At 35.9% G+C, this 144,179-nt stretch overlaps 5 protein-coding genes and 1 long non-coding RNA gene across 6 annotated transcripts; 3 read left to right on the top strand and 3 right to left on the bottom strand.

The window, feature by feature from the left end:
• Positions 1-8,427: 8,427 nt before the first annotated feature.
• Positions 8,428-10,211, top strand: LOC123681095. Its single transcript, XR_006747622.1, has 2 exons — positions 8,428-9,282; positions 9,545-10,211. It is a non-coding gene; the product is annotated as an uncharacterized LOC123681095 (long non-coding RNA).
• A 7,764-nt stretch (positions 10,212-17,975) lies between these two features.
• Positions 17,976-19,745, top strand: LOC123680879. The gene has a single exon (XM_045618996.1). It carries the CDS (start codon positions 17,976-17,978, stop codon positions 19,743-19,745), a length of 1,770 nt encoding a protein of 589 aa, XP_045474952.1.
• Positions 19,746-27,804: 8,059 nt separating this feature from the next.
• Positions 27,805-75,356, bottom strand: LOC123681081 (sugar transporter ERD6-like 7). Its single transcript, XM_045619292.1, has 2 exons — positions 75,137-75,356; positions 27,805-29,667 (listed from the first exon to the last, which is right to left on the bottom strand). The coding sequence occupies exons 1-2, from the start codon at positions 75,216-75,218 to the stop codon at positions 28,304-28,306; spliced, it is 1,446 nt and encodes a 481-aa protein (XP_045475248.1). The 5' UTR covers positions 75,219-75,356; the 3' UTR covers positions 27,805-28,303.
• Positions 70,375-73,142, top strand: LOC123680375 (tigger transposable element-derived protein 6-like). Its single transcript, XM_045618253.1, has one exon. It carries the CDS (start codon positions 70,804-70,806, stop codon positions 72,859-72,861), a length of 2,058 nt encoding a protein of 685 aa, XP_045474209.1. The 5' UTR covers positions 70,375-70,803; the 3' UTR covers positions 72,862-73,142.
• Positions 75,357-81,512: 6,156 nt separating the features above from the next.
• LOC123680878 lies at positions 81,513-84,899 on the bottom strand. The gene has a single exon (XM_045618994.1). It carries the CDS (start codon positions 84,897-84,899, stop codon positions 81,513-81,515), a length of 3,387 nt encoding a protein of 1,128 aa, XP_045474950.1.
• Positions 84,900-86,902: 2,003 nt separating this feature from the next.
• Positions 86,903-87,631, bottom strand: LOC123680877. The gene has a single exon (XM_045618993.1). The coding sequence runs from the start codon at positions 87,629-87,631 to the stop codon at positions 86,903-86,905; it is 729 nt and encodes a 242-aa protein (XP_045474949.1).
• Positions 87,632-144,179: the final 56,548 nt, after the last annotated feature.

Here is a 144,179-nt window from a genome sequence, read left to right as displayed (position 1 = left end):
ATGTTTCAATACAATTTGCTTTTCTGCAATAACTTGTCGAACAAAATGATGTCTGATGTCAATATGCTTTGACCTTTTATGATAGGTATCATTCGCAGATAATTTAATTGCACCTTGATTATCACTGAACAAATTCACACAAAGAGCTGTTCCCATTAGCTCGTACAATAAACCTTTTAAATAAATTGCCTCCTTTACCGCTTCAGAGATAGCCATGTACTCTGCCTCGGTACTAGAAAGCGCAACTGTTTTTTGTTTGCAACTTTGCCAGGAAACCACGGAACCACAAAATTTGAAAGCATACCCTGTGTATGATTTCCTATCAATAGAATTGTTGCCCCAATCGGCATCTACAAAGCCTACTAGTTCCATGTTTTCCTTTGAAAATCGCAAGCAATAGTGTTTAGTACCCTTTAAATATTTTAATATGCGTTTAGCATGCTTCCAATGTAGTTGACTATATGACCGATTGAATTGGCTCAAGTAGCTTACACTAAATGCAATGTCTGGCCTAGCTATAACTCCCAAATACATAAGACTCCCTATTAAATTCTGATAAGGGTACATGGAAAGTTGATCTTGATCACCATTTTCTAGACTAATATTGCATTCCATAGGTGTTTTTATAATATTACATTCTGACATATTAAATTCATTCAAAATTTGGTCAGTGTAAGATTCCTGATTCAATGTTAAAATACCCTGTTCCTTATCATAATTAACATTCATACCAAGACATTCTCTGACAACACCCAAATCTTTCACTCTGAATATTTTGCTTAATTCGTCTTTTAAATTATTAGTTTTCATTACATCATTGGAAAAAATGAAAAAATCATCCACATATAAAGTTATGACTATAAAGCTATTTTCAACCTTTTTGGAAAAAAGACAAGATTCATATTGAGATTTAGTATATCCCAATTCTAATAATACTGAATTAATTCTATCATTCCAACACTTAGCTGACTGCTTAAGACCATAAATTGCCTTATTAAGCTTCAAAACTTTACATTTATCAGATTCTGAGCATATAAAACCTTCAGGTATTTTCATAAAAACTTTTTCTGACAAATTTCCATTTAGAAAGGCTGTTTTTATGTCTAAATGCCTTATGTCTAAATTTAATTTGACTGTTAATGCAAATAAAATTCTAAGAGTGGAATATCTGACTACAGGAGAGAAAGTCTCATTGTAATCAATTCCATACTTTTGTGTAAATCCCTTTGCGACTAACCTTGCTCGATATTTCACTTCTCCATCAGCACTGGACTTCCTCTTGAAAACCCATCTTGAATCGACAACAGTGACATCTCTCTCCGTTTCAACTAATTCCCATACCTGATTCTCTTCAAAAGACTGTAGTTCCTCTTCGATGGCACTTTTCCAAAAAATACCATCAGGACTGGATAAAGCCTCTGAAACAGATTTCGGATTACCTATTGCACTGTTATGCCCACCACATGCATATGTTACGAAGTCTGGATCCACCTTCTTTTTTCTCTGTCTTTGAGATCTTCTAGGTTGATCGTTTGATATACCTGAAGTAGTTTCAGGTTCACTGTCGTCCAGTTCATCTGTTGGTTGACCATTTTCTTTGAAATCTTCCATTTTTGATGCGGAGACCCCCATTGAATCTGTCACCTCTTGAACTGGTTCTTCGATGTTTGGAGCAACACTCTTCTTTATGTTCTCCATTATTGTGACATCTCGACTGATGAAAACTTTTCGGCTGTTTGGGTTATAAAGTCGGTATCCTTTGGTGTGATCATCAAATCCTACAAGGATGCATTTGACGGCCTTTTTATCCCATTTCTGCCTATTCTCTTTTGGAACATGAGACATTGCGGTACTTCCAAATACTCGTATGCTACTAATGTCTGGCTTTTTGTTGTGCCACATTTCATATGGAGTTTTTGAAATACTAGAGGTAACTGAACGATTGATTAGGTGGCAAGCGGTTTTACTCGCTTCAGCCCAAAATTGCTTACCTAGGTTTTGGTCGAAGAGTAAACATCTTGCTCTTTCTACAATCGTCCTATTGAACCTCTCTGCCATACCATTCTGCTCTGGAGTATAACTGTTTGTCCTTTGATGAACAATACCATTGTTTTTGAGATAATTTTGGAAATCTCTACCAATGTACTCCCCTCCATTGTCTGTTCTCAGAATTTTTATTCGTTTATTCCTCTGTTTTTCTACTAGGCATCTGAACTGGTGGAACTTCTCTGAAACTTCATCCTTCGATTTTAAAAAATAGATGAAACACATTCTTGAGTAATCATCTATGAATGTGAGAAAATACCTTGAGCCTCCTATAGATAATTTTTCATGAGGTCCACAGACATCACTATGAATAATCTCCAATACGTCACTGGCTCTACTTCCTTTTGCTGGGAACGGTAATCTATTTTGTTTTGCCTCGCAACATACCTCACAATTAGATTTCTGTATTTTTTCTCCAAGTTTGAACGGTGGCATACCTTCAACTACTTCTGGCATTTTTATTAAGAAATCCGAGTTGATGTGCCCTAGTCTCCTGTGCCATAGATCTGGTGTAACCATTGGAGCGGCCAACAATGCTGTTGAATTCTTGTTATTCAATCTCAGCTTGTATACATTGTTCTTCAAATCAGCTACTCCAACAAGAACGTTATTTTTATTAAAAATTTCACATCCTGTGTCATGGAAATTTACTCTGGCTCCGTTTCTAATTAATTGGCTAACAGAGACCAGATTCGTGGTTAGTCCTGGAATGAAGTGTACGTTTTGTAAAAGTACATCAACACTTTTTCCTCTCACCATAGTTTCCATTCTGACATCACCTGCACTTTCGACTGCAAGTTTGGCCTCATTCGCACATAATATTTCTCTTAATTCTGGCTTCCGTTTGTCAATGAGATCGTTATCACTTGCTGTAAGGTGAAAACTGGCACCGCTATCAATATACCAGTCAGTGTTGCTAAAAAAACCATTAGCAAACATGGCACTCAAAGCGTAAGTTACCTTTTTGTTTAGACACTGCGACACATAATGTCCTTTTTCCTTACTGTTAAGTTTTGATCAAGGTTCGTAGAACTGAGCGCCGCCATTGTCCGAAGATTCACCCCTGAAGTTGGTTATAGATAATTCCGCGCACTTTATGAGTGCGCTGCGCGCAGTCGTCTTTATAATGACGGCTGGCTATAATGATAATTTAACTATGTCCGTTTTATCTGTAGAACTTCTATGTTCTTAACCCTTTTCGATGGTTCGACAAAAAGGTCGAGGTGGGGTAAGAGATCGAACCGTCACTTCAATTAATTCGAGTTCAAGTCAGTTCAGTAATATTCAACACACAGTCTAGTAAGTACAAGTCAAGTACAGTATAGTATAGTTCGTCGTTGCTCTCGCCCCTTGAGACACAGTGTTCAGCTTGCACATTTCAAGTTAGTTAAATATTGGCCTAGTCGCCACGTGGTTAGAAAAGATCCTACAGTCGGTCATCTTCTTTAGTACCCAAGTCGGTAAATTGTTATTGGATAAGTGCGTGGAACTGATTCATAGTTTTCGATAACTAGTTAGGCGAATCTTGTAAAGTGTACATTGTGTAATTGTATATATAAACCTACTTCAATAAATAGTGTGGAAAATTTCATGGTCCTTCGAACTTCACAACCCAGTACCCTACAGTCCAATTTATGTATGGATGTTCTCATCTAATACCTACACTTACATTTGAAGCACGTGATATTACTACGATCCTTTTTGTTTACGTTATTCTCAAATCTTTGGTTATTCTCATTGACGTACGACCTACTGTTCGAATCGCTGCTTCTTCCGCCATCTCTGGACCACCTCTCGAACTGTTTCCCTTTTCGTGCGTTACTTTTAGCAGAAAACGCTTCTCCATGCCCCTGGCTGGTGAATATTTCGGGGGTAAGCCTGCCAAGAGTAATGATCCGACCCATTCATCATCAATGTTGAAGCCCGTTCTTTTCAACTTTTGCGATGTTTCGACGACTTGAGTTATGTAACTCTCCATAGAATCATGGTTCTCCAATCTGGCTGATATTAAAGTTCTTAAAAGCCCGATCTTTCTGGTAAAACCGCTATCGTCGTACAGATTTTTAAGTTTCGTCCATACTTCTTTAGGAGTTTTTGCATCTCTCACGTGGGTGTAAAGCGATGGTTCCATTTTCAATATTAATTTTGCCTTTGCTTTGGCTAATAAAACGGAGTCCAATTCACTGCCATCAACGCACTTATCCAGCCCTTCGAGTACTAGCACGTTTTCAATGGCGAATACCCATTCCTGGTAATTTTCGCGTCCGTTTAGCTTTGGCACACTGGCGAAATAATCAACTGCTGCCATCTTGAATTATTGTTCGTCTGTTTCACAACACTATTTCACAATATATATTAATGTACTTACGTAGTGGAACGTTACCGACCGATAAACTATTATAAAAAGTCTAGATTGCACGCGATGAGAACGCACGTGGGCACATAACCTGTTATAAATTAAACGCACTGTTTAATAATTAAAAGTCTTTAATAAAATATAGGAAATAACTGTGTAGTAAACACACTGACAAATATACAATAATACTCTTCAACAACGGCCAACGAGAAAAGGGAGCGAGCATAGCTTGCACATGGCCTATCTTACAATTACACAGAATAAATATACGACTGCGCATGCCACGCATAGCAATACTACAAGACAACTTATAATACTTATGTACTGGGTAAATATTTCAACAGTAACTGGCGGCCATCTTACTTCTTTGTGAGAAAGCAAAATACACCACTATATCACAAACAACTGAGTCACTTTAATTTTATTGCGTTATATAGGAAATCTGGGTCCATAACCTGTTGAAGATTAATATTGTTGGCAGTTAACTTGCAATAATTAACACTCTGTTTGAAATAAATGTACACGTGGTGTAATACAGAACTGAATATATTGAGATACAACTACTGGTACAACTTACTCGTTACACTGACCGAACTAAAAGAGAGAGAGCAAGAGGTACATATCATAGACCTAAGCTTAGGATCATAGAATAACATGAGTGAGGTTTTCTTCAATGTTAAACTTTTGGTACATATTTACAATAACAACTGTCATTCAAGAACGTTACTTGAGAGTTTCTTCGTTGAGACAACGGTTTGCAACCGCTCGCCTCCTTCAAAATCAGCTTGAGCAAACTCATGGTGTGCAAATGAGCACTCAGACAATAAGAAATCGCCTCAGAGAATATGATTTAAGGCCTCGTGTCGCGGCAAGAGGCCCAGCTCTTACCCCAGCCCATCGAAGGGTGCGTTTGGATTTTGAGAGAGAGCATATCCATTGGGAAGAGGCTGATTGGGAAAGAGTTCTCTTCACAGATGAGTCTAGATTCTTCCTCTACCATTGTGATCGACGTTCCCTTGTATTCAGACGTCCACATGAAAGATATGCTCAGTGCACTCTTTCCCAATCAGCCTCTTCCCAATGGATATGCTCTCTCGCAAAATCCAAACGCGCCATTCGATGGGCTGGGGGTAAGAGCTGGGCCTCTTGCCACGACACGAGGCCTTAAATCATATTCTCTGAGGCGATTTCTTATTGTCTGAGTGCTAATTCGCACCCCATGAGTTTGCTCAAGCTGATTTTGAAGGAGGCGAGCGGTTGCAAACCTTTGTCTCAACGAAGAAACTCTCAAGTAACGTTCTTGAATGGCAGTTGTTACCCGTGGTCTACCCTGTCCTGGTCTTCGGACATTCATACCTGTCTCCCTAAATCGCTGCAACATTCTGGACACACTTGTATGGGAAACTCCAAACCTTTCTGCAATTCTTGTGTATGTCCACCCTCTCGCAAAACTACCGCTTGGGCACATTCCTCTTGGGTCAAATTGCGTGTTCCGCGTTGCATAGCGATCGAGTGTGGAAAATCAAACGAAAGAAAAAGTATTGATCACTAGAATTGATCGAGAACAACTGATTTCAGAATGGAGCCAATACATTCCATATCTGATAATTTCATCTTTTTTTATTCCTGCTGGGAAAAAACATCTATATTGAAGAAAAACGTTGAAAGTGGATAACATATGCATGCAAAATTCTGAGAAAAATAATTATCATTGAGAACACCTTCAGTAGTAGAATAAATTTGAGATTTCCATAATGTGCGTTAATTCCTTCGCGCAGTGTATTAGACAGCGCCCCCCCTCTTGGAAGATATTTTTCATCCATTATATCATATTATAATATTTTTTTGTTCATAATTTAAGTCATACATTTTCGTTAATGTTTTAAAATAATACACATTTTTATACAGGGGTACATGAATAGTTGCGAAAAAATCAGGGAGCGATTTCTCATCGAAAAGGAGGGTGGGTGTTTCATATGAATTTTTTTTGAGTACCCTCTGCTTAGTTAAAGCATCCTAAAGATGGCGTCCGAAAAATAGTTTTCAATCCGTGAAAAGTTTTTTTTTTTTGTTACATTCATTTCATATTTGTACCAGTTCTCAATAAAAACATCGTTTTGACATCCTCCCATTGGATAATTTTGAGGTCGAAAATAATTCCAACCTCCACAACTCAAGCGTACTGTCGTTTGATTTTTTTTTCTCGAAAACAGTGAATTTTTGCGGAAAATTACAAGAGACCTTATTCATTAAGAATGGATCAGTCTAGCAATTGATTTTCTAAGGGTAAAATATGAATAAGGAAAAAATTTTGTGCATTTTTTGTTTTTCAAGAAAAAACTTAAAAACTACTTTCCGGGCGCTATCTTTAGGGGGCTGTAACCAAGAAGGACAGGGGCTCAAAAAAATATTTTTTTCATATGAAACCCTATTTTTTGACAAAGAATCATCCTCTAATTTTTTCGCAACTATTCATAAATATCCTGTATATATTTACGTATTTTTATCGAAACCATTGAAATACACTTTTCATATACATATAAAGAGATAACTCCTGAAGATCTAAAAAACCGATCGTTTTAAAATTGAATCAAAGAAAAAAAAGCCGCAATTTACACAAAAATAGATGGTACCGTTTGTTGAAGAAATACCGACAAACTTGATGAAGCGAAGAAAACTCGTGAAAATAGGGGAAGCACACATTCCAATGCCCAACCGTAATATGATCCGAATGCGGCAACTTTGAACATGCCGACGCCAGACAGAAATATTTATGACTAGAATACGGCACTTTAGAACATAGCCATATTTATATTATTCTTCAACTCAAAGTTTTGTTGATCTTGCAATTATTTCAGGCTTAGTACACAAATTCTAGGAGAGGCTATATTTTGAATGTTTCCAGATTCCTCGTCAACGCTCGTTGCGAGGCGTATACATGAAAAACGGTTTGTGATCTTTCGAATTATTTCGCCTGGTTCTCCATCTCCAATATTTTTTTTTATTTTTGGGCGCCTCTGCGGACCTTGCGCCCGTGGCAAGTGCCACCTTTACCATGCCCTAGATACGGCTCTGAATTTGAAGATTGAATGGACTCTCAGTCCATATTTTTGAAAGTACAATTATTGAAAACTTTGATTGTTAAATTAGAATGCATAATGTATTACTGCATTGAATGATACTCCAGGTATGAAGTGGTTACGTTTGTAGTAGCTTTGCCAATTGTATTTAGGTATAATGGGAAAGTCCAAAATTTGACTACTTGATGCAGGAATATAGCTAGCCAAAATTTTAGCAATATCCAGTTTTTTCAGTGCTGAAGCTTCTACATAACTTTCAGCAACAGAAGAGCTCTTCCATCCTCCATGTCATTTCAAGGATATTATATCTTCTCCTTTATTTAGCAAGTGAGAGGCAGATAATTATTTATGGTTATGCTGCTCTACTAGATTTTTCTACATCCACCAGAATATCTAATAATTAATATTACCTGTAATTTTGTTCCAAAATTATGATCATGTCCTGCCAAAATTCACATAAGATAAAAAGATAAGATCTGATAATATCGAGGATGATATAGAAACGTTGACATCGAGGAATTCAAAAACTTTTCAATGTCTTCAAATTCTAAAATCTAAAACAATACATCGAATAGGTTTTAGGTTTTCTCTTCCACAAATTTGACCACATTGAGCCATCAACTTCTAACCGTCCATTACTACATGGTTTCAATTTCCATAATGCAACATTAATCAATTGTACATTTAATATAACTTTGGTCAATAAAAGTGACGTTTGAATTAGAATTATTCATTCTTGTCCATGGTAACTAATTAATCGTTTCCGTAGCAACCACTTTCCCCTCCACCGGAGAAAAAGTGGAACTTTTCGATGATCCTGTCAGTCGAGAAATGACGTTGTTATTGTACGTTTGAAAAAGAAATCTCTAAAGAAGGAAGAAAAATGTTTTTCTCTCGGCGGGGATAAAAGTACCATTTTCCCCCCGGTCTGATAAAAATGAAAATCTCAATCAAAAGTGGTAGAAAACACTATATACATACCTACGGAGAAAAATTCTTTTTCTTTCTTGTGATGAAAATAAATAATAATATTATTCAATATAGATATTTCCATAAATTCTCAAACAAAAATTAATCTTTCGATATATGAAAAGAGATTAATCCAAGAAAGATTTCAAGCAATTCTAACCCTCTTTTACATTGCTAGAATTCCAATAAATCAAAATAGCAATGAGTTTCATTCAGAATAAAAGAAAAATTAAGGTTTTTCAGGTTTTGATTATATGATTTTGACGTTGATCCAATTAGCTGCATTTCCCTCTTTCATATCCAGCCTGTCGCAAACTCTTCGTGAAAATCACGGCCACGGGAGGGCTTGTCCATTTGATATTAGGAGCTTTCCAGCCAACGTTAGGAGCTCCTCGGTACAGCTCCGAAGCGCACTTCATAGAGTAATTATATACAGAGGAGAAACTGAGAAACAGTAATTTAGTTCCCTCAACAACTTCTAGTGGTCGCTCACATCGCTGATTTTCTGTTTACCTCGAGAAATATTCACTTAACCTCAAAAATTTTTAGTTAATCCGTCGAACGTAGCGTACTTTATTTTTGGTAAGAGATTTATTATGTCGCAGTCAACTTTGAAATCCAACAAATATTGTGTTCCTAACTGTGGAGATATGTATAGTAAACGTCATCGTTTTCGAATGAAGAGAAGCAGCCAACAATTTTCAAACTTTGGCTCGAAAAAGTTAGTTATCCATTGCTCAACTCTAAAACTCCTCAACAAATTTGCAAGAATTGAAATAAGATAGCCTTCAAGGAATTTGGCAACTGCTATCCCTGAATTATTTCTTCCTGGTGAGTTAAATTTTGTTATATTTTCTTCAGTGTAAAAGTTTAACGATAAGCAATTAAGTATCAATTAAGTCCTCAAGGAGAAGTGCTTACCGTAGACAAGTGTTTCGGCTGTCCATAAATATTATCTTTTTTTAAAAACTTACCAATACAATACAATACAAAATAGTAATTTTGCATATGTATATATAGATATATATGATTGGCAAGAAAATTATTATTTACTCATCTGCTATTTATTTACTTCTTTATTTATATTTCACAGGATTTTCAAATCAAGGGGAAGACAGAGAAGTTCATGATACTGAAGGAATACATCTCCAAAATGATGTTGAGAGGGAGGTATCAACAGAGACTTTGAAGAATTTTAAGCAGCCTCAGAAAACTTCAATAATATATAGAATAACTGAAAATGAACGTTATCTATCAAAATGTCTGATTGATCAGAATAGAAATCTGAGAATAATCCAAAAAAAAGTTTCATCTTACAAAGAGCGGCTAAAAAATGTAGAGAAACTTAATTCATCAGCAAATTTCAGTAGACTGATGAATTATGTTTCTCCAACAGCTTTTAATCGGGCACACTTTTGTAAGTAGTTGTGAGTTCCAACATTTCAAACAAATGGTATAGTAGAGTTTTCAATTCTGATTGAGTCAATTTAGAACTATTTATTGCAATAAATTTGATGAAAATATAAGTACTTATGAATGTTTTGCTTCCTACAGATATCGAGGACAACAATTAATTGACACTAGAGGCTGTGGGCACTGCAGAGCTGATGGATAAGCTGTTTGATATCCTGAATATGCAATTGTGAAGGGCACTGATACAAAATTCAAATCTTCTGGAGTTACATGTGACCCAATTAAAAATTTGGCATACTAGAACTATTTAAAAAAATGTAAAACTTTAAATAGATGATTTTTTTATATGAATTTGTGTTTTCTCTGAACTTAAGCCTCTAATCTTGTCAAATATATTGGATGTGAAAGAACTCGTACAGGAATATAATGGTAATATAGGTCATTCAAAAAGAAATGCTCATTACCTTATTTTCGTACGTTGTTTATCTTCACATTCAAAATCTTGAATTGAATTAAAATATTTTCAATACGAAGCATTTCAAATTTTCGCGCGCTCATTTTATAATTTCACAAATAACCGCATGAGGTCGCTGAAAGCAGTGTTAATTTTATCATGAGAGTTTCCATTCTATACATACTTGTTCTATGGCGCACTTGTACTGTTCCAGTAAACAGGGCGTCGAGCCCTCGCCTTACCGTCCCTTTCCCCTGACGCACCTCCCGCATTTGCGGAGCTTCGAGCCCTGACAGGTGTGTGAGAGAGAAAGAAGACCGTTACTTCGCATAAAGTACGAGACAGCTAGTTTGTTTACGTTCAATGTTCAATTTGACAGTTTCGTTTTGGCGTGTTCCACTCGTAGCAAGGGTTTGAAGCTCTAGTGCGCCGAGTCCCGGGGTGACATGCACCTGACTGGAAAGCAGCTATGTCATGAACGGGTCGGTCAGAGAATGTTGACCAACGTTCACTTATCTCCGGTTGAGATGTTCTTTTAACCCCTGGACGAGCGGCTTTCCAGAGGTCTCGGGGAATTGATAATTATGTAAGTTTCATAAAGATGTTATGTGTGAGTCCGGCCCGTCGCTTCAATGGACAGGTCTTTTTAGTTGACTTTTTTTCTCTAGGGACAGGATTAGTTTTCTGGGTTAATAAAAGTCGATTAAAATTTTACACTTAAATATAATAAAGAAAAAAAATATATCCAAAATTACAGTATCCACGAAATTTATATATTTTTGACTCAACGGCCAAAACTTTATGATAAAAAAAAATGTCTCGTATAATCTATTATTCAAACAAAAGAAACGAAATAACCAACTTTGAACTTGGGAGAATCGGGACTACTCAAATAAACTTATTTTCTTCGAAAAAGTATTCAAAAATCAACAAATAAAAATAAAAATTAAATAGCCAAAAGATTGTTAACTTGCCCTTATCTCGCGGAGTTAGGTGAGTAATTAGGCCCTGCCTAAACCTAGTTTTGATTTCTGCAAACTTTTCACTCGAAACGTGTAATTCCTTTTTAATAACTCCACTCCCGATTCGCGCACTCCGAGCTAATCTAATTTATACCAAAACAAATTCTTAAACTTTATCCCAAAAAAAATTAATCCCTGTTTTTCTATTTCTGACCTAATTCTTCCTTTCCCAAAGCCAAAACAATCCCTTTTCTTGAATACTCAAAATCTCGAAAACTCACTCATATACCAATTTACCGTCTATTCAACTTATCCCCATCAAATATTACTCTGATCTTGAAAAGAAATTGTTTTGCTCTAAGTCCGGTTTCGCGACCGACGTTCGAATTCTCAACCCTTCTCAATAAGAGACCCTAAGCGATACTGACTTCTTCCTTCAACCTCAACAAAATCGTAACATCGTACGTATCTAAGACCGCCCCAACAATTGCCCAAGTTACCATGCCAATTAGATCATTGGTTAGAAAATTTTGTATCCTTCTTAAATTTTTCGTCAACAGACCCCACCTCGACTTCAAACCAGATTTTTCTGTCGTCTCGTCAAAAAAACATACTTCGACTTTGCCTAACGAACTTTTTGCTGTGTCATCTGAGAACGACCATGACGGTTTTTCGCATGTATCGAACTCAGATAATTCAAGATTTCCCCGCGTCTAAATTATTTTTCTTATCCGTGAAAAATATATCGATTTCACCAACGCAGTGAGACGATAACTAAGAAAAGCAATAATTGAAAAATAAAACATCCTGCTTCTAAGATATGATCGGTTTACACAAGTCGCGACCGCTCTTTTGAATTTAACGTATTTTCTTTCTGAATAATAATCCCAATAATTTCAATAGTTTCAATAATTTCCAAATCTCCGATTTACTACGATAATTTCAATAATTTCCAAATTTCCGATTTACTACAGCTATAGGGTCTATGATAAAGTACGAGACAGCTGTTGTTACTTTCAATTCGACGGTTTGGATTTGGCGCTTTCCAGTCCTAGCTTATTGACTTTTTCCTCTAGGTAGTTGAATTATAACACATTTTTATATCGAATATAAGAATCATTTATTCAGACATTTGCATTAAAAATAAGCTTTAAACAAAAGAAAAATAAGATAAACTCGAAACAAAAACAACATTAAGTCTCAACAATAAACAATATTTAATCGCAAGTAAAGACCTAAGACCTTTCAATTTCTCACCAAAATTTTTTTGGAACAGCCAACTGGAAAGAAGGCAACCATAAATGGAACAAATTTCTCCCTTTTATTGCAAAATGTACAGTCCTTGGGTAACGCCTTGAAATGATTACAGTTGATATCTGATGAGGAGGACGCTGATATCGTTGCAATAACGGAACATTGGAAGTGTGAAGAGGAACTCAATGCATATCATCTCAGTGGTTATAAATTAATATCGAGCTACTGCTGAGAAAAAGGCAAGCATGGTGGAGTATTGAGTTGCAATATATAGCAAGGAAAAGCACATTTGTACAAATAGGTCAGATTTCAAATCATTAAGTATATGTAATGTTATTGAATGTTCAGCTGCTCAGCTTACCCTTAACAATCGTAGGTTGTTGATTATTTATATTTACAGACCTAACACTCAACCCTTTGCAAATGTTGAATTGTTTCTTGAAATATTAAAAATAATTTTAGAATACTGCTCTGAGGAGAAAGCAATATATTTATTGGTTTGAGATTTCAACTTAGATATTTTGTTCATCTAACCTCGGATAAGGGATTTTAAATTATTGCTAGAGAGTTTTCAAATAGGGATAACTAACTTTAAACCGACACGTCCCTCCTCTGGTACATGTTCGGACAATGTATTCACATCCCTTGATGGATCAAAGGTAGTTCTTGATTACCACATCTCAGATCATTCTGCCCTGAAGTTTGTATCAAGATTGCAATTCGGGATGACACCAAATAAGATGATCAAAAAACGAATTATTGATGGTAATTCCATGGCTTTCTTCTTGAGTGAGGGTTGGTTGGGATGATCTCTGTAACTCCACTGTAAACTGCAATGATTTGTGGGATGAATTTCATGACCGTTTTTTCGAGGTTTTTGATCGATGCCTTTCATAAATAAGCATTAGACAGCGTACTACCAAAAGAAATTTCAAATCAACACCAAAACTGAAAGAGCTTAGGATTCTCTTTAGCAAACTCCTTGTTATTTCATCGGCCGACCAAAGTTATAAACGAACCTACACGGCGGTCAAGAAAAACTATGATTCGATCCTTTTCGATTGAAAGAGGAATTATTTCAATGATTTGTTACTCAATTCTAACAACAAGTCTAGGACTTCATGGCAGATCATAAAAAATCTTACTAAGAACAGAACTAACTCAGAAGTTTCTCTCAAACCTGCTGATCCAACAAAGCTGACAAATGAGTTCAATAACTGTTTTGCTGAGATTGCCACTTCCCTAACTCGGAATGTCTCCAAGTTCGCTGTGCCTCCCACTGTTCCTAGACTGGAGAACTCTTTCTATATGTTTGAGATCTCTCAGGAGGCGGTTATATCTGTTGTGTGTTCTTTCAAAAATAAAGATTCATACGGTTATGATGAGATTCCAATCAAGGTCATCAAGACATCCATTGGTCTGATAGTCGAACCTCTCACCCACATAATAAATCGCTCTCTCAAGGAGGGCATCTTCCCTGACAATAGCCACAATCAAACCCATTCATAAAAAAGGGAATGTAGAAGATCCTAATAATTACAGGCCCATAAGTATATTTTCATCATTCTCCAAAATTTTGGAAAGAATTCTTCACAAGTTCAATATCTGCCAGCACGGCTTTGTAAAAAATAGAAATATAAAAAAGGCTATTTTCGAACTTACTAATGAAGTTGTTGAAGCACTTGAACAAGGCGAGATACCAATTGGTCTCTTTTTAGATCTATCAAAGGCATTGTGGAATTAGGGATTATCAGTTGAAACTAATGCAGAGTTACTTAACGGACAGAAAGCAGAGGGTCATTATTGGACTTGGAAATGAAACCGTTACCTCTGATGACAGAGTTATCACAGTTGGTTTACCACAGGGTAGTATATTGGGCCCTTTGTTGTCTATCTCAGTTCATTGTATCTTATATATAGCAGAGTGAATTGTAAAGATGTGACGTTTGCAGATGATACAAACTTTGGATTGAAGAGTTTGTCAGCGCTTGAAGGCTATTTGAGTAATTTATTAAAGCTTGTGGAACATTGGTTCAGGGATCATAACTTAATTTTAAATGTCTAAAAGACAGATTGTGTAATTTTTCATAATGAACATTCTAGAATAAATTATCCTCAATGTGTACAAACTGATGATGACGACATTAAAGTTAGGGATCATATAAAATTCTTAGGTCTTGGACTTGATAAGCACTTGAAATGGAATGAACATATTGATCACTCAAAAAGTAAATTAAATTGTGCTTGTTATACTCTCTTCATGCTAAGAAATCAAGTTAGTCTAAATATTCTTAAGTTGGTTTATTTCTCGAATTTTCATTCAGTTTTACCTTTTGGTATTGTATTCTGGGGGAGTTCTTCATGTGTGGAATCTGTTTTTGTAATTCAGAAGAAAGCATTGAGAACTATGCTTAGAATGGAATACAGGGTTTTATGTAGAGGTGTTTTCCAAAAAAAAATATACTCACTGTTCATGGTTTATATATTCATAAAGTCTTGATATTTTTTGTTGAACATCACCACTATTTTGTATCATACAAAAATTTGAATAATACAAGGATAATTCCTTTTAATGTACCAGCGCAAACAACAACTTTGACAGAAAAAAGTGTTCAGTATATGACCATAAACTTGTTTAATGCATTACCACTTAAGTTGAGAGATTTTTCTAGCTTAAAGCAGTTTTAAGAAAAGTTGTATGATCTGATATTAAATTGTGAACCGTATTGTGTACAGGAATTCAAGAACTTTTGTGGAAACGATTCTACTCGTATATAAGTGAACATTTTTGACTTGTGACATATTTTATGCTTTGTGTAATTCTTTGGAATCAATAAATACTACATTACATTACATTAAACAACTTCCCTCTTTTAATTAGGCTTAATCCTAGGTGCCACTTTTCTTCGCCCATTCATATTTTTCGGAAGTTTTGGCCTTCTCAAGTAATTCTTTTTTTTTTCTCACATAATTATGAAATCCTATGCATGTCATTTCATAATTATAAACACATTGAATGATGCTTTCCACTGTGCTTACACTTAATGCATTTCTTTCTTTGGTCCACTGTGAAGATATCATCGAAACCACCCGTTCCACATGGGCATTGTGTCCCGGAAATGCAAAAATATATTGGCACATTTCGATGAGATTTGCCTTTCTTTCCTGCTCTCCTGTTTCATTGAAAACTGATATCCATTTATCATGCATGTTTTTCGCTTTCCACTCAACGGACATTTTTGCATCAATGAAAGATTTCAAATACAAAATTCTTCATAAATGGAATCTTCAAGGATAATAACCTTTTCTTTCAAATACTCAACAGTTTCTTCAACTAGATTCCATTGAGGAACATCATTCGATACCATCCATGCAAATAAATCGAATTTTGACATGGGCTGAGTCCACTGTTCAAGATATCGGGCATCACTGACTTCACTGTCAAATTGAGTGATTGCGTTGTATTAATCGTGCCATCATTCTTCAGTTGATTATAAACTCATCTTGTTTGTTTGTTTGTTTCCAAATCAATTCAATAATCTTTGATTTAACTCTTTCTTAGTATCTCCTAGAACAATTTTTGCTTCAATAACAGTAATCAATGATTTTTCAATCCCGTTAATTTACTTTTCGATCAGAAATGCTTGACTATGTACAAATGGAGGACCTATAAAGTTCTGATAAAGGATCATCAAAAAAGTCGGTTATAGCTTTTGGGGCCCTTTCTTCAGCTGCGAAAAATTCTTTCATGGCACCCAGAGCTTCAGCAAGCATTCGATAGCTGGAAGTAATGAAAGTCATCGACTTCTAGAATGAATAACTTATTTCTGCATACTCACAAAAACCCTTCAGTCGTTCGACCCTCACAGTTTATATCGAAAAATATTTGAAAATTTTAAGAACAATGCGTCGACGAAGGCCTATCACCTACTCTGTGTAAGGAAATATGAATTTCGATAACGACCAAATTACTGGGACCGGGACAATTGAATAACTGACCGGGACACGGGGACTCAATGCTTCAAACCGAGACATATGGCAGCCCTATATTAGGTCTATGGTGACGCTCTAGTGCGCCGAGCCTTGGGGTGACACGCACCTGACTGGAAAGCACTTATTTAGATTAGGTTGGGTAAGGATATTATGAACTGGGTGTAAGATGCATATATGCATTTTACGCTATTCATACAAATATTGATAATAAGCACAGCACAGAACCTAGCCGAATCCGATACCTAAGCAGCGATCACGTTACGCTTTCATTTCACCGATATCATAAATCGAATTTTTCGAACTTCAAATTTCAAAAACTGATAAAAAAAGAATGTGAGATGTGACAATTTTGATTGATACCGCTTATTAAAGCTGAATTTATGCCCTTTTCGGAAATCGTAACAATGATTTTAAATTCGTAATACAAAGTGATATTTTCAACCTGAAAACTTTGAATTAGGAATAATATGTCCAATCCTGGAATATGGAAATAATTAATATGTCTTTTACTCGACCGCATGTGTCGATAACATCCCGAGTTTCAATAGATTCCGCCCGTAAGTTTGGATTTGATGATGCTTTCATTCCATGAAAATGTAGCTTTCTGAGGAAGAGCTGAATTGACTTTTTCATAGTTTATCCGTACTCCCCTAGTCCTTATCTACTTCTGATAAGAGTATGTACAGTTACTCCCGACATATCCTGTATACCTATATCTTGAATGAAATACATCTATTATGTTGAAATTCAAATTATATTTTATGATAGAAATTTATATTTCCATTTCAAATCAAAATTATAATACATAAAATTTACAAATAATGAGTATTAAAAAATAAGGTAAGTAGTCCCTGAATCATTCAAAGTTTATAGAAGACCAACCTTTACCTCTGAATGTTTTACAGAAATTCTCTCCCCATATTTCCCATTTTGATTCAATTCATAGGTCAGTCCATTGAGGCGAACTATGCAGGAGCATGGTCAATAATTCAGGAGCGATATGAAAACGAAAGAATTCTATTTCGCAAATGCATGGATGCCATATTATCCCAGCCCATCCTCCAGCAAGAATCAGTACAAGGACTAAAGTTACTTCACGACTTGACAAAGGAAAATCTGAACGCAATCGAAAACATGGGAATCAACGTTCAAGAATGGGGTCCGATGATAAGGCATCTCCTAGAATCCAAAATGGACCCTGAATCCCGCCGTGTGTAAAGGAACCAAAGAAAACACAGAAGCTAGAAGATGTACTGTCTTTCATAGAACGACGATTCCAAGCGTTAGAAGGAGGCAAAACACCAGCTAAAAAATGGGAACCGATTAGAAAGCACCATCCTTTCGAATCAAGAAAGTCATGGTCAGCTAACACAGCTCACCTACAAACAACCAAATGCCCATTATGTCAAGCAGGTCATGCACTGCGAGCCTGCCAGAACTACTTAGCAATGACCGTGAAGGAAAGACTAGACTACATAATTCAAAGCAAAAGATGTCACAATTGTCTAGGACCACACCGAACAAGTTCTTGTTTAAGCAAAGTAACGTGTTTCAAATGCAGGAAGTATCATCATACAACACTTCACATATTTACTACTGGCAGCCAAAGTCGTGGAACAAACAACAAGGGTGATCAATCAAACTGGAGAACTACAGCAGCCACTTTTCGCCCACAACAGAGTACCCAATCCGAATCGACACAATTTACAACACAAAGGAACATCAGCAACAATGGACAAAATAGTTCCAATATGCAAATGGTACGAAACGAAACCATAGGGACGATCAACGGAAATAATGCCTATATCACTACAGGAAATAGAGAATCTCCGAAAAGGCAATTGCATTCGGTTGCACTGCTTGCTACAGCATACGTCAGAGTTAAATCAAGAAATGGGACACTACAAACAATACGATGTCTAATTGACCCAGGATCTGAAGCATCGTTCATATCAACGAACGCGGTGCAGATACTCAAGTTACAGAAACACAAGAACGAAGCACAAATCATTGGCATAGGTCAGTCTCAATCAGGGTCATCGCAACACATGGTATTCTGCGAGGTCAGACCAAGATTCCAGAGTTCATTTATGATAAACGCAGCGTTGCATGTACTTCCACGAATTTCCAACTCAATTCCGAAAGAAAAAATTCACAACAGTCTCATTACGGAATGGAATGATATACAATTCGCCGATCCACATTTCTCAAATCCTGGACCAATCGACATGCTTTTAGGAGTTGATATATACAAAGATATCATTTTGGATGGAGTAAGAAGATCAAACAATGGGATAACAGCGCAAAATAGCGAAATTGGATGGTTACTATACGGAAATGTGAAGAATATAAGTCCATCACTTAAGATAACTAGTTTAACTATCACTATCAATGATGAGCAGTCACTATCAAGATTTTGGGAATTGGAAGAAGCTGCAGACGAACGACGCTGTTCACCTGAGCATGAGCTTTGTGAGAGACATTACCAAAGCACTCATACACGAAATCGAGATGGATCATACACAGTCAGACTTCCCTTCAAAAGTGATGCTGAAAATTTGGGATTGTCCAAAAAACAAGCGGTAGCGCGCCTGCTGCAAATCGAGAGGAAATTCGAAACCAATCCAAGCATGGAACAGAACTACAAGGAATTCATACGCGAATACATAAAATTAGGTCACATGAAAACAGCAGAAGCTCAACCCCTCAATGGCATTCACGTTTTTCTACCACATCAGTGCGTCATAAAGGCAGACAGCACTACTACTTCCACAAGAGTTGTTTTCGATGGATCGGCAAAAACAAGCACAGGATATAGTCTAAACGATATTTTACACTCAGGTCCTAAGATACAACAGGATCTCACTGACATTCTCATCAGATGGAGAAAACATCGAGTCGCCCTCACTGCCGATATCGAAAAGATGTACAGGCAAATCAAAATAGCCGAGGAAGATCAACCATACCACAAAATAGTCTGGAGATTCTCAAAGGATGAACCAATGTTCGTCAATGATCTTCCTCTTCACGTCATGATGTATTCAGCAATGTTGGCCCATATCAAGATAGTTTTGTTTGCTGACGATACATCCTTTATAATTTCCGCATCAAGTCTGATTGAACTCACAGCCAGGTGTGAACTTTTGGTGCGGTGTTTCACTGATTGGTGTTTTCGTAACTCGATAATTCTGAATGTCAATAAAACCGATCTTTTGTAGTTTCAGTCGCGGGATATGGGTCGCCAGTTAATCTTGGAACTCCCGTCGGGTGAGTTGAAGTGTTCCGAATGTGTGAGGTTTCTTGGACTGCAGGTTGACGGTGTCCTGAGTTGGAGGAACCACGTTGACTCAGTATGTTCGAGATTGAGTAGTGCATTTTTCGCCATTAGACGTCTCAAGCAAGTCCTTTCGGAGGAATCTCTAATTTGCGTCTATTATTCTTTGGCCTACTCTCACCTTAACTACAACATCGTGTTATGGGGAGGATCCTCCTCGAGTCATCGTGCATTCATCGCACAGAAAAAAATCATGCGGCTCATTTTCGGCCTTTCACCAGTGGAGTCCTGTAGACCCTACTTCATTTCCAACAGATTGTTGAGTTTTCCCTGCGTTTTCATATTAAATTGTTTATTGCATATCAAAAAGAACTCAAGGTTGCTGAAAAAATGCTCTGATTACCATGATTACGATACAAGACATAAAGATATTCTCTGTATTCCAAAACATAGAACAACAAAATTTCAGCACTCGCCAACGTACTATGGTATCAGATTGTTCAATCATCTTCCGGAGAGACTGAAAGTTTTGGAGTACAGAAAATTTAAGAATGACATTAAGGAATTGTTGTTGATGAACTGTTTTTATAGTGTCAGCGAATACTTGGATTACTCTTTTGTTTAAGGAATTTGAATCTTTTGTGGATCAAATTTTCGGTTTCAGTTACTAATTTCTTTCTTGTTTCATATTATTATTATTATTGTATGCATATTCATTTTGACGTTTTCTATACAGTGTACTCTGTCTTAAGGAAATAAAGAAATATTATTATTATTATTAATGCAGGAATTTCAGTTAACCACTTTAACTTATGGCACGGCCCCAGCAGCATATCTGGCAATACGCACCCTACATCAATTAGCTGAAGACGAAGAGAAAAATTTTCCAAGAGTCGCTCAGATCGCTAAAAAGGATTTCTACGTAGACGATTTACTCACAGGGGCGGACAGCGTCGAGGTAGCTGAGCAATTGAAGAAAGAAATTACTGAACTAATGAAAAAGGGAAACTTCAATCTTCGAAAATGGAAAAGGAGCAAATACCCACAAAATGGGACGGATGAATTTATTCTAGGGGACAAATATGAACAAAATACCACCAAAATATGTAAATTACCCGTTCGACAGGAAGAAAATTGCCAAGGGTCATCAGATAAGAAGAAAGAAAACAGGAGCTCTCGCATAGGCACTTTTCTCACTACTCTGCTCATTTGTAGCAATATTGCGGTGACTCAAACAGACTACACCATACAGCAACTCAAACCTGGATTATATATCGAACACTTGGGGCATGGCTACACAAACGGAGGAAAATTCAGGCTCGAGCTGAAATTCCCATACTCTCAAATGGAAAAGGATCGACGGAACGTAAATCGTACCGTAGAAGAATTCAACAAATTGTGTGTTCTTACAAAGGGCATATCAGAAAGCGCACATTGTCCAGAATTCACTCACCATTTTCTAGAAATGAAAAGAGAAATCACAATGGCCATGGATAGCTTAGAAAACTCCCCCAGACTGAAACGAGGATTATTCGGTCAATTTATGACGTCAGTGTTCGGGGTGAACGATGAAGTCTACAGAGACATAAACTCCCTGGACGAAAATCAACACAGACTTATTCATACGGTAAATCAACAATCCAAGCTGATGATATCGAGTGTGGCCACTATTGAGGAAACAGAAAAAAGGATTAATCTGAAACTCGAAAGTTTTCGGAAGAAGTTCAACAAAGAGGTGCTCCCTAACATTCTTTCATTCAAAAATGAAAAGGACAACCCGGACATAGCACTCGAGCCTTCTTGGAAAGCCCCGGATATGCTGGATCAACTTCTCATTGACCGGAACGATTTAGATAGCCAATCCGAAACTCCCTGGAAGAGCATAACTCTTCATACGTCCATTACAAGCTTTGCAACTAAACAGTTTTCAATTACTTAAAAATATATTTATTCAGACCTCCAACAATGCTCCAACATAAAACGTGTTCTTCACCATTATATTCGACAACAACAACAACTACTCAAGTGACGCGGTTTTTTATACACTTTTATATTTCTAGAACATTCCATAATACAGTATTCTTTATAGTGTCTAGCGCCCTCTATGAGTGAGTGGAAAATTGTATCCTATTACAGATTACTTTAACAGCAACTACACTTGCTATCATACTTATAGCAATCACTATTTACGTAGGGCTGAAAAAATTCACAGCACGCTACGAAAAAACCAGCAAGGAGGAATCACCGACCAGGGAAATACCTCAACCAGCACCGAGAAGCCAAAGACCTGCCGAAAGTGCATCACGTTTTGAACTTGAACCTATTTATTCCCGAGTTCAAACTCAAAGCACAACATTTTATAGCGATAATTTTCAAATTTATCACGGCAAAGGGATTTTGTAAATGTATCTGCCAAATTTACATTTCCATCAATTTTAACAACATCAATTAGCTTATTATTAACAGTATCATGTACAAAATGTAAAGCTACATTTATATGTTTGGACCGTTTTGAAAAATTACCATTTTTGGCTAACATAATACAACTAATATTATCAACATGAATCTTAATTTCATTCAACAAATCCTTTGACAAATCAAGATCAACTAAAATATTTTTAATGAATAAAATTTCTTCTATTGTATAAGCTAAGGCAATATATTCTGCTTGGGTAGATGAACGTGAAACTGACTTTTGCTTTACAGTCTTCCAAAATATTGGATTTCCAAAAACTTTAATTATTGATCCAGTTGTTGACTTTGAATCAGTTGGATCACCTGCCCAGTCAGAATCTGAATAACCACAAATCATAATATCAGAATCACCAGTAAAGTGCAAACTCAAATGCTTGGAATGGTATAAGTATATTAGAATGCGTATAGCATGTTTGTAATAAGTATCACTACAACAATTTTGAAATCTACTTAGATAGTTTATTGCGTACATTATATCAGGTCTGGTTGCTTGAGCAATACAAGATAATGCGCCTATTAAATTTCTATAATTTAAACTTTCGTTAATTTTTCCTTCAAACAATTTTAATCCTGTTTCCATAGGTGTATGCTTAATTCTTGAGTGTACAATTCCGAATTTTTCAGCTAAAGTTTCAATGTATTCTTCTTGAGAAAGTTTCATTTCTCTTGTAGATTTATTAAAGTCAATTTCGATGCCTAAATACCTTTTAACATTTCCTAGATCTTTCATTTTAAATTGAATTTTGAATTCACTTTTAATGCTCTCAATGAGTTCTTTATCTGGACCACAGATAAGTAAATCGTCAACAAAAAGTATGCAATAGATTTCTGATTTCACATTACAGTACAAACATAAGTCATGATTACTTCTAGTAAATCCCAGTTTCGTAATAAAATTATTGAAATGGTCGTACCAGTTCCTTGGCGACTCACGTAGACCATATAAAGATTTTTTTAGATGATAGACCATATTTTCATTTTTAATAAAACCGTCGGGTTGACTAACATAAACTTCAGATTTTACATCACTGTTCAAAAATGCAGTTTCTACATCCATATGATGCACATTAAATCCTCTTTTAACAGACAAGCTCAAAAGTAACCGTAAGGTAGACATTTTTGCAACAGGGGCATAAATTTCATCAATTTGGTCTTTTTGTTCGTAGCCTCTAACTACAATCCGTGCTTTGAAATTGTCTTCAGATTTTTTTTATAAACCCATTTTACCGAAAGAATTTTCTTATCAACCGGCTTAGGTATTAATTCCCACGTTTTTGAATCATTTAATGCACTAAACTCTTTTATCATTGCATCCTTCCAATTTTGTGAATCTACAGAATTTATAGCCTCATCGAAAGATTTAGGAGCATCTAAATCTGCTAAATTTACAGAAATAATAAAATCATCATATTTATTCGGAAGTCTTCTTTTCCTGACAGGTCGATCAATTGTACTTCCTTCATTATTGTCTTTTTCGATTTCATTATCATCATTTTCCTCATCATCACTTATTTGAATAAAATCAGTACCGGGCTCTACAACTTGAACATTTCTAGCTAATTCAATTTTACCGTTAATTAAGACTCTGTAACCTAAATCAGTATACCCAATCAAAATTCCTTCAACTGCTTTGTCGTCAGATGTTTTTCTTTTTTCGTCAGGAATTCTCACATAGACACGACTACCATAAATTTTCAAATTTTTTGCACTTGGTTTTCTACCGAAAAAGATTTCAAAAGGGGTTTTCGATTCGAAAGTAGAACTATTTCTCAACCTATTACCTACAAAACATGCGGCCAAGACAAATTCTGGCCAATATTTGCGGTCTAATTTAGATTCTTTTCTGAGACATCTTACTCTGTCCATTATTGTCCTGTTATATCTCTCTGCAACTCCATTCAACTGATGGTTATATGCAATGCAAGGAAAAATTCGAAAACCTTCAATTTTAGCCAAATTATAAAACTCTTTATTCAAAAATTCTTTTCCGTTATCGCATCTAAATTCACATAAAGTACCTTCAGCATAGTTTTTAAGAATATTGAAATATTCAACAAATTTATCGTATACTTCAGACTTGTTCTTAATTGGATAGGCTCTTGCAATTCTCGAGTAATCTTCAATAAAAGTAACGAAATACTTTTCTCCATTAAACCCATCTACATCCAAATACTTCACATCAGAATGCACTATTTCACCGCAGTATCTAGCTCTTCTACGTTCAGAAGCATATTCCTTGTTTGACATCTTACTTTCTAGGCAAATTTTACAGCTTATAAAATTATTATCTAAATGGTCTGGCAAATCATCTAAATACTTATCACGACACATTATATTCAGATCTTTAAAGTTAACATGACCCAAGATACGATGGAATCTTTCCTTGGTTGACATATTCTTAGCAATATGATTTGCAGAAATAGCATCAGCACCTTTTAAAACTTCACACGTTATAGAGAATAATTTCTTATTTTGTTTCGAATGGAAAAGGAACTCATTTTTTTCATTATAAATCTCCGCATATTTACCGCTAAAGATTACTGTCTTGTTTGTCGACATAATGGAACTAACACTTAGTAAATTTCTTCCGATTTCAGGAACATAATAAACATTTTTTATATCAACAGTTATGTTTTTATCTCCAGATCTAAATCTACACATTATGTTCCCTATCTTTGTTGCTTTTATGACATCTGAATTTCCTAGCTTAACCTCAGTTTTTGTCTTAAGATCTACAGAACTATAAAAATATTCATCAGTTTTCGTAATATGATCAGTACATCCGCTATCAATTAACCATTCCATGACATTTGTGTTCTTACCTTGCTCCAAATCAAAAGAATTTACATCAACATGAAAAAGTTTCAAGTTTCCTTCGTCTTCCTGCATATTCTGAACCTCCGAATTGCCAGCAAATCTTCTACCATAATTACCACGACCTTTATTGTAGTTGTTTCTTCCCCCTGCTTGATAAAATCCTCGATATCCTTGACCATTGTAGCTTCCTCGACTATTCTGACCATGACCACGTCCATTTTGATAGCAATTTTGCTTCATGTGTCCAACCTTTCCACAGTTCCAGCAAGTTTTTGGATTTTCATTCGTCTTGTGCCAATTTCTTCCTTTTGTCAATTTCGTGTTGAAGGCTTGCGATTTCAATTCCTTATCTTCAGTAGTAGACTCAGTCTCTTGAATGCCAGATAATTCGTTCCAACTCATTAGTTTCTCTCTTATGTATTCAGTTGTACGATTTTGTTCAGCTAGAGAATCAAGGTCATCCACCAAGTGACGGCAGTCCTTTGGTAATGCCATTATAAGAAAGCTCAATTTTCTTTTTCTAGAAATATCACCACCAGCTAATCTTAGTTCATTGATTTTCTTATCGAAGTCTTCAAAGAATTTTTCTGTTTGTGATTTGGAGGCATTTTCATTCAATTTCATCAAGTTCAACTGACGTTCTATTAGTAATTGCTTTGATTCGCTTTTCTTTAGATAGATAGAGTCCAATTTATCCAAAATTTGTTTCGGTGTTTCTAAGTCAGCCATAGTGGCAGCATTTAATGCTAACGAAAGAAAGTACATCACCTTATTTTCTTGTTCCTCCCAATCTGCCTCTTTTATTACTTCTGGACGTATTTCATATTGGACAACAGGCAAGCACTTCTTGAAACGAAGCAGGAACATGAATTTGTTTCTCCAATCTTCATAAGTGATATTTTTGTCGAACGGTATAACTGTAGTATTTTCTCTGGCCATTTTACTTGCTTTACTTCCTTACTTACTGCGATACTTGATTAACCACGCTCTGCTACCATAAACAGTTTTCAATTACTTTAAAATATATTTATTCAGACCTCCAACAATGCTCCAACATAAAACGTGTTCTTCACCATTATATTCAACAACAACAACTACTCAAGTGACGCGGTTTTTTATACACTTTTATATTTCTAGAACATTCCATAATACAGTATTCTTTATAGTGTCTAGCGCCCTCTATGAGTGAGTGGAAAATTGTATCCTATTACAGATTACTTTAACAGCAACTACACTTGCTATCATACTTATAGCAATCACTATTTACGTAGGGCTGAAAAAATTCACAGCACGCTACGAAAAAACCAGCAAGGAGGAATCACCGACCAGGGAAATACCTCAACCAGCACCGAGAAGCCAAAGACCTGCCGAAAGTGCATCACGTTTTGAACTTGAACCTATTTATTCCCGAGTTCAAACTCAAAGCACAACATTAGTTTAGTATTACTTCAAGAAACCTGACACCTTACTATGCCCACATCAACTACCTGGAATCGGGTGTCATAGTAAACAGGACGACCACAATGCTGAAAGCTGCCTTCCTCACTTCAAGGGCCCCCCGGAGTATGTTTAATGTGAATTAAACATTGAGGAATGTTCAGAGGAAATCACATTTAAATTCAAATTCCATGGAAAATTATTAGGGAGCAGTTATCGACCTCATGCACTCAATACCATATCTAGGCCAAATAATGTGCGAAATTTGCAGATTCCAGCAACTCCGAAAGGCGGTCAATGACGAAAACTGTGTGTCGTCACAACTAATATAAAAGCCATACTCATTGTAATTCTCAACAACATTCTTTTGTTCAAAGTTTCGACGTTAATAAATCATTTTAACTCCACCGCGAGTTTTACTTGGTTTGTAGTGGATTTACAACCCTCTACTCACCACAACTTACTCACTGCGACTTCAACGGAGTTACGAACCGTTGAAGAAAGTAGAAACATATCTTCAGAGGATAACCTCCAAAGATACAGTTAGTTTCATTAGTGTACAACTATACCAATCCATAGCACCTTTATCCATAAATGATTTCAGGATCTCAATTTTGTTTTCATCCACAGATATGTGAAATCGCTCGCATTCTTTCTCGAATCCAGTAATCTATTGATCTGCGCTCGAAGTTCTCCCATCAAATTTTTCGATGGTGAATTTATCTGCTATTTCGCCTATGTTTCTGAGTGAAGTTTGACCTCCACTCTTTTCAAGTAATTTTTCCAACGCTTTAATCAGTGGCTGGTCAGAGGCATTCACAGAGACATTCAGTTGATCTTCAAGCTTTTCTTCTAAGAAGATATCCTCAAACTGAAGATTACCACCTTCATCCAAATAGGTAGCAGCCAAATCCTCGTTTAAATTAATCCATACCCTTCTAATTTGGTTTCTCTTGGAAATTGAATTTTTAACCTTATTATAAGCTGAAGTTTTTATTACTTGTGTATGTAAACTAGCTCTTTGATACATATCGGGTATTGCATAATTACGGCCATTAGTAGTTCCAATAGAAGTTATGCAAAGCACATTAGTTTTGGAATCTTCTACACATATCTTAAAATCAAACCGTAGCTTGTCCATGTTTGTGATATCAACAAGAATGTTATTTTATAATGTTATATCCCAAAAAAACAACTGTTTTTGAATAATCAATTGAAGTGTTTCTCTGAAATTAAAGAAACAACATTCTAAGTTAATTATTCAATCAATTCAATTCAACATTCAAATTCTCTTTAATTCAAAATTCAATTATTTCTATCACTTTGGCATACAATGTAACTTGATAACATACAAAAGTCTCCTTACATATTTATTAAAATATATTGAAAATCATGATGATTCATCTTCTTAACATATCTAATTACCTATTCGTTTGAAAACCAGTTGACATCAGTAAAAAAACATGGGCTGGCAGGTTTCTCAGGAAGTTTTTTTCTCGTGGTTAAATTAATTTGAGGTTAACATATTAAATGGAATCGTTTCTATGTGAAAAGGAAAAATTGTTCAACATCACATATGGCATATCGCTCGTTCACTAAAATTTGACCTTTTCATCAAGAGTTATACATAGAGATTCCTAATATACTAGGGAAAAAATCTTTTCAAAATTTTTCATCGAATACTTCTCACTTCCTGTTTATTGATAAATGAATGGAAATTAAGATAAGATATTTTCTAATCTTCAGAGCTAGTTATGATTCATCAAAAATATCTCATTGGTTTGCTAATACTTCTTGTATTTCAATTAATGTTCTTCCTCTTGTCTCTGGCACGAAAAATATTACAAAAATTATCGCCAATGCATTTACTGCAGTCAGTATATAAAATGTCATATAATTTCCAATTGATACTAAAGCCAAAGGAAAAGCATAAGTAATAAGAAAGGAAGTAACCCAACATGCAACAATAGCAATTCCACTTCCTATTGCCCTAATTTCCGGAGACAGCAATTCATGCATCATCATATACGGGATGGATCCGTAAGCCATTGTAAACGATAGTATGAACAATGCAGCACAAATTACCGGTATGAATTCAAAACTTGAAACATTGTATTTCAAGTGTTGAAAGTGAAAGAACACGGAAAGAACACAAAGGCCAAGCATCATGCCAATGGAAGATAGTATAAGGAAAAACTTTCTACCAGCTTTCTCTATAAGGACCATCCCTAAATAGCCTCCAACAAATTGGAGAGCACCCATTATGATAGCTCCAAGACTGGGATCGACACCAGCATCTGCTTCAGCAAAAATTTGTTCTGTATAAAAAGTGATAGCATTTATTCCACACATTTGCTGGAAAATCAACATTCCTAAAACAGCAACCATAGCGTTTCTGTTAGGTTTGTTAGAAACTATGTCTGTAATACTACCCGAATTGTTGGAACTCTTCTTCACTTCTTGTCTTATGATTTCCATCTCACCATTTATATCATAACCTCGCTTATTTCCTCTGAACCGAATGAGACTTTTTTCAGCTTCGTTAATTTTTCTAACTTTGACCAAATGAACGTGAGATTCTGGCATCAACGGAAAAGTTATAAGTAGAATTATTGGGAAAATGGCAAGGATAAGGGACATCGTCACATAATCCGTTATTGCACCTACAACAAAAGTTACGAAAATGCCAAGACTGAGAAATATTTGAAAATATGATGACAATGTAGCTCTTAGGGAGTTTTCAGCAATTTCCCCTACATACATGGGTGCCACAACGCATATTGCACCTAAACCCATGCCACTAAAAAATCTCGCTATCAAAAGTGTCGTAACATTTTTCGCAATAACAATGAGGAACCACCCTAAAAGAAAGGAGAAGGCTGACAGGTAAATAGCCATTTTTCTTCCCCATTTATCGGCGATGTAACCAGTAGGAATGGCGTAAATCAGTGCTCCTAAATTCAGAACAGAGCCAAGCAGAGCTTCTTCCTTTTTCGTCAATCGTATCCCATTCCTTGTGATGTTTTTCATGATATCGTCTTCTGTCGTTGAGTTGAGCGATTTTGGAATTCCCAATTCGCTAATGGCTGGAGATGACCATGCGAGCACCGTTCCAGCACTGAGTGCTGCGAAGCAAACTGAAAAAAATTGTATAAATTGAATTATTTTATCGAAAAACATGAAGTTACAATTTTTTATTCAATATTTTAATGAATGATAGCAATAATTTGAACCATAGAAACACTTGAATAATCAAGCAAGTACTTCAGATTTCCACCAATTGAATTTTTTTTCATACCGCTAAAACTAAAAAAAAAGTAAATTTCATGATATCGCTGAAAAAAATAAAAAAATTGTAAATATACAGGGCGATTCACCGCGATCGCTTATTAGACTTTTATGGAAAATTAGTCATAATTTTGTGCCGAAAATTTGCATATTCTGGTTTGAGACGATGATCTTTCTCCCTAAAATATGATCTGATCTCTATAACTTCCACTTTTGTTTAGGTTATAGCATAGTATAAAGAATGGATAGTAAGCCAACCTCCATTTGACTGCAAGGAACTTCTGAGCGGGGGTCGCTACTGTAGTCTGACAAGAAGATATTACAGGTTGCGATCACTATTGAATACCCAAAGTGGAGAAGTACCTCGATAGCAGATGGCGCTGAACCATAACCTATAGATGGCGCAGAAATAATACGATAATCATTCATTGGCGTGGTCGAAAAATGGTCGCATAAAGGTACCATTCCGATCTCGGCAGTCGCGACCCAGCAGTCGCTGCCCGGCAGCCGCAGCTGTGGTCGCGGCATACCGCTCGTAGGTATTTACATGCAACGCTTTCCGATACAAGCGACTCTGCAGCGCGGCTGGGGGGCGTGTCCTGCACGCGCCACGGCAGCGCCGCCGAGCCGCTTCGAAAGCAGTATAGCAGCGCTGCCCGCTCTTTACAATAGTAAACATGGCTTTGTTTACAGATGAAAATGAAGAGGTTTTAATCGAATTAATATCTAAAAATCCGCCGCTTTTCGATTCCAGACTCGCAGCCTATAAGGACAATATTGTTCGTGAGAATATATGGGAGCATATTGCTACTAAACTCAAAAAAAAAAGTAAGTACCTACTTATATATATTATTATTGAAAAATTGTTCATAAATAATATAAATACATATTAACCACAAATCAACCTTGCTGTGCATCGTAGTCCATAGCTACCTTTTTTCTTTGGTTGAATATCGTTTTCAATTAAACTAAGAACAAATTTAAATTGTCGTTTTATTAGGATGTTGTAGCTACCTTCATCAACTCTAGATGTATATAATGAATCGATTTTTTTCCTCTGCTCAGATGCAAGCAGGAGCAACATTATTTCATCATCCTCTTCTTCATCCTCCATCAATCGTTGCAGGAGTTCCCGTTTTCGTTTATTCAAGTTGTCAGACATAGTTCGGTTTGTAAACGCACAATTGTTCACAATGACTTCTGCTTCACTACTGCACTTGGCAGTCGGCCGCGGTCGCTGCTATCCGTAAGCTCGTGGCAGCGCTGCACAGCAGTGGCAATGGGCAGCGGCTGCCGGCCGCGACTGCCGGGTCGCGACTGCTGAGATCGGAATGCTACCTTAACATTGCCAACAATTTTTATGATTATTGAGTTAACGCTTGAGGAAATGGTTTGGGTATGAAACTATAATTGTTGAAAGTGTGATATACAAGATATTTGTTTTTATTGATCAAAATATGATTCAGGATTATCCTTGAAAAAATCTCATCTTTATATCATAATATTAATCTTCATATTACTATAGAGTATTAGCTATAGTTCTATATATAACAAGTTCAGTCAAAAATTTTTATGATAATCCCCAAACCATTAAACGTTCCGAAGAAATCGAAGCAATTGTAATTCTAGAATATTGAGCTATTTTTCAGATTAGTCTTCAATATTAGTTAATGATATGTATTTTTTGCTTTTTTCACTCACAGAAGGGTAATCCAATCTACCTTTTCTTGTTTCCGTACTGATAATTAACCCATTGTCAAATGCAATTTGTGTTATTGATTTATGGTCTTTGTGAAAATTCTGTTGATTCATAGGTACATTTAACAATATATACCTTTGTAGCATATGGATGTTCAGACGATTGTAATATCGGTATATGTAGAAATCCTGACTATCAGTAGGTACCTTCGAAGCAACAAATAATGTCATCCACATACCTGTACCAATAAATACAATTTTTACTTGAAGGGTGTTCTGAATAATCCATGAATATTTCAGCTAAAAGCTAACTGAAAATAATTCTGTTCTAGACAAACCTATTTCTAGTCGAACTGCCGCTCTAGGCACAAACCCAAGTAAGAATATGATAACACTCACTTTGCAAATACTATCTATCTAACTGGGAAATAAAAAGGTCTAAATTGTTCTTAAAGAAATTTACACTACCACTGTTCGCCACTACTGAGGAAAGCCGGTTCCTGGCATGAAAAACCCGAATTTTCTCGCTGCGAAATGCAAATTTTCGCGGTAGAGTTTGAACTGGAGACCTCGTAGACGCTGATCGGAATTGAGTTGATATAATCTTGACATATCAACACCAAACAGTCCCCTCAAGGCTCTTTATGTTGTTATTAGGTCACCACGCATGCGACGATCTTCAAAACGGGATAGATCCATCATTAGCAGCCGATCTTCGTAACTTGGACGATCGGCGGCAAACGCCATCCTTGTGACCCGCCTCTGGACCTTCTCCAAAGCAGTTCCATCACCTAACAGTCTCGCATCCCAGGCAGGTCCAGCATATTCTAATATAGGACAATGGCCATTTCACATCTGGGCAGTTAAAGTCCCTGACAATAAGCAAAGGAGCACTGGAATCCGATAAAGTTCTTATATAATAAAATACGCAGTTGTCGTATTGTGATGGACGGGGTCTGTAGATGCAGTCTTATTTCAGTGGAATAGTTGTACTACTAACAGAAAGAAAAACATTGTCAATTCCTGGTGTTGGTAAAGAATTTGTTGTGATAGCGAAATTGGAGCCTATGGAGGAATGAACGTAAATACAAACTCCACCATGACCCACTGCAGTGAAACTGTCACATCTGAAGATGGAATACTCGGGAATAGCATATAGGGCGTCAGGAATGGTAGGCCGGAGTCAAGTCTCCGTGATAAATATAAGATGGGGCCTATTAACATTCACAATCCTTGTAACAACCTGCGGGTTATGAAATCCTATCTTTCAAGAATCAGCACCAAGACTGACAGTGTTAACGATGAATTTCGAAGAGTTACACGCCACTCAATCGACACACAGACCGAGAAAAGCAGAAACCCCTTCTCCACTACCGGAAGAAACAATCCCACGCACGATAATATTATTCGAGCCTTTCATTCTCTTCAATATCTCGGATGTTGATGTACCGTTACTAAAGGTGGCACCGGGTGATTCCTCCAATTCATCCAAACCTTCAGACAAAACCACAATCCTGGAATTCTGAGTCACAAAAAGAAGTGAGGTTCTGAATTTTAGCCGTATTTTTCTCGATCGAATCTTTGTGTACCAAAAATGTATTCGAATGTAGCTCCAGCGCCTCCAGCGTTTCATTGATTGAGTCAAACTTAGTTTGAAGTACAGTCTGAGCTGTTTTGATTTCACCAATATCAGCGGTAATGTTAGACTGAAATTTTTTTAGCGCATTTAAATCGTGGAACGAAATAGTGGAGGAAAAACTACTCTTATCAATTAATCTTCGAATTATTTTGAATGAGATATGTCAAACTTAATACATCAGATGATATTGAAGCAATGGCCAGCATAAGATATTTTTATTGCAATCGGTTGATCCAGACTCTGAGCAGAGCCGGAAAGAATTCCAGCCAGAAGGCTGGAACAAGAATAGCTACGGAGTCTACTCTTCGCCACGTAGGACTGACATTTCCATTGATTTTGAGAGGTTTTCAAGTATTTCAGATCAATTACATTCAAACTACTGCATGTCACATGGAAAATTTTTTTGCAAGCACAGCATTTCAAAGAATCCGTGTCGGCAACAGAGCCGGAGCATGATGAGCAGACTGGCATTTCGAATGAATAAGCAAACAAAATGCACTTTAGGAAGTATTCAATCGAATTGGGAATAAAGACCGAAAACAGAAATAAGAACAAAGGTTACTCGCTTCACTCTCACAGGTCTATATGAGAGACTTTTAAAAAGACGAAGACAGGTAGGTCGCGGACTAGAAGGACAAAGGTGAATTTGGGAAAGAAACACAAGAAAATAACTTCTCTTTCGTTATGTATGTAGTACTTCGCAACTCAATTGAAAGATGAAAACCATCAAAACGTGCCCCTTTCAGGTTTATTCTATTACTGAACAAATAAGAACAGTGTTGATCTGAACGTCGCGAAAACTGGTTTCAAGTATGTTTGAAATGGTGGGGGACACGGAAATGCGCAACAAAACCAGATTAATAAGCATACAAGAGTGTCGCAAGTATCAAAATCTTGTATAGATCATATATTTTTGAAGTCTAAAATAAATAGAGAAAATTTTAATGCAGCAATAATCCAAACCACTGTAACTGATAACTATACTGTATTCGCACAATACTGTTCCGGTGGTAAATTGGTAGGAGAAGACAAAGGGCTGCAAAATGCAAGACGTTACATTGATTAGGTATGATAATTGGAGGAATAATCTACTTACACCAAATTGGGATAGCTTTTACAACACGCGTGAAGTTAATGAGGACTCTTTTGTCGAAATTTTGAAAGAAAAAATTTAAACAATACCAAGAAAGTTTATATTGAACACACACAAAAAAACTTACTCCTTGGATAATAGCTGGTTTAGTAAACTCTATAAATCACAAAAAAAGATTATACAAAGACATGATAAAAAATCCGCATAGTATTGAAAAATTAAAGTTGTTCAAAAAATTCAAAATTGAACTCAAAATTCTCATCACCGAAGCAAAAAGAAAATATTATCGAGCCCAAATAGACGGAAACAAAAATAGCTCACGAGGCCTGTGGAAAGTAATTAATGAAAACAACAAAAAAACGAAAAAAAGGATTGATAAAATTAAAATAAAAGTATAAAAAGAGATAAAATTATAAGTACTAAAGATGATATTGCAAATGAATTCAATAAATATTTCTCAGAAATAGGGGCTAAGTTGGGAAATGAAACTTCAAATAAAAATGTAGATTACCAACCAAAACATAAAAAGAGTAACATGAGTTCTATTGTCCTTTTAAGTATAGATGAGACCGAGGTATTAAATGTGATTGAAGATCTGAAGAAATCAGATTCAGGACATGACGGTATCGATGCTAAGACATTAAATGAAATAGAACATACCATAAAACATCAATTGGTTCATCTAATAAACAAAAGTATTGAAGAAGGCATTTTTCCGGATATTATGAAAGCCTCAATTGTGGTTCCCTTGTATAAATCTTCAAGTAGGACTGAACTAATAAACTACAGGCCCATATCCTTGACTACAGCATTATCAAAAATATTTGAGAAAATATTGAAGAAAAGATTATGTGACTTTTTGAATAAATATAAACTGCTTTCGAAAAACCAATTTGGCTTCCAAAAACGGAAATCTGCACAAGATGCTATAGCCCAGTTAGTTTCAAAAATTTCTGACGGAATTGATAATAACATTCCTAATATGTGTATTTTTGTGGATATAAAAAAGGCCTTCGATACAGTTATCACAAACTGCTATTAGTAAAATTGGAAGATGTGGGTTGCAGAGGGGTGGCTTACAATTTGCTAGAAAGTTATCTGTCAAATAGGAAACAAGTGGTCAGAATAGATAATGTAATTAGTGAAGAAAGAATAGTAACATGTGGGGTACCCCAAGGTACAGTACTGAGGCCTACTTGGGAAGCATTGAAATCCAAATCTCTTAGAAATTTTACCATCATTCTAGATTATTTTACAGTAAATGAGCTAACTTTAAATTATGACAAAACTAGATACATGCTATTCACAAGCAAGAAGAAGAAATTTCCAAATTTTGAAAGTCTGAAGGTGGGAAATACTGAAATATTCAAAACAGATGACATTGAATACTTGGGGGTTCACATTGATAATCACTTACGATGGGAAATACAATCAGATTATATGGTTAAAAAATTACGACAACTGCTACCTGTGTTCAGAATGTTGAGAGATATATGTGAAATGAAAGAGCTCAGGCGAGTATATTACGCGTTGGTAGAACCACATTTTAATTATGGCATTTTGAGTTGGGGCGGCCTGGCGGATTTTTATTGTAGACCCCTTGAAGTTATTACAAAAATTGATTTTGAAAGTAATATATAGAAAAAATATGACTTACCCTACTGATATTCTGTATGAACGACCACAGATAAAATCTAGACATGAGATCAGGGGAAATCCAGTACAGCGACCGCAAGTCGGAAAGACATTGAGATTGCGAACTTTTACCTACCTTGCACCGGTTTTATATAGCATCTTACTTTCAAACTTGTTACAAAAGTCCCTGGCGGACCCCACAACGATACCAGACTTCTTCACCCTTGGGATAACATACCTTATACCGAAAGATGGAGATCTTAAGGATCCGAAAAACTATCGCCCAATCACATGCTTATCTTCAGTCTATAAAATACTAACTGCAGTGCTCACCAAGAATAAAAGTAGACACCTTAGGATCAACAACCTTATGGCACATGAGCAGAATGGGTATCGAATAAAAACTAAAGGCTGCAAAGAACTGCTAGCCATCGATTCTATAGTGACTAGACAAGCACAAAGAAAACTCTGGAATATTTCGGTGGCATGGGTGGACTATCGTAAAGTCTTTGATTCGGTACCTCACTCCTGGCTTATCAAGATCTTGGAAATGCATGGAACCAACGAGCAAGTGATTGATCTCTTGGAATATCTCATGAAAATCTGGAGAACGTCTATTCAGGCACGCAATGATATACGACTGGTCGAACTGGAGGAAATTCACATCAACCGTGGGATATTTCAGAGAGATACACTGAGTACCATTTGATTCTGCCTTGCTCTGAACCCCCTCAGTTTGCTGCTGAACAACACCAAATAATCAATAAGTAGTAATTACACATCAGTAAGCAAAGGAATACGCGAATCACACATCAGTTGTAAAAAGAAGAACAATTCTACCGTGTAATGTCATATTTCTATGATCATATTTTTAACCTTTTTTGTGAGCTCGATGTAGAGCATTATTATTAAAAGCAGACCTCTTAGTGTAAGTACATATATTGTTATTCATTATCAGTTATACTTGTGTTCAATATTAGTTTCATTGATTATATTACATAGTTAAAACAGTTCCGCTGTGTTATTCTTAACCCATCGATTATAGGTTATGGGCCCAGAGTTGTGTAGTGTAGTCTGAATAGTGAAATTTTAATTGTCTTGAACGTGTGAAAGTAATCTGGTGTAAATTGAAGAATTGAAATGGCGTGTTCAACAATATCCAACATTCGTCCATTTGATGGTAGCAATTTCGAGAATTGGAGATACCGTGTAGAGAGAGTACTTGAGAGGAATGGAGTTTTAATAATGTTGAAGAAAGAACGTCCAATTGATGAAAGCAAAATTAATGCATTCGATAAGGATGATGCCAAGGCACGTGACATTATTGTACAGTGTATAGATGACTCTGTACTGGAATTAATCAAATGCAAAACAACAGCCAAGGATATGATGGAAACATTACAGGCCACCTATGTAAGGAAAAGTTTAACTTCACGAATAGTTTTACAGAAACGTTTGAGAAATATGACATTCGATGGAAACAGTTCTTTGAATAGTTATATTATCGAATTTGATAAAGTTGTTTCTGAACTGAGGAATATGGGAGGATCTGTCGACAATGAAGAGTATGTATCCCAACTCCTTGCCTCAATGCCAGATGAGTATCAGTCGGTGATTACATCCATTGATATCCTCTTAACATCAAATCCAGAAATTGTCTCTGAAGATTTTGTCAAAGGAAAGCTGCTTTCCGAAGAAGAAAGGATGATGAAATCAACTGTGAAAAGTGAAGTCAGTGGTAATGCATTTTACACGAACAGAAAGTTTCAGAACAGAAACAAGAATGCGTTCAATAACGGAGCCAAACCGAAGCAAAGGTATGAAAACAATAGGAATTCAAATAACCAACAGAGAGAGAATGCTGTTAAGTGTTGGTTATGCAAAGCTGTGGGACATAAACGTTCTGAGTGTCGTCAGCGTAATAATAATAGATCAAACGCATATATGGCCTCAAGTTCAAGTTCTGATTATAATCGGGACATAGCCTTTATGTCAGATAATAAGGCTGTTGAATGTCAACCAGATGTCACAGAACAAGGTTATGATTATGTTTTCGCTGGAAATGTAGAAACAGAAAACGAAATTATTATGGTAATAGATTCAGGTGCATCAAATCACTTAATAAAAGCTGATTTTGGAGACTTCTGCAAAAATGTAAAGAAGGTTTCTCATTCGATAAGCGTTGCAAAGGAAGGAGAAACTGTAAAGGCAACAACTGCAGGTGACTTGTCCCTTATTACCGAAAATAATGTGCCGATTACATTATGTGATGTATTGGTGTGTGACAAACTATTTTATAACCTACTTTCAGTTCGAAAAATGGTAGAGGCAGGAATGAAAGTTGAGTTCCAGGAGAAGGTAGTAAACGTGTGGAAAAATGGAGAGATAATTCTACAAGGTAAACGTGCTGGAAACCTATTCATTTTAAAACTACAAATTCGACAAACCTATGAAGCTAACTTAACAAAAAATTCAGATGACCTATGGCATAGAAGAATGGGACATTCATTCAAATTCCCCGTTAATAGTGTGTGCGAGGTATGCCTGAAGGGAAAGCAATCAAATAAAAAATCTATGAAATGTGTACCCGAGGAGAGAAAGCCAAAAAGATTATTGGAGTGTGTTTCGTCCGATGTCTGTGGAAAGATAAGTCCTCCGACACATGACGGATATGAATATTTTGTATCTTTTATAGACCATTTTAGTCATTTTTCTATTATATATTTGATGAAGAGGAAAAATGAGGTAGAGTCGTGTTTGAAGAAATATGTTGCTTTGACTGAGAGTATGTTCAACACAAGAATATCAAAACTTCGATGCGATAATGGTGGAGAATATGTTTCTGCTAGTATACGAAAGTTTTGCTCGGAGAAAGGTATTGAACTTGTGTATACAGTTCCCCGTAACCCTCACCAAAACGGGGTTGCCGAACGCTTCAATCGTACAGTGATGGATAAGGCAAGATGTATGATTTTCGATTCAAGTTTCCATAAGCAGATGTGGGGTGAAGCTGTTTTAACTGCTACGTACCTTATTAATCGAATACCAACTTCAGTACTCCCAGATAACATGACACCATCTGAACGATGGTATGGGTATAAAGACGATCTGAAGAAGATTCATATATTTGGATGTACCGCCCATGCCCTGATACCTCCTGAAGATAGAGAAGGAAAGCTGTCGCCACATTCGAAGAAGTTGAAATTAGTTGGTTATTGCAATAATGGATATAGACTATGGGACGAAGAAAAGTGCAAAGTTGTGATGTCTCGTTCAGTGACTTTTGATGAATCAGTGAATTTTGTTAAGTGTGTTACAGGTTCCAATCTGAGTAATGAAGTGGACGATGATGAAACAGAACAATTAAGTGAGGAAGAACTTGAGTCAACATTCGAAGCTACGAGGCCAAAGATCCAGCAATTATCCGAGGGTCAACAGAACTGTCAACCGGAAGTGAGAAGAAGCAGACGAAATCGGGAACTTCCTGCTCATTTCAATGACTTTGAGATGATGATGGCACTATCCGCAGGAAACATCCCATCTGAGGTACCCCAATCATATGAGGAAGCAATCGTAAGTGAAGAATGGAAATCTGCAATAGATGCCGAATTGAAATCAATGGTGGTTAACAAAACGTGGGAATTGGTGGAAAAACCACCCAACATAAAAGTAATTGATTCAAGGTGGGTATTCACTGTCAAAAATATCAATAACTGTGATGTTAAAAAGGCTCGTTTAGTGGCTAGAGGTTTCCAACAACCTGCATTAGGAGATGAGAATTTTTATTCACCAGTAGCTCGTATGTTTACTTTGAGAACAATTTTATCATTGGCAATTGAATACAATATGAAGTTTTTGCAACTTGATGTGAAATCAGCATTTTTATCTAGTCCTCTACATGATGCTGTATACATGAAACCTCCTTGTGGTTTGAAAGTGCCAGATAATAAAGTGTGTAAATTGATGAAGGCACTGTATGGATTGAAGCAAAGTCCAAAATGTTTTAATGAATTTTTAAATGAAAAATTATCTGACTTGAAATTCAAAAGATCAGAAACTGATCCATGTTTATATTTCAATGAATATTCATATATTTTAATTTGGGTTGATGACATGTTAGTTGTTTCTCGTAATGAAAGTGACTTGAATTATCTGAAGGAAAATCTGATGAAATGTTTTGATTTAAAGATTTCTGAGAATAATAATAAATTCGTTTTTCTCGGTATAGAAATAGAAACGGGAAGAAATAGAATTAAGCTAAGTCAAAAGACACTTCTTCAAAAGATATTAAAGAATTTTCAGATGGATAATTCAAAAAATTGCTCCGATACCAATCCAGCCGAATTTGTATTTAAAAAAGGAAAATAATGTCAGTGATTCGAGTATGGATATAAAATATAGAGAATTGGTAGGCAGTTTAATGTATCTGATGTTGGGTACAAGGCCGGATATTTGTTTTTCAGTGGCTTATTTTGGCCGATTTCAAAGTTGTTTTAATTCGATCCATTATAAATATTTGAAAAATGTACTACGGTATCTGAATGGTACTCAAGAGTTAGGTTTAGTATATAGGAAGAATGATGAGGCTGAAAGCAAAATTGTAGCTTATGCCGATTCAGATTTTGCTTCAGATATTAATGACAGGAAAAGTGTGTCAGGTTTTTTAATAAAAATGAACCAGAATATTTTGTATTGGTGTTCAAAGAAACAACCAATGGTGGCAATTTCCACCACCGAAGCCGAGTATATCGCACTTTCTATGTGTATGTGTGAGTGCTTATTTTTAGGACAGCTCTTAGAGGAAATTACGAACAAAATAATTTTTCCTATTACAATTATGGAGGATAATCAATCCTGTATACATATTAGTAATACTCTTGAAACTAAGAGAACAAAACACATAGATGTGAAGTTTCATTTTGTTAAAGATTTAGTGAGTAAAGGCAAGTTTTTATTGAAATATGTTCCAACGGAACATCAGACAGCCGATGTCCTAACAAAAGCCTTGAATGTTGTTAAATTCACCAAATTCAGAAAAGACATGTGTGTTGAATAATGTTTTGTAAATGTTTTTTGTATATTGTATTGTGAATGTATTCATATAATGATCGTGTTTCATGAATTGTAGAATTGAGGTAGGGTGTAAAAAGAAGAACAATTCTACCGTGTAATGTCATATTTCTATAATCATATTTTTAACCTTTTTTGTGAGCTCGATGTAGAGCATTATTATTAAAAGCAGACCTCTTGGTGTAAGTACATATATTGTTATTCATTATCAGTTATACTTGTGTTCAATATTAGCACAGATTACTACAGATGTTTCACTCTATGCATTTACGAAGGAAATCGTCACCGGCGTTTCGTTGACCTCGAATTCGCTCTACTCGTATTTATGAATGAGTTCGGGGTGATTCGGGGTGACCAATCAGAGAGCTAGATTGATTCTTTCGACTAATCGCTGGGATAGTTCAATTTGAATCGTGGATTTTGCGTTCGCTTAGGTTATGTTATTGAAAATGACAGTTCTAAGAAAATAAATTTTATTTTGTTCTTGCTTGATTTAAAATATTAGTCGCAAATATTTCTACATTCAAAAATTTCTCTCAATGTAGGATCGCTGCTTGAGCTCTCCTTTTTTTACCTTGACCGGCTTCCATATTTACTAATTCCAAATATATTATAAATAATAAAATATTTAGTTCCTTTGTTGTTTTAATTCAAAGAAATATATTTAATGTTTTTAAAAAAACAGGTATTTTGAATACTTTGATGAATTTTGCTTGGTATTCAATATTCAAAGAGAATAGGAGTTGAATATAAGCAGTCGGGTGAATTCAAAAATTTGAATGGGTTAATCTGACAAATCACATGCGTTTTGAACCTTTTAGAAAGAGTGGGAAGTTCGGTTATCTTTGTCATTTTTCACTACAGTAGTTCATAGTGAAACTCAAGGTCAACGAAACGCCGTGCCTAAAAACAGCAGAGTGAATTGTCTGGTTAGTCTGTGATATTAGTTTCATTGATTATATTACATAGTTAAAACAGTTCCGCTGTGTTATTCTTAACCCATCGATTATATCAGTTATATATGGATGATCTGAAACTCTACACTGCCAATCCAGATCAACTCAGAAGGCAGTTGACGATACCCACACTGAACATTCTTACAAATACCTAGGTATAATGCAAGCCCTTGATTTGAAGACCGCGGAGATGAAAGGGCAATTCAAGGAGAAACTTGTCAAGGGGGTCAGACTCCAACTCAAGGCCACATTAAACTCAAGGTCCCTCTTCACTGCCATTAACATCTGGGCAATGCCGAGCATGACCTACTCTTTTGGCATCTTAACATGCATCAGAGTTTATTGAATATATGTTCATGAATAAACTCTCTTATTATTAATATTATTATTATCTTGGACCTGCAAGCAATGGTTAAAGCTATTAGAATTTTTTCATCAAAATTACTGGGTTTACTCAATTAAAATGGACATTTTGTATTCCAATACAAAACTGAGATATCTTTATTATAATTTTAGTAGGTTATTACAAAAAATGACAACTTCAAATAAATTCAGTAGAATAATTCAGATTAGTTCTTCATGGGGTTCGTGCAGTATTACACAAAGTGTTCAACTGGCAAGATTTGTTATAGTAATCTTGGTAGAATGTGCGTGAGTGGCCGAAGTGTTAAACCACATAGTGAACCTTGTTTTCAGGCATTTAACAAATGTGATTTTACAATGTGATAAAAAAAGTAGGCAAATCTTGCCTTCTTTTTGAAAATTTTCTGTTCAAAATATCTTTGTAGCAAGATATGAGATTTGCTACCTTGAAATATGTTGATATATCTTCTTAGATATATACTACCCCGCACGTTTAGTATGGGAAATGGCTTTCCGTGAATTTGGCTGAATTTTTGATATGTTGTAGTTTTTGATGAACTGATCAGAAAAGTCCTTAGCCGCAAAGCTCAAAAATGGACATTTTTCGAAATATGGAGCTTTGAAAATGGATTTTTTGCAATTTTCGGGGTTTTTGCTCATCGATCGGGGAGCTCTCATTTCTGGTTTTGATGGAATTTGGATGTTCGGCGGCCAGAACCCGACTGAGAAATGATGTTCCTTGGTTATATTAGGCACCGCCATCGATAATTTTTTATACACTGCTCCACATTGGCTATGAAATGAGATACAAAATCCAAGATCTTCCATACATCTTTTCATGCCACAAGATGACGCCAGAATAATTCACATGACCGAGAAACGACATATTGTAAGATTTTTTTAAGAGTGACCATAATAACTGAATCCTCATATATCTGATGTCCAATAATATCAAATATGTTAGCCGAAATGTTCATAACCAGGCATCGCGAGCTGTAATGGGGGAAAATGGGAAAATCATAATCATATATCCTCAGGGATAACAATTGTTATCACTATTGATGTCATTTACATATGATATGTGATTTGTTTCTCACAAATCTCGATAATCTGACAATGGGGTGCCAAGACATTTTCCTCAAAATATCTCGAAATTGATGATAGCATCCCACAGACAAACGAACCCGTGAAAATGTCTGCAGTTTTGATGCAATATAGTACTATACGGGTAGAATATAGAAATCCAAGTGTTGGAAGCTAACTATGAACGGAACTTCCGATATAAACCCACGAATTCTTGAAAATAATTTTTTTTTCTATGAACTTTTTTTTGGTTATTATCATTATTGTTATTATTATTATGAATTTTACTCTCATTATTATATTGTTTTTGATTGATCTACTCATTCATTCTGCCAACGATCATATTATTAGATAGTATTCATTCGTATGTGTGAAGTTCAAAAAGTTCATAGAAAAAAAAATTATTTTCAAGAATTCGTGGGTTTATATCGGAAGTTCCGTTCATAGTTAGCTTCCAACACTTGGACTTCTATATTCTACCCGTATAGTACTATATTGCATCGGATTCCGGTCATCTACAATGGACTGGTCTGGCTGGAATTGGGTCCACTTACCTATCGATATTAAATGCTTTTATCCTAAGAAGCGGTGGGTCACCACGATGATATATTGAGATGAAAACATTGCCCTTAACTCGCGCCCTGAATTGCACTTCGCAGCGTTCGATGACAAATTTTTTCCGAGTGTACTCGAAGAGCATAGAGACGCAATCCGAAGTGATAAGGGTAGAGTCCAAGAGCGCGCGTGTGAATACGGTGTATGGGCGTTATCAAGCCGCATCCAATCAGTAGGCATTAGATAACCGGTTTCGATATTTCAATAGATTGTGAAGATGGTGTAGAGGAAAAGAGGCGAGGAGAAGAGGTCAGATGGCGAGATGATAGTTTCCGCAAAAGTCATTCGGACTGTTCTTCAGAGGACCTGGATAATCGGCGAGAACGGACTTTTGGTGACTGATGCACAACTGTAACTCGTGACGATTTCGAAAAAGACGATGCGGAAGAGTGTGAACGTGCAGGTGATTCAACACGAACTGGAAAAGATACTGGATGTGAGAGGGTGTTGAAGTTTGTAACGAAAGGTTCCGATCGACACGTGGCCGATGAAGATGCAAGATTGAATGGTGACGCATACCGCAAGTGAAACAAGATTGGGATGGTCGACACTTGATAGTAGAATTATACACAGACAAGCAATTTCGTCACAAGTTTTTGTCAACAACATGTGACCGACGTTGAGCAGTAGATAAGGCCATTGTCGACATTGTCGAATGGAATGCTCAGCCTGGCAAGACTCACATCTAGCTGGGGTAGCAGCAAAGGCGGGTTGGTGAGGAGGTAATTCCCGAGAAGGTGTGGTGGAACGTCGCGGCGAACTTGGTGGTTTTGGCGAAGAAGATGGAGTTTTATTTGAGCCGAGTGGGAGTGGTAGACGAAGTGCTTTCCAAAACTTGCATCTGGTGTGTGGCAAAATCAAGTAGCTGCGTGATGGAAGGAGAACTGTCAGAAGACAATTGACTCTCAAAAAGTTGACCAGATTTCTGATCCAAGATTTGCAGAGTTGAAGAAAACAAAACAAAATAGGCCAAAACGGTGATTGGCAATGCTTGAAGTGCGTGGATGGCATTACGATGGGTGATGACGAAATTTGTCAGATGCCTTAAGGACCTAGCTGATGTTTTGGGGAAGATCAATTTCAGGTTAAGATACATCTGAGCTAAACGAACGTCGATGATTCTGATACCGATCTTGCAGGGCTTGGGTAGCAGTAATAAGGAGCAGTTAGTTCCAAACCCGCAATAACGGCAGCAGCTTCACTAGTTATTGACGTACTGATAAAATATCCTGGATATCCTGAAGAGAGCTATTCTCATTACATTCGGTTCGAATATGTCGACGAGTAAACCAGACGTTCGCGATTCCCTACAAGTAATTGTTCCCCAATGCGGTTACTGTAAAAAAAATATGGTGAAAATTGGCTGGAAGTGTAATTCTTGCGACAAAGTTTTTCATGTTGGCTGTGGCGTGAAAATGAAAAAAAATGTTGCGAAATTGATCTTCTCAGCGAGAAAAATGCAGGTGATACTTCACTGCTGAGTGATATGGATTCTAAGAGTGTGTCAGGTGATTCCACACATCGAGATCTCCTTCTAAAGATTATCCATGAATTAGAAGCGAAAAAATAAAATCCTTGTGGAAAATAATTCTTTACTTAAATTCAAGATCGCCACATTGGAAAATCACATCTTAACGAAAGACATCGAGATAAGCAACTTGAATAAAAAGTTGTTTACTGATAAGCGAAATGTTAATATCGATAATACGAGGATGTCAAAGAGTACAATCGTTCCATCAAGGAATACTGCAACTAGTGATCCGAAGCGTCTACCTTCCTCCCCAAACGTTGCGCTTGCGGGACCTTCAACAACCGTTCCAACAGAACGCAAATATGATGATCATAATCACTTCACGCAGGAGCAAGTTAACTCGGCAATAATGTGCGCCCAAAAAATCCAAAAACAGTCAGGAAATTTGGGTTCGGTTGAGACCGTGGATGTTCAAGTTCCAGACCGAGTGCAAAAAGATGATGCAGATTGGAATTTAGTCAAGAACAAAAAAAAAACAAACCGTAAAAGACGAAAAACTCTGATTGTAGGCAGTTATTCTGCTTCGTCTTCTATAGAGGGTCTAGATAGCTTTAAAGCTTTACATGTAGGTATCTAATTTGAAATCAGATACCACTGCTGAGGAATTACAAACATTTTTGAAGCAAAATTTCTCTGTTGTGAAATGTGAAAAGTTGTCACGTTTTCCTGAAACTTACTCTTCAGTTTAGGTACTCATTCCCAGCTCAGAATACAAAGAAACACTCGTTGGTTCAAACTGGCACAACAAAGTTAATGTTCATAATTTTTTTCGCAAAAAAAAAATTAATTAAGCAAACAAGAATTAAACTTGGTACAAAACCGTCCAGTTGCTGATGACTTCAAACTAATTCAGCTGAACGTACAGTGCATCTCCAATAAATTAGACAATCTGGAAATACTATTTGAAGAAAAATATCCTGATGTTATTAGTGTAGTGGAACACTGGTGCAACAAGGATAGTATTGGTCCAGAGAGCATGGAGGTTCTATGCTGATATGTAAAGTAGGTTTAAAGTTCAAAAAATTGAAGTTCTCCGAGGAGATGCATATCGAGATTTGTGGAATAGAGGTATCTTTTCGGAATGCTCGGTTGGGTATTTTAAGCATATATAGACCTTGTAATGGGGATATTGATCTTGTGGCGGCGTCTCATTAAGCTCCACATAGCAATAATATATACACAGCATTCGGTAGCCTAGACGTTAAGAGGTAGACTCACGCACCGAGATACGACAAAGGTCCCGGGTTCGAGTCCCGGCGGCTCCCGGTAAAAATAAATTCCCCAAGCGTCTGTGACACGGCACACACAATTATACCAAAGTCACACTGATGAGTCCGGTGTGTGTGCCAGGGAAGAAACGCATAAGTAGGTATACGTGAAATCCTACATTGGTGACCCCGACGTGATGTCGGAAAGCTGCGGCGTTGGAGCGCAGAGGCGACTCACTGCCCCGCTCAACGTTACGGCTACTGGGGTGTCCATCGGACACTAGAGCCGATGGCACGCCGAGCCTCGTGTTTCCGTCGTCACAGCAAGCAAGCCCGACGTGATGGGAATGGCCATCTAAACGATGTGTCCTGGAAAGCAGAAGGTTGATGCGTAGCTCCCATATATCTGCAATTTCCAAACGGAACTCTAGACGCTCATTCCCATGACGTGCAATACGTGCTCCTTGGTCTGCCGCGGTATGCCGGACGTGAATAGGCGGCATTCACCGTCCGTACGATGCCTGCGAGGTGCAGCTCTGATTAGGCGGCAATCACCCAGCTGCACCGATGACCTCGTAACACCGAGATACGACAAAGGTCCCGGGTTCGAGTCCCGGCGGCTCCCGGTAAAAATAAATTCCCCAAGCGTCTGTGACACGGCACACACAATTATACCAAAGTCACACTGATGAGTCCGGTGTGTGTGCCAGGGACGAAACGCATAAGTAGGTATACGTGAAATCCTACAATCTATTTTTAGATAAATTGCATTATGCGCTGCAGGCCTGTTTCAATATTGTAGATTTCATTTCTCTGTGTGGAGATTTTAATATTGATTATCTCAGGCAAGATTGTAAAACTAAGAAATTAACTGATTTATTGCTTTGTTTTGGACTGGGGGTAACTTCAACGGTGGCTACTAGAGTGTTCACCAATATAAATGGGAACACTTCTGTTTCTAAAGTCGATTATGTCATCACCAATACTGAACTAAATATCTATAAATCAACAGTATTCGAGGCTTATGTTAGTGATCATAGAGCCATCTTTCTACATTTAAGTTCTGGCTTCCTTAAAAAACAAACACCAGAGTTCAGACAGGTACGTAATATCAGTCAGAGTAACTTGTCTTATTTGGCGTCATGTATTTCTGCTGAATGTTCTGATGAACTTCATTTGGAACCAAATAATGATCTGTGTTTTCTTTAATAACATAAAAATCAAAAAATTAAAGATTATTTCCTTATGAACACGGTGGTATAGGGTTGCCTGCGAAAAATCAGTCCCGAATCCCGGTTGTCGAATTTTAAAAAGTTAAATATTGCTGCGAGTAAATGTGTGCGACTGAGAGGTCCCAATCAACCATCTCATGCGATAGAAGAGGACACAGCATAGCAGCTGTTTGAAGTCCGTCCAGTGAAAGAAAGAGAGTGCGCATGCTATTTGTTCTTGGAAATGAAAAGGATGGCGATAGACTCGTATATTCGTGCATTATTTTGGAGTAGATTGTCGCTATAATCACAACTGAAAAAACGTGCTACTATTTATTGTTGGAAAAAATTAAATAACTATTCCTCAAAATGATGCATGCATACACGAGTCTATCGCTATCCTTTTCATTCATTGTCACATAAAAAATATACACACATAAATAATTAATTGATAAAAAAAAATTAAATGACTATTCCTCTATTTTGATAATTATCTACTCCAAAATGATGCACGCATATACGAGTATATCGCTATCCTTTTCATTTCCAAGAACAAATAGCATGCGCACTCTCTTTCCTTCACTAGACGGACTTCAAACAGCTGCTATGCTGTGTCCTCTTTATCTCATTTTATCTGAAAATAGATCAAGATCCCCATTACAAGGTCTATATATGCTTAAAATACCCAACCGAGCATTCCGAAAAGATACCTCTATTCCACAAATCTCGATATGCATCTCCTCGGAGAACTCAGAAAACAACAATTTTTTAAACTTTAAACCTACTTTACATATCAGCATAGAACCTCCATCCTCTCTGGACCAATACTATCCTTGGTGCACCAGTGTTCCACTACACTAATAACATCTTCTTCAAATAGTATTTCCAGATTGTCTAATTTATTGGAGATGCACTGTACGTTCAGCTGAATTAGTTTGAAGTCATCAGCAACTGGACGGTTTTGTACCAAGTTTAATTCTTGTTTTCTTAATTCATTTTTTTTCTGTGAAAAAAATGGATGGATGGACATTAACTTTGTTGTGCCAGTTTGAACCAACGAGTGTTTCTTTGTATTCTGAGCTGGGAATGAGTAGCTTGAATGAAGAGTAAGTTTCAGGACAACGTGACAACTTTTCACATTTCACAACAGAGAAATTCTGCTTCAAAAATGTTTGTAATTCCTCAGCAGTGGTATCTGGTTTCAAATTAGATACCTACATGTAAAGCTTTAAAGCTATCTAGACCCTCTATAGAAGACGAAGCAGAATAACTACCTACAACCAGAGTTTTCCGTCTTTTACGGTTTGTTTTTGTTTGTTCTTGACTAAATTCCAATCTGCATCATCTTTTTGCACTCGGTCTGGAACTTGAACATCCACTTTCTCAACTGAACCCAAATTTCCTGACTGTTTTTGGGTTTTTTGGGCGCACATTATTGCCGAGTTAACTTGCTCCTGCGTGAAGTGATTACGATCATCATATTTGCGTTCTGTTGGAACGGTTGTTGAAGGTTCCGCAAGCGCAACGTTTGGGGAGGAAGGTAGACGCTTCGGATCACTAGTTGCAGTATTCGTTGATGGAACGATTGTACTCTTTGACATCCTCGTATTATCGATATTAACATATCGCTTATCAGTAAACAACTTTTTATTCGAGTTGCTTATCTCGATGTCTTTCGTTAAGATGTGGTTTTTCAATGTGGCGATCTTGAATTCAAGTGAAGAATTATTTTCCACAAGGATTTTATTTTTTCGCTTCTAATTCATGGATAATCTTTAGAAGGAGATCTTGATGTGTGGAATCACCTGACACACTCTTAGAATCCATATCACTCAGCAGTGAAGTATCACCTACATTTTTCTCGCTGAAAAGATCAATTTCGCAACATTTTTTTTCATTTTCACGCCACAGCCAACATGAAAAACTTTGTCGCAAGAATTACACTTCCAGCCAATTTTCACTATATTTTTTTTACAGTAACCGCATTGAGGAACAATTACTTGTAGGGAATCGCGAACGTCTGGTTTACTCGTCGACATATTCGAACCGAATGTAATAAGAATAGCTCTCTTCAGGATATCCAGGAATGTTATTTTATCAGTACGTCAATAACTAGTGAAGCTGCTGCCGTTATTGCGGGTTTGGAACTAACTGCTCCTTATTACTGCTACCCAAGCCCTGCAAGATCGGTATCAGAATCATCGACCTTTAGCTCAGATGTATCTTAACCTGAAATTGATCTTCCCCAAAACATCAGCTAGGTCCTTAAGGCATCTGACAAATTTCGTCATCACCCATCGTAATGCCATCCACGCATTTCAAGCATTGCCAATCACCGTTTTGGCCTATTTTGTTTTGTTTTCTTTAACTCTGCAAATCTTGGATCAGAAATCTGATCAACTTTTTGAGAGTCAATTGTCTTCTGACAGTTCTCCTTCCATCACGCAGCTACTTGATTTTGCCACACACCAGATGCAAGTTTTGAAAAGCACTTCGTCTACCACTCCCACTCGGCTCAAATAAAACTCCATCTTCTTCACCAAAACCACCAAGTTCGCCGCGACGTTCCACCACACCTTCTCGGGAATTACCTCCTCACCAACCCGCCTTTGCTACTACCCCAGCTAGATGTGAGTCTTGCCAGGCTGAGCATTCCATTCGACAATGTCGACAATGGCCTTATCTACTGCTCAACGTCGGTCACATGTTGTTGACAAAAACTTGTGACGAAATTGCTTGTCTGTGTATAATTCTACTATCAAGTGTCGACCATCCCAATCTTGTTTCACTTGCGGTATGCGTCACCATTCAATCTTGCATCTTCATCGGCCACGTGTCGATCGGAACCTTTCGTTAGAACCTTCAACACCCCCTCACATCCAGTATCTTTTCCAATTCGTGTTGAATCACCTGCACGTTCACACTCTTCCGCATCGTCTTTTTCGAAATCGTCACGAGTTACAGTTGTGCATCAGTCACCAAAAGTCCGTTCTCGCCGATTATCCAGGTCCTCTGAAGAACAGTCCGAATGACTTTTGCGGAAACTATCATCTCGCCATCTGACCTCTTCTTCTCGCCTCTTTTCCTTTACACCATCTTCACAATCTATTGAAATATCGAAACCGGTTATCTAATGCCTACTGCTTGGATGCTGCTTGATAACGCCCATACACCGTATTCACACGCGCGCTCTTAGACTCTACCCTTATCACTTCAGATTGCGTCTCTATGCTCTTCGAGTACACTCGGAAAAAATTTGTCATCGAGCGCTGCGAAGTGCGATTCTGGAAATAACAATTGTACCATGATTTTCAACATATATGACGATAAAACAAAATTGTCTGATGTAAATAATACTACTAACTTGTTAAAATTTTGCAAGTTAACTGTCAGTTTTACAAGTTAGTGACTTGATAAAATAAACTTTCTTGATTAATATTGTGTTTTTGGAAACTGACGTTAAAAAATGAGAAACAAATAAAAGTGTTAACTGGTAACAAGTGTTATATTGGCCAAACAAAACAATATTTTCGAGATAGAATGAAACAACATAAATATAATAATAATAATAAAAAGAGAGTTTATTCATGAAAATACATTCAATAAACTCTATAATCCTGTAGAGTTTTATAAAAATATAAACTGTGCACAGTAAAAGCAAGTAGTGATAGTAGGAATGTTACAAATTTTAATTAAACAGCTTTAACTTTACATCGAATGACTATGGGCCATAAATTTGATTTTAATAAGTGCTGGCCACATCAATAGTGTTAAGTCCATTTAATATTTCTTATCTAGTTCGACATCGACCGCGATAAAGAACAGATGTGCGTTAGGTGCGCTGTGTTTACGAAAATAAATAAAAATACTTCCATATAAAATACGTTGAATCAAAATTGCTAAAAGAATTACGGTCAGCGCCGCAGAATTTGAGATTTCCTACGAATCGGAAATGTCTCAAGTCGGCGACACTTCAACTTACAACTCTTCAGGAGAAGAAGAACAAAAAGATCCGCCTTCTCAAGAAGCAACTAAGAAAAAAAGCGGAAGAAAAAGCCAACCGATAATACTTCATCCACAAAAAAAAAACGAAAATAAATCCCCTGATATTGTTTTCAAACCTCCACAACTTTTGATAAATCCAACAATGAACGAACAAAGTGAAAAAGATAAACAATCAGCATCTGTTCCCAAACAATCCCAAACATCAATAAATACAACACATAATTAATCAATCTGTCTCTGATCCAGTAGAAACTGATAAGGAAGATAATGGACGAACTTCATATCATTATACAACAACAAAAAATACACAACAACAAACAATGAAAACTGAAGTATATTTCCTATGAAAACAATGAACAGAAACTTCCCTGCTAAGATGAATGAATTAAAAAAGATCGAATATGCAAATTTATTTTACATAAATACTGAAAATGCTGAAATGGACAGAATACAGATGTCAACTATTTGGAATATGACATTTCCGTCGTCCCGAGATATAATCATCAAAACAAAACTAGGTTTCATCCTAAAATCAAACAATGATAAAACTAAATTGGAACAAGCTCTCATTGAGCTCAAAAATGAAAAGAAAATTCTAAGCTACAAAGAAACAAATGCACAGAAAATAACAAACACCAAAAGAGAACCTCAGCAGACATATTCGGAGGTAATATCAAATGTAGAGACATGCATCAAAGATGAAGATATTAGTCAACATCTCCAATCCCTCAAAATTCGACATAGATACTGCAAAAGGATAATCTCAAGATCTCTCTCAAAACCTACTAGATATATAAGAATTATCACTGGCGAAATAGAATCATTTGAGGCTGTAATATATTGTATTGTAATATTGTGTGCGCATGCTTGATTAAGTATCTAGGTTTCCACATGCGTTTATAAGTTCAGTATTCGGAAAGATTTTATGTTAGTAGTCGAGATTGAGAAATTGCATATCGAATAAATTTGTAAATCACCAAACGTAGTTTTCTTATGGACATGACAATAATCTGGCGACGAGGATTATGGTAAAAATTGTTGGATTGCTTATTCTGGCTTATGAATTTTAAAGAGTATGTCGGACGCAGATGGTGCTGCAAGTTCTCAACCTAGTTCCAGAGGAAGAAGTCCATCCAGTGAAGTGAGAGTGAGATGGGTGTACGAACTTAATAAACAAGAACTAATTGAAAAACTAAAAACGTATAACGTTACTGTGAGTGAAACTGATAGTGTTGATAACTTACGAAAAACGCTCGTCAAAAAACTTCGTGGAAAAAACGAAACTTTCACAAAGAAGGAACTATACAGGTACGACATGTCCGACTTTAATAAAATAAGTTTTACCCTAAACAAAGACCATTGGGAAGTTTTTGTCGAAAGACTAGAATTAATTTTCGAGTGTCAGTGTATTCCGCCGGAAAGACAAAGTGCAGAACTGTTAACAAGGGTTTGTCAAGAGACTTTCATGTTGTTTCGCAATTTAACTTCACCAAAAAAGGCCAAAGATCTTTCCTACTCTGATTTAGTTAATATCATGAACTCTCATCTTCATCCAAAGCCTTCAGAAATTTCCGAAAGAAATAAATTCTACGCCACGAAACAATTACCTTCGGAATCGATACACGCATTCCTTACAAAATTGAAAGAAACTTCTTTTTATTGTAATTTCAAGGACCTTGATATTGCTCTTCGTGATCAATTTGTATTTGGACTTATAAATCACGAAACAAAAGTGGAATTATTTCGTCAAGAAAATCTAACATTTCAAAGTGCGGTGAAGATAGCGGAGGATCGAGAAGCAGCTATAAAAAATTCCTTATCAATGAAGCCCGCATATGCTGTGTCTGAAGATACAATTTTTTACATGAATAAGGCTGGTTCAAAATATTCCAATCATCAACAATACAGAGGAAGGGGAAGCGGAAACGCAGAAGGAAAATTCAAATCTTCGCATCCAAACAACGCAGCCGCGGCTTCCACTTCCAAAGACCAGAGCCTGAAACTCATCAGAGACAATAGACAAAGACAACACGATAACAGGAGCAGCTACAGACGAGAAGACAGAAACGGCAGCCGTAGGTCGAATGTGTCAAACAATTCTCAGGTACATATAACCTCAAAAACGCGTAATAATAATAATGAATGTTATTGTTGTGGTGGATTTAATCATTTCGCAAGAGACTGTAAACTTAGGTGGAAAACTTGTAATTATTGTAATGTAAAAGGTCATATTGATAGAGCATGTCTAAAAAAACAAAACGGAATTAATTTAGTCAATGACAACTTATTAGAAAATGAAGATTTGGATAGTTCTGAATTAGATTTTTATTATATGCAGCAAAACAATTTTACTGAATTTCAGGTAAACAATATTGTGGTAGAACCTCATAGTATGAAATTAATTATTGATAATAATCAGGTAGAATTGGAAGTTGATACAGGCTCACATGTGACTGTGTTTTCAGAAAAAACTGTAGCTAATTATTTTGCAGCTAAATCCACAAGGCAGATATTTCATTGTCCAGCTATGACAGAACAAAGTTGAATGTAATGGGTATGTTGACTGATCTTAAGGTGCATTTCGAAGGGGTTGAAGCAAATTTGAAAGCTTACGTTTTGGCAGGTAACGGGAAAAATTTAATAGGAAGGCAATGGCTTCAAGCCTTGGATATGTGGCCGATAACTTTTAAACCTCAGTTTGCGTTGAATTGCTTGAATGATCATAACAGTATTATTTCACATTTTAAATCAAAATATCCCCAATTGTTCGACAACCGCCCAGGTAAATATAAAGGTAAATCTATTAAACTAACTTTCAAAAAGGATTATCAACCAATTCAATGTAAACCTTATCATGTCCCTTTCGCTTTGAAAGACAAAGTAGATGCAGAAATCGATCGTTTGGTAAGAATAGGTAATTTGGAACAAGTTGAGGTGAGTGAATGGGCTACTCCAGTAGTTCCTGTGGTGAAAGGGGAAGGAGTTCGTTTATGCGGAAATTTTAAATTAACAGTGAATCCTCAAATAATTGTTAAAAGATATCCATTACCCTTAAAAGAAAAAGTGTTTCAGACGTTACAGGTTGGAACCAAATGGTCCCAAATTGATTTAAAACATGCATTTATGCAATTTGAAGTTGCTGAAGATTGTAGAGATCCATTGACAATAATCACACAGAAAGGTTTGTTTAGGTACAAAAAATTGCCAGAGGGTGTAGCCTCCAGCCCAGCAGAATGTCAAGATATTGTTACTGATATTTTGAAAGGTATTCCGAATATTGAAATTTACATAGATAATATTTATTGCACAGGAAAGAATGATTCAGAGCATCTCGATAATTTAGAAAAAATATTTTATAAGTTGAATGAAGCAGGACTTAAAGTAAACGAATCAAAATGTGAATTTTTCAGGTCTGAAATAGAGATATTAGGATTCAAATTGGACAAAAAGGGTTTATCACCATCTCTTAGTAGAATTCATTCAATTGTGAATATGCCTTCTCCAAAAACTAAAAAAGAACTTCAAGCATTTTTAGGGTTAGTAAATTTTTACGAGTCATTTTTGTATAAGCGAGCTGATCAACTAAAGGTATTGTACGATGTTTTGAAAGCGAGCAAATTTTATTGGAATTCTAATTGTGATCACGCAGTTAATTGGGTAAAGAAGGAATTAGCATCGGATAAAGTTTTGGTTCCATATCAGCAAGATATTACTTTAGTATTGGCTACAGACGCAAGTTACTCAGGGTTGTCAGCTATTTTGTCTCACAGATTTTCAGACGGTACAGAGAGACCAATTGCCTTTGCTTCTAAATTAATACCTCATAATGAGTTACATCGATCTATTCTAGATAAAGAGGCAGCAGCTATAATTTTCGGGTTTAGAAAATTTTATCATTATATTGTTGGTAATGAAATTATTCTTAAAACTGATAATCAACCTTTAAAGTATATATTTGGTAATTCGAAGAAATTGAATGTTTCAATTCAGAATAGGTTGTTAAGATGGATATATTTTTTATCGGGTTTCAAATACAAGATTGAATTGATTTCATCATCTAAAAACAGTAATTGTGATGCGCTTTCCAGGTTAGCAGTACGAGATAAGATGGCTGTGTTTGATTCTGAATTAGATGTTATAAACTTTATTGAAAATGAAAGTAATTTGATTGATTCAAATTTGATTAAGCAAGAAACAAAAAAAGATAAGGTTTTATGTGATGTGAAAAGAAAGTTAATTGTTGGATGGGTAGAAAATTCAAATGATATTTCTTTGGAAGAGAAAATGTATTTTGATAAGAAAACAGAATTAAGTATTGAGAATGAATGTCTTGTTCGAGGTTCTAGACTAATAATACCAAAAGCATTGCGAAAAACTTTATTGAAATCACTTCACCAGTCTCATTTTGGTATTGCTAGAATGAAACAAGTAGCTCGTTCGTTTTTTTGGTGGCCGGGTTTGGACAATGATATAGAAAAATTAGCAAATAGTTGTGAGTTATGTGTGAAAAATAGAAAACAAAATAACAAAATCAGTACTTTTCAATGGCCATTTCCATCTAACCCATGGTCCAGGTTACACACTGATTTTTTAGGACCTATTCAAGGAAATATGTTTTTAGTCATAGTTGATGCACACAGTAAATGGCCTGAGGCTATAAATATGAAAAATAACACCTCAGCTAGTAAATTGATTGAAGTTTTTGATTCTATTTTTTCGAGGTTTGGATTATGTGATCATTTAGTCTCTGACAATGGTCCACAATTTGCAAGTGAAGAGTTTAATGAATTTTTGAAATCGTTAGGTATACGGCACACATATTCTCCACTCTATCACCCAGCAACTAATGGAGCAGCAGAAAATTTTGTGGGTACATTTAAAAATAAGGTTTTGAAAATTACAGGAGAGGGTAAGTCATTAAATTTTCCTGTGAATATATTTTTGTTTGATTATCGTACAATGAAGCATTCGACAACGGGAAAATCACCATCAGATATTATTTTCAAAAGGGAGATTAAAACGAGGTTTCATCTTTTAAGAGAAAATTTAGTTAGTGAAACATCTTTTAAACAATTCAATATGTCAGATAAAAATAAAATAAGTAGAATTGATTTCAAGTTGAGAGATGTGGTTTTAGTAGATGTTTACAACAATAATAAGAGGCACCGAGTTCAAGCAAAAATCGTTGAAAAATTATCACCAGAGACATTTAACTTGTTATGTGATGGAGGACGAATTATAAAAAGACATGTTAATCAAATGTTGAAATTTTTAAATAATGACAATGATATGAATAAAGACTTGAAAGATGATATAAGTGTAAGGAGATCTGAACGCTTGAAAAATTTAAATAAATGAAATTAAGATCCAGAATTTCTGTTTATAATATGTATATTGTGATTGGTACTATATTGCATAATAATTGTATAGTAATGATAATTGATTATATAATGTATAATAATAACTCTATTAATTAATTGTTTCTATATTACATAATAAAAAATAAAAATAAAATTTAGGATTGTAAATTATTATATTGGAATCATATTGTTAAATTGATTTTGATCGTATTTGTGAATTTTGAAAGATAACAGAAAAACAAAAAAAAAAAAATTATAAAATTTAAAAAATTAAAATATATGAATTCTTAGATTAAGCTATAATTGTAATTTCTGATTGAATCAAATTGTACTTATTTAAATGGGGGAGATTGTAATATATTGTATTGTAATATTGTGTGCGCATGCTTGATTAAGTATCTAGGTTTCCACATGCGTTTATAAGTTCAGTATTCGGAAAGATTTTATGTTAGTAGTCGAGATTGAGAAATTGCATATCGAATAAATTTGTAAATCACCAAACGTAGTTTTCTTATGGACATGACAGAGGCACTTCTAAATAATGGATTTTTCTTCATGAACCAGCACTATCTAGTATATCCCAGCCATCCCCCTGATCCAACTCCAATTCCGTGCAACAAATGCCTACAATTCGATCACAAAACTGAATCTTGCAAGAGTTTACCAAAATGTCAAGGACCACATAAAATGGCCCAATGCATAACTAATAATGCTCCTAAATGCCTATCTTGTGGTGCAGAGGACTACATAGCATGGTCAATTAAATGTCCAAAACACCCTAAAAAACTAATAGAAGGTATTCCGAACACGTTTGTTAAACCACGCAACAAAAAAACAAGAGAAATAAAAGAACTACATAAAAAGACAAGCCGTATCCATGACCCAGTAACTATACACGATGAAATAATAATCACTTACAATCGCAAGATAAATAACCCGAAGAACACCGACAGAAATGAACTAATGGTCAAGTTAAAAAACAGATTCATCAATCAATTCAACATAGACACTACAGTTATCTTTTCGGGAAATAGATTTTATATACTGATGTTCGATCTGGAAGACCCTGAAGAACCTTCTCCAACAGAACCAATTAACAACGGAATTAACAGGCAAATTCACATCAACAATTAGGATCCTCTACAATAACATAAACAGCTTCATACCAAAATAACATATTGTGAATAATTTCATTGAAAATAACGATATTACATGTGCCATGTTTGTTGAAACAAAAATCAATCAATCACAAGCCATAGAATACCGAAACTGGACAACAATCAAAAAAATTGGCTATACTGTGCAAAATACCCGAGGAGGAAGTATAGTACAATGTCATCCAGCGCTGAAATGTAGTAAAGACAATGCACCATCCATAAATAATCCTAGTAATGAAGTAATACATTTCTCAATTCCATTTAAGATCTGAATTGAAAAGTTGCACATTTTTTTGGTATACTTCCATCCATTATGTTCACTCGAAGAGACAGTTTTCACCAAGGCGGCATTGTTTAATTACGCAATTATTATTGGAGATTTTAATGCCAACACAACTGCAAAAAAGAGACAAATCAACAGCTTTCTAAGGCTGGTTTTAGAGTCACGCTGACCGTCGGCGCTAACAGGCCAATATGTAAGATTACTTACGAACCCTCTTATTTTTTATTGTAACCGGAGAGTTAGCTTGAATTTTGGCTTTGAGTGTATCTGAACTCAAGTCATTAACCGCGCAACGATCTCTAAGAAACTTAATCAGATCAGTAAATTTTGGAAAATCCGTATTCAGAAATCTCGTTTGAAAGTCCCGACGTGTATGGGAATCAAGAAGTTTCAAACTCCAAAATAACAGCATAAACTGTCCCAAATCTGGAATTTCGAGTTTACTCAAATAATTGACATTAGCCTGTAAAGTGTCACAAAACTCTTTCAAGGAATTCTGATTGCCCGATTTGATTGGCTGCAATGAAAATACCTGATTCAAGTAGTGAGATGCCACAACTCTAACATTTGAAAACTCGTTTTTAAGGAGATCATATACGGTTTCGTAGTTATTCGGATCAAAAACTACCGTTTGTGCAAGAGTTAAGGCTCTTCCATCTAAATACGAAAGCAGAAATGCAAATTTTTCTATGTCAGACAAATCCTTGTCACTTTATCATAAAGTGCAATAAAACCCGGAAAACTTTCGAGTTCACCATTGAATCGTGGTAACTGAATTTGCGGCATATAGTTTGGTAGGGATTTGGACGCCGGTTTTTCATCCGAACCCTGAGCAGTTGAATATTGAATTTGGTGAGCAGCTCTAACCTCTAATATTTTGTAATATAAGTCATCGAATGCCTTTGATAATCCGCTCGTATCCTTCCTTAAATCTCGATGACGTATACCGATCGCGTCTAACTCGGAAAGACAACTTTCATATTCCTCAGCTGTTTGTTCGATCTTTTCGGAACGAATCATAAACGAATTCAGAGAAGAAGGAAGTTCCCCAATTAAATCGTACGTTTGTTGTACCCTTACCCACATTCTATCCAAACGCCCTTTTGCCTGCGTGAAAACAAGAATATCCTCCGCGCTTGGTGCCGGTGCCTTAGAATCTGATTTTTCTCCTGTTTCCTTTCCCATTGTTGAAATTATTGAAAACAACTAAAAGAAACTCTAACCCTAACCTCTTTATGTTTGTTTACAAACAGTCCCCGCTACAAGTAGGCAAGTGAATTGATACAATACGTCGATTGCTATATCGAACCTGCGCGCCCACCGATTGATAAAATCTGACGGACTTATTTTTGGATATTTGGGGTTTTGAAATACATAGTATGCACTAATACACAGATAATGGTTTTAATCGTTTATTCTCAAAACACTCTCGTAAGTCTCACTTTTTCTCTAAGCAAGTTCTAGAAGGCTGAACGGAAGGGAGCCCTAACCCAGAAGGGAGCTCAACCCAGTTCAGCTGTCTGAACGCAAGGGAGCCCAACCCAGAAGGGGGCTCAACCCAGTTCAGCTGTCTGAACGCAAGGGAGTTCAACCCAGAAGGGGGCTCAACCCAGTTCAGATGTCAGAACAGAAGACGTGACAGAAGGACTAAAACATTTAGGTTATGTCACTGACGTTTGCTCTCGATCATCGAAGATCTATTCTCTCTCGATGGCCCTCGATGGCCGCGCCACGTGCAGACTCGCAGCGCCACCGTACGACGTTGAAGTAAAACTTCAAGTGTAGGGTTGGTTGTCTCTCTCGAAATTTGTTCGGATGAAGTAATATTCTAACACTCCCTCCCTTCATCGAACTACAAGCAGCATTCTCCACTCTAAGTCTAATCTATAAACAGAACTCAATTAGTTTATACTCTAGACTCTAGAAATACTCTGAAAACAAAAATTCAATGAGTTAGTATTCCAAGATTATTGAATCATTAGTTTTTGAGTTAATCTCTTATGACCGCTGATGGTATGTCTGACACATTCTCTTTCGTTGGAGTCCACCTCACACTGTTCTCTTATACTCAACACATTGTTTGAAATCACCATGTGTTTTAACTATATGTCTTCTAAGTCCAGATTTCTCTCTATGTAGTAGGTCGTCATTTATTACCTCTAAATGATCATCAAATACTTTTAGTTTGTGAATACCATCTTTCTTGGTGCAGTCTCCAGCGGATTTGTTATCACACCAGACTGTTATAGGAAACATCAGTTTTCCTACCACAAATCTAAGAGCCTTATCAAGAGATATTACTTCTTGACAAGCATCCCTCATAGCTAGATATTCGGCTTGACAAGTGGACAATGTGACATATGTTTGTTTATGGCTTCTCCAAGCTATTACATCTCCAAATAATCTAATATCATACCTTTCAGTTGAAGAAAAATCGGTATGGTCTGTAAATGTTGCATCGGTAAATGGCTCTAAGTATTAAGTTTGAGCGGTGAATTTAAGACTTAAATTCACAGTACCTTTCAAATACCTGAAGATTCTCTTTACACCTTTCCAATCAGCTTCGATCTGCTTCATTTGTTTTCTCGTTAAACAGTTAACAGCAAACGTAGTGTCTACCATTTGATGGATACATTAAGCTACCAATCGCTTCTCTATAAGGAACTCTTTTCATCTCTATAAGTAACTCTTCTCATCTCTATACGGAACTCTTTTCATCTCTAGTTTATCTGAGTCATCTTGTAGATTCTCCGATTGATTTCTCTTAATCCTGTTTTCTACCTGTCTGGTTACCATAGGAGTATTTTGAGCATTGCAGTCATTCATATTCAATCTATCTAACATATTCATGGTATAATTTGATTGATTGATGTATATACCTCTCTTCTCGGTTTCTCTTTATATTTATAAAATTTCTCCTCCAAGTATATAAACAAGGTCCATGTATATCATTCTCTGAACCAAGTTTCTGGATCTCTTCAGTGAATCTCTTATTACATCTCTTTGGACTTATCTTCAGTCCATATAGGGCTTTCCGGAGTTTATATACATAAGATCATTTGATCTCATTGTCAATGTCTACTCCATCAAGAATCTCCATATAGATCTCCTCTATGGTGCCATTTAAAAAGGCAGGTTTTTACTTCTGATTGACAAGCATGTAAATCATACTTATTGATTATTGCAAATGTAGCTCTAATTACTGGAGGTCTAATGTCATAGATATTTTTGACCTTAAAGCCTAGTATGACTAATCTTACTTTGTATCGTATAAGACCATTTACCTCTAATTTTCTCTCAAATACCATTTCGGGTCTATAATATTTGCCTGTTTTACAGATATTTGAAGATACTCTTTATCTACTAGTATTCAAACCTTATTTTGTATCATGGAATCAATTTCTTCTTTTATAGCTTCCTCGAAATTTTTGGTTCTCTATTTAATGAAGAAATAAGCCTCATCTTCTTCTCTATCGGTTTTCTCATATTTACCTGAAATAATAATATTAATAGTTGGTCTTTATTGATAACTAGTTATCCAAAGGCAATCGACCGAGGTCGTTCAGCCCACTTTCTAAAATACTATTCTCTGAGTAATTAAAAACCTTGCATAGCTTACGTCCTCTAGGATTTTCTTTAAGTGTAGCAGGGTATTGGCCTTTTGATCGGCAGTTCCCTTATTTTGGCTCTTTCGAGTTTTTCATCCAATCCCAGTCAATTTTATTTTCCTGGGTCTCTTTTTCCCTTGTGTCATCAAGTTGTTTATTTCTATAAACATCTTTGTAGACAAGTTTCTCGTTAAATCTCACATGTTGAGATTCAAAGGACTTTTTCCGAGCTTGAATGCCACGTCAAGTATCCACGGTATAACCCACTGGGACAGCTTTCAGGGCACATTCTCCAAATTACAAGCTGGGTTTTGGAATCTTAATGTATGCGAACATCACAATACATAATAATACTTACAAATACATCCAATACATCCACATCTCTCAATTTGATCAAAGTGGCATTTTGCATTTGGTGCAAACTTTGTCAATGGTGTTTGATATCTGATAGACTTGTATGTTCTGTTGTACACATCTATGAATGCATCAACATCAATCTCCCACATACTCTTAGGTAGTCTGAAATCAAACATGTATGTACAAACCTTCTTTTGGATCGTCGAGTTAAACCTCTCCGCTCTCTCGTTCTCTATATTTTCTCTACTCAGTACTTCTGGGAATTTCCTTCCGGTAAATCTGTACCTTGATCTGACCTGATATAATATACCTTCTCATTTTTATCCAACAAGTTTCTTGTTGATATTAAGAATTTCTTTAATGCTTCAGCCAACTCATCTTCTGTTTTAATGAATATGCTTTAGCAAGTCTCCAATAGTCTTCTATGTAGACATTAATTAATCTTTACTGACCTGGATGAGATGGTGGTTTAATAAGTCCCATCGTGCCAGTGTGTGTCAACTGGTTGTTTCTCAGCTTTCATTCTGTCTCTTCAAAGTGTAATTTCTCCATTGTCGATATGATACATTACTTCACGTTCTAAGTTTTGGAGTGATTCCAAGTTATCGATCTAAATTACCTCTCTACTGATATGACTGCAATCCCAATTTTTTCTTGTTGATCAGATTGTGTTTCATGTGTTTTGTCAGTTGAAACTCGTAGAACTTTCTCTTTAGGTGAAAAGATGAGATCATACTCTTTCTCCCTCCCAATCGCAGATTCCGGTTCTCCCTCCGAACCTAATAACTCGTTATTGGAATGTGTCTGCGATTGCAAGCTCATCTCATCTTCTTCGCTTATCGTTGCTTGACTCTCTAACACAATCTCATTATTAACCTTATTGTAAACTCTTAGGATTTGGAATTGTCCTCATCGATTACAATGACTGCTATCTCGTTTTATTCGCTCTCTTTACTCATATTTTGACATCTCTCAAAGTTTCTCAAAATCAGACACCCATTTACGATATGGTCTGTTGCTCCAGAATCTGCAAAGAAGTCAATGATTGGATCGAGTTTGCCTGTTCTTGTTTCTCTATGCTCTATACTTCCAACCCTTCTTGCCTTGGAGCGACCCTCTTTGTTGAATCTCTTACTCTCTCTCATTCTCCTCTGGTTTACATGTCTCCATCTCTTAGTGTTGAAACTTGGCTTGTTCAACCTAACTCTACTCGATCCTCTAAATTTAACGGGCCTAGTCTCGTTCGTACCACCATTGTTAATGCAATCCTCTAACTTGATTGTCCTACAACCGAAGCAGAATCACTTACTTACTCTGTTGCCTCAAATTGCAATCAGTTGACCAGTGTCCCTCTTTGTTACAACGGAAGCATTTTAATTTATGTACCCGTTGAACTTTTGGAATCTCATCTTCAATTTCAGACCTCTTCTCAACCTCCAATCTCTCTGATCTCTCTCTGATGAAGTTCTTGATCTCGTCTAAATTACCTTTTTGGTTTAGGGTCTGTCTCCTGGTCAGATCTGCATCTCGTAACTTGGATATGACTGGTAATACAGCCTGATAAAGTGCAGATCTTATCTTTTTGAGCAGTTAGCTCAATCACACCTCACATGCTTCATACTCTCATACTATCGAGTCGAATCTTTCACAGAAATCATCGACCGATTTGAGTTTCTCCATTTTAATGGAGTACAAGTGAGCTCTTACCTGAAGTGTGTGTGTCGCATTTGACTTGCACTTCCTGAGAACCTCAAACCTCTACTTACTTCAACAGGGTCTCGGATATTAAAAATTTTCTTTCAATAGTTCTCCTCAATTCTGTTTATGATAATGTCTCATACTTAATTACTTCTCTTGGATTTGTTGGCCTCTGAAAAAGTTTGGTTACTCGTACTTGGCTCTATGACGTCCAACAAATCATTTGTCAAAAAGCTCTGATCATAGACTGTCGATCCAGATCTCAAATTTGAATTCTGTTCTGTAACATAAATTAATTTTAAATACCTGGGTTTTCTTATGCTCTAGAGTTTAACCCCAAAAATTATTCTCGTAATTCTAATCACCTCTGTAAAATGAATTAATTTTTGAATACGTGGGTTTTCTCAAATTCTAAAATTTAAACTCAAAAATATTCTCATATCTCTAATTACCTCTGTGACATGAATACCTTTTAAATATAGCTGGGTTTTCTCATACTCTCAATCTCTAAAATTTAATCAAAATATTTTCATAACTCTAGTTACCTCTGTAACATGGATTAATTTTTATATACCTGGGTTTTCTCATACTCTAAAATTCTCTTCTCTACTCTCTCTATTGTACTCTCTCTATTGTCGACAATTTCTCCTCTCTCAGATCTCTAATTTCTCAAAAGGGGGTTTTGTGTAATGATTCTAAAATTTCTCTAGCATCTTTCATCTAGTCTCTCACGTATCACTCGTTGATACTTCTCTAGTTAGCTAAAATCAAGGAAATGGGCAATTATTAATTGCATGAAAAACTTACATTGGTTTTGACAATTCTCTCTTTCCTCGTAATGCATGAAACCTATATCTTCTGCACTTACGGAAATGGTGGAATCGCTATGATAATCCACCAACGGTTTTCCTTGATTTCCTTTGGCTGCCATCTATTTCAGGATTTATGAAACAAAATATTTATATTATGTATTTCAAGATTTTTGTGCATTATATGCTCTCTTAGTACATTTACTACCAGGTATAAGATATAAAATTTTGTTTCGTGCTTCTGAATTGCCTCAGACGCACAGCAATCTGATACAATTCGAAACATGGCTATCAAGTTTCCAAGTACCACCACCTCGTACATGTACACCTTACTACGAAAGCGGTATCACGCACTGCAATGAAAACCTATTGAGTTAGGTATGGCCATTGTGCATGTACGGGATGAATACTTGAATCCTATAATATCCCTAGCTTACAAACAAACAACACAGCACAGCAAGCATTGTACGAAAGTAGCCCTGAAATATTGATTATCACTAATCTTACCATACTGCAGTTTTTGTAGTTTAGTGAAATAAATAATTCCCCAAATTTTTCATCAATATATATACTCTCAAAATATCTCAATCTCTGGATTATGTTTATGGAATATGAAACATCCAATTTTACATGCTCCAAGCAATGTATGTAGAATCTTCAAATCTACATGCTCCAATTCTCTAGGTGTGGTATGTAAATTCTCTAAAATTATCCAATCTAAAACAGAAAGTATGTTAGCAAAGTCTTTGATTTTTTTTCATCGATATATGTACATCTCTCAAATTATGACTCTGAAAAATACTCTAAATTCACATAATATAACTTTCTCAAATGATGAATGTGAAATCTCTGAATTCACGAGCATCTAAGTCAATTTGATACAACGAGTATGCAGAATCTCTACATCTGCATAATCTAAATCTATAAGACATGTGTATAGTAAAATATCTCATTTCTCTTAACATCAACGTTCAATAACCGTTAAGAATCAGATTTGCAAGGTCTCTACACTTGAAATCAAATTCCTAGGTTGTGAACATGATTTATTAACTCTAATAGATAGGTAAACACATTATTTCCAAATACAATATATACTGTATAACAGGAATTCTCTATTTCAGCAATGAATATGAAATAAATCATTTCCATTCACTGAACTAAATAAAATATCTCCTCTAACCTCGTTAATTAAGTTGAAATTTCAACTTACCTCAATATTTTTCTCGTGTGAGATTTTCAGAATAATTGTTTACCTCGTCGCGCAGTTTGAAGCTTGCTGGTTCCATAACCTTTTGGATATTTGGGGTTTTGAAATACAGAGTATTCACTAATACACAGATAATGATTTTAATCGTTTATTCTCAAAACACTCTCGTAAGTCTCACTTTTTCTCTAAGCAAGTTCTAGAAGGCTGAACGGAAGGGAGCCCTAACCCAGAAGGGAGCTCAACCCAGTTCAGCTGTCTGAACGCAAGGGAGCCCAACCCAGAAGGGGGCTCAACCCAGAAGGGGGCTCAACCCAGTTCAGCTGTCTGAACGCAAGGGAGTTCAACCCAGAAGGGGGCTCAACCCAGTTCAGCTGTCTGAACGCAAGGGAGTTCAACCCAGAAGGGGGCTCAACCCAGTTCAGCTGTCTGAACGCAAGGGAGTTCAACCCAGAAGGGGGCTCAACCCAGTTCAGATGTCAGAACAGAAGACGTGACAGAAGGACTAAAACATTTAGGTTATGTCACTGATGTTTGCTCTCGATCATCGAAGATCTATTCTCTCTCGATGGCCCTCGATGGCCGCGCCACGTGCAGACTCGCAGCGCCACCGTACGACGTTGAAGAAAAACTTCAAGTGTAGGGTTGGTTGTCTCTCTCGAAATTTGTTCGGATGAAGTAATATTCTAACACTTATCTCATGCCGCCCGTGAGAAAAGAAAAAAAAAACAATTAAACCCTTTTCTAAAGACCCCTGAATATAAATCCGGCCCGAATGGATCAATTATGTTACGGATCAATCCAAATTACATTTAAAAGTTATTCTAGTGGACTGTATTATTTATGTAATTATTAATTGGATTGCCCCGCCACACAAGTTTGTGAATTATCCGATACAAAGGAAATGAAATTCGCTTCATTTCTGAGATTTGAGAGGAAATACCACCCGGAACAGTCAGCAATAAGAAAGAAAATTCTAACAGGAAAAGGACTCACCTGGTCTCCGTTGATTCTCTGACTTTCCACCTTGAAAACTTAAACTAAACAATCTTCTTCACTCAACTATGATGTGTCCTCCTCTCACGAAGCTGTTAACTAACTTAAAAACTAATTGAGTTTCTGTGTGAAACTGCGATTTTTTCCTTATTCAGGATTAGCGAAAAACCATTGAATATTACAGTGCGTAACGTCCGTTGTGGATGCGGAAAACCAAGTGTGTTAAAATTGTGGAGGGGATGGGAAAGTAGGATCTGAGAAAGGATTTCAATATGGAGATAATTCCTCTCAAATCCTCGTACTCCGTAAATTCAGAAACAACCCGCGAAAATTCGATTCAATATCGAACAACAGTATTTGATCTCAACTTCTTCATGGTGTTCTCGTTCATTATCCTCTTCGTTCATCATTATCTGTCTTACTGGGTTTGTACTGGAAAACAATAGTTTATTAATCATTCCCTGTGGGTATGAGTTTTCTAATAAAATATTTTTTAATTTTTTTATGTTTTTGGTCACAAAATCGGGGTGGCATATATTTTTTATTCTATTTACTTTTTCTTTTATGAGAAGAAGAGAAAAAATTCATCGACTGAGAGAACAAAAAAAGGTCAAATATAGGGTGCAACAGAAATGGCTCATGAACCTGACAACTGAAGTCATTCCAAGGGAAGTTGAAACTATACTTGCATTGGGGTCAAAATTTAGTATATCCACAAATATGAAAGAGACATCTATTAAGAGGTTAGTAGCAGATATTGAGAGCATACAAGATAGGATACCTGTAAGTGAAAGAGACCTAATGCGAGCAAAAGTTACTAGCATTATAACAAACCATTTCCATAAGTACAAGGATAGTTCTCAAGTCATAGACTTCATGTATAATAAAACAAGAAAATTTCTAAAGATCCATGAAAACCTCATCGTATTAAATAGTGATAAGGGCTCAGTCACAGTCATCATGACAAGAGATGATTATTTACAAAAAATGCACGACCTTTTGAGTACTGATAGTTTCAAAGAAATAGCAAAAGAAAAAGTAAATAGAATAAAAAATATATGCCACCCCGATTTTGTGACCAAAAACATGAAAAAGGGAATGATTAATAAACTATTGTTTTCCAGTACAAACCCAGTAAGACAGATAATGATGAACGAAGAGGATAATGAACGAGAACACCATGAAGAAGTTGAGATCAAATACTGTTCAATACCAAACATCAAAACACTCTCGACAAAAATTAAGAGATGTTTCAACAACCAAGAAAACATCAAAGTAATCATTAAAAACCACAAATCTATAGCCAACCTATACTCAAAACTCAAGGATCCTATACAAAAAAACTTGAGAACTAATATAATTTACCAGATAAAATGTATGGACTGCAACCAAACATACGTGGGACAAACTTCGCAGTGGTTAAAGAATAGGATCACACTTCATAGGAGTGATATCAAATTGAACAACCAAAGATGTGCTTTATCAATACATGCGAACGAGAACGATCACAGGATCAACTTGGATGAAGTGGAAGTTTTAGATGAAGAGAGGAATTACAAAAAGAGGACAATTCTAGAAATGGTACATATTGGAGAACAACCTAACCCAATAAACAAGAAGACCGATTCTGATAACTTGAGCAATATCTATACATACCTTTTATCATTAAGTCGAGAACCCTTTTACGATGGCTTTACTAGACGAATAAAAAATTTTGGACAACCCTGACATTATAATCGTGACGTTTCCATGATGTTTGACGTTGTTTTCTATGTTCCCTTTTATATTAATGACAAAAAAAACAAAACCTAAAAAAATTAGATTTTAATACGTAGTTGATGGATTGTTGGAATAAATAAATAGTTTTGGATTGTTGTAATAATAAATAGTAGTAGCAGTAAATATAGATAATATAATACAGAAAAGATTATAGAAAAGTTTTCCTGTAGATGTGATAGATATGCTATTTTACACTTGAGAGAGGACCTCAGATTCAGTGAGTTAATTTAAAAAAATTTTAGAATGTGAGAATGAATTTAAAGTTTTATAGTTGTATACGTTCTTGGTTGACATCTCAGAGGAAAGAAAAGATAGAGGTGCCCTTAGAAGTAAATAGCGTTGTATTGTAGTCAATTGCAACAGTATGATGATAAAGTGAGATAGGACAACAACAAACCTGCAAAATTGACAACTAGAGGGGCGGTAAACATTTCAGTGGCGTAGTCAATGGTTCTCTTACTGCCTCTTATTAAGTTTTCGGTGCTGAAATGTTTGGAACAAACATATGCATATTTCGGCAAATTGTTCATTTGCAATATTAATACGTGGCACCATATTTTGCTAAATTCTCTATTTGAAGGAAACCTACAAATGTTAGCATTGAATTAAGTTTTCGATATCTCACAAATACTACGCCATAGACGAGATATATTCTACGCCTATGGACTCAAAACGTGAACTTACCTATGATAGGTTAGGTTTTCATTTCCGATGTTTTACAAACTATACATGTTTTTCGAGTATTTACCATGATTAAAATTAACAATATGTAACTTAAAATTGACAAACTTGTATGAAATAATGCAATAACAACAACAGAACCGTGTTGCCAAATCCTCAGAATATTCGCAAAACATCTATGCCACATAACGGAGAAAAGATTACTTCTTCCTCAGAATGGCAACGCAGTACATTATAAGTGTTTGGAAACAAAAATGTTATAGCGATGTCAACGAATGCTATAAGGCACCTCTATCTTTTCTTTCCTCTGAGGTTGATATTATGTAATTACTTGTTGTAGGAGACCTGAAGAAGGAACAAACTAGATTCCGAAAGCTTGGCAAAGAGTAACAACTTAATGTGCATATTTGGTCGATATCCCTTATTTTCCAATTTATCAATAAAACACGACAATTAACTAGGAGTTTATATATATATATATATATATATATATATATATATATATATATATATATAGGGGAAAGTGCTGTACCTAGGGACGGTTGTACCTAGGGACAGTCTAAATTACCGCCAAGCAAAATATCAGACAAACCTCAGATCCACAAAACAAATCGGCAACACTGTTCTCCTTCATATTATTTAGTTGTACGCATGACCGTGAAGTGTCAACAGGTGTTTCAAGTGATTTAGAAGTTTTCGACGTCCAACGTAAGTATTTTTACCGGCTACTTCGTTTGTTTTACATATAATCAATTTGATTGTTAACATTAATGATTTTACGGTGCTATTTATCGTAATGTTAGCTTCCTAATCCATTAATCAAACTATTATATTTGTTATGTTTAACTACTTGTTTGACTGTTTTTAGAAAAGAACTCTCCTTGTTGTACCTAGAGACACATATTTTGTTGTACCTGGGGCCGTCCCCAGGTACAACATTATTGTGATGTTTTGTTTCAGGAACTCATCAGTCATCATGCCAAGAAGTAAAGAAAAAAAGAGAAGGCCAGGACCTTTAAAAGTTAATGTAGAGAATGCTGTTCGAGAAGTTATAAATTCAAATCTTTCAATCCGTGCTGCCGCAAGCCAATTTGGAATTGCAAAGTCTGCATTAGCAAGACACATTGAAATTTTCAAAAAATCAGGCCAAAATGATTTTGTATATAATCCGAATTACAAAGTCAAGCAGGTTTTCAACGAAGCCGAGGAAATGGAGCTGGTAAACTATTTAAAAACAGCTGCTCGAATGCATTATGGCTTGAGTTTGGCCAACGTTAAAAAATTGGCATATGAATATGCAATGCAAAATAACAAAAAATATCCTACTCAGTGGGATGAGAAAAAAGAAGCAGGAGATAATTGGCTCAGAGGTTTTAGAAGCAGACATTCTGCATTCCTCTCACTTAGAAAACCTGAGGGTACAAGTTTGGCTAGAGCGACTGCATTCAATAAAGAAACAGTAGCTGCTTTCTTTCAATCATACAAAAATGCTTTGGCTAGAGGAAACTTTGAACCATCCAAAATTTTCAACGTCGATGAGACAGGGATTACAACGGTGCAGAAACCTCCCAAAATTTTAGCACCAAAAGGACAAAAGCAAATAGGAGGAATGACTTCTGGAGAAAGAGGAGTCCTAGTTACCATGATATGTTGTATTAATGCTGCCGGAAATACTGTGCCGCCTTTATTTGTTTTTCCTAGGGTGAATTTTAAAAGTCACATGTTAAAAGGAGCACCACCTGGTGCAATCGGAGCTGCAAATCAGAGTGGATGGTCTAATGAAGAAATATTTTTCAAATTTCTAGAACATTTCATATCACATGTAAAACCCACTTTGGAGGATAAGGTTATTTTATTATTAGATAACCATGAAAGCCATGTTTCCATACCCACCATCAATTTGGCAAAACGATCGGGAGTCATTTTAGTTACTTTTCATCCTCATACATCCCACCGATTACAGCCTCTCGATTTATCTGTTTTTGGGCCCTTTAAGACTTACTACAATAATGCTATGACTAATTGGATGAGTTCTCCGGGTAACGCAGGGAAACCAGTTACTATTTACGATGTAGCTGAATTGGCAAATACGGCATACTTGAAGGCTTTTTGTCCAAACAATATAATCAAAGGCTTTCAAGTATCCGGTATTTATCCCTTAAACACTGATATTTTCACAGAACAAGATTTTTTGCCATCTTACGTAACAAATCGAGAGGATCCACAATCACACAACCCTCCACCAACCCTTTCTTCTGACCCAAATCCATCTTTTTGTGATGCTTCCGAAATGGATCCTAAGCCTTCTGGTTCTGGTTTAAACTCATCCTCCACCCCAGAAGCTAAGTCGGTCTTTCAAGAAATAATTCCGGTTATGTCAAATATTATTTCACCATATGAGGTTTGTCCCATTCCGAAAGCTCCGCCGCGCAAAGGAAATGCTTCAAGAGGGCGCAAAAAAGGAAGGGCTCGCGTCCTTACCGATACCCCTGAACTTAATGAAATAAAGGAAGATAAGACAAAAGCTATGGAAAAAAAGCGTAAAAAGGAACTGCAAAGAACAAAGACAGTAAAACGGAAGTTAAATATCGAAGAAACGTCGTCAGAGGAAGATCAGATTGATTTTGAGATTAGGAGGGACAGCAGTCATTCAGATGATGCTTCCTTGTCAGAAGTAGATATTGATTCCATTCAATTTACCCCAGATGACCTTCAGGAAGGTAATTTCATTTTGGTGCACTTAAAAGGAAAAAAACAGTCAGGATATTTTGTAGCCACAATTTCTGGAAAGGTGGACGAAACAGAATTCCAAGTAAAATATCTGAAGAAAGCATATTCCTCCACATATGGCTACACATTTACAGTTGAAGATGAAGTAGAATATACAACTAACATAAGCGACATTGTACAAAAACTTCCTCAACCACGTAAAGCAGGTTCATCTTCTCGGCTATCAAATACATTTATCTTTCCAGTATCATTTGCTAAAATCAATTTAGGGTAGTCCTTGTATCATTTGCAGTTCGTTTATTCAATAAACCTTTCGAATATTAGGAAGTATTTTTGTTTTTATATTATATTCTGGTTGTAAAGGTATTTCACTTATTGTCCCAAGGTACAACTCCTCAAGTCCGTAGGTACAACAAACCGGTTGTACCTCCGGACACTTGTATATAGACAAAAAAAGTGCTGAAAAAGTGATAAATATATAAGTTGGAAAAATTGCATTTTCGAATAAGCTTTACAAATGTATGATCAACCGTCCACATTTTATTATTTTTCAATAAATTCATTCAATTAATTTAAAAAAATTAATTTGTAAAAAGTGTCCCTAGGTACAATACTTTCCCTATATATTTATATATTATATTATTATATTATTATTATATTATATATATATATATATATATATATATATATATATATTTTGATCATGTTATCATGTATATATATATATATATATATATATATATATCATTGATCTAAATATACAGGGTGTTTCCTAAACACGCGGCAAAAATTCAGGGGGTTGTTCCTTGGACTATTCTAAGAATATTTTGTCCTCTGATGATTTTTGAAAAACCTATTTGTTTCGAAGATAAAGGGGAAACAAAATTTCAGATAATAACATTTTATTATGAAAAATTACATGAAAATTCAACTCAACCTACAAAAACTGTTGAAAATGACCACCTCTAGCCAGCATACAAGCATCCAATCTTCTCCTCATTGACTGCCGAACCCTTTCAAAAACACCAGGATCATTTCTTATTAATTCAAATGAAAACCGTGTTTGATCTGTATTCCTTTACCATCTGCACTTATCAATTTTTAGTCAAAAAACTGGCCGTTTTTAGTAATTGGAATGTTGTTAAACAAATTTAAAAATAAATTGTACCTACTTAGTAAACACAGTGCGGTACGCATTTTTATTTAAACTATTATTAATTTTAAAAATATGAAAAATGTTGTTCGCCCTGTATCTTCGAAACAAAGAGGTTTTTCAAAAATCATTCAAGGACAAAACATGCTTAAAATAGTCCAAGGAACAACCCCCTGAATTTTTGCCGCATGTTTAGGAAACACCCTGTATATTTAGATCAATGAGATTAGGGTTCATCGACTCAATGTTTGGAGGAATAAATATCTCATTGATCTATATATATATATATATATATATATATATATATATATATATATATATATATATATATATATATATATATATATATATATATATATATATATATATATATATATATATATATATATATATATATATATATATACCCTAAGGCTAGGAATCGAGGAGAAACTCGTCAGCCTGGCTCAAAAGGATGTCATCCTGGGAACGGCCAGAACAGTGAGGAAGTTCCTGACAAGCCTGTAAGAGTATCTTGGCACCTGTGCCCGGCACTCTCACTTACCAACCCGTGTAGGCGGTGGAAAAAAATATATATAAATATTCTTTGATATATGCTCAGCTTATGTATTCTGCCTAATGGACAACTGTTTTTAAATAGTTTCGGAAGATTTTGTTTGTTCACTTTTTTGCTAATTACTGTTCATTTATTTACTAGAGGTGGCTCTACTGTAAAATTTCAGGAGTAATGCAAATCATGTACAGGCTCACGCCTCCGTGATAAATGTTTATGCCTGTAGCCATGCACAGAAATCAACTTTATTATTATTATTAATATAAGTATAAAATTCAAGTATTCAGAATCTGAGGGTATCCCGATCCGTGGTAGAAATAAAGCATTATTTTGAATCCCACAAAAGTTGGTGCTTTGATAAGCGTGCGCTCAACAATTATGTTTAGGTGTTCGGCTTCTTTGTACAACAGGGTTTTCTGATTGTGAATCATTTTTAATCAACTACAGTTCCGTCGAAGTTATCAGTACCTATCACTGTTATCACTGTTTTCTCCACAAAACCGTTTTAGAGCAATTTTTTCGAAATGACGGGCGTCAACACGAATTTTCTTGGAATAACTTGCCATGTGCGAAAGTAACTTAATTACGGACTTGGTGTCCTGTTGACTCCAACCAGACTTTACGCGCCAATAACATCAACTTCTACGAACCGATTCGATTGAATCTTTTTGTGTTACTAAACAATTATAAGGTATAGGGGGCGGTCGGTAACTTATTGCAAAAATTTGAGCAACGGTGTCAGATTTGAATTTCGCTGGGGTCGGAGAGGCACCACGTCCGTAACTAAAGGTTATATTCAAATTCAATAGATACAAATGATCGACCGCAAAACTCTGAACTTACCCGATATTGTGGCAGCATATTGGACTGTTTTTGTTGATTTACCAAAATGTGTTGTATTGATAGATATATCATCAGAATTCATACTTCTTTTATCGATCAAGCGGTTTCGAAATAAATAAAAAAGGACTTTTATTTTTCAGCGATGCATTCAACTAGAGAACACGAAACTGCATCACTGAAATTTACCTTATCAATTTGAATCTCGTTTCGTTTGGATATTTCATCTTCAAATTTATCCTTTTATCATAGCTCGAACAATATTTGTACAAGTAATACCGAGAGTAATACCTATTTACAAGTATGTCACTTTCCATTGTTGCATATGATTTATTTCAAAATGAAGCAATAATCGTGCGCGTATTTTCAATATGGATGAAATTGGAAGATGTCAATTTCGGAAAAATTATTCCGTTAATCCGAATAAATCAGTGTATTAAATATCTCATCTAAATATAAACTTTTTCCAATTTATGGGCAATGGGTTGGTAGGTATGTTTATCTTTAAAATATTTATACATAGAACTTATGGACTACGGTAACTTTAAAATTGATAGGGAGAACTTATGCTGGTAAGTTGAAGTAATGCAGTTCCAGAATACATGGCATTCGGCTTATTGAAAAAATATACTTATCAGTAATTTATCACGTTCAATCAATATACATATGTAGAAATTATGTTTCTCTTTCAAGACTACAGCCGAATAATATCACATGATGTGTCAATTTGTTTCCAAACAATATATCTACTTCCGTAATAGATTGAAACGTATGAATAATAATAAAAAATTGAAAAATCTAGAAAAATGAATGGCGACCCAACATAACTGATGACATAGCTACGAGCAATTTTTATCGACAAACTGGAGTACCTACCCCACTGCTTGAACTTATTAAACTGGGCAACCTTATAAAAGACAGATTTGGGATATTCTTTTAATTGGGATGAATAGTTTCAGGGGTAATTTTCTATAATCTACAGGAGTCTATTTTTTTTTTGGTGACTCAAGATTTGACCGCCAATCAACTTGGGAATTTTTTATAAGATAATGACTTAGGATTCGTTTTTAGGCCAAATAAAATGATCAGATTGGCTAAACGAATACATTTGAAAATCTGGTGTTGGGATTCCAAAATTCTTCCTGTAAAATTCGTATAAATATAATGAAAACAGGTACGGATAATACGGATCACTTGGGTTTTTTGTTGAACAAACATTTACAATGGATTTGAGAGATTATTTCAATCTTATAAGCCTTCATTTTGATGAGGAGATTAAGAATACCTTAAACATTTTAACTCGCGTTTTGCGAATAGTGATAACGATGGTATAAATAAGCGACAGATTTGAAAAAATGTGGGGAATTTGGTTCAAATTTCGAATGTTTGATTATTCACTACAGTACACATTTGTTCTAGATTTCTGAGAGAACAAACTTAAGCATATATATTCTTCTTCATGTGCCGTCTCCTGAACGAAGGTTGGCGACTAGTAGGGCAATCTTAACTTTTGATGCTGCTGCTCGAAATAGTTCAGCAGATTTTTTTGCCAGACCATGCTCTCAAATTATTTAACCAGGAGTCTCTTTTACGTCCAGTGCCCTCCTTGCTGTAGATTTTACCCTCTATTATCAATTGCAGCAAGTCATATCTGGCACCGCGCATGATATGTCCGAAATACTCAAATTTCCTTTTTTTGATAGTGAATAGAAGTTCCATCTGAGTATTCATCCTGCGAATACACATCCTCATATATCTACTGAGGTGAATTTTTCACAAGAAATTTATGTTGAAAAATTTATAAACATTATACTGTATCAAGAGTTTTGTGGTGTATTTTTCAGGTCAATATAAGACTTTTTTTCCATAAACATGTGTCCGCAAACGCTTCGAACCGAACTATAGAGCGTTGAAGTTTGAAGGTTTTTTGTTTTTTTTTCTTCATAGCTTGCTCAATTTTTGAGTTTTTGAAATATCAAGATATATATATATATATATATATATATATATATATATATATATATATATCTTGATATGATATGATCTTGTTGGAGAAGGAAAAACAGTTTTTTCTTCTGTGTATCGGTCTTTTTTGCACTTATATGATCTGCCTTTTCGATAGAGATTCTAAGATAAGTGTCCCAGATAATAGGATGAATGTTAGCAAGTGATAAAATTCCAAAGTGATTATAAAGTGACGAGTTGGTTGTATCGAGATTTCGTCTGATGTTGTGAATGGGTTTCCGGATTAAGGCATGACTGCACTTTGCGAGGGTGTTCACGGTTGAAGGTGAACAACTCGATCGACAACAACTCGATCAATAACAACTCGATCGATAACAACTCGATCAATGACTGGAGGCTGCCTAACAACTACGCAACCGGCTCCTGCGCAACCTCCATCACGTGGGTCACCCCCTTCTACTTTAAATACAGGACCTCTCGTGGTTAAAATTCAGTTGCCTCGAAGGACGGAAGATAACCACACCTACGAGAATACTCTTGTTGATGATACCTGGGGAGTAGTCATATTGTGACCCCGGCGTAAAGTCAACGATTCTTGAGAATGGCTCCAAAATCGGAGCCGAAACGTCGAACACGACAAAATATTAGACGCGGTCCGATCCAGAACACACAAAGTTCAAATATTTCCTACCGCGGAAACCTATCCGAACATATTTCACGCCTCTACGGAGAGGACATTTTGAAATCTTCCAGAATGTATTCATCCCTTCTAATTCGCAGATCCAAACTTCTTTGTGACTTAACATTCTTCAAGTCATGTCGAGACAACAAGGTCATTCCTACAAATTTTCGATTAAAACACCCAGACGGTTCACCTTCAACCGTGAACATCCTCGCAAAGTGCAGTCATGCCTTAATCCGGAAACCCATTCACACCATCAGACGAAATCTCGATACAACCAACTCGTCACTTTATAATCACTTTGGAATTTTATCACTTGCTAACATCCATCCTATTATCTGGGACACTCATCTTAGAATCTCTATCGAAAAGGCAGATCATATAAGTGCAAAAAAGACCGATACACAGAAGAAAAAACTGTTTTTCCTTCTCCAACACGAAATCCCACCCAAACAAACATCCAACCCCCCTGTCCTGATACACAATCTCTCCGATACCCCCATCGATCAAACCACTCGAGAGCTTCTATCTAAAGGATTCAATTTTTGTATCACCCCACACAAACTACCGACCGAAACTATCATTACTCAGGTGGAATCCGCCATATCGCACCTCCCCCAACCGAAGCCGAGGAAACACATCAGGACATTGCCAGCACCCTAAGGAGAGCCAAACTTCCTCCATCAAACATCTCACGTTCTGAAAGAATATGCCTCAGAAATCTCCATAATAATACCGATATCATTGTCCTTCCAGCCGACAAGGGTGACGCTACGGTTATTCTCAACACTTCTGACTACGTGAAGAAAATATCATCCCTACTGAAGTCTTCAGAATACAAAACAACCCCGCAGGACCCTACAATCTATCTCGAAAAAAAAAAAACCAAAGCTCTCATCACTGCCTCGAAGCTTCCGATAGAAATCAGAAAATCTCTCATCCCAAGGGAAAAATCTTCTCGGATCCCTCGCATCTACGGATTGCCTAAAGTTCACAAACCGGACACCCCTTTTCGTCCAATCGTCAGTGCCTTTGGATCCCAACTCATCATCTTGCTAAATACTTAGCTTCTACACTTCAACCACTAGCTGAAGAATCATCATCGCATGTGAAGAATTCTTTCTACTTCATCGAAACCTTAAGAACGTATCCAATCCATGAGTCAGACATTCTTGTCAGTTTTGACGTCGTATCTCTCTCCACCAATATTCCACTCAAAGAGTCCCTTCAAATACTGGAGCCAAACATCACATACCCCAGGATACATTGACCCTTATAAACCATTGCATGTCGAACACGTACTTCCTCTTTCAAGGTACATTTTACAAACAGGTGAAAGGTGCACCCATGGGATCTCCAATTTCTCCAGCCATCGCTGATATTTACATGGAAGATTTTGAAACCAACGCCATCGAATCGTTTCACCTGAAACCTACTTGCTGGCTTCGATATGTGGACGATGTCTTCGTCATATGGCCACATGGACCCGAAACTCTCCAAGACTTCTTTGATCATCTGAATAATACAAATATCCATATCGAATTCACCATGGAAGTTGAAACCAACAACTCACTCCCTTTTCTTGTTGTCCTCGTAGCGAAATCCAACGATTCCTTCACAAACACGCTTTACAGAAAACCACCCACACAAACCGCTACCTGAATGCAAATTCACACTATCATCCGTCTCAAATCAACTCCGTATTGAACTCCTTAATCCATAGATCCATAAAACTGACAGATAGCCTACACATTCCAAAAGAAATCAACATCCTTCAAACCGCCCTACAACAGAATGGCTACAACAAGTTCAGAAAGCCATCAACCGACATCAGACCCATACACAACAACCCAAAAATCCTCCAGAAAATTTCCCTCATAAAGCTTTTCTACCTTTTATCAAAGGTGTCACTGACAAAATCAGTCGCATACTACGAAAACAGGATATAAAACAGTTTTCACAGCCGATAACAAAATTTCCAAATTTCTTCGAACACCAAAGGATACGATCGATAACGAGTCTCAAGGTGTATACGAGATACCATGTTCCGCATGTCTTAGAACAAACATAGGACAAACTAACAGAGTATATGCGCACCAACTTGCAATACGCCAAGGAGATCCAACATCTGCCCTATTCAAACACTACTCTGAAACATTACATAACGTTGATTTTGAGGGATGTGAGACCATCTCTGCAGAGAGAACCCTCACATGTAGGATAATCCGTGAAGCACTCGAGATCGAAAAACGACCCAATTGCCTCAACAAATGGGATGATGGTCAAAGATTACCCAACACTTGGAAACCTTTGATTTCCCGTCTCATGGCAACACATCGATCGATAACTCAGCCCCCCACAACAACCCGATCGACAGTTCAGCCTCATACCACCCGTACCAGGCTCCCAGTTGCCACCTGTTCTATAACAACCCGATCGATGACTCGAAGTCACGTCACAACAAGATCACCGGTTCCTGCACAATCGATAACAACTCGATCGACAACAACCCGATCGACAACAACTCGATCAATAACAACTCGATCAATGCCTGGAGGCTGCCTAACAACTACGCAACCGGCTCCTGCGCAACCTCCATCACGTGGGTCACCCCCTTCTACTATAAATACAGGACCTTTCGTGGTTAACATTCAGTTCCCTCGAAGGACGGAAGATAACCACACCGACGAGAATACTCTTGTTGATGATACCTGGGGAGTAGGCAGATTGAGACCCCGGCGTAAAGTCAACGGTTCTTGAGAATGGCTCCAAAATCGGAGCCGAAACGTCGAACACGACAAAATGTTAGACGCGGTCCAATCCGGAATACACAAAGTTCAAATATTTCCTACCGCGGAAACCTATCCGAATATATATATATATATATATATATATATATATATATATATATATATATATATATATATATATATATATATATATATATATATTTTTTTTTTATCACCTTAATAGGGTTTGGCTATCGATAATGCCGGATCGGTCGGATCAAGACATTTATCAGCTGGTGGTCAGGAAACTTCGGACTATTCGGGTGGTCCATAAGATGACCTCCTTCTGCGCTTTTTCAATCAGTTTTTCGTCAACTCCCAGCCTTTCCGTGTTTTCCGCCAGATGCTTTTCAACAAGTCCATTGGTGGTGATGATGAGAGGAAGAATTGTTGTTGAGGTAAGATGGTTTATTTCCTTCAGCTCAAAAGCAAGGTCATGATATTTGACAATTTTTTCAGTATGCGCTTTGTCAGCATTATCATCCGCTGGTATGATTATGTCGAGTATTGTCACCTTCTTTGGATCTTTTTCGAAGATGACGATGTCAGGTCGGTTGTGGGCAATGTCAGGTCGGTTGTGGGCAATCGATCTGTCCGTGGCGAAAGGATGGTCCCAGTAGAGTTTTACCTTATCATTCTCCATGAATTCCCGAGGTAAGTATCCATGTATTATTTTTGATGTTTTCAGCAACCCGTATTTTATGGCGATGGCCTGATGGTATGCCTTAGCCATGGCATTGTGGCGTTCTGTATATGCCCTGGGTGCGAGTACAGGGCATGATGATGTGATGTGTTGTATGGATTCAACGTGCTGTGAGCATTTACGGATATATATATATATATATATATATTTTTTTTTTTTTTTTTTTTTTTTTTTTACCTTCACACGCAATGTGGATCAGTCAGATGACCCGGGCATCGCTGCCAAGAGCCATCCCATCTGTTAATGAGGGAAAAGTACTTGCCGTATTATGTTGACCGTTCCCAAAATTACGGCCTTCTGCATCCATGCAATGGTGTTATGGGGGAGATCCATCTCAAGTAGATGTTTTACTGTTTTTCGGTGCACCAACCCGTTACAGCTAATAATCAGTGGCTTTACTTTTACGTTATTCAGTTGGTAGGTGCTCTTCATCTGTCTTGATAAGGCTTCGTATTTCGTTATTTTTTCGCCATAAGCCTTTGAGAGCGGGGTAAAACCCTGTAGTAATCGTTCTTTGAGACAAAGGAGCTGATGTACAACTTTCCCCATATTGTTGTGCCGACTTAAGTACTTAGTGCCGGCTATACTAGAACATCCTGAAGAAAGGTGTTGCACTGATTCCTCGGCATTATTGCAGAGTCTGCATTTTGTTGTTTCCGTGTCTATCTTCATTATGTGTCTTGCATAGACTCTCGTCGGGACAACCTGATCTTGTATTGCCATCAACGTGCCTTCAGTCTGAGGGTAGAGATAGCCCTGAGTAAGGTAAATATTTGTGCTCGGTAAGTCGACATCTATTTGGTGTAAGCTGGAGTAAAATCGTCCATGGAGAGGTTTGGTACGCCAGTTATCCTTCCATTTCTCTACCATGTTTTCTCTTTCCGGCTCCTGCTCGTTGTTTAACCCTGGAGTTGCGGTGGAATATCGCTGAGCTGCCACCCACTGGTGCACAGGTAAGTTCTTGTTGACAAAATATGTTTTTAACTTTTCTTCCTCTTTCAGGTAACCGTCCTCCAAGCTGATCAGACCCCGCCCTGCATCTCTGCGTGGTATGTAGAGCCTTTCAATAGCGGAGTTTGGATGTAGTAAGCCAAACTGCGTCAAAGTGGTTCTGATCTTTCTGTCGAGCCTTTCTAGATCCGTCCGTGACCAGGTGAGAATTCCAGCCGTGTAGGTGAAAGCTGGTATTGCCCAAATGTTCAGTGCAGTTATTTTGTTTTTAGCTGTTAACTGTGTGTTCAGTATTGTTCTTACTCTTTTTATCAGTTCTTTTTCGACTTCTTCCTTATTTTCTCGCTGCCTAATCTCATACGTTTGTTGAACTCCTAGATATTTATACCTTTGTTCTGCCCCTAAGTTGGCCAATGCTTGTCCGTCTGTCAAGAGAATACTTTCGACCCTTTCCAGCTTCCCTCTTTTCACACTGACTGTCGCACACTTGTTCAGACCAAACCTCATACCTATATCTTCACTAAACTTTCGTACCAACTCGAGCTCCCCTTCCAGTTGTTGTCGACCTCTAGCATATAGTTTGAGATCATCAATATAAAACAGGTGTGTTAATTTTTTTTCTGCGTCTAAGGAGTATCCATACGATGATCTATTTAACATACTGCTGAGAGGGTTCATGGCCAGACAGAACCATAAAGGGCTAAAGCTGTCACCTTGGAATATACCCCTCTTGATCATTATCGCGGGCGATTTGTTCAGCTCCGAACTACCCTCGAGTCTTAGTGAAGTCCGCCAGGTCGACATAAGGAATTGGAAAAATGAAATTATCTTCGGGTCCACCTTATATATTCTCAGGATTTCAAGAAGCCAAGAGTGGGGAACAGAGTCAAATGCCTTTTGGTAATCTATCCAGGCCATTGAGATGTTTTTTTGTTTTCTTTTTGCCTGTTTAGTGATTAAGTTGTCAATTATCAATAGTTCCTTACTGCCTTTACCGCTCTTTTCACATCCATTCTGTTCCCACGCCATGAGGTTATTGGTTTTCAGGTGGATCCGGATTTTCTGGCCAATTGTTGAAGTGATGATCTTATACGCTGACGGAAGACAGGTTATCGGTCTATAACTGTCAGGTATCGTTGGGTCTCCTTTTTTAGGTATCATATAGGTAACTCCATGGGTAAAGTGTTTGGGAATGCTATTTGGGTTCTCCAGTGCTTCATTGATGAGTCGAGCCAGTGCTGTGTGGGTGGACGGCAGTGATTTCCACCAATAATTATGTACACTGTCTATTCCAGCCGCCGTCCAATTTTTCATTCTCTTAATCGTCGCAGTGACTTCATCCTCCGTAACAATGATGGAAGGCATTTCGGCTAGATTATAGTGTTCTTTTTTCTCCCCTTCTATCCAATTGGCTTTGCTGTTGTGACTCTTTTCCTCTGACCATATCTTTGACCAATGGCGTACAAATTTTTCGGGTTCATAGCGCGGAGATAGCAGATTTGCTTGGTGGTTTTGCTGTTTTTGTAGATCCCTAAAGAAACTCTTCTGGTTGCTAGTGAATTGATTGTTTTGGCGATAGCGTTGCGTTCTTTTGTGATATCGTCTTAATCTACTACCTAGTGTAGATATTTTTTGTTTGAGGGTTTCTAGGTGAGTCGTCACTTTATCTTTATATTGAGGATCACTTTCATACATGTTCAATTTTTTAGTGTAGTTCTGCACTTTCTTTTTCACTTTTTTGCTTGCCTCTTTTTCTCGTAGGTAGGCGTGGAAGGCACCGATCTCTTTACGTAGGATATTTATCTTTTGTTCTAATCTCTCTTCCCATGGGGGCTTGTGCTGTTGAGGCTTCTTCTGGGATTTTGATACTGAATCTGAGCTTTGCAGGTTGTTTGCCATCATTGCTGCACAGTATACTCTATGGCATAATTCTTCAAAATTTTCGGAATTATTCAGTATTTCTTTTAGGGCATTATTAATGGCAACCATAATTGTTCTGGTATCCTTGCTTTGTCTCAGTTTGGGGATTCTTGGTCTATTCTCCATCATCATCCCCTCCCACTTCTGACTCTCCCCCTGAAATAACTCTCGGATCTCAAGCATAGCCTCATCTGGTTCCATCTCCACTGTCGTCAGTTGGTCGTCTGAATCGTTTGATTGATTGATGTTTCCTTGCCAAGTATTGGTGCTCTGTCGATGGATGCTTCTCCTAATGTCATCAATCCTCCTTCGTGGTGAATTACTTGTTGCATCTCCTTTAATCGTTTCGAGCTCATCCGGAGAGAGCAATTTGCGAGTCTTAATGTTTTTGATTTGAGCTATCAGGTGTTTTCCTGTGAATCTTTTATCAGGATAAATTGATTCCCATTTCTCTGCCAGGTTTGCGGCGTACTTTTTTGTTTTGGTTTCTCCCTCAGTAACTAGATAATAAGCGTTCATCAGACTTTGGTTCATTTCCCTGGTCCAACGCTGCCTCCTATGTTCCAAGGTTCGGGCGGGATCACCCACTTCTGACTGATCCAAGCCTTCACCCAGAGTATTCCTGAACAAGCTTCGTGGCCTTGTGGTGCCAGTTCGCAGAGGAGTGCCACTCGCCTCACTCGCTTCTGCTAGAGACTGTAACGATCTTCCCCCAGGTGCAGTCTCTACACCGGGGGCGGGTTCCGAGGCCTTCATTTGTGAATCGAAAGCATTTCTATCACAGTGTGAGGGGTGCTAACCCTCAAACTGGTTGACTCAGGTACGCGGGGACGTCACTCCCCGATAGCTTGCACTACCCTGCGTATATATATATATATATATATATATATATATATATATATATATATATATATATATATATATATATATATATATATTTTAATTCACCGACAAGCGGGATGGATCTAAGACAACCGGGTCACCACAGCGACCAAGGTTGTACTCAGGAGCTAGTAAGAAATCTTCTGACTGTCCGCGTGGTACCCAGGATGACCTCTTTCTGTGCTTGGCTAATCAGGTAAGTATCTAATTGTAGACATTTTTTGTTTTCAATCATGTGTGTCTCCACCAGGCCATTTACCGATATTATGAGTGGGAGAATTGATGTTTTCCTCAGACCGTACATTTCTTTCAGCTCAAACGCGAGGTCATGATATTTGGTGAGTTTCTCAGTGTACGCTCGGGCGATATTATCATCGGCTGGTACCGTTATGTCTATTATCTGCACTAATTTTTCGGTCTTATTAAACAGAACTATGTCTGGCCGGTTATGCGATATTGCCCTGTCCGTGACCATAGTTGTGTCCCAGTACAGTTTGTAGACATCGTTTTCCAGGACGCTGCATGGATGGTTGGTAAGTATAAAGCGTCCCCGTATCCCGTATAAGAGCTGTTTTCTTCGCGAGTTCCCTGTGAAAAACCTTTGCCATCGCGTTGTGGCGCTCCATGTAGTCCTTTGGAGCCAGTATTGGGCATGAGGATGTTACATGCTGTATTGTTTCCAGGGATTTGGAACATTTCCGGCAGACGTCTGTGGGTATATTGCAGCCTGTTATTCTTTTCATGTACGCTCGTGTGGGGACCACCTGATCCTGTATTGCCACGATTCTGCCCTCAGTTTCCGGGTACAGGTATCCTGCTTTGAGGTAAGTTAATGACTCCGATCTTAAGACATTATCTGATTTTAAACCTCCGGGGTATCTGCCGTGGAGAGCTTCACTGTGCCATTCCTCCGAGAGCTGCTCCATTGATCGCTCCTCTAGGTTGACGGAAGGACTTGCCAGCTGCAGTGCCGAGAAGTCATCCGCCTGGCATATAGTCTCATAGAAAGGTGAGTTTTTTGACCTGAAGTAGTTTCTCATATCTGATATTATTTTATTATGAGTTATCTGGATGTTCTGGAGCCCTCTACCTCCATCATGCCTACTGATGTAGAGTCTACTAGCGGAGGAGTGGGGATGATGAACTCCATACCTGATGAGTAGCTTTCTTGTCTGAATGTCCAATGCCTTCAGCTCGGCAGATGTCCAGCGTACGACCCCGAATGAGTAGCTCAAGCAGGGTAAGGCCTATATATTGATTGATGTGAAAAGTGGCTTAGAATTGAGTTTAGCCTTTAGTAAACTCTTTAGTCTAGTGAAGTATTTTGTTCTCAGTGTTTCTTTCACATCGGCAGTTCTAATAGCTAGGGCCTGCTGTATGCCAAGGTACTTGTATGCTTCATGCGGTTTTAAGCATGCTATTATAGAGTCGTCCCACAGCTTTATCTCATCTCCATCCACAATCCTTCCCCTCTTTACGTTCAGTACCGCGCACTTATCCAGTCCCATTTCCATACCTATTGTTTGACTGAAGGAGGACACAATTTCCAACAGCCTTCTCAGTTCGGCTTCGGTTGCTGCGAACAGTTTCAGGTCGTCCATGTTAAGCTGGTGGTTGACTTTCAATTTTCTGGTTTTATTTAATACGTATCCATACCTGGATTTATTGAGTATCTTGCTGAGGATGTTCAACGCCAGGCAAAACCAGAGCGGGCTTAGAGTGTCGCCTTGGAAAATTCCGCACTTGATCGCTATCTCTCTCGTTTTGTTTGTTCCATTCTTGGTCTCGATCAGTAATGTTGTTTTCCATTCTTTCATTAGATGTTCTAGAAGATTTATTATTTTTTCTGATATTCCGTACAGTCTTAAGACTTTGAGTTACCAAGAATGTGGCACCGAATCAAAGGCCTTCTTGTAATCAATCCAAGCGATTGATATATTGCGGAGCTTGCTCTTCGCCTGTCCGGTAATGATCTGGTCAATAAGCAGCAGTTCCTTGCACCCCTTCGCATCCTTGCAGCAACCGTTTTGTTCTCGGGCCAAAATATGGTGTTCTCTCACATGCTTCCAGATGTGCATAGTCAGGGTGCCCGTGAGTATTTTGTATATTGTTGGCAGGCATGTTATAGGGCGGAAGTTTTTGGGGTCTGATGTTATATTTCCCTTCGGTATCATCAAGGTGGTGCCCAGTGTCAAGGATTTTGGGATAACGGTTGGTTCTAGCAGCGACTTCTGAAAAAGGTTAGCCAGAGCTTGATGGGTGCTCGTAAAGTGTTTCCACCAGTAGTTCTGAATTTTGTCCGGTCCCGGCGCAGCCCAGTTGTTCGTTCTTTTGATCACGCATTGCACATCGGTTCTAGATATTTTTATGTCCTCCATACCATATTTCCAACTTTCGGATTCAGCTTCCTTTATCCAGCTTGCCCTATCGTCATGTTTCTTGTCTTTACCCCATATGGCATGCCAGTAATTGTACATGTCCTCTGTCTTTGGAGGTTCGCCTTCAACTCTTGTGTCGTCTTCCAAGCTCCTAAAGAATTGCTTTTGATTCTTATAGAAGAGCTGGTTGTTGTGATATCTTTTTGTTCTCTCGTTGTATCTCTTCATGCGGTTACCAAAAGCTTTTATTTTCTGTTTCAGGTTGTCATACAGTATTTATAGTTTCTCCCTCAGCTCAGGTGTTCGAGCTGGTATTCGGTATTCAGATGCTATTTTTCGGACTGCTTTATGAACCTTTCTGGACACAGGCTCATCATTTCAGGTAAGTATGGTCCGATTTCTCTCCTAATCTTATTTATTTTTCCTTCCAGGCGGGCTTTCCAGGGAGGTGGATGCTTCTTTGCTTTTGTATGTGCCTGTGTGATAGGTTTGCCGATCTCCTCACACACCGTGATTGCGCCTGCGTAGACCAGATCAACGATGTCGCTTAGGGTAGAGGTGTTCGATATGTTTGATCCAATCGTTGCGTCTATCATGCGAACTACTGCCAGCATATCATGCGAGCCTTTCAATCTGGGGATCTTAGGTCTGTCTGCAGGGTTCATTCCCGAAAAGAGGAGGATGTTTCCTTTAGCAATTGTTCAGCTAGTTTGGCTGGTGGAGTGCTTGTGTCTATTGCATGATGTTGTTCTTGCTGCAGTTCCTGTTCTTCAAGCTGTTCTTGTTCTTCGACCACTATTGCTGCCAGCGGCCAGATGCTTTCTTTGATGGATGCAAGTTCTACGCTAGAGAACTTCTGGTTCTCAATAATCCATCTCACCCGATTTGCCAGAAGGTTAGTGTATAGCTGTTTGCCAGGCTTTAGGTCGTTCCAGGTCTCGGTCAAGGTTTGACGATAATTTCTATCTGATATTTCTTCCATAGTCTTAGCTACAAAGTGAGCACGCATAAGAATGACGTTGTCGTCCTCTGTCCAGCGTGCTCTCCCGTCTCGTCTTGGCACCTGAGCGGGCCGAGGTTCTACCTCGTCCAAACTAAGGGCCTGTCCTACTTCGAGCATGGGTCTTGCGGTACCATCTCGGGAGGCTGCGCCGCTCGCACCACAGTCCCTCCCACCAGGCTGATCCTCCGGACGGCTCCGAGAGGGGCCAGCCCGCATCCCCTCACCGCCCTGTTGCTTTTGGCTTCTCGTAATGGGAGCAATATCTTCTCAGTACCCGAGGCTGCCAACCTTCGGGCACCGGGCGACTCGGGTACGTCAACCCCCGAAGGCATGAGCCCCCCTGTATATATATATATATATATATATATATATATATACATATGATACATATGATAATTGATTTCTACTCTTGTGCTAACGAAATATCAGATCTTTTTTCGCTAAATTTGTTGATGTTCTTGTTCATTGCTTTCTTGAGAGCTATTGATTTGTGTTCAAATAAGATCTTTACAACTCTGTATTTCGGTATGTACTATTTTTACATGTTTTGTGATTGCCATGTTTTTGACTGTTTTCTATTGCTATTGTAGAGTCCTGAAGAAGGTCCCCATCGGGATCGAAACGTCGACTAAATGAAATAAAGAAGAGTGAAATTATAACACTTATCAATTTTCCCACACCCCTTATCATACTTATAACTATTGTTGTATATTGGGAATTAAAATTGTTGATATATATATATATATATCAACAATTTTAATTCCCAATATACAACAATAGTTATAAGTTAGATAAGGGGTGTGGGAAAATTGATAAGTGTTATAATGTCACTCTTCTTTATTTCATTTAGTCGACGTTTCGATCCCGATGGGGACCTTCTTCAGGACTCTACAATAGCAATAAAAAACAGTCAAAATAAGGCAATCACAAAACATGTAAAAATAGTACATACCGAAATACAGAGTTGTAAAGATCTTATTTGAACACAAATCAATAGCTCTCAAGAAAGCAACTAACAAGAACATCAACAACTTCAGCGAAAAAAGATCTGATACTTCGTTAGTAAAGGAGTAGAAATCAATTATAATAAGTAAATAAGGTAAACAGAATAATCATCAAAATGAGAGGTTGTCAAAAATGTTGTCAACCAGACTTGCCACAGAAGTTGTTGATGTTCTTGTTAGTTGCTTTCTTGAGAGCTATTGATTTGTGTTCAAATAAGATCTTTACAACTCTGTATTTCGGTATGTACTATTTTTACATGTTTTGTGATTGCCTTATTTTGACTGTTTTTTATTGCTATTGTAGAGTCCTGAAGAAGGTCCCCATCGGGATCGAAACGTCGACTAAATGAAATAAAGAAGAGTGACATTATAACACTTATCAATTTTCCCACACCCCTTATCTAACTTATAACTATATATATATATATATATATATATATATATATATATATATATATATATATATATATATATAAATACTGAGATTTGACCAAAAACCGTTTCTTTGAGTGTTATACAAAACTGACCACACCCATAAGAATCTTGCTCAAAATTGACGTTTAACACCCTGTATCTCTCTTAAGCGTCGAAAACGGGATATATTGTATAAGGCAAAAATGATTCTCCCGATGTCCTCTACACGAATATATATGTTTGTCCAGTTTATGATGAAACACCCTGTATATATATATATATATATATATATATACAGGGTGTTTCATCATAAACTGGACAAACATATATATTCGTGTAGAGGACATCGGGAGAATCATTTTTGCCTTATACAATATATCCCGTTTTCGACGCTTAAGAGAGATACAGGGTGTTAAACGTCAATTTTGAGCAAGATTCTTATGGGTGTGGTCAGTTTTGTATAACACTCAAAGAAACGGTTTTTGGTCAAATCTCAGTATTTTTGGGTCCTCTATTCAGAAAAGTTGATGAAATCCGAAAAAAGGATTTCAAAATGGCGGAAAACCTGCAACGTTCCTAATTTTTTTTTCCGGTGGTCAAATTGAATTTTAGTTTCTGAATGAACACAATTTTCTAAGAATTTCTGTGCAAAAATTTTTTCAAAAATCGAACACAAATTTTTTTTTACATGTCTACAGCAATAAAAAAATTTCACCTGAAATGGATGAAATTTTGTACAATTGTACTCCTTCAATTATCAATCACGAATATGAAAACAGAATTGTAAAATATCAAACGGTTTCGATACTACAGCCATTCAAATGTTTCGTTCAAACCTCCAAAAAAAAATTAGAATGGCTTCTTAGAGTCGAAATTATTAAATTATTGCTATTTCCAAAAATTCCGGATGCTAAAATGTACTTATACAAAAAAAATTCGGTGAAACTTAGTTGGGAGTCGAAACCTCGATTCCAACGTAAGTATTAAAGAAGAAATTAAGACAGTTCTAAGGATATTAATATTCGTTGCTAAGCAATGGAAGTTCGTAGCTCATAGAATTCTACTGGTTCTTTGAATTTCACTGAATATAATTTCGAAAGTATCGTGACACGAATTTGTTTGGAAACGAAAATGAAATATTCTCTTTTGGAAAAAAATGATATTGTGCAGGCTTATTATGAAGCGAATTGCTCAGGCAGAAAAGCAAGGGAAATTTACTCCCGCAGATTTCCAAGCAGGAATTTGCCAAACTTCAAAACTTTTTATGAAACAGTACGCAAATTACATGAAGAAGGAAGTTTGCACCGGAAAAAGAAGGAAACAATAAGAACAAACGATGATCGCATCCTTAATTTAGTAGGAGATAACCCAATGATTTCAACGAGAACTCTTTCGAACCACCCTTCAGTGAATAAAAGTAAAACTACTGTTTGGGGGGTACTCAAAAGGAACAGCTTCCATCCGTTCCATTTCCAACTTTGCCAAACTTTAGAAGACGGTGATTTTCATAGAAGAAAAGAATTCTGTCAGTTTATTTTGAGAAGAGTACGTGGAAATAGGGATTTTCTCCATCAAATTTTATTTACGGATGAAGCTACTTTTCATAGGGATGGTTTCTTCAACAGAAAAAATAATGTTTTATGGCATAGAGAAAATCCGCATGCCACGGTATCAAAAAATTGCCAGAAGAGGTTTTCAGTTAATGTTTGGGCGGGAATAAAAGATAAATTCATTTTCGGACCATACATTCTTCCTCAAACATTGACTGGAAACGGCTATTATTATCACTTCCTGACGGAGATTCTGCCAGATCTTCTTGAAGATATTCCGCTGAGTCAGATTCAAGGCATTTGGTACCAGCATGATGGTTGCCCTGCCCACACAACTCGTGATGTAAGAGGGTATCTAGATGAAGAATACCCACGCCGATGGATTGGCCGATTAGGACCTATCGCATGGCCTCCTCGTTCGCCGGATCTCACATCACTTGATTTTTATTTCTGGGGACATCTCAAAAGTCTTGTTTATGATAAGAGAGCTCCAGTAAACTCAAAGGAAGAACTTATTCAACGAATTGAATCAGCTGCCGAGGAGATCCGGCAAAACCCCGAAATGATACGTTCAGCGGTCGATAGTGTTGCGGAAAGGGCGAGAATGTGTATTTTTAAGAATGGAAACATCTTCGAAAACGATTTATCGATTGATTTTTCCACTAATCTGTTTTTTTTTTGTGTTTATAAAATGTAGAATTATTAGTACAAAATTCAGGTTAATTCCTTGAATAATTCGTTTAATAATAAGCATGAACCATGACATTTTTTCCAAAAGAGAATATTTCATTTTCGTTTCCAAACAAATTCGTGTCACGATACTTCCGAAATTATATTCAGTGAAATTCAAATAACCAGTAGAATTCTATGAGCTACGAACTTCCGTTGCTTAGCAACGAATATTAATATCCTTAGAACTGTCTTAATTTCTTCATTAATACTTACGTTGGAATCGAGGTTTCGACTCCCAACTAAGTTTCACCGAATTTTTTTTGTATAAATACATTTTAGCATCCGGAATTTTTGGAAATAGCAATAATTTAATAATTTTGACTCTGAAAAGCCATTCTAAATTTTTTTTGGAGGTTTGAACGAAACATTTGAATGGCTGTAGAAACGAAACCGTTTGATATTTTACAATTCTGTTTTCATATTCGTGATTGATAATTGAAGGAGTACAATTGTACAAAATTTCATCCATTTCGGGTGAAATTTTTTTATCGCTGTAGACATGTAAAAAAAAATTTGTGTTCGATTTTTGATAAAAAATTTTGCACAGAAATTCTTAGAAAATTGTGTTCATTCAGAAACTAAAATTCAATTTGACCACCGGAAAAAAAAATTAGGAACGTTGCAGGTTTTCCGCCATTTTGATATTCTTTTTTCGGATTTCATCAACTTTTCTGAATAGAGGACCCAAAAATACTGAGACTTGACCAAAAACCGTTTCTTTGAGTGTTATACAAAACTGACCACACCCATAAGAATCTTGCTCAAATTTGACGTTTAACACCCTGTATCTCTCTTATGCGTCGAAAACGGGATATATTGTATAAGGCAAAAATGATTCTCCCGATGTCCTCTACACGAATATATATGTTTGTCCAGTTTATGATGAAACACCAACATATATATATATATATATATATATATATATATATATATATATATATATATATATATATATATATATATATATATATATATGTAAAAATAAGACTGTTATTTTTAGGGAAAACAACTTTATAACTTCTATGTTCTATGATCTACGTTCTATGTCTGAGATTCTAACCTAAGACTAGTTCATGTGGTATTTGTGAGTTATTTTAGAATCCCGAAGAAGTGGCATTGTTTTTGATTTCTTACAGGTCAGAAAGCTATTTCTTTTTATTTGTTTTTATTTATTTTTATTTTATTTCTTTGTATTACTTTGTATAATATTATTTCTTTTTTGTATGTTATTATGTTATATTTTAAACTAAACAAAATAAATCTTACAGATTCAAGACATCAAATCGTCTATTTCTTTGATTATAAAAATAAGAATTGATTACATTCTTATAAATCGAAAACGTAAGCTATAATGACGACAACCATGAAAATTTGCATCGCTTTGGAAGCATCAAATACTGATAAGAAAAATACATACAAATTCAAATGGATCCAAACTACGGGAACAGAAAAAACATATTATGAAATACCAGAGGACAAACAGGATATATCTGACCATCATGAACTTTTGGCTCTACCGAAGGTGAAGAATATCATGAAATCGATTAAAGCAAGAGGTTCATTTCGTACGAGCGTCATTTCATTAACCCCGGAGTTGAAAGAAATATATTTTGATGCCGAAGAAGATGTGATGTTTAAGGATGAATATTCACAACTGATTCATTCACCCGCATACGTGAGAACAGTATTTGGACAAGAATCATCAGAACCACAGGATACGGTAGAACTTCCAAGAAAAAGCAAGGAGAATAAAAAGGATTTCAAGAAGATAAAGGAGGATTTTGTGCTGAATAATTTTGATGGTAAGAGTGTTTCAGTTAATTTATGGTTAGAAAAATTCGAGACGGAATGCACGCGTTGTGAAGTAGAAGAAGATAGAGACAGAATTTTGATTTTACGGTTGTTTATGGATGGAATAGCGAAAGAATGGTTTGATTCTAAATTAATTAGATTAGGTTTAGACAAAAGTTTTCAAATATGGAAAGAAAATTGCTTAGAGAGTTTTTGTGAAACGAGTTGGCATAAATATAGAGAGGCGTATTCATTTAGGTATAAAGGAGGAAGTTTAGTGGACTATGCTTTTAGGAAAGAAAATTTGTTGTTAAATCTCCGAAATAATTTTCCAACTGACATATTAATTGATTTAATTGTCACGAGTTTGCCAGATATCTTACAAGATAGAATTAATCGATCAAAAGTAACAACTTTCGAGAAATTATTGGGTGAATTGCGAAAGCTAGAAAGTTCAAAAAAATATGATAACGGTCGAAATAAAGATAATCATAGAATGACTAAATCTGCCGAACAAATTCCTTCCTATTCACAAACAAATAGAAAACCAATTAAGAAGGAACCATGCTCAATTTGTGAGAAGAAGGGCTTCTCAGGTAGATTTCACCTAGAAACAGTCTGTCGGCTAAGGAATAAATCCAATAATGTCGAACAAAAGAACATACCTGGAAACATAAGAACGGTAAACAATGTTGGGATACAGGATGAATTAAATGAGGCCATTTCAAACCAAAAAAACTAAGACTATTGCCATTGATAAAATTGAAGGTGTTTACAAATAATAATGAATTATGTGGAATTTATGATTCGGGCTCAAATGTTAGTCTTCTGAATTCCAAAGTAGCAGAAAAGTTATGTCTACATATTCAAGAGAATAGAAACACATTCAAAACAGTCAGTGGCAGGGCAAATTTTTCAGTAAGAATAATTACAAAAATGAGAATCGATAATATCGAAAAAGAAGTTGTACTTTTTGTGGTTAATGAGAAAAATTTCGAGTATGATATCCTACTCGGACTAGATTCTATTTCCAATTTTCAATTAAAACAAGATTTTGATTTGAATATTTATCAAAGATTAGATATGAATGAAGAGAGAAAGATCGATTATCTCAATAATAATAATAATAATGATTACACCATTCTCTAGCGATTCACCTATCAGGAGAGTTGAATCGACTCCTGCCCACCGCAGATTCCAGGAGCTCTCTGACCCAGGAAGCTGAAACCTGTCGAGGGGTCCCTGTCCAGGGTAACGGACGAAGCCGTGTGGAAAGCAGCTCAAGAATTCTCCCACCGTAGCTCTGCGGATCGTACAAAGCGATCAAAGGCCGTCTCCCCCACGACACGGAGGAACCCATGAATGATGGTGAATTTAAGGAATAGGAATATAGAGCCGCTGCCTGAGGTTCGTCAGGGCGTGTCTGGAGCCGGCGCTGGACATGACAGTATGCGGGACGTCGGTGACAGAGTGCTAAGGAGACGGGCGTCTGTCGAACAAAATGCTACGCCTCCACAATCTCAACATTCTAGGAGAAGAATAACACGAGTTTCTCCGACCGCTGAAGGTGCTGCGCAGGATCCCCAACCAGCACTCACCCAAGCAGGTCTACCAAGAAGACGCATGAAATGGACAAGTTCGATAAATGAAACGATCATGCGCATATATTATGAAGTGACTAATATGGAAGAGGATAAAATAGGCTACCGTCAAAAATTATTTGCAGAATTCCACAGAAACTATCCCGAACTTCAAGTTTCTGAGCAAAGAGTAGCCGACCAATACCGGGTCATATTGAGAAATAAACTTGTACCCGATGAGAGACTTAACACCATAAAAAATGAAGTCCAACTGAGGCTACAGAATAGGAACCTCACTAACAACGAAACGACAATTGAAGAAAACTACGATTGTGCTGAAAACCAACACAACATCAATGCACAAATGAACTCTGAGGAACAAAACAACGCAGATGTGTTAGCAATAAGTGATGCTCAACGACGGAATATATATGCTGCACCCGTCGTAAATCCAGAAGAAGACCAAAGAGAACTACTGGAGCGATTATTTGCCACAATGAATAGATGCGTTATAGATTTTGAGGGCACAGATCCATTGAGACGACCGATTCTGCCAAGATTGAGGACATCTAAGAAACTATCTCATCTTCTGGTCATGACCAACAAGGAGATTATACCCAAGTATCTTTCTGACTACCATGATCTCGAATCATTACACCTCATCATATACTGTGCAGCATTTTCAATAGCAACAGTGCTAGGTGTGAAGCCAAAACCTAAAAGTCAGCAACCAGCCAGAGAAAAACAACAAAATAAACCACATTGGCAAAAAAGGCTAGAAGACAAAGTTCATAGCATCCGCCAAGAAATTGGGAGGCTCACCCAATTTGCAAAAGGTTCGCCGTCTAGAAGATTACAAAAAATGGTGAATATAATAATGGATCGTCACCGGCAACATACAACGTATGATCCAAACAATGAAAATGCTCAACAAATTTTAGACACACTGAAACAAAAACTTAGTGTGTACTCCGAAAGACTCAGAAGATACAATGAGAGCTATAGAAGAAAACAGGATAATATGATTTTTGAAAATTCCGAAAGAAAATTCTATAGAATGTTAAACAATAATATGTCAGCAACACCAGGAAGTTATCCAACCGTCGAGGATATTGAGAATTTTTGGACAGATCAACTGGCTACACCAACCCCCTACAACTCCCAGGCTGATTGGATAAGAAATGAAGAGAAATCCTATGAGACAATGGAACAAATGCCGCATAACGCAGTTTCTATAGAAGAATTTCATGAAGTATTGAAAAACACACACAATTGGAAATCACCCGGCCCAGATGGAATCCACAACTTTTGGTTGAAAAATTTTTGGTGTATACACGGCAGGCTAGTTGAAACCATAAATGATGTTATAAGTAATCCAACGGAAATGCCCAAATTTTTAACAACAGGGACCACTTACCTCTTACCGAAGGATATGCAACACACAGCGGATCCATCAAAATACAGACCAATTACATGTCTACCAACAATATATAAAATCATCACATCATGTATAGCATCTCGTATCTACAAACATTGCGAGACAAATAATATAATGACAGCACAGCAGAAAGGATGTTCCAAGAATGCACTAGGATCGAAAGAACTGCTGATAATAGATTCCATCATATGCAACCAAGCCTTCAAAAAACACAGAAATCTTTTTATGACATATTTTGACTATAAGAAGGCCTTCGACTCTATTCCACATGGGTGGCTGACAAAAATTTTGGAAATATACAAGATCGATCCAATTACAATAAACTTTCTGAAGTATGCAATGTGCAACTGGAGAACGAATATCGATCTCTCTACAGCGAACATAACTACTAAAGATATTCCAATAAAAAGGGGAATTTTCCAAGGAGATTCGTTGAGTCCCTTATGGTTCTGCTTGGCGCTGAACCCCCTTTCTAAACAACTGAATGCTACTGAAAAAGGTTTCAATGTGAAAGGAAACAGAAATAATATTGCACTCAATCATTTGCTATACATGGATGACCTCAAACTTATAACAGGCAACAAAAACCACTTGCAAATTATGGTCAAACTGGTGGAAAATTTTTCGGAAGACGTGGGGATGAAATTCGGATTGGACAAGTGTCGTACTATTAGCGTAGTGCGTGGAAAAATTCAAGATGAACCGATAGCTCTCTCCAATGGACAGGAGATAGAAGCAATGAAATCGGACGATCTTTATAAATACCTAGGAATGAAACAAAACCGACGAATAAACCATCAAAGAATGAAGGAAGACTTAACAACTGAGTTCATTAGGAGAATCAACAAAATTTTGAAAACAAACCTCAACAGCAAGAACATGACGAGAGCTATCAATACATATGCATGTTCAATTCTTACATACTCTTTCGGTATCATTCCATGGACCAAAACAGATATGGAAAACCTGCAACGCAAAATGAGAACCTTGATGACGAAAGCACACAAGCACCATCCGAAAAGTAGCATTGAGAGGACGACACTGCCGAGGAATAAAGGAGGCAGAGGTCTGCTAGACCTCATGGAACTTGCCCATGCTCAAATTGAATGCCTACGAACATACTTCAAAGACAAATCAGGCACGTCAGAGATCTACAAAGTACTGTGTGAAGCAGACGAATCAACACCTTTACAACTGCACAAGGAGCAATTGTCATACAACCACCAGACAATCCAAGAAAAACTGCAAAGATGGAGAGAAAAGCCCCTACATGGACGACATTTCAACGAGGTGAACCAGGATCATGTCGACATTGAAGCGTCGAACTATTGGCTCACATCAGGTGCGATGTATCCAGAAACGGAAGGATTTCTTTTAGCCATCCAAGATCAAGTGATCTCAACAAAAAATTACTGCAAACATATCATAAAGGATCGAACTATTACTGACGATCGATGCCGTTATGGGTGTCCAACGAACGAGACAATCCAACATATCACGGGAGGATGTCCAATGTTTGCAGGAAATGAATATAAAGAGAGGCACGATGCAGTAGGAAAGATACTACACCAAGAAATGGCAACTAAATTAACACTAATTAATTCTGAAAAAGTGCCATACTACAAGTACCGACCAGAAACCATCCTGGAAAACGAACGCTATAAACTGTACTGGGATCGTACAGTTTTGACTGATAAAACAGTCCCTCACAACAGGCCAGATATATTGCTAGTTGATAAACAACAAAAGGCAGCAATACTCATCGACGTAGCAATACCTAATAACAACAACATGCGTCAAAAAGAGGTCGAAAAAATTTCAAAATATAGGGACCTCGAATTTCAGATAAAGCGCCAGTGGGGAATGATATCAATAACAATAACAATAACAATAACAAGCTTTATTTCAAGTAAAGTAGAGATGTGATACATAACTTCTTGAAATGAAATAGCGTCAAAAAAAAATATTTCAAACATCTACTGATTAGAGGTCCTGTTCCAGCTCCCCACATCATACATCAAAAACTCTTCCACCGTGTATGGTTCGATTTGTATTAAAAGCTTGAAAATTTGCTTTTTAAATCTTTTGAGGGTGGTTGTTTCTTCTGTGTAATCTATAATTTTATTGTAATATCTAATACAACTATATTCTGGTCCCTTTTCCGTTAATGTAAGTCTATGTTGTGGATATTTCAACTTTGTTGTCCTTGTGTTATAGCTTGTTGTAGTTTTACTCTGAAAGTAGTTTTTATTTTTGAATACAAATATAAGGCACTCTTGTATGTGAACTGCAATTGCAGTTAGCAGGCAATTTTTCCGAAATATTCCTCTGCATGATTCCCTACTTTTCATTCGCATAATTGTTCTAACAGCTCTCTTCTGCATCTTCAGAACTCGATCCATAGTGTTTCCACTTCCATAAAAAACAATTCCATACCTTAGTTTAGATTCAAATGTAGCCTGATAGATTATCTTAATGGATGATAAGTCTAAATATCTTCTTAAAACACCCAGTGAGTAGCAGATGGAAGCTAGCTTGGTGCATAGCGATGATATATGTTCGCTCCAGTTTAAATTTTCATCTATTGTGAGACCCAGGAAGCGTCCAGAATTTTGCAGTACGACTTTATTGTTATTGAGTTTGATCTGTGATGGTGTTACAAAACCAGAATGAGCAGTCTTCAGAAGAATGGCACATGTTTTTTCTACGTTCATACATAGTCTGTTGGATTGGAACCATTGCATCATTTGTTCTAAAGTGCTTTGAACAATATTTGAAATTTCGGGGAAACTGGATGCACTCAGCGTTAAGTTGAAATCATCGGCATAGTTTATCATATGATGTTCAACTTTGTTGTATAAGTCATTGATGAAGATGATAAAGAGTATAGGACCAAGGATACTCCCTTGTGGAACACCAAGTTGTATGCATGCTTCTTCAGATATAGTTCTTGTGCCATTTACATCGATAGCGACCCTTTGCTTACGATTAGATAGGTAAGATCTAAACCATTCTTTTTCTGTATCTCTTATTCCATAGTATTCCATTTTTGTCAATAAATAATCGTGGGTTAAAGTGTCGAAGGCCTTAGATAGATCCAGCAATAGGGCAATCACTACTTTGGAGTCTTCCAAGCCATTAAGTACATTTTGAATGAATTCGAATGCGGCTGTAGTTGTTGATTTCCCCTTCACATATCCGTGTTGTGATGATTTCAGGATTTTCTCCTGCATGAGAAAAGTCACTAGTTGTTCACAGATGGCCAACTCTAAAATTTTTGAGAAGGTAGGAAGTATGCTGATAGGTCTATAGCTTTCGGGTTTATTCTCTTCACCTTTTTTATATATTGGCTTTATGAGGGCTTGCTTCAAAAGTTCCGGAAAAACACCATATTTCATTGAATTATTAATGAGATAGGTTAGTGGAATTGCTATCTCTTCCATACAGAATTTTACAGTTTTCATTGGAATATCATCTATTCCTGAACTGTTTTTATTCTTGAGCCTTCCTATTAATTTCAATGTTTCTTCCTTTGTTATTGGGTGGAAATTAAATTTATTATCATTTCTTTCGAGGTCATGTTGAAATGGTATATTTTTTTGGTGACTTATTTTCTCTTCAGCTGCTGTTGCAAAATGCAGATTGAATTTTTGTGCCATTTCAGTGGGATTTGCAGGAATCTCTTTACTAGAATTATTCTTAATTGTTGCAACTGTTCTCCAAAGGGTTTTCATTTTGTTGTCAGAGTTTAGAATATGCTGTTTAAATTTATTGCTTTTCTCTTTTCTCAACAATTCGTCATATTCTTTTTTAACTTCCTTGTAAGATTTCATGAAAGCATGATTAAAAGTCTTACAAACATGTAATAAGTCGAGTCTGGTCTTACAGTTTATTATTTCCTCACTTCTTGGTTTTGGAGTTTTTTTCGTAGCAACTTTCATCTTTCTCATTGGACATGCCTGGTCTAGTTTGTTTTTAAATAAATTTGTGAAGGTATTCCATTGTTCCTCTACCAACTCATCTGGAATGTTGTATAAAACATTCCAATCCAAGAGCTTCAGATTTTCTGCTAAATTTTGCAAGTGGTTTGATGTTACAATTCTTTTATATTGGTATTTCTGACTTTGGTGTATCTGCTCCTTTATTGTTATCATCTGGGCTGTATCATGATCTGAAATATTTGTTTTTATTAATTCTGCTGTAAAGTTTTGTTGGTTGATGAGAATATTGTCTATGCAAGATTTACTGTATAAGGTTGATCTTGTTGGCTCGTTGATGCTAGCTTTTATTCCGTATGAATCAAGTAAATCAAGGAACTGGATTGTACTTTTATTGGATTTATCAAGGAGGTTAATATTGAAAACGCCTGCAATAATTACTGTTTTGTTTTCCCAGCATATCATCTGAAGAAGCTCTTCAAATTTTTTCAGGAATTTTTTTGTTTCCCCTGGGGTAGTATACAGTGATATTAAAGTGATAATTTTTGTACCTATCTTCATGTCAACTGAGGCAATTTCCATTATCTTCTCAATTGAAAGTTTAAATATGTCTTTTCTTTCTTGATATTTGATACCTTTTTTTAAATAAATGGCACTTCCTCCATGTTTGAATTCGCTGCGACAGAAGGCACTGGCTATGTGGAAACCTTTGATGTTATGGTTCTGAAGTTGTTCAAAACTTTTCCAATGTTCAGTTACACATATTCTCCTTCTTGTTCCAGGTTTTTGAAATAAATTCCGAAAGGAAAATTCTCTCACTATGACCCCCTCAGGCCAGATCTCCGGACTACAGATTGATTTGAACAACTCATCTGTTTGTACCCCAACACTGAAAGCTGAATTGCTGCCTTGCGTATTCAGCTTTTTCACTTCTATTTCCTCATTTTGATTCATTTCTCCAAGATAATCTTTTATTTGTTTTTCAGTGATGTCCTTGCCTTGAATCCTGCCAACATAGATCCATTTCCGTTTGGCTGCTCCCTTTATTATAGAGTTTGTCGTTTTTTTTGAGCCTGTGCATATTACTTCACTCCTAGGTTTAGTTTTATTTTTATTGCGTATAATCGTTGTCCATTCCCCATCCTGTGCTGACGTTTGTTTGTTGTTTATGCTGATTTGACGTTCTACGTTGACATAAGCTTTTTGACTTTTAGACGTATCAACTGCATCAGTTCTATGAGAGGGTAGTTCCAATATTCTGTGTACCGTCTTTTTGGCATATGACATTTCATTATTTTTCTCATTCCTTGTGTCTTGACTTTGACTTTTGTTATCATCTTTATATTGTCCACTTTTTTCTTTGTTTACATTTTTAACCTTTATTAAATTATCAGTTTTTTCGACATCTTCAGTATGATTTTTCAGAAGTGCATTATTTTCCATGAGTATTCTATTTTTTTCTCGAGATTCCTTGAGTAACTCTTTGATGTATGTTAACTCAATGCTCAGAATATCTTTTTCATTTCGAAGTTCGTTGATTTCTCTTGCGAGTTTTCTGATGTTTCCTTCTTCGTGCTTGCAAATTGTGGATTTTTGACCTGCGGCCTGATCCATGCATTTTGGGTGGAAAATTTCAGAGCACTTATAACACTCCACCGGTTCCACTACTTTTTTCCTGCATTGAACGCATTTAAATTCACTTTCTCTGCCAGATTTAACAGAGTCACTTTCAAACTGTTCGTCTTCGCCCGCCATCTTGAAATTTCGACGAGAACTATTCCAATTATCATCTCAACAACAGGAATAGTACCCAAAAATCTCAAGAGAAATATCAAGCAACTAGGACTTAGTGAGTATATATGTAATATAATGCAAAAAGCTGTTAGGTACTGCAAGGACGGTGAGAAAATTCCTAGGAAGCGAAGGACAGGTCCAAGGATCGCGTGTAAGAGGACCAGAAGTTCGACGAGAACCAGGGGGACCACAAGGACCGGACACGACCGAGCTCTGCCCTTCTGATATTTTAAATATCTGGGATTGAGTGAATGTTCCTCTTAGCGAGGAGTGAGAAGCCGACGGCGAGGAAAAATCCTACGCGTATAGGCAAAAGTCGGAAAATGATTACACCATCAATTTCAATGAAGGGATACCAACAGAACTTTTCGAAGCAAAATTAGACCATTTGGAAACAAGAGAAACAGAGAAGTAAAATTGAAGTTTTAATAAATAAATATGACCATATTTTTGCAAAACACAAGTTTGATATTGGTCAGGTGCAAAATAATGAGGCACATATAAAACTTTCAGAACACAAATTTATAGCAAAAAAACCGTACAGATGCTCAATGGAGGATCAAAAAGAGATAGAATTCCAAATAGGAAGATTGTTGGAAGCGAATCTGATTGAGGAGTCCTCCTCACCTTTTGCATCACCAGTCACTTTAGCATATAAGAGAGATGAAGGGTCTAAAACCAGATTGTGTGTCGATTTTCGAGTCTGCCCAAATTATATAGATGATATTCTAATATTTTCTTCAACATTTGACGAACATATAGAACATTTGGACAATCTCTTGAATGCAATATGTAATGAAGGATTCAGACTTAAATTTATCAAGTGTAATTTTGCAGAAGAAGAAGTCAAATATTTAGGACATATTGTAGGAAACAATACAGTACGACCTATAAATGACAATTTAATTTCCATTAGGAATTTTTCTCCACCAGATACTCGGAAGAAGATAAGGCAATTTTTGGGTAAAGTTAATTTTTATCACAAATATATAAAAGATTCAGCTAGATTATTAGAACCGTTGCATAATTTACTGAGAAAAGATGTTAAATTCAATTGGTCATTGGCTTGTCAGGAAGCTTTCAATAAGGTTAAGGACATCCTTTGTTCTGAGCCAATTCTTGCAATTTTCGACCCAAGTGCCTATACTACTATATATACTGATGCCAGTATTCAAGGAGTAGGAGCTGTTCTTAAACAAAAACAGATTAATGGTGAAATGAAACCCGTAGCGTATTTTTCTGAAAAACTGAATAAATATCAAAAGAACAAGAAAGCAATATTCCTAGAATGTCTGGCAATTAAAGAGGCAATTAAATTTTGGAAATATTGGCTAATGGGACATAAATTTATTGTTGTTACTGACCATAAGCCATTAGAAGGGAAAGAATTTCGTACAAGACCAAATGAAGAGCTGGGTGACATGATGAATTTTCTATCACAATTCGATTTTGAGATTAGATATGAACCAGGAAAAGGAAATGTAGAAGCAGATTGCCTTTCTAGAAACCCAGTTCTGGAAGAAACGGAGAATATGGACGAATGTATAAGAACAGTTAATTTGGTGGAATTAAATGAAATAAAAAACGATCAACAGAATAATCTCTTAAAGATAAATAGTATGAGAAAAACGATTGTAGAGAAAGAGATACATTACAAATTGTACAAAAATAACAAAAAAATAATTTTGTCGAATGATTTTGGAAAAGATTTGATCAGAAAAGTGCACAAGCATTATGGCCATATTTGTGCTAGTAAGATAAATAATAAAATCAGGAAGTTTTATTACATTCAGAACATGGATTTGACAAAAGAGGTTTGTGGATCATGTGACATATGTTGTAAAAATAAAACGAGAGTAGGTCAAAAGTATGGTCTCCTTTCTCAACTGGGCCCAGCAAAGGAACCATTTGAAATAATGTCATTAGACACAATTGGAGGTTTTGCTGGAAACCGCTCTTCAAAAAGATACCTTCATCTCCTAGTAGATCATTTTATTAGATATGCATTTGCGAGCACTTCAAAACACCAAACAACCGAAGATTTCATCAAATTGATTAATAAAATTCAAGATAATCGACCGATCAAAACACTATTAACAGATCAATACCCAGGAATAAATTCGGAAAAATTCAGACAACATATGAGAAGTTTGAATATACAATTGATTTTTACAACAGTAGATTGTCCTTCTTCTAATGGTCTGAATGAACGAATGAATCAGACATTAGTGAACAGAATAAGGTGCAAACAAAACGAAACGAAAACTAGGGCATGGACGAAAATAGTCGATGAATGTATTGAAGAATACAATAGAACAGACCATTCTACAACGGGATATAGCCCAGAATATTTACTTTGTGGCAGAACTGATCCCATTGCTCCAGAAGAACTTATAGAAGAGAGAAATTTACCAAAAGATAGGGAAATAGCATATAAAAATTCTTTACGCTATCATGAATACAATAAAAAACTGATCGACAAGAATAGGAAACATTATGATTTTAAAATTGGAGACTATGTTTACGTTGAAAATAAATAAAAATTAAATAGAAAAAAACTTGATGAAATAAGAATAGGACCTTTTCCAATAGTGAAAAAATTTTTTAACACTATATATGAGATAAATATTGGAAATAAAAGAAAGGACAATAATTATTTTCATGTAACTAAGTTGCTCCCATGTGAAAACGCAAACATGTAATGTAACATGTAATATACTTTGTGTGGGGGGATGTAAAAATAAGACTGTTATTTTTAGGCAAAACAACTTTATGACTTCTATGTTCTATGATCTACGTTCTATGTCTGAGATTCGAACCTAAGACTAGTTCATGTGGTATTTGTGAGTTATTTTAGAATCCCGAAGAAGTGGCATTGTTTTTGATTTCTTACAGGTTAGTAAGCTATTTCTTTTTATTTGTTTTTATTTATTTTAATTTTATTTCTTTGTATTACTTTGTATAATATTATTTCTTTTTTGTATGTTATTATGTTATATTTTAAACTAAACAAAATAAATCTTACAGATTCAAGACATCAAATCGTCTATTTCTTTGATTATAAAAATAAGAATTGATCACTTTCTTATATATATATATCGGGTGTCCCAAGGTGAGTGGCCTATTAGATTATTATGGAAACTATTGATGGTAAAGATTTCAAATTTTGTGGATAGATATTTGGCCATGTAAGGTACGTTTTTAAAATAATTTCACATTTCCAGTGTTGCCGGATGTACAACAATTTGGCAACAACTTTGTTATTTTAAATGGGACATCCGGTATTTCTATTTTTTTATGATACTCCAAAAAATATTAAATCTATTTACTCTTACTTTTCCATCCCTATCTTTAACGGTTTTTGAGTTATTAATTATTTTTCGAAATTTTAGATCAAATTGGCGTATTACGGAAATGACTCTAGTTCGCTCAATATTTGAGATTTAAGTCTGAAATTTTGCAAGTCGTTAGATATTGATTTGATCTGTGTAACTGCTTTTGAATTATGGTTGTCAATAATACAGGACGGACCGAAAAAAATCATCATTTGCCAAGTTCCAAAATTGTAAAAAAGTCTATTTTTTCAAATTAGACACCTAGTTTATTTTTCAATTTTTTGAATCAGGACAACACACTCTACAATTTTTCTATTCACGTCCCTATACCTATCTCAACTGGATTCCGAGTTATATGCGTTTATTAGATTTCACATTGATTCAATAAGCGTTCATTTCTTTTGTATTGTTATTTTCTCTATGTCGTTCATAGATCGATATATCAATGAATCAGTTCAATCCATAAATGTCAAAATAAACAATTATTGCCTAACAGGTGTTTTGTTCCGAGGTTTTTCTATAAATAATGGCTCAAGAAAGATATACACATATAACGCATATAACTCGGAATCCAGTTGAGATAGGTATAGGGACGTGAATAGAAAAATTGTAGAGTGTGTTGTCCTGATTCCAAAAATTGAAAAATAAACTAGGTGTCTAATTTGAAAAAATAGACTTTTTACAATTTTGTAACTTGGCAAATGATGATTTTTTTTGGTCCGTCCTGTATTATTGACAACCATAATTCAAAAGCAGTGACACAGATCAGATCAATATCTAACGACTTGCAAAATTTCTGACATGAATCTCAAATATTGAGCGAACTAGAGTCATTTTCGTAATACGCCAATTTGATCTAAAATTTCTAAAAATAATTGATAACTCTAAAACCGTTAAAGATAGGGAAGAAAAGTAAGAGTGAATAGATTTAATATTTTATGGAGTATCGTAAAAAAAATAGAAATACTGGATGTCCCATTTAAAATAACAAAGTTGTTGCCAAATTGTCATACATCCGGCAACACTGAAAATATGAAATTATTTTAAAAATGTACCTTACATGGCCAAATATCTATCCACAAATTTTGAAATCTTTACCATCAATAGTTTCCATAATAATCTAATAGGCCACTCACCTTGGGACACCCGATATATATATATATAGATTCCATTATAGTACATAATTGCTGATAATGTTTGTAATTATTCAATTCGTTAATAAAATTTATAAATTTATATTGAGTTCAATGTACCCCTATATCTGCCAGCTTTCAGCTACATTTTCTAATAGAATTATTAATTTTCACCGAAATGTATCATTTTTGAATAAATGAAATTTTTATCCTACTACGCCACTGCTTAGCGGAAACGTGAGTCGGCCATATTCAGATATCCTTCTGATCATCAGTTTTAAGGTTGTAGACTACTTTGCGCTGAAACTGCAATTCCGCTAGATGGAGCTACCCGAAAATTTTTGGTAGATTTGTACCTGGCACACCCATTCAAGTTGAAGAACCGCCTGTTTGGTATTTATTGCCCCTAATAAAATCTCAACTCTCGATGAAGCCCAGCAAAGAGTAAATTTGTGTTTCTGTAAACTTTAGAAATTCAGTTCAGTTAAGATACAGTGGCGTATCCTAGGGGGGGGGGGATAAGGGGGATATATACCCCTCAGAAGGAATATCCATTATATGTAACAACCTTATATATCACAATTTTATTATGAGTAAGCAAAATTTTCAAAAGAAGGAAAATTTGTTATATTTGTTTAGTTATATATTACTAAATAAGATAATTACTGTAAATATTGTGAATACAGAAATGACAATGAACCACTGTCATGGACGTATATCGAATATGGATAATAGAAAAAAATATATGATTATCTCTGAGTGTATGATTTCACAGAGAAAATCATAAATAGTGCATATTGAGATTTCTAGAATGAAAAATTCGAGAAGCTTTTGAGTTCTCATTTTATGCGCCTTTGGAGACCACAAAACTGGGTATAGGAATATAAGACATGTGATTTATTAGGTTATTGTTGTCGGTTTGTTTATTTGGATGAGAATTTCTGATATTCTACTGAAATTCAAAATGATTATTTGACATTTGACACGTAAAAAATTTAGTGAAGGCAATAAGAAAAGAGTAACAGAATAGAAAAAAAAGATTGTATTTTGTTCTGTCTATCGGAACACTTGGGGTTTTTACAGATATATTCAGCTCATCTAAGTTCAATATTTAATAATTTTTTCAAATCGGATAAACTCGCTCGGCCATGTATAAGTATTGATCTTTTAATTTTTTTTGTAGTGATAAATTGAAATGAAATTTCATACAAATTGCAATTGTTCGTATGGTTGATTGTCATGGAAATGTATATGTCCATAATAATTGTAGTTTGAAATTTTTTTTTCCCATTAATCATTTCTGATGATGCCTAAGCATGAAAGTACTTACTTTGCTGCGTAGGCAGGAAAAGTAATACTTTACTGATTGATATGTGTCTGCAAAATTGAAATTTGTTGTCAATCGGAGAAAAAATATTTTATAAGTGTATTTAAATTTCAAGAACTTTTTTTGGTAAGCGAGGGAAAGCCCTACGCGTTGAAGCATAAGTTCAAGATTCTGGCTCGCGAACTTGCATTCCTCTTGGAATTCTCCCATCTATTATCTCCGGGAGAATACAATTTTCATAGAATTCTCTCAATTTTGGTACCATAATATTCTTCCAGATATTCTCATCTCTTTTAATGGTTTCTACGTGAAAATCGTTGTCGCAGTATAGAATAAAATCACAATATTCTCTTCTGCATATGTTCAAAACTATTTTCATAACCTCATAAATCCATCTAGTTGTCATAAATAGGACTGACCAGAATCGAAGTTGAGGACGGATTCGTCATCAGTGAGTCATACACATAGACCTAATATCCATGGACCTAGTGTCACGTGATTTTTCAGAAGCTCGTAGAGGAGAAAGCATTACAGAGAGAAGAATATATGATTACTCTTGATTCGAACAGAGATGCTACTGAGGGCAATCTGTCAAGAACCTAAAAGCAATAAAATAGGTGATTTATTACACTGAGATGGTCAAATGTCAAAATCATCTGATTGAAAGATATAAAGACATGATATTTTTTTATACGTTTTATGAACTGAATAGAATGAAATTTACATACTTTTTTATATTTATCATTTCGATTTGCCTAATTCAATGATGGAATAAAATATGGCATATATTTGGATGAACTTCTACCATGTGAATCAGGAAAATTGAGAAATTTTAGACCATACTTCTTTCTGACATTGTGGGGACAGAACAGGATTTAATGTAACAATGAGTTGGACTCGTTAATATCTCAAGGAAATATAATATACATATAAATAATTGCTTATAGGAATCAGCAATACTCTTATTGGCTATAGGTGAAGATAAGTAATATTCGATTCAATCATCTTTTGAATTGGTAATATTTCTTTTACTTCAGGTAGAAAAATTCTCAATATTTTTCACAATTCTTTGCTTTAAATTCAAATTTGGAATAACGATTTAACGTTCAACTCTTCGAGTTGAAAGAGATGTATATTGTTCTCTTTCTCTAGGGCAATAAATCAAGAGAGTTGAGTTAACGAAAAAGATTATTTAAAAAAAATATTGCAATTTCTTAAACTTTTATGACATGAAATTTTCAAGGAGGTATGTATACAAGAATGGCTTCACGAAGCGAAAAATTTTTACTATAAATTTTTTCAAGTTAATATTAATGAAGGAAGTACGAGAAAATTTTCTTAATCAAGAATTGCCTATTTTCAGGGTTAAATTTAAATGGTAAATATTGTAGATAGAGTTTCGGGAATAGGGAGTTTTTCAAAAGAATTTTTTTTTTTTGAGAATTTTTTGTCAGATTTCTGAAATATTAATAATTTTCCATATTTCGGCAAAAATCCAGATACCTTTTTTTCATCTTAATTTCTTTATGACTTTTGAAATTTTCTTTATGATACTAAGCGCTCAAAATGTACTTCTCCAGACATCATTACGAATAAAATCAGCTAGCATATATATTTTAGGAACAGTATCGTTTCTAATTCTAACAATGATTTCATAACAAGTTTTCTACCTTTCCCTATTCTTCAGTGCAATATTGTCATAAACTAGTAATGTACACAATTTTAGCCAATCAGAGAAACCCTACCCTCGTAAATCATAAAAGTGTCATTCATCTCGAGCCATAAAATACAGTCCAAGATTCTATTGGCGTTCATGTTGCAAAAAGGCGTAAACCTTTGGGAGGCGTTCCAAAAAGCATAATTCCATATGAAAAACATCTACAATTAGAGCAAATCAAGCAATTTTAAAAAAATTTTTGCACCAATTCAAAACACATAATATCACTGAACATTTGTGGATGAGTTACTTGAAATGAGAAGTCTCTCTGAAGCTGAATAGTCATTTAAAGAAAGTGTTCAATTTCAAAGTTCGATTTGCGGAATACTATCGATTTTTTTTTTGGAAATCGAGACGGGATCTTCAAGTTCACTATATCACGTCATTGTTCACTCAAAAAATGAAATGAATCCGACCTGTACTTTGGAATTGGAATGCACTGAAATTAGCACTGAAATAGCAGTGGTATGAACAAGGTATTGACATTATGCTTTCTTTTATTCTATAACCTAAGGTTTTCACACATTCCTATGCCCATCATTGTCACTCGCTGTGACCCTAGCGTGGTAGCATATTTGAATCGTTGAGAACATCTTCAATTCGATATAATATAACTAGTTTACGGTTTTTCGATTCTGACTGAATTGGATCCAATAAAATCAGCCATTCGTTTATGCTCCAATTCCCTTAGATACCACATTTATATCAATATACAGTCGTGGTCTCAATGACGAGCTCTAAAAAGTTATTCACTTCCCGTCAGAGCTTTCCTTGTTTTGCGATATTCTGGTTAAGCGATTAACATGAAATTTCGCATAAATCTTAAAATTCTCTCTTTTCATCAAAACTCGATAGGCCATATTTACGGAACTCAGTAATGATAATGGCTTTTATTGAATTTGTTGAGTAGAATAACACAACGAGAAAAAATTTATAATTGATAACTCAAATTCAATTACAGGGCGGAGCTCAGATGGGGATTCACACCCTGTTCTAACTCTCAAACCATGTAATTTTACCTATTAACGAACTAAACTACGGTATAATTCGAGATCAGAACTTACTCTGAAAATTTGAAGTTGGTTTTTTCAATTATGTTAGAGGACCGAAGGAGAAATTTGGATGGCCGTTATGAAAGAACTGTTTGATATTTTTCGATTCTGTTTTCATATTCGTGTTAGGTATAAAAAAAAGTATAATCGTGAGAAATTTCATCAACTTCGGGTAGTTTTTTTTTCACTGTAGACATGTAAAAAACAATTTTTGGTCGATTTTTGAAAAAAATTTTCCACAGAAATTCTTAGAAGAATGAGTTGATTCAGAAAATGAAATTCAATTTGACAACCGAAAAAAAATTTTAAACGTTCCGCCATTTTGTATTTTTTGTTTCAATGTTCTTCACCTTTTCAGATATGACCAAAAATCGTAACTTCAGTGGTTATACATAACTGACCACACTGGTCAGTTATGTATAACTGACAACTGACAACTCACACTGATAAGGCAAAAATTATTCTCCCGGTGTCATCTACATGAATATATAGGTTTGTCCAGTATAAAATGAAACACCCTGTATGTATGCACTAGAGCTCAAAACCTCCCAAGAAAGCACCTGACTTCACATCAGTGATTTTTCAATCTTTTTTTCTGAAAGAAGAGATTGAAAGTCATTTTTGATGAATTCTAATAAACTAGAAAAACTCTGAATCTGAGGCTAAAATAAGATATTGAAAAATAAAAAACTCCAACTTTCCTCTTTAGCTCCTCTTCAGCTAGATAACTCAAGTTATTCCAATGTGCAGGATTTTCCTATAAGTTCAAAAAGTTTATGAAGTTTTGGAGAACGTATCTAGAAAACCTGCCCTGAACTAATACAAATTAGTTACGCATTCCGTACAAATAGCACATATGATGCTGTTATTTCAACAGAGTTTGAATCGATGAAGACTTGAAGCCTTAGTTTGGGAAGCTCAAAAAAGCAAAAGAGACAGCTCAAAATGCGGGAATTAGAAATTGTAACGAAAATACATTAAAGATGGACGTAAGAGGTAGAAAATATAGAACGAAATGTGAATCGGATTGTGATCAAACTATGTCCCATCATATAATCGATGACTTAGAAAAAAATTCAATCAAATTTAAAGGAAAAATTAATTTGAAAGAATACTCTCAGATACAGGTAGACGACAAATCAAAAAAATTTTTTCGGAATATGATGCAAATTCACCAAGGATCTGTTTTAACAGAATGAAAAGATTCGAAAGAAGAAATAATGACAGAATCGTCGAAAAAACCAAAACATTTGAGAAGGCTTTAACATATCTTGAGTAAGTTTTTTTTTTCGAAATTTATTTTTTCAAATCTCAAGATTTTTATTTTATTTTTTAATTTTCATGACTGCTAGAGTTTCTAAAAAAATATTTCTTGTTCACCATTTCTATTTTCGTTCATTGAATTATTTGGTCCTAAGTCTTTATCGGTCTTGAAACTTATCCTATAATATATTTCAATAGATTATTAGAAAAAAAACAATTCCATCTTTAGGTGACTCACTTCCAACGATCATATTGATAATTATAACTTTTCAAATTTAAAATGACATAAATCAAATTGGCAACTTCAATTTCAAACTAGCATTGATCAAAAACAAACTGCCAAGTTATTAAAATTGGTAACAGTAGACTTCAAATTGAAAACAAACAAAATCAAATTGGCGGTTGTTAATTTCATATTGACATTAAATAAAATGCAATTCACGAAGTCAATTTGATGAATTGGGAAATTTTGTAAAACATTTCATCTTGCATAATTTTCCTTTGCAACAGAAATAAATAATGACCGTCATCCACTGAAACAATTAACGAGTTTTAAATCATTAATTGAAAAATAATTTGTTGCGTATCCAATCCAGCGGGAGTAAATCTTTGGATATATGCAATGAATGATATGGTAATTTCTCTTTAAGCTAGGTTGACATGGGTAGTGCATTGCGTTCAATGATTTTACACCTTATTCACGGGCGACGAAACGACGTATATTCGTATTGCCATAACCTATTTGGCAAATTTATGTTGTTTCTTCGTCGGCACAAAGGGATGCCGACCAGCCCTGATGACTACACATGTCTTTCTGCGTCAATCTAGATATTTATGACTATGATGCGGCTCCTTTTTGATGGGAATTAACTTTGTCGGTATTTCTGCCTGTTGTTTATGACCGAATTAAATCTCATTCCGAATTTCTGAACATGTGATTTCTGTTGATCAATCGCAAAACGTATGTGGCTCTATTTTCATAGGACTTTTTTCATCCAAGGAATCTCGCTTTTTCGTTTTCTCTTGCCGTTTTCACAAAAGTTTTTGTCTGAGAATATTTTCATAAAGTTAGGATATATGCAGGGTATCCCGGGAAGAATGCGATAAATGGAGGTCATCATGGGGGACACATAATAAATCAAGATCGCCATTTGCTATATACAGGGTGATGTTAATCTCATAAATGAAATTTCACAGTTCAATAACTCTTTAACTAATCGACCGTAAAATTTCAAATTTTGAAGAGTAGTCACTCTACTATCGCCTTCCTTCAATATTTCTGAAATCGCGAACAAATCAGATCCGGACTTTTTCTATTTTCGGAAATATTGGATCACCCTGTACCCTGTTAATCGAAAACAAAAAAATTAGAAAAAGTTGAACCAGTTTTGGTCTTTTTGACCGAGATTTGTTTTATACACTTTGATGTCTTGGATTTGTACACATATTTCAATCGAAAATTCTTGACGTCGAAGGAAATACTTTTTTGCTTAACCATTTTTCCGAATCGGCTCGGTGGAAAAAATATGAGCTTTTGAAAATCCATGAAAAAAATGTTATTTTCAGTTATATCTCGAAAATGGAATGGAATTGGTGGAAATGAATATGGTTTTTACTGACATGATGAATCTTTTCCGAACATGAAATTCCATCAAAGTCCGGTATACTAAGTGAGAAAAAAAACGAATCGGAAGAAATAGTAAAGAAAAAAAGTGTTTCATTTGACCTCGAGAATCTTCGGTTCAAATATATGTACCAGCAAAGACTCACTCTGTATAGTTGGGCTACTATATACATATTCCTGCTGACTGATGTCTGTCAGATTTTCAAACAATTTACTGATAACTGATTTCCATCCTTTGAAGAAAAAGTAGAGTTATTTCTGAAAATCTGATGAGAAAAGACAACTGCATAAATGTAGCAAAAGTATCTGAATCAATTTTCGCCGAAGAAAAACGAAAGTGCAGGATTGACTTTCTTCATTTTTTTTTTACGGAAATGTCAGGGGCACAACTTCCCATAAGTGCAGCACAATTTTTACACATAAGAAAAATCGAAATACAGATGTGCTGGGATGAGATTTTTCTAATTTTTGAGTGTTCCTGTGAAACCAAAAAAATTCATGAAATTAGTGCTGGCCTAGTTTTTAATTGAATTTTGTAATATTCAGTACATGTAGTAAAAATTTATTTCATCCGTTGAATTCCAATAACATGTTTTGGGAAACATTTTCAAAGTCGTATTTAACAACAAAAAAAAAAAATATCAATTTAACAAAGTATCACAAACCTAGTACAGCCCAATTCATCACAAAAAAAAAATCGAAAATAACCCTTGTCTACTTCCACTATGGTCGCTCCAAGACCACGGAACACGTTAAATATCTACCATGTTTGATATCCCATTTTACGTTCGTGCCGCCTTCGAAACCGTCCGTTTCGAGAATAGTTTCACAACTCCTCCGTTGACACGAGTCGATCTCCACACATAACTAACCTCGCTTGTGCTTCACTACCCGTGTCAACTAGGATAAATCGTTCATTTCGTGAATATCTGCACGCCTGTTCCGTTGACACGGGTCGTTTTCCATGTATTCTTGAACCACAGCTGTGATCCACTAGCCATGTCAACCTAGCTTTAGGGACAAATAAACATCCCGTGCGGGGATTTACCAGTTACCTCCATCGGGCGCGTCCCCATTGGAATTGGGGAAAGCTCGCTGGCATTGCATCCTGCGGTGTCAGAGGGTAGTGAGGAAATAAAATACTCACCGTGAAACAAAAACTAGTCTGGTCCTCCAGGTTGGGAGTTAAGTCGTTGGACTGGTTCTCCAGCACTTGTAAAAACTTCAACATACCAAAAAATCTAGACAAAGCCACGGAATTTCGGATGGATCATACGGTAATCGACTTAAAGCAAGGAAAAGGACAATGATTTTTGGCACGTGAAATGTTCAGGGGAGTAAAGCGAAGATGACGGAGATAACAGCGGAGATGGAAAGACTAAGAATTAACATCTTGTCGTTGACGGAAACTAAACGTTAAGGCTGAGGGACAAAGATAGTAAGAAAGTACGTTCACCTATACAGTGGTATCCCAAGAGAATGTCTTGCGAAAAGGGGAGTCTCAATGCTTGTAGATAAGAAATTCAAGAACAAAATCAAAAAACGAAGCAATAAACGAAAATATCATCAAAATGAATATGGATGTTCATGGAAGACGGATAACCATAGTTGGAGTTTATGCCATATCAGACGATGAATCTGTTGCTGTGAAGGATGCCTTCTTTGGGAATCTCAACGACGTATTAGAGAACATTGGTGACACCAGAGATATCATTATTCTGGGAGATTTTAACAGTGGGACGGGTAAGAAGACAAATGATATAATTGTAGGGTCATTTGGAGAAGAATCTCAACGACATATTAGAGAACATTGGTGACACCAGAGATATCATTATTCTGGGAGATTTTAACAGTGGGACGGGTAAGAAGACAAATGATATAATTGTAGGGTCATTTGGAGAAGATAACACATCGTCATAACACAAATGACAATGGCATGCGCCTCATCGACTTGTGTACACAAAACGTACTGAAAATTACTAATGGCTTCTACAAACATAAAATGATACACAAATATACTTGGGAACAACCAACGAGAGAGCTAAGGTCAATTATTGATTACCTGATTATCAAACAAAAGAGTAGTATCAAACTACTGGATATACGAGTTCAAAGAGGAGCCACGTGCGGATCAGACCACTATCTTTTAAAAGCAAAAGTATTCATACCCCGATGGAGTAAGTACATTGGATGTCAAACTGAGTCTGTCTCAGTTTGACATCCAATGTACTTACTCCATCGGGGTATGAATACTTTTGCTTTTAAGATAGAGATAGTGAAAAGCTAGAATATCCTAAATACAAACTAGGCAGTTTGAGAGATGAAAGTACTAAATACTTATACCAACGACGCTTAGACCAGTTCCTATCTGGGTGTGAGGATATGGATATAAAAGAAGGCTACACCACCTTGTCCCAGAGTATCCATAAAGCTGCAAGTGAAGCACTAGGAATTCGTGAAGAACAGCGAAGTCATAATTTATGGTGGTCGGAAGAGGTAGAAGATTTAGTTGGACAGAAAAGATGTGCCTATCAAAAATGGCTTAGCACAGGTTATCAACACGATAGACAAATATATAACAACATAAAAAGGAGAACTCGCCAAAAAATCAATCAATTAAAAACGAAATGTGGGACAGGAAATGCCAAGAAATAGAAATAAACATAGGAGGTCGGAAATGTACGGAGGCCTGGAAGTTTTTTAAAAAAGTCAGAAAACCTAGATCGAAAATTGTATCTATACAAAATATAACACAAGCACAATGGAAACAGCACTATCAAAGTCTACTACAAGAGCAAAGACCACAATATATTGAACACCGTATACCAATTGGAATTCAAGGAGAAAGAGTGGAGATAGATGAAAATACTGTCTGGCAAGCAATAGCAAAACTAAAAAATGAAAAATCCTGCGGGCCAGAAGGAATGAAGGTCGCAAAGCGATAATTTCAGGCGTTCTGAAGTTATGGCCGAAAGAAAATATTCTACAAATGATGCACTGCGAAACACCAAATTGTGTTCTAACAGAAACAGAAATCCCATCAAATTTGTATGAAAAAAACAAAAGGTCGCAAAGCGATAGCTTCAGGCGTTCTGGAGTTATGGACGAAAACAGATATTCTCAACAGAACGCCTGAAGCTATCGCTTTGCGACCTTTTGTTTTTTTCATACAAATTTGATGGGATTTCTGTTTCTGTTAGAACACAATTTGGTGTTTCGCAGTGCATCATTTGTAGAATATTTTCTTTCGGCCATAACTTCAGAACGCCTGAAATTATCGCTTTGCGACCTTTAGGTTTTTTTCATGTAAATTTGATGGAATTTCCGTTTCTGTTAAGAAAATCCTATCATTACATTTGAAATTTCGGAGTGAAATGAACAAAACAATGAACTTCTGACTTAGCGCCCCCTATCGAAAGCAGCAAAAACAAATTTATCATGACTATATTTTGTCCTCAATCAACAAGATAATACTTTCAGACGAGATCTAATTGTCCCAAAAATGTTGAGCCAAACTGAAGTTACAGGCGTTTCAATCAGTCAGATGTCTCCCTTTCACCTACCCTTATTGATGTCGTGAAATCGAAAGTGACAATTCAAAAAGATAGAGAATTTTTCAAGGATTACAGTGATGATATTTATTCTTCATCTTCATATGAAACATTTTCGAGTAAAATTCATTTTTCTACTCGACGGTAGCTATTACGCCCCCTAGCGGTAGAGGTATGAACTTCAAAATAATTTCCAGTGTGTTCTCTTGTACACTTTAGTGTTAAAATTTTTTACCGCAAGTCTCTACGATGAGTGAATCCTGAGATATAGCCGCTTACCTCGCTTATTTGCCAACCCTGTACATGATATATAACTGGTTCCTGATACTTGAGTTGAATATATTTTGTTGATTTTATCAAATTGAACTTGAGTTTTATTAACATTGTCCTTTTGTTTCAGATTCTGAGATGCCTTGAATGAACAATGATACAGAAATTTAGAAATATTGGAATTGTGCTAATTTTGTAATGTACAAGTAAATGGAATAAATAAACAAAGTTACTCTACTTTCCTTACTGTTATTGGAGCATATCAATTTAGAATTTATGATCTATTGATGAATTTGCTGATTGTTTCCGAAAGATAGAATCTGGTAATGTTTTCTCATTGATTTTATAAGTCGATAATACCATTCCATAACAAAAAAAAAATATATATATATATATATATATATATATATATATATATATATATATATGATGTTTATGAATAGTTGCGAAAAAATTAGGGGGTGATTCCTTGTAAAAAATAGGGTGTCTCTTTTTTAAGTGTCCCCTCCTGCTTAGTTACAGTTCTCTAAAAATGGCGTCCGAAAAGTAGTTTCTAATTTTTTCTTGAAAACCTAAAAATTCACAAAAATTAAATTGAGCTGACATTTTATGCGGGCGAGAAGCCATTCAAAAAATTGTTGGTGCTGTTCCTCTATGATTCCAAGGGGTAGAAATAGCCATCCCCCCAAACTTCTTTCGCAATAATTTTTTCTTTATTCATATTTTACAAAAAGAAAATTAATTTTGTATAGACTGATCCATTCTTAACAAATAATATATCTTGTAATTTCTAGTGTTGGGCATAATCGTATGTTTTCAATAATCGGTTATTCGCTAACCGAGCATTTCAAAAATCGGATGTTTATTCGAATAAAAATCCTCGTATGCGATATGACCTTCAATGCGTTAAAAATGTTTAAATATCGTCGGCAATAGCCAAAGATTCCCGAATACGTTGCGCTAAGTAATAAACTACACATTTTATCACTTGGTAGACATTTGGATCATTCAGTCACCGGGAACAATTCATTAGTCAGCTGAATATGCGTCTTCGGGAAATCACTCTGATGCCTGAGATTTATGTCGTTCATGAAATCTTTGAATTATTCCATTCACACTAATAATTAGGGAATACTTGAGCTAAATCTTGGAACGATTAATTATTTCCGAAAATAAAAATGCGTCCTGGAGCCAAAAAGTCATTTGTTTGGAAAAAAGCAGGGGATTAGTTATCTTCAATAAACTACCTGAAAAGATCAAATATTGTAATAATTATAGAGAATTCAAAAAATGTTTAATGAGTTATATTTATGAAGAATTGAATTAAGTTAGTGGATTACATTTGTGTTGTTTTCAATAGCCGAGTGCTAAATAAAGTTTATTATTATTATTATTATACTTCAGCAAAGCTAATAATCAAGTGGCTATGTGTCTATTTTGTGAAAAAATTTCCAAATATTTTGGAGGAACAACTAATCTTCATTTTTCAGTTTCAGTTTTTACCATTCAACGCCGTTAAATTCAGTTTATTTGAATTTGAATATTTTTCAGTAAGGTGCTGCGAAATATTCCCAAAAAAAAAACATCACCCACACACATATTGTTCGCTGATCAAGTCCAAGTTATTTTGTTATTCGGTATTCCTAAATCCTAATTCTTTCTTATCACGATTTAATTTACGAGCACGAGAATCGTAAATTAAATAATCGGAAATGTACACCAGGATTCCTCGTCGAGTACGAGTAGATAAAGCATATGAATAACGAAATCAAACGAAGACTTTCGAGATGCGAGTCTCCGCACTGAAGATAGAGTGTCGAGTATTTAGCGATGCGAAAATTTCGATGCTCGGATGTTACCGAGCATTTTAAAAATCGGTTAACCGAGTATTTCTATCCGAGAATGCCCATCACTAGTAATTTCTTGCTTAAATTCACGGTTTTTGAGGAAAAAAATCAACAAAAACTAATATATGTCTGAGTTGTGTAAGGCTAGGATTCTTTTCTACCTTAAATTTATTCAATAGACGGATGTCAAAACTATATTTTCATTGAGAACTAGTACGAATATAAAATAACTGTTTAAAAAAAAAACAATTATAAACTTTTCACGAATTAAAAACTACTTTTCAGGCTCAATCTTTAGGGGGCTGTAACTGATCATGGGGAGGCCCAAAAAAAAGATTATATGAAAGACCCACCTTATTATTTGGTAAGGAATCGCCCCCTGAAATTTTTCGCAACTATTCATATGCGCGTTGTATAATATTTTATATTATTTTGAAACTTTAACGAAAATATATGACTTGAATTATGAACAAAATAATACTATGAGAAAATATAATGGATGAAAAAAATCTTCGAAAATGGTAGGCGCTGTCTAATATATTACCATGAACATTTACTGGTAATATCGAAACTTCGCTTGTTTGAATCGATTAACTATATATAATCAATAAACTTTACTTGAAGTAAATGTGTGAAGATCAAATCCTACCTAAAAATAAAATATTTATTGAAGAAAAAAGGATTGAACAATATCATCTTTTGAATAGTCACTATGACTGGAGGTTATTATTTATTATACTTCATTCCCACAGCTGATAAATGAAGAAGGCTATGTTATGTAATAACAAAAGACGTATACGTATATGTAATCTGTCAAATTTGAGGTTATACGCTATATAGTCTATCTATCTGTCAATCATGTCGCACGGATGTGGTATTCGATGCTCTAGTTGTGATTTAAAAATAGATAGAAATGATGACTCTATTGAATGTGTAAAATGTAAAAATGATTTCCATGGTAAATGTGTTTATTTTATTAATGTTATTTATTTATTAATATAAATTATTTGAAGTTGCGTGATGAAAAAAGTTGAATCAGTGGAGTTGTGTGACATGCTTGCAGCGATCTACTGCTAATAAAATTAATGTCTCATCCAAACAAAATTTGGATTGTATCGAAGATACAAGAAGTCCGGATTATTCAAACACGGTGCCAAATGTTAATGAATTGTCTTGCCAGTACAAAATTGGTGAGTGTTTAAATGAAAATGATTTATTGAATTTCAAACTAGAAATTATCAAAGATATCACTAGATTATTTACTGCAGAAATTGATTCATTGAAAGAAATCCTAGTCGCTCAAGATTCGAAGTTTGATGCAGAAAAAACAAATTCGATGTCTGATAAGAACGAGATAAAGCGAGCGAAAAACGTTTTGAAAACGAATCCATCTGGCAGTGATAACCCGCGCATCCCAGCAACAGAAAACTCGAGTGACTCATCAACTACCGTACATGCGAATTCTATAGTTTAGCGAGAGGTGATCCCCGTTCTGTAGAATTTAGTCAACAGAAAATAATGAATAATTTGATTTACATTGTGACGGACACTAAGCCTAAAGAGTGTAGTAAATCTGCTGTAGCTGAAACACAGTATGACTGGTCTCTGGTTAAATCAAAGAAAGGTGTGAAACCTAATATAGGTAGAACCCCTGTTACTACAGTTAACAGTACATACAAAAAATCCGTATCAGCACAAAAACAACAAATGGTTTCTAGGAAACCTTATGCTCCAGTCGTGGGTACAATGAAATCTGGATCACTGCTAGCGGTTCCCAAAAAGCGTCTTGCATTTATCCACGTATCCAGACTAAGCACAACAACTAGCATTGAAGTTCTGGAGAAATAAGTTGGTGTGAGCATAGCTGGTGTGTCATGTGAAAAATTGACCTCTAGGAGGCCAGATATGTATTCCTCCTTTAAGCTCGTTGTGCCATTGGAGTCATTGGATAAGGCCATGAACCCATCTTTCTGGCCTGAGGGTGCAGCTGTGGAGCGTTTTTATGTGAAACGCCGTCTGAATACCATTCTCACTTAGGTCCAGTGGTACTATCAGCAGACGATATTAAACTTTTGCCTGAACAGGCAAAGCTAAGCAAGACATCAATACGTGAACAGTTAACTATCGCACAAATGAATGTTCTAATAAGATCAATGACTTAGAAATTGTTTTAAAGATGAAACACCCAACTGTTCTCAGCATCTCTGAGCACTGGTGTAGCGAAACTCAGATGGAGTATATGGTTCTTCCTGGCTATCGTATTGCAGCATCCTATTGTCGTCCTTCCCGACGACATGGAGGTGCAGCTATCTATCTGAAGAACAACTGCAACTTTCTTCCCATTCGTGATATCAGCAAGATTTCTACTGAGATGCATTATGAGATTTGTGGAATATACCTCAAAACTAACAATTCTAAGATTTGTATCCTCAATATATACAGACCTCCTACTGGTGACTTTAACTTGTTCCTGAATATTCTCTCCCACGTGTTGCACAAATATGCATAATTGTCTACCGCATTATTTGTATGCGGTGACTTCAATATTAATTATTTAGCTGAGCGAGATACTCGCAAACTGTATCTTGAGGACTTATTGATGTGTTTTAATTTACACTGCACGTCCTTGGAACCTACCAGAGTTTTTACCAACTGCAACGGCATAACTTCTTCAACTAAGGTGGACTACATCTTCACAACTGTTGATTCAGATTTACTCACAACTCTTGTGATTGACACTGATATTGGAGACCATAAGTGCATTTTGTTGAGTTACAGCCAAAACTGTGTTAGCAGATTGAATGGTTATGCCATAAGAAACTCTCGTGTGATGTCAGAGGGAAATCTTGATTATCTCCGATTGTTGATGTATGACGCTGACTTTGACATCGTATATCGTTGCTTGGATGTGGATTCCAGCTTCAGTGGTTTTTTTGGGATCTTAACATCTTTAATTGACTTGCCCCATCAGAAGGGCACGTCCTCCATCCGGTCGTCGTCAGAGTTGGGTCACTTCTCAGATCACAGAGGCTTCTAAGGATCTGAGAAGTTTGCACTGGTTAAGAATGAACCGGAAATCCATGGAGATGAATAATGCCTACAGATCTGCAAAAAATAAGTATAATCTATTACTCAAGACAAGTAAGTTGTCATTTGATGATGGAATATTGGCTGTATCGGACAACAAAATCAAAACAATCTGGAAGCTTGTAGATAGAGAGACTGACCGGAAGAGGAAAACTTCGAATGATATTGTTCAGAATGTTGATGGTCGCATTCTCTCCGATCCTGTGGATGTCGCGGAGGCATTTGGAAAATATTTTACATATATATGTGCTCAAAGCCTACGGCAACATTATGGAGATATTACATCTAATTCCTGTACTACTCAAGGCTTATCTGAGAATACACTTTTTTTCTATCCTGTCTTACCCGGAGAGGTTGTTGAAGTCATAAATGGTTTAAAGAACAACGCCAGTCCTGGTCCAGACTTCCTCTCTTTGAAAATTATGAAAGAAATTGCACCACTCATTTCGGAACATTTATCGTATTCAATTAATTTATCGGTGACATCATGAAGATTTCAATTCAAGATTCAAGATAGCAAAAGTAATTCCGATATTCAAGAAGAACGAGTCCTCATACATGGCAAATTATCGCCCTATTTTTGTGCTCAGCTTCATCTCTAAAGTCATGGAAAAAATTATCTACGGCAGAATGGCGGATTACCTAGAACCACATTACCTAGAAAGGTTCTCCATAATATCAGGCTCCCAGCATGGCTTCCGCAGGGGTAAATTTACGCAAACTGCCGTCTGTCAATTTTTGGAGTTCATATATGCCAGCTTGGATGGTGGACTCTATGTTGCCGGTTCATTTTTTGATCTTTCACGAGCCTTCGACTGTAAACAGTTCTTCTTCATTGAGGATAAAATGTACAGTATGTGATTTCGAGGAGTTTTTCTGAGGTGAATCTCTAGTTTTCTGTCTGACCGCAGTATCTTTGTTGGTAATAAGAGTTGCAGGTCAGGAAGTTATCCTCTATCTATGGGAGTACCTCAGGGATCTGTATTGGGACCTCTAATTTTTTTGTTATTCGTTAACGATGTTCCTGATTATATTAAGGCCGACTCCATCACTCTTTTCGCTATTGATACGTCGATGGGGGTCTCAGGAAGAACAAAAAAAGAGCTTGAAATGAAATGCAATAGACTTATCCAGCAATTTTCCGATTGATGCTATCGAAACTCACTTATGTTGAATCTAAACAAAACAGAGATAGTTCATTTCCAATTAAGAGAATCTATTCCTCCAGTGCCTTTTGTTATTGAATAAAAGACAGCCAACTTAAGTAACAGATAAGAGTTAAATTTTTGGGTGTGCACGTTGACAGCAGTTTGAGATGGCATTACCATATTGATCATCTCAGCAGAAATTTGAATGGGTCTTTTTTTGCTCTAAGTCGCCTCAAGAACTCACTACCTCTGGAGGGTTTGCTTGCCGTCTATTACGCCCTGGTTTTCGCCCATTTGAAGTATAATGTTGTCCTTTGGGGTAATTCAGCAGCGAGTAACAGAATTTTCATAACTCAAAGATGGTGTATTCGACTTATATTCAACCATAGTATAAGGAAAGGATAGTAAGCCAGTGTAGTGCTTTTTTCGATTTTGTTGATGTTGAGGACCATCTGGTTGTACTCAAGTTGTACTCACGTTTTACTCGAATTCACTGTCAAAAAAATATTCGATTGCCCGAGTGGTAGACGTTGTAGAGTGAAGGTTGCCCAGCGAGGTGCGCAAAGAGTGAGAGAGTGAACACGTGGTCAGAGAGCGAACACGTGGTGATAGAGGGAAAACGTGGCCATTACGGCTCAAAGTTTTTTGTTTTAGTACTTTTGAGTACTGTGTGTGTAGTTGAAAGTACTATTCAGTACTGTGTATTTTGTTAATAATATGTCCGATTACTCGGACGAAGGATTCGATATGGAGTTGGATCAAGATCCGGATCCTGTGTTCCAGGAGATTAATGCAGTCCGACGCGAGAATGCGAGACTCCAATCAAAATTGGATGAGATGTCGATTTTCAAACGTGAAAATGAAAAACTACATCGGCAAGTTAATGAGATGTCGCAAACCATCTCAAATTTCGTTCTTGAGATAAAATCTCTTCGGGAACTCCTCAGCCCAGGTTCTTCCCAGACTGTTGCCTAAGTGCCAATAACCCCCACAACCGATGTTGAGGTCGCATCATATTCCGTTGCTGTGAAGAAAGTAGCCGTGCCAAAAGTTAGCCAGATTATCCGAAACTGGGCGAAACGCGTCGAAAACCTCAAACCACTAACATATTAACACCCGCAAAGTTGATTGTACCCGCGATGCCCCCCCCCCCCTATGAAACGAGCTAGACAAGATAGTTCTTCGTCGACCGAGACAAACAAGGAAACTCCCGTCAAGAAGGTTAGAATACCGCCAGTCACGATGATGGGGACATCAGATTGGACTCAAATTTCAAAGGAGCTTTACTCCCAAAAACTGAACTACAACCGCGCTACAGTGGTAAGAGACGGAATTAAAATCCTCGCGTCGTCTGTAGATGACTACAGAAAAATAATAAAATTCCTTGACAAACGCGGTAAAGAATATTATAGTTTCCAAACAGAAGATGAGGAGAAACTGTATGCGGTTATTCGACATCTCCCTCTTGATGCCGCTATAAGTATAATTCGAGAAGACCTGCATAATCAAGGAATATCAGATGCCGAAGTCACTCAAATGGCTTCTAATCAAACAAAGAAGCCAATGCCCCTATTTCTGCTTAAAACCCAAAAAAGAGAGATTTTCGCAATCACGAAGCTTTACAATCTTTGTATTGTAATAGAACCAAAAAAGAAGTCAGAAGGACCGGTGCAATGCCATCGATGCCAGAGATACGGACAAGCACAGAGTAAGTGCATTTCCATGGAGATGCGTGAAATGCTCAGGAAATCACAGCAGCCAAGAGTGCACTCTAGCCAGGAAAGACGAAGAAATAAATTCTACATGTGCACTTTGTGGTGAAACTGGACACCCAGCAAGTTACAAAGGTTGTAGCGAATTCAAGCTCGTGACGAAGAAAAGGACAAAACCAAAATATCTCCAACAAAGGAAAAATCGACAGAAAAAGAGCAAAAAACCACAACTGAGAATAAATCAGTTGAAAAGAAACCCGCTGAAAAGAAACTTGCTAGAACGACTCAGCCCACACAAAAGAGAGTGGAACAGAATGAGTGTGTCGATGAATTAGATAAAATCACCGAAAAACTATTCAGTAGAATAATGAAGAAATTCGAATCCGTAATAGATTCGAAAATTAACAATTTATTTGGTAAAACGAATTAATGAATCTTACGAAACCAAGCAAAAATATCAAGATAGTGTCATGGAACATAAACGGAGTGAAATCACGAAAAACCGAATCAGAAGAACTGATAGCAGAAGAAGATCCAGATATAATTGCCTTGCAAGAAACAAGGCTAACATCAAAGGATAAAATATCGTATCAAAATTACGTGGTACATAGAAACGATAGACCGGATACGGTCATTGATTATCAAGAGAGGCATCAACCATTACTTCGAAAAAGCCACCCCCGATATGTTAATAGAAACAATAAAAGTCAACCTAAAATTGGACAAAGAAGAAATAAGTATAATCTCAACTTAGAAACCGTCAGATGTACAATTATTTGAAGAAAATGCACAGAGTCTATTAGAAGGACAACACCCGAGGATAATTATAAGAGACCTGAATTGCTAATCACCAGAATGGAATAGCAGAGTAGAGAATCCCAACGGGAAGAAATTTAAAAAATATGCTGAAAAACATGAAGCAATTGTAATCGGACCAGAAACACCGACATACCTCCCAAAAGGTCCAGGATTACCGGATGTGATTGACATAGTATTAATGAAAAATGTCAGACAAGATTTCACACTGAGGACCATAGAGGATGGAACTTCTGATCATAACCCTATTGAATTCATTCTAGGAACAGGACCTTATAATGAAAAATTGCAAACGAGAGATTATACGGACTGGAAGAAATTCAGTAACAATTTGAAATTGAGAATTACAAAAATACCACAGAATGACACGCCATGGCGTATACAAATTACGACAAAGCAAATGCCTTAGCCGATACAATTGAAACGGAATCTAGGATTAATTATAGAGAAGACGACGATAATGAAGAACTCGACTAAAAAATAGACGAACATGAAGAGGAAATGAAGACACTATCAGAAGAGACAATGACGAATCCAACCTCTCCTACAGAAATCAAAGAATTGATCAGGAAACTGAAAAATGGGAAAGCGCCAGGAAAAGATAAAATCACAAACCCCATGCTGAAGAATTTGCCTAAAAAAAATAGCTGCAGTAACTAACATTGCAAACGCAGTAATGAGAACAGATCACTTTCCAAACAGATGGAAAACAGCCGAAGTGATTGTATTCAATAAACCTGGAAAGAATAGAAAATTCCCGCAAAACTACAGACCGATTAGTCTTTTACCAGCCCTAGGAAAGATAATGAAAGAGTATTTGCCAAGAGACTCAAAGAAGAAACCGAAAATCTGAATATTCTACCAACAGAACAATTCGGATTCAGAGATAAACATTCAACTGAACAACAACTTCTCCGACTAACAGAGTATATCACCCAGGGCTTTCAAAAACAAACAAGCTACTGGACTGCTACTACTAGATGTAACAAGAGCATTTGACAGAGTATGGCAGGAAGGACTAGCCTGTAAGATGAGAACAGTAGGATACTCAATTAAGATGTGCCGAATCATCAGAAATTACTTGAGGAATAGAAATTTTCTACGTTAAATTAGAAGATGAAAAATCAACGCTAAGACACTTAGAAGCAGGAGTCCCACAAGGCTCAGTATTAGGACCTCTCCTGTATAATATATACATCCATGATATACCATGGAATCCGAGAAATTTGCTTGCCCTTTTTGCGGATGACACAGGAATAGCAGTCAAACACAGAAGAGCAAATATCATACACCAAAGATTACAAGAAGCAGCAGATGAAATAACCAAATGGTGCATTAAATGAAAGATTGAAATAAATGGACATAAAAGCCAAGCTATCCTACTACAAAAGAGAAGATTACAAATGGAGGAAAAATCTCGGGAAAAATTATCAATGGACGGCAACGAAGTTGAATGGCAAAAAGAAGCAAAATACCTAGGTGTGATCATGGATGCAGGACTAACGTGGAAACAACATGTTAAAGTATGCGGTGGATAAAACCAACAAAGCGATGAACCGTCTATACCCAATCATCGGAAGAAGAAGCCGAATGGACATAAACACCAAACTCAGGATAATTGAAGCCGTTGCCAGACCCCAACTCACGTACGGCTCAGTGGCTTGGGGATATGCGGCAAAGAACCACATCAAGAGAATTCAATCAACGGAAGATAAATACATATCTAAGATGGGCAATAGATGCCCCTTGGTTTGTTAGAAACATCCAAATCTAAGTATATATAAAACCGCTTGCACATATACGTCAAACTTTAAACGTAAAATCACAGCCCAAACGGGACCATCTAGAGCAAAAATGACAAGAATAAGACCCCCCTCAAAATCGTCTGGAGATCCCGGGAAAAATCCCAAACCTTCGATTCTCCCCGCGGTTTTCGAGTATACGGGGTGTTTCGGATCATTTTGACATTTCAAGTCCCATATTTCTGTGGTATCTGTGGACAATTTGACTGTCAGTGTCATGTTAATAATAAATATTCCATTTCGATATATGAAAGTTCTTGAAAAAGTTTGCAGTTTCCAAAATTGTTATTCAATATTTAAATAAATGCCGACAGATAAAATGCAAAGTTTTCGGCGAATCGAAAATTCGATAGATATTTGTCAAAATTTGGAAATGAACATTTATATCATCGAATGCATTTTCCTCAATTCAGGTTTGTTTTAAGTGTTTGTATCATTCAATTGGATATGAATGTTACTTTATTTCAGGAATTTTTCGTTTATTTTCCACAAACTATTAAACTACATTCTCTTTCGTTAGAATTTGAATCTATTGCGACAGAAGATGGAACTACAAAAGAGAACAGAAGCTTCATCTTATCATGTATTAAACATATAGAAAAACTCCTTATAGATAATTCACAATTGGCTTTATTACTGGAAAAAGAGCCAAGTTAGTCAGATGACATTCAAAAATTTCCATGTGTTTTTTGAATATCTAAAATATACACTTTTACGACAGAAGAGTGCAAAAATATAAATGACCAATCCGTTTTTGAAGAATTTGAGTGCAGTGCTGTTGAATTTATAATGAATAAGTCAAATCGTGAAATCTTCCATAGGAATAATTTCAACTATATATTATCTATTATATTATTTGCTGCTCAACTGAAACATGTATTAATAAACCTTGGAAATTAGAGACTCAAACTTTTTACCTGATTTCTCAAAAAGGTTACACCAAGATATTAAAATTTCTTATGAGGTAACATAAGCCATGGGTATTTGAAAGGCAAGTCTATTCATTCTGTCTCTTTAGTTTGTTTATTATAGCTATACTAGGATATACATATAAAAAATCAGTTGAAATACTAGTCAAAATGTAACGACAGAAATAAAATTTAAAGGAACATTCACTACATGAAGAATTTCAACATGGCAATTACTTTTGAAATTGGTATCAATTTTCCAGCAATTCAATGTAGGTATAAAATACTTCAAAAAGTAACTATTCATTAAAACTTTCCATTTCATGAATGAATGATTGAACTCTTATAAACATGTAGATACCTATTTCACTATACTGAACACATCTTCTGACTGAAGTAAAAATTGAACAATAATCTTTTTTTACTTGCATCTTGAAATGAATTTTGCACTTTTTCAGTGTTCAATAATGAGATAATTATTAAATTGACTCAAGAGATTAACAGTATGCTTTATCAGGATTAGTTAATACTGCTAAAGACGTTAATAAACCTATTAATTTCTTATATGGTTCATCATTACAACTCTCTTTTGTTGAATCAAATTTCAATTAAGTTTTCAAAGGAGTTTTCATGTTTACAATTAGACATGTTGAATTATTGCAATACATATTTGAAGAATATAAACAATTACTATACTACCTTTTTCATAATTTCTAGTGATATTCATCCCTAAACATTTTGAGCTTTCCCTAAATTCTTTATGATAAGATTATCACTCAAATTTTCTATCGGATATATTCATTCAGAATTAACATTTGTTAAAACAAAAAAGTCATCCACGTACAATGTAACAACCGTTAGCAGTTTGATTTTATGTAAATACAATGCTCAATTGTTGATCTTTTTTAACTAATATCTGTCAAAATTTCATTTACTATATATATTGCCCTGTTTAATTTACTTCTGAGTAAAACCCAGAGCTACAAGCTTGCTCTATAACATAACGAACCATCACGATTAAGCTTTAATTCAGCTGTCCTCCACTGAATCAGAATTATCTAGTGAAATTTCTATTGACTGATAATAACTCTCACATTTTGATTATGCATTTTTCCCAAATTTTTTTAAGAAGAAAGAAATTGCCATTTCTAGAGAAATGAGAATTTCAGATTTCAAAATGTTTAATTACTACTTCAAATATATACACCCTATATAATTGTTGATCAAATATTGTGTATTTCTTTACAAATTAGTCAATAATTTGAAGCTTTAATCTCAATTTTCAGACTTGAATTGGTCCAACATCTCTAGATACTTCTAATTGATATTCGACAAATAAATATCCTGTATAATTATCCATCCAAACGAAAATAATCCATCTTCTGAAAAGAAACACAATGTTTACTATATAGAATTAATTTTAATAATGATTCAAAAGTGATGAAATTTTGCAGACTTACTTATTTTGGGTCTTAGATCACGAATCCGGTGTCATAAATTCCTTAATCGAGCTAGTTTTTTTTTTAATTGTGAAATTGGCCTAATGAAGGTGAGGTTATCCACATTAATAGCTAGTTTTCTTGTATTTTATTAGCTGATTCTCGTTAGAAATGATTAATTAATCACATTTCAAGCTTTCCCTGAAATAAAAATGCCTTTTTTTCGTCAAAATCGATGGTTTTATCGATTGTTTATATATGGCGGCGGCCATCATGTTTAATACGTATTACGTAACGTCTGTCAGATGTCAGATGCGAAATAATCTGCGACGTTGCCTGAATGCCAGATCTTCTTGATGGGATCGGTTTTTTACTTGGTGGAAATTCATATTAATAGATTGTTTGAGATTATGACGTATTATAAAACTGTATGGAAACTCATAATTTTCGCACAGCTATTCGAGCAGAAAATTCGGCAAGTTTATTTCCGTAATGAATAAATGGTAGTTCATATGGTGTTATTCTGGTTTTTTCGATATTGGCATCGGATTCAGTTTAGTCCTCCTGAACATATACAGGGACATTGATGTTGACGAGGACGCTGTGATTACTAGGGATGGGAATACCGGTTACTCACCAGTCGCGTTACATTCGCGACCGCTCCAGAAAAATACCGCTCCAAAATACCGCGATTTTGTAACTGTGGTTACAGGTAACAAAACCGTAGGCGATTGCAACTAAGTTGAGTCCCAGCGACGGAGGAATGAAGGAAACGAGACCGTTGGGATACCTAGACTAATTGTGGACTGTCCTGTTGAATGATAATTCATTGTTCATTGAGTTTCTACGTAATTCTAGAAGGACGTATGCAAGCATAACAAAATCATAAAACCATAAAATTTTTTTGGTGGCTGAGAATAACAACAAAGGTTAGAATCTTCGAAGGGCACCTCATTAAAAGCAGATGGTGTAAACTCCAGTGGAAATATACCATCATCGGGTAATCTAGGTATTACGTGAAAGAAATTATATCTATATGTGCATCTGGAATTTCATTGTCAAATTGACTGAATATTATAAATTGATATATACTCATTCCACATATATATCTAGAATCGATTTTTTGTTTACCGTTATTTTACAGAGAATTTTTAAGTATATTTGCATTTACGATTGATTCAATTGAGAATAAGGTTCAATAATATACATTTGCTGCAACCAATTTTTATCAAAGGAATTATCAAAAAAATATTAAAAAAAAACATCGAAAATATTGAAAATCATGAATCGAATTGTTTAGTTCTAATTTTGGTAGATACCATAGAAAAAAAATATATTCCATTAGACACTAAAAACACAATGGCAGAAACGATTTTTGAGAAGTTACAGGTAAAAGAATTTCTTTTCATTGAACATGGCGCAAATGAATGTAAAAAATTTTAAAAGCGTTGACAGCAGGAGTTTTTGAGCGATCATAATTAAATTTTTTTTTAAAAGCACTGGCGTACTATTTTTTTTTCACAAATATGAAAGTCAATGCCAGTACGCACAACACTGTAGTTGCTGAAGACGTGGTATTTAACGTGAAACCTTAATGAGGTATCCATATTTATCAAACCTCGTTCAACTATCCCAAACCGTTTCGATGTTATTATTCGAAGTCCGGTGCCGGTACGCCGTAACTATCGTTACTTTGGGACCGGTTACTTTACGTTTGTGGAACGCGCGATTACGTTACTCAAAAATACCGTTCCAAAATCGCGGTTACTGAAATACCGTCCCATCCCTAGTGATTACAAGGTTTTCAAAGGGTTCACAGACCAAATTAGATTTTGTGTTATACTTGCCAATTGTCTTCTTTTTTTTTCATATGAAACAATAGATTTACTATTTTTTTTTTAATTTCTACCTGAATGGCTAAAACCGTGATAAGTAAATAAATATATTATAATATAACAAATACATAAGCGCACAAATTTTTTTACCGAAATTTGAGGCTTTATTGTAAAACACTGGTTATACATTTATGATTCGAAATATTGCCCATCGCTGGTCACTATACTTTCTCACATCTTTCGGGCAGCGTACGAATTGAAAAAACTGGTCATCTTTTGAAGCGATCCACGAATCGATCCAAGTTTTTAATTCTTCATAAGATAGGTCAGCTGGTCAGCTAGGCTGTGTGCTATTGATCGAAACAAGTGATAGTCCGAGGGAGCAACGTCTGGAGAATACGTCGGGTGGGGTAGGAATTCCCATTTCAACTTTTTCAAGTATATCTTGACTTTCGCAACATGGAGTCGAGCATTGTCATGCAGTAAAATCAATTCATCTACTCTCTCGTCGTATTGCGGCAGTTTTTCTCTCAATTGATTGCGTTCGATAACGATCACCTGTGATCGTTTCAGTCGGTTTTAACAACTCATAATACACTACGCCGAGCTGGTCCCACCAAATACTGAGCATGACCTTAGAACCGATTATATTCGGTTTAGCCGTCGACGTGGAAGCATGGCCGGGATATCCACATGATTTTATGTGCTTGGGATTATCGTAATGAACCCGTTTTTTGTCTCTAGTCACAATCCGATGCAGAAATTCCTTCCGTCTTTGCCTTGAAAGCAGCTGTTCACAAACAAACAAACTCCGTTCAAACACCTCCCGGCTTCAACTCGTACGGCACCCACTTTTCTTGTTTCTGAATCATTCCTATGACTTTCAGGCGTTTTGAAATGGCTTGTAGTCCTAATGATCCTGTCAATTATTGTTGCGTTTGAAATGAGTCTTGATCAAGTATTGCCTCCAATTCTGCATCTTCAAAAACCTTCTCTCTTCCACCGCGATGCTGGTCTTCGACATCAAAATCACCATTTTTGAAGCGTTGAAACCACTCTCGGCACGTTCAAATGACGAGAATTTGGCTCGTAAGCTGACATGGTTAATCGTGAATAACTTTATGATGCAGACACAAATCGACTAACATGTCGATGGCGTTATGTTTACAAATAACTAAACTTATTGTATGACATCTACGATATATTTATTTCGACTACCACTTACCGTTACAGCCAGCTATTGCAAAACGGCAGGAGTTGTACGCCTAAATCTAAAATTTCGGAATATGACATTGTTCAGCTGAAATATTTTTGAATTTGAGAGCATAATCATGTTTGAACACTACCCTTATTTTTTTACCGTAGAATTCAACGAAATCACAAATATATAGGGTTCTGATTTGAAAATCGAAAGTTATGATCAAATTTTGTTCACAATTTTTGGCACAATATTTGAAACACCCTGTGATGATATTTTTCAAATTCAAGATATGCACGATATTCCTACATCATTCTAGTTTGTGAAAGTGAATTGAGTATACGCATAGGATATTCACAGTGATAATAATTCACGTGATAGTGACTATGGAAATTCTCTCTTTTTTACGGTTTTTTCTTAATATTTTGAAAACTATGAGAACTAACGCAATAATTTTAGCAGAGAGTAATTGAGAATGGAAATCTTTCTTGTATAACCGGAAGTGCCAGAACTAAAATATTTTAGCTGAATAGGGCATCATGAACAATGTCATATTCTGAATTTTCAGATTTCAAATCGGCCCCGTTCTCCAGAAACGTCTAATAGGCCTTCGAACTTGAAACACCCTGTATAAATATTCATATAAATATCTAAATATAAATATTTTTGAGAGGTTAAGCTCGATATCGGTGTAATCTGGGATTTGGTACCATAGAAAAACTCGAAACCCTTAACGGCGAACCCCCTCAAACCTCAAACTTAAGGCTAGGACCGCCCTTGATTTGTCGTCATGGAAAGTTATTTGCATCAAATATTTTCATGTGAGCAAGGGCGAAATGGTATGTTCTAGGAAAGAAGTCATATAGAATTCTACCCTAGAATCAGCATAGGATACCGAGTGAATCGTCTGAAATCAGCTAACGATACAAGGTTTCCGAAAAAAATCTTTTATTTTCTAGAGGGATACCCAGTGAAGGATCTACCGGCATAGTGACGGGGTCCAAGGGGCGGAGCCCCTTCGGCGAGCAGAGCGAGTCCACAGAGACCTAAAATGGGACAGAATAACTGACTTCATGAAGATAAAAGGCGAAAGAATATTCGAAAAATTGATAGAACATCCCAACGAAGAATTGAGAAGATTAATTGATTACGACCCTGCCGAAGGTGCAAGAAGAATACCTACCGCAAAAGACCCAGGGATCAAATGCGAAACGATGACCTAAATATATAGGAAACTCAAGAAAATACATCAAATTGAAGAAACAATCCGAATAAAAAGGACTCCCGAATAACCCAGCACAATAGAGTGTGCAAGTAGAAATTCATCCGACCAAGAGATAAATGGTTTATAGGCTTTATACCCGAAACCTAAGAAGCAGCAGGTTAGTTTTGTGAGTATTCTCGCTCTTGATGAGCCAGAACCCTCACACTTGTTCCTTTGGATGAGATTCGTCTGTAAATGGATTCCCCCTGCTTTAACAAAAAAAAAAAAAATGTCAAAAATTGGTCCGTAAAGTGGAGCCCTCTGAAACAATCGGTGTTATTTTGAAGAACTAAAATATTTGAAATACGAGTGGTCAGAAGATTTCTATTTCTCGATATTTCTTCTGCTCTGTAATAAGCATTTAAGCCAGTGGCATGTATTTGTGATAAACAAGTACAATGCTACAAGTTATCATAAAATCACTAATCACGTCTAGTCGTCATGAAATGATATCTCTAGGTTTTTTCAGGATTTACGAATGGAATAAACTCCATTTTCCGGAAAATCGATATTGCAATTGAATGAATTTGAAGAATATTCTATTGATATTGTTTTGTTATAGATTGGGTGAGAATAGGTAAAGTTTCTATCAACATTAATTTCCTAATGTCCTAAGTTCCAATGAAATTACTCAAAAGCTATATTTAGCTGATGACAGTTGGTTTCGATCATTTTTATATTTACCTTATATTTAAAATTGAAATGAATATTTTCGGGTTGTAGTTTGTGGATTGAACATATCAATTGATTTTTCATCAAGCTCAGAAGCTTGAAAAATTAAAGGTTTCCTAGTAATACATGTTTTTCGGTAAAAATGAAGGAAAAAACTTGAAAATTGGAAAATTCAGTTTTAATGTCAAATAAAAGAAATTTTATAAAGAAAAGTTCAAGAGTTGGTAGAGACAGATGGAATTTTAGTTCTTCTACACATATAAGCAAATAGCCACTCTCAGTGCTGTGCAGTTTTTTTCATAAAGTAAATAAGCTACTTTATTAAATCCAAGCTCAACCATTAACGAAGAAAGAACTGAAAATGTTTTTTCAAATCAAAATCGTTGTTATCCGTGTTTGATTTAAACTCTTAGCTCTGTGGTTAACATCAGTTCTACGAGATCTTCTTCTAAATCTGTTATTAATCCAGCATTTGAGAAAGGACCTATTGCCTCAAAACATTTTTAATCAACATTCTTTGCGTTATTGTTGGAAAACAATCATAGCATCTTATATTACGAATAGGAATATTCTTATTCATCCTTTGTATTATTTTTCAATTTTGTTGCAAATAGGTACCTAGTAATTATTTTTGAAAATTTTCATTATAAATCGAACTAATGGTAAATAAGTGCATCGTTTTTAGCTTATGTTGATCAAGCTGGATTAGAAAATTGCAAGTTTGAGATTATACAATAAGGATATTTAGTCTTTTTTTGCAATTTCATTTATTCATTTCCTCACTGAATTATGTTAGAAAGTATTTTCTTGTTTATTTATAATGATGTCTTGCGATGCAAAACAAGTTCCAGTATCTCTGCCACCCCCCTAAGGCTCTTATCGTTCCTCTACCTCAAAACATATTACTGCTTTAAATGAATCTTGCTTCTTTCTCTTGATTCCTTCGGCATAAGGGAGAATGAACATTCACTATATTCGATATTTTGAGATCTAAAGAAAACTTTAAAATGACGTGGTAACAAGTGAGTATCAAGATGAATTTAGATGTCAGAAATACATTAAAGAATTTAGCTACGACCAGGTCAGAAGCTTTCGATTTCTGATTCAATAAAAATTTAGAGAGATTTCCTCAATTTTTACTGAATTAGAAATCAAAAACTTCTGATCTTTTTTTTGTTCTTGGAAGGAAACAATATTATGTATTTTTTCGATACTCTCAATCATTTGAATTCAGCCCGCACCAATTCTTTACATAATAATTTGATATGGGAATAAAGCTTTTCCGATATAAGACAGGATACGATATTGATAAGGGTTATTGAGTCTCAGTGTTGCCCTGATGATAATGAATTTGATGCTTTGAAAAGCATACAGTTTCAGTCAATAAAACCTTGTAATCATGAAGATACCGAGACCCATATATTTGATGGTTTCCTTGTCACTATATATAAAAACCGTGTAGCAACTTGCAATGGATAAAAAAATGTGGGCTCAAAAATTCATTGACAGAAAGGCTTATTCAAGATCGACTCAAGAATCAAATCCCAATACAATACAGAGAATGGAAATCCCACAATAAGCATTCAAAATCAGCAGTTACAAATTACATCTGCAACAGAGTCTACCTGCAAGGTAGCCAGCCATATGTTAATGAAAATATTTTGGTAGTATGACAACAATTCCGTTTTTGATATGTTGAAACTCAATGAAAGCATATTGTGCTTCTATATACCTTCTCTTATACCTGCTATTGAAATATGTAGATAACACAAATATCCTGTTGTGGAGTAATAATCTCAATGATATCGAGAAAATATCTTTCGAGCTACTCAATTTTGTAAAATAGTGGTTTTTGAATAATCGCTTGGTTCTGAACACGGAAAAGACATCCTTTGTTTTATTTCGGACAAAGAGAGCAAGAGTTGATTTGCCTGAGAATCTGACTGTAGATGGTACATAAATCAAACTAGAAAACAACCATAAATTCTTAGGTATCTACGTAGATGAATTTCTCGATTGGGGAATTCATATTGACTATCTCTGCCATAAACTGAGCACTACATCTTTTGCTATCAAGAATGTTTGAAAATTTGTAGGCATCAAGTCATCCATTGTCTTCTACCATGCATGTTTTGAATCTGTAGTTAGATATGGCATTGTATTTTGGGGGGCTAATGCATTGATTCGAAAGATTTTCATTATACAAAAAAGAGTTATACGTTGTATAAACAAATTAAATTTCAGAGAAAGTTGTAGGGTTATTTTCAAGAAAAATAATATTCTACCATATATGCATTGTACATCTATGAATGTATCCTTTTTCTTTTCAAATACAATGAACATTTTTCAACACAAAGCAGTCATAATTATGCCACAAGACGGATAAATATTAACTATCCGGCTCATTCATTGTCTCTAACTGAAAGGAGTACTTATTATAGGTGTATTAAATTCTATAACAGTCTCCCAAATCATTTGAGGTTGCTCAGATTTGAAAGAAGTTTTAAGAGTAAAGTTGAAGAATACCTTGTAAATTTGGAACCCTATAGTCTGGATGATTTCTTTGTTTGAGGGAGAGGTACTCTAGTTTAAGGTATATTTTTGTGATGACGCCATTTCATTATAATTTTTAAAAGAAAACTCAAAGATTTTAATAATATCTCTGCCTTAAAAATTGTTTATTCTACAAACGTCCGAAGTATATTGGAGTACTCATCTGTGGTCTGGTCACCCTATTATGAGGTGCACAAAAATAATATTGAACGCGTGCAACGAAAATTTTTAAGATGGGTTGCTTACAAAATGAATATTCCCAAGATCTTAATAAATTATGACCTTTTACTCGAGACTATCAATGAAACCACTATATATAAGGAGAAATAATTTTGATATGTTCATTTATAAATTACTTAATAACTATATTGATTGTGAATACTTACTGTCTAAGATAAAACTGAATGCAAAAAGTGTATTTCTTAGATATCTGTTATGTCGAATATAACCCCACTAACTATGCCATGAACAATCCTATTGAAAGAGCGATAAAAGGGGCAAATGCATCTGAGGTTGATCCATTTCAGATATCTATTTTTAGTTTCAAAAGATATTTTGAGGCTATTTGAATTTGTTAACTGTTCTTTTCGTTTTCTTTTTTTTTTTGTCTCTTTGAAATTTTTTTTTTCTAGGGTTAAACATTTTTTTTTTTTTTTGTATTATATCTTAATAATTATATAATATTGTATATCTTGGAAAATTGGCTATGCCGTTTGTAATAAATGAATAAATAAATAAATAATTTGAATTATTGTGGAATAAAGAGAATTATTTATTTATTTATTTATAGTAGTCCCACAATCGAATAGCTCGCACTGAAGTGACATTAGAAAAATGTTCTATTTTATCTTCATATTTTGCAGGTTTCCATTCCTTATACTATGATTCAACCTAAGACCACGAGAATCATGCAGGCCGATATTCATCCAGCATAGAATCCTTCCATTGCCTTGTATTCATATTTTGAACTGTCTGCTGTTCGTTCACAGTAAGTTGCCGGAGCTAGATACAACTTCTGGTTTCCATGAATACAACACACGGCATAATTTCACCATCTGTATTCCTACCCATAAGACATCTAGATTTGAATCGTCTCCAACATATGTGGGGATCAAGCTGTTCAACCATCTCCCCAACTGGATCAAGTCCTTGAATCCATCGAAATTCAAGAAGGAAGTTACCAAAATTATGTTTCTTAATTGTTTCTATAACCTGGATGAATATTTTCCAACTGAAATCAGTTAATTTAGTATTAAATTGTACTTAGTATTGACGTGTCCTATACATGAATGTAATGTCATTCAGGATGAATATATTATCTATCTATCTATACATTATACTTTCCATCACGTCAACTCCGCAGATGTCCGACGTAGAGATAAAGTAGACGGAACAGAGGTGCTAAACTCCTGATTGGTCGAGATAAATGTGCCGTTTCCGTATAATTAATGTATGCTCCACAGGCGCAATAGTACCTAGATACGGCTCTGCTGAAGATGTGGAAGCATTGAGATAACTTTTGGTATGGATTTTAGGATCGGTAAAATACTGCCAAAAAAGTATCGCATCACTTTATTATAATGGGTGAAAAAATAATTAGAATATTCTGCGAAAATTATTATTTCCTGAATATCTTTGATGCTTGATCCCAAACAATGTATCTTAAATTTAAGTTTAGTATAATCCGAAACTTCAGTTTTGGTTTGTTTTATCGTGTGTATGCAAGATCTCGATTTTCGAATCTTAAATTAGCAATATTCCCAATTTTTTTAAATCTATTTGAGTAAATGTAAACTGATAATTATCACAGGCGTCGAGTTCAAAAACCGATTGGCAGCGACCAGACATTTTTTCGATGTTTTCACAATCAGCAAGAAACTATCAAATATATTGTTTTCTTTCGTGTAATGATAATTTTGTAAATTCACTAAAATTATAAAGCGTTTTATAATGACGATTGTTTTTTTGGCGGAGTGTATCTTCGTAAAAATTTCGACCAGAGGGAGCCATTCGGAAATTTAATGAACATAATTTATAGATACTTTTTGAAATGGGTTTCGAGTGAAAAGTTTCATTTACGTATCTTGCTATTGTCAATCGGAGGATTGTTTCCACCCTTCCAAGATAAGAATTGGCTCAATATCGAAAAATAAAGTTCAAAATGAAAATAAAAGTATCTCAAAAATATTATCTATTTTTATATTACACAGGGTGTCCCGTAAAGACCACGTCAAACCGAGGGAGAATGTAGATCGAAGGATAACCCACCTGCTATGACAAAATTCCCATTTTGAAGTCTTACCGCTTTCGAGATATTTCTTTTTTTTGAAAATAATGAATTTTTGCCTCTGTCAATAGTATTGTCCTTACGGTTGGTACAATTTTACATCTTTTTGGTTAATTTTTCCAGTAAAATATCGCTGAAGAATGATTTTAACGTTTACATTAAAAACATCCTCCGAACATTTTAAAGGGGGGCTATGAGAAATATCTTTATTGGAAATTTTGGTAGTGGATTATTTTACTTATGAAGTTTAGCCCATCGTAGTGGAAAAAAAATGTACCCAGCTACTGCTGCACATTACACCAATAAATTGTCTATTTTATAGTGATTTCAAAAAGGGATCACACAAGTCATTTGTTACTCAAAGAAAAAAGATATGGCTGTTTTTATCCAAATGGGTACGTTTCTGACAAAATCAAGTTTGTCAATTCTGTTATGAAAACTTCGATTTTGCATTCCTTAGTGAACAATGGCAATTGTTTACGTGCGAAAATATTACTCGCATAATTATTCACCTCAACGAAATTCAATTTTGCCGGCAAATTTTGGAAAACATCATGCAGATCCAGATTTTTTAATAAGATCATTTGGAGCGACGAGTCTTCCTGTACCAGGGATGGGTACATGAATCTCCACAATTTACATAGCTGGAATATCATAAATCATGAGAGAAGATAGATCACAATATCGATTCAAGAACGCAAACAATTATTTGGAATTTTTACAACCAGCTGCCCATTTTATTGGAAGATGTGCCACTGGCCACTGGCGCATGATTTCAACATGATGGATGCCCAGCACATTACGGACTCGAAGTTACAGCACATTTGAATAGAACTTATCCCCACCGGTGGATTGGAAAATCCAAATCCAAATAGGTCGTTCACCTGACCTAATTCCTATGGACTTTTATTATCGGGGCTGCCTAAAAGACAAAGTATACGCAACACCCATACGTGATGAAGCCGAATTGAGAGAACGCATCCGCAATTCGGCTTCATCACGTATGGGTGTTGCGTTTGTCTTTTAGGCAGCGCCAATATTAAAAGTCCAGAGGATTTAGATCTTCAAGTACCCATCCTTGGTACAGGAAGACTCGTCGCTCCAAATGATCTTATTAAAAAAATCTGGATCTGCTTGATGTTTGCGCAAAATTTGCCGGCAAAATTGAATTTCGTTGAGGTGAATAATTATACGAGTAATATTTTCGCACGTGAACAATTGCCATTGTTCACTAAGTAATGCAACATCGAAGATTTCTTAACAGAATTGACAAACTTGATTTTGTCAGAAACGTACCCATTTGGATAAAAACAGCCATATCTTTTTTCTTTAAGTAACAAAAGACTTGTGTGATACCTTTTTGAAATCACTATAAAATAGACAATTTATTGGTGTAATGTGCAGCAGTAGCTCGGTACATTTTTTTTCCACTACGATGGGCTAAACTTCATGAACAAAATAATCCACTACCAAAATTTCCAATAAAAATATTTCTCATAGCCCCCCTTTAAAATGCTCGGGGGATGTTTTCAATGTAAAAGTTAAAATCATTCTTCAGCAATATTTCACTGAAAAAATTAACCAAAAAGATGTAAAATTGTACCAACCGTAAGGACAAAACTATTGAAAGGGGCAAAAATTCATTATTCTCCAAAAAAAAAATATCTCGAAAACGGTAAGACTTTTATAATGGGAATTTTGTCATAGCAGGTGGTTTATCCTTTGATCTACATTCTCCCTCGGTTTGACGTGGTCTTTACGGGACAGCCTGTATAATTATATTATTAATATTAAATAATTTTTAATATATTTTCCTACGACCCCTCTGGCTTCTTCTCACCCTTCACGCCGGTTATACTAATACTTTGTGCTATATCACAATTCCCAACTACTATTTGTATTTTTTTTTTTGAAGATTCTAATTTTTTGATTTATTTCTCTCCATAAAAACAAAAAATGGTAAATGATCCTAGAGTAATGAATTGCGTAATATAATTGTAGTTGTTGAAAGATCAACGTCGAATAAATGTTTAGAAAATGGCTATAAATTCAGAGAATCAATAAAAGTAATCAGAAAAAAAAATTTGGTAAACACTACGACATAACTCAGGTGAATGTGAGGCGAACTAAAAATACTTTTAGTTCATCAAACAGAAATTCTGAGAAGTTCTTACACACATGTAGTATTGATCAAAATTTCCTGACAGCAATTTATTTCTTCTGCTGCACGGTATTGATCCATATTTTATTGGGAAAATTAGGGCCTTGTTCTGGTGAATGTTTTTCATATTCACTGAGTAGAGGGATGTCTTAAAAATTTTCATTGAGCAAATTTATGACCTAAAAAGTTGTAGTGTATACCTCAAACTAATAAACATAGATAGGGGGAGCATACATCATTTTCATTAAACGAATTTTGTCCCCAACATGAACTATCAAATTTGATATGAAATGAAAACATGAGTGATACGATATTTCACTCAATTCGCGGGTTTCTCTAAATATAAAGCATTTCTTATGTCCCATAGTGAATCAACGTTTCATATTAACTCAAATTATATTGAGATAAATACCTAATTAGAAACTCAGAAAACAAACTTCAACCTTACCAAACGACATGAAACAACCGATGGCACTAGAAGCGCCAAACCTTGGATTTCGCAGGTATACAGAAAATAATAAATATTCTGATTACTATGAATTCGACAATTAGGAAAAATATCAAATTCCAAATTTGCATATTAAATATAAAATACATTCATAATGATATAGTAAAATTGTGGATTCGAAAATATATCGCAATCCGAAAACGTAATCCAACCATGTTGGGGACATGAAAAATTGCGTATATATCTATGTTTATTACTCTATGGAATATACCAGATCATTTTCAAGTGTCCAAAACTTGTCGAAATATTTTTTGTCTTGATATTGATGAACTATATGCTAAATAGTTATTTGGGCTGTTTCCATCATCAGCCCAAATAACTATCTAACTATATAATTGTCAAAATGTATTCCTCAGAAACCACACTCTAGCAAGGTGAACTATTTTTCAATCAACTAGTGGGCATTATATATTGAATTCAGTCTCCAATTCCTCAACGTTATAATTATTATTCAACAAATAAGCCCATTGACACAATGTGAAGTATTCATTGTACCTACTAAACATTTAATTGAGGGATTGGTAAACATCAACCACTAATGTTCTTTTGGTGAGAATCATAAACGCTGGTTACAAAGTATTATGTTTCAATAATTTTGAACTCTACACTTCTTGGTTATGAGGTTCAATAAAATATGCTTTTCTGAGCAAAACCATATTCATTGAGTAGAAACTTGGAAATTATATTTAGTAAATGGCCTAAAATTCTTTGCTGGCCCAAACTGTTTTGTGGAAATTTTCTATGTAATGGTGCATCGAACCATTAGAAACAAGACCCATTCCGATGAAAATTTTTTTGAATGAAGAAGAGATAGACACTTGATTTTCTGATTTATTTAAGATCCTAATGAATGTTAAAAATGTGGCAGTACTCAATTCAATTCTCAAATATTTCCCATGAAATTCAAATAATACAATTTTTTTTTCTAATACATAATAAATTGAAATATATAATATAGGTTACTACAAGAAGAATGCAACTGTTAATCAAAACTGAGATATGTTCAAGATATTATTTGACGTT

Source organism: Harmonia axyridis, chromosome 5 (genome assembly GCF_914767665.1).
Source record: "Harmonia axyridis chromosome 5, icHarAxyr1.1, whole genome shotgun sequence".
In the NCBI taxonomy this organism is placed as follows: domain Eukaryota; kingdom Metazoa; phylum Arthropoda; class Insecta; order Coleoptera; family Coccinellidae; genus Harmonia; species Harmonia axyridis.
The sequence above is the reverse complement of the archived record's forward strand: the minus strand, read 5'-3'. Positions and strand labels throughout refer to the sequence as shown.

What these genes read in the sequence shown, in the direction of transcription:
- LOC123680879 (XM_045618996.1), top strand. Translation starts at nt 17,976, where the DNA reads ATGACCGTGAAGGAAAGACTAGACTACATAATTCAAAGCAAAAGATGT.
- LOC123680375 (XM_045618253.1), top strand. Translation starts at nt 70,804, where the DNA reads ATGTTTTGTTTCAGGAACTCATCAGTCATCATGCCAAGAAGTAAAGAA.
- LOC123681081 (XM_045619292.1), bottom strand. Translation starts at nt 75,218, where the DNA reads ATGAATTCTGATGATATATCTATCAATACAACACATTTTGGTAAATCA. An exon ending in ATATGCTGCCACAATATCGG is followed by an intron (nt 29,668 to 75,136) that starts GTAAGTTCAGAG and finishes AATTTTTTTCAG; the next exon opens with TTTGCTTCGCAGCACTCAGT.
- LOC123680878 (XM_045618994.1), bottom strand. Translation starts at nt 84,899, where the DNA reads ATGAAGGCCTCGGAACCCGCCCCCGGTGTAGAGACTGCACCTGGGGGA.
- LOC123680877 (XM_045618993.1), bottom strand. Translation starts at nt 87,631, where the DNA reads ATGAAGAGATACAACGAGAGAACAAAAAGATATCACAACAACCAGCTC.